We start from the raw sequence: 144179 nt of genomic DNA on the forward strand, positions 1-144179 counted from the left end.
CATAAACGGTAGCTTGAGCGACGAGGAAATCAAATAGAAGACCCTGAATTCCACCTTTGGTAGTCAGATTAGCTTTAATCAAAGCTTCATCTATGTGCAATAAATTTGCAATCTCTCGAGCGGTCGGAATACTCTCTAGGCCACTGAACGGCACCTGATCCAGAATCGGGATCCCAATAAGATGAGAATACTCCTCCAAAGTAGGCAACAGCTGGAAGTCCGGAAAAGAGAAGCAGTGATACAGAGGATCATAAAACTGAGCTAGAGTACTCATCAAACCCTCATCAACCTGAGTAGTCAACAGAGGCAGAAGCTTCCCATAGCGAGCTTTGAAACCCAAGGGATCTAATACATAAGATGTCAGATTCCTTAACTCTTTCACATCAGGTTGTCTAAAGTTGTACTTCTTTGTATGCCTTTTCGGTCTTTCCATGTCTGAAATTTTTGCAAATAAACCCTTTTAAGTTCCTTGAAAATTTTCTTATTTTTCTGATGACATGAAATGCATATGAATGCATGAATGCATGAATGCAACAATCACATTCAAGGATCAAGCAAGTCACACCAAACAAAGGTCATGGGAAAGCTCATTGTATCCCTAATATCAATCATCCATTTTGGTGGATTTAGGTTTTCACCTTATCGACACCCAAGTTCCATTGATATTAACGGTACATGAACCGGCTCTAACATCCTTAGTATCAATCATCCATTTTGGCGGATTATGGTTTGCACCTTATCAACGCCCAAGTTCCATTGATATTAACGATGTTTGAACGACTCAACCACGAATCACAGGTTTGCTGAGAGTCACGAGCATGGAGTCTCGGTTAAGAACCACCCAAAGGGAGTGTACTAGGGTTTAAACCTGCCGGACATGTTCTACCAGAGGTTCCCATAATCATCGTCCCATCTCTCGGATATTATCGGAGAAACGAATACTCGTATTCCAAAAATATTCTCAAGAGAGACTCTTATGAGTGTAGTATCGCGTAACAATCGCATCAGAACTTACATCTGAACGATCTCCGCACTACGTCCTAAAAATAGGCCAAGATGGGCTTGGTAAACTACGGTCATTGGCTTCTAAGGCACATGATTGAACGAATAATGCCTAACCACAAATGACTTGTGTGACATTATTAATCCAACATGACCTCCACCAAGTGAATGGACTCGCAAGTCAACTGGCTAAGGAATACTCCACACCAGTCAACAAGACTATGCCATTCTCCTATCCTAGAGTACACTCGAGTTTGGGTATAGAACTCATCTCACAGAGATCACCAAAGCAAACAGCAATTGTATATCAAGCAATTCAAGCATTACAATCAATACAGTTATCCTAAATTGTACAAAAATATGTCAAATAACACATAAACAAATATCATACAACAAGGGTGAAAAGTAGGCAATACCACCAGGGAAGGTCTAATGTTGTCCCCAGCAGAGTCGCCACTTTTCTGTAGCGGTGTATTCGTCGTTATATGATTTATTGATTAAACCATAAGCAAAGCATACAATGAATCGAGTCGCCACCGCACTTTTATTTATCCTAAGGACTGGTTAAAAAGCAAACAAAAACCTAAGAAGTTTTACACGTAGAAAACTAATGAAAAAGATCAGAGAGTCTGGGTAAGGGGTAAATTACGCAATGGGAAGGTGTTAGGCACCCATCACGTCCTAGGTACTCCTAGGGAGCCCTTTTCACACTTGTTGTATAAAAATATGTTTATTTGTTTTGACATATTGTGCAAACATGAATGGGATGATGAGAAAAGAATGTACAAGTTAGTTATTTTTGTGTTTGAACGGATGAACCCGTTGCCTACGTACCTTCCATCAAAGGTAAGGATCAAAATGCCGTAGTTCGGCTAAAAGATTTCCAAAAATTAGTGAGTTCATTTTAAAACACAAGCACTAAGGCTTTTCATTACCAATGGGAGAAAACTCAACCCGAATTCACCAATCCACCATGCGAGGACGGCTTCGACGTACTAGAGGGGTTAACCCTGTTTTCAGTACGGAAGTCTTACAATCGACTCACTAAGGATAAGGTAAGATTTACATCAACCGCTATGGTAATTGAAACCTATGGCTAATGTATGAAAACATATTAACAATGGGCAAAGCCACAAAACAATTGAATGTGTGAGGTTAATTGATTATGAGTATTCACAAAATATGGTCAAGGTATGATTAAGATTGATTCAGAGAAGTGCTATGAAATGGAGTTTGAAAAGTCAAGGACTTATGGTCCAGGTTTCTAATTTGAAAAGACATGAAGATGTTTGCACAACAAGTCAAAGTTTTTGAAAGCAAAGTGTGAAAAGGTTTAGGACAAAGAGGGTGTGGATGATGGAATGTAAAACTTCTTGGAAAGGTTCACCTCTTGAGATCATATAGAAGATGATTCAAGCGTGTCCTTAGGAATAGGCAACAAAGCAAGTAAGCAAATAAAAGCAAGGTGATACCGGATGCCATCAATGGACTTATACCAATCTCACAAACAAAAGCGGATACCGGATACCAATAAATGGATTTACACCAATCTCCTAAAACAAAACAATGATACCGGAAGCCAATAAATGGTCTTACTCCAATCTCACAAAAGTAAAAGCGGATATCGGATACCAATAAATGGGTTTACACCAATCTCCTAAAGTAAAACAAAACATGGATGTCAGATGCCAATCTGTCTGGACTTATACCAACCTCCAAAGGATGATCATAGGAGTACAAATGCCAACAACATGGTCTTACAATTGCATCCTCACATACAACAAATAAATAATGCACTAGGCAATGGACATGAGTGACCAAGTGAAATGGTCTTACACTCTATCCCTTCCAAATCATAGGAACAATGGCCAATGAGTGGACTTACAGTTGTCCTCAATGGGTAAACTCAAACAAACTACAAGGAGTATGAAATGATGATCATGCACTAATGAACAATTAATGATGATAAATGCACAAAGGCATGCAAGCAAACATGTACAAATGAAGTAATCAATCAGACAAAGTCATTTAGCACACTCTATAACCAAACAAATAGGCCCAAACAAAGGGTTAGACTATGAAGTCAACTGGAATGGGGTAAGTGGTGCTCTTAACCTTGACATTGAGAGCCAAGGTGAAGCAGATGAGAGGATATGAGGGGTGTGCCTCATCATTCTTATCCCTGGTCAGGGAGAGCATTAAATATCAGAAGGTGTGGGAGTTCAGAAAGATTGAACTCTCTCCACAAGTTAAAGACTCGATAGATCTTGGGCTTTTACTCACTATGCATTAACACATGTGGTGTGAGCAAGGTGAGTGACTCACAGAATAGTAGGAGATAGGCTACATATCTCTTTTGTCTACCAATTGTCTCATATGAGGTCTTTACCTGCTTGGGGACAAAGTTAAACAATCACAAACATTGCCTCTTAAGGAGGACTTCAGACAGGTGCCTGGCTAAGTAACAAGCCAGGTCTTCCAGACTACATGGAGACAAGAGAGTCTACCTCAATGCTTAAGCAAAGCAAAGAAATAGCAAGTTCTCAAAGGAACTAAAGCAACTATGGTACCTGAAATCAATCAAATATAATCAGCATACCAATCACAAAGTCAAAACAGGCAAGATATGACCAACAGTCAACACAATCAATCACATGTGCAAAGCACAAACTCAAATCAAATGAGTTAGCATCCTACAAAGCAAACCAAGTTAGTTCATCACAATCAGGTAAACCAAACTCAATCAACTTGAATTAATCTCCTTAAAGCAATTGCTTCTCTAACCTGAAAACAAACTCAAATGTGAGAAGTGAACCCTTAGACCAAAGCCTAGGGTCAAAGGAGGATAAAAAATTTAAAACAGAACATGAAACTTGATCAAAATCAAGATTTATCAAATAAGAACAAACTCCAGTTGGTCCCACATCAAAAAAATTCATCAATTGCATTTCATAAGCAAATCATGTCAAACTAGGCTAATTGAGAACTCAATGATGTAAACAGAATGAACACAAGCATATCAATACCAAAATGGCTCAATAAATTCCAGGAAAAATCATGCTTAAACAGAACACATTCAATGAGCAGCACACCAAATTTCATGTCAATTGGATAAAGGGAAGCAAGTCAATTAAAATCCCTAAGTCAAGGCATATTCAAGCAAGCTCATACAAAGCACCAAATCATTCATCAAGTTCAAGTAATCATAAAACAGTGATCAAACATGAGAAATGAATGAGATCAAAGCCATGGCAACCTTTAAGATGTCTATAATACACATGCCAAATTTCAAAGTCATCCAACAAACCACAAAGATTTCACAAATCATGTAAATTGAACACTCAAGAAATGTTCACAAATGACCAAACAGAGGGAAAATTATCAAACAAATTGAAAATGCATTCCAAACTTCCAGGAAAAATCACAAACAAACTAGACATCCCTAAGATCTAACATGCAAAAATTCAGGTCATTTCAAGATCGTATAGCATGGTATCAAAAATCATCCATTTGGACATGAATGGTGTGACACAAATTGTCACACCTCTAATCAAAAAATCATATCTCACAATCCAGAAACTCAAAAATCACAAACCATATACCAAAATGCTCCTAAAGATGTCTAGAACAAGCACAAAAAATTTCAGCCTCATCCAATTAATCATCAATATTTCACAAGCAAAATGGCATGGAAGGTACAAATTGGATACACATGAACAAACCCTAGGCAATTTAAAAATCCACACGTGCATAAATTCTGGAAAAATCACCATAAAAAACTAGAGATAATGAAGAGCAAAGTGCAAAAAATCCCAGCCAATTTGGACAAATATTGAAGAACTTATGAATTTTCTAAGATCAGCATACAAAATGAAATAAAAATTGAAAAGAAAATGAAATAAGATGAATTATTAAACGAAAATGGCAAAAGCGTAAATACGAAGCCACTTAAGTGAAACGCCGCGTTTCACTTAAGGGCGTGGCAGTCAACGATTGGTTACATGGCGCGGAAACATCTAAAAGCATGCAAAGCCAGGCGAAACAGATCAAAGCATGAGTTGGAAAAGAAATTCAAACATCTTCATCGTGTTCTTCATCCAGAAATCACTCAAGAACAAATGTTCATCAAACTCAACAAAACGCATACCATTAGAAAGATCTCATCATGCATATCAACAATCCAGCAAGCATTTGTTCTAATTCTAACCATATCAACGGGATCGATCAAATTAAGTTTCACATTCAAATGTTCAAATCAAGATATCTCATTCAATTCTTAATGAAAATGCACGATTCGAATTGCATTGTGATCTATGAACTAGGATCTACAAAAGCCACATCATAATTCTAGCAATTAAAAGATTCGAGATCCAACCTCTTGAAGTTGCAGATGTTGAATTCGTGCAGATCAAGGCCTGAAATGCTGAAACAGATGCACAATAATCTTGAGGAAGATGAATGAAGTAGGTTCTTTAGCTCAATTGTGCTCCAGCTCGAAGGAATCTCAAAACGCCATGAAAGGTGCAAGGCTCCAACAGTGATGATTCAGCATGGATTTGGCCACGATCTTGTTCAACAGTTCTTCAATATCCTCTGCAAATGATGATCAATACAAAAGGAAGCAAGAATAATGATGCAATTTGGTGAAAAAGAGTGAAAAAGCTTGAACAAATTTGAGAGAATTTGGAGGTTTTTGGATTTGGATCTCAGAAAATGAATTGTGGATCTCGAAAATTTGTTATGATTAGGACTATATAGTCCTTGTTAATCACCTGTTAAACATGATTAGCAACAAATGCAAATGGATTAGTGGATGAAGCTTGTTATGCAATTTGGCAAAATTTCCCTTTCTCAATTAGAACCAATGGAACAGTGCACAACCAGTTTAAGCAAACCCAATTTTCTGTTTAAAATCTATTGGAATTAATTTGGCATGAAAATCATGTGTATTTTTCAATTCACTATTTTTCCCACCAAAATTTAAATAGTTCACTTGAAAAATGACCTTTTTATGTGATGATTTTTGATGGAATGTAATGATGCATTATGATAGCTCATGTCAAATGGGATTTGCTCAAAAAAGAATCACCCAAATTGGCCAAATGGTTCAAGAGTTATGCCTCCTTGAAGTTCAAGATTTTTTGAAAATGATTTGATCATAAATTGCCAACCACACATGAGAAATGAGTGTTCTTGGACTTTTTGGAAAGGCAAGAGCAAGATCTTCAACTTTCATGTTGGACAAATTTTGATTTGAAGCTTGATTGGACATGTAAATTTGAGGAGAAGGACTTTCCATTTTTGGCAGTTGAAAATTACAGGTCCTTGCTATTTTGGGAAACTTTTTGTCTGACCTCCAATTCCTCAACGATGATGTTTGACATGTTATATGAGGCTTGTATGGACATGAATGAGACCTCTCAAACCATCTCACACCCTCAAATCCCTGATTAAATGCACAGTTGACTTTGTTAGGGTTTTGGTTGACTGAGCCATGCTTTGATGAATTTCAAGCCTCTACCACTTGAGATCTTGATTCCAAATGATGTAACAACTCATGTGAACTCTTGATGAATGATCATGGTGCCCAAATTCTTCAAGAATGGCCACCATCCATTGCTTAATGAATGACTTGACTGTTTGACTGTCGATTGCTTCAGCTGCAAGTAACATGGTTAGATGACAATATTTTTGTATTTTTGGTTAGTAAACAAATGAAAAGCAATGATATACAAATGCAAAGCATGCTTAGTGAGCAAGAACTACACTCATAATATAACCCACCCACAAAGATGGAAGCAAAGGTGCACAATGATCCTTGAGGCAATGATATCATATGATACGATGCCATGAGGGATCTTAGGGCAAAAATTGGGGTCTTACAGTTGTGCGACATAAAATTCTTCTTTTAAGGGGCCATTCAGGAATGCATATTTCATGTCCATCTGACACATCTGTCATTTGTTCATGTTTTCTATACCAACAACCAACCTGATTGTTCCGATCCTAGCAACAGGTGCAAAAATTTCATCGAAGTCATTTCCTTCTTTTTGAAGAAATCCTTTCGCCACAAGTCTCACCTTGTGTCGAGTCACTTCTCGTTTGGGATTCAAATTCACCTTGTATACCCACTTCACATATATTGCCTTCTTGTCTTGGGGCAATTCAATAAGTGACCAAGTGTTGTTGACTTCGATTGACTTCAGCTCTTCGTTCATTGCTTCCATCCACTTTGAATCTTTCAATGCCTCAGTTGCATTGACTGATTCGACATCTACCTAGAAAGCATAATTTACCAACTCACCTTCTCCATTTACCACATCATCTGATATAATCAAACATTCTTGCAACCTTGCAGGCATGTGTCTTGTTCTTTGAGGTCTTCTTAGGCTTGCTTCACCTCTGACTTCTTGTCGAACTTCTCTTTCGACTTCACTAGCTAGTTCATCACATAAGATTCTCACTGAATCCTTCTTAACATTCTCAGTCCAACCCCATTTCTTAAGCTCATCTATGATCACATCCCTGTTGATCACCACTTGCTTGTTCACTGGGTCGAACAACTTGTATCCTCCAGTCGAATGAGATCCTACCAGGATCATCTGACTCGACTTGTCATCAAGTTTTCTTCTCAACTGATCTGGCACATGTCTATGTGTTATAGGTTCAAACACCTTTAGATGTCTCAATCTAGGCTTGACACCAGACCAACATTCTTCTGGCGTGATTCCTTCTAGCTTCTTTGTCGGACTCTATTCAGGATATATGTTACAGTTGACACAGCTTCTCCCTATAATTCTTTGGGTAGATTCTTCCCTTTTAACATACTTATAACCATATTCATGATGGTTTTATTCTTCCTTTCTGCGACTCCATTCTGCTGTGGAGTGTAGGGTGGCACCACCTCATGCACAATCTCTTCTTTCACACATAATGCGTCGAAGTCTTTCAACACATATTCTCCACCACCATCAGTCCTCAGAATCTTAATCTTTCGACCGCTTTGTCTTTCGACCATAGATTTAAACTTGGAAAATACCTCGATCACTTCACTTTTCTTCTTGATCAGGTAAGACCATAATTTTCAACTGAAATCATCTATGAATGTAACAAAGTATTTGTTACCTCCAATCAAATCCACCTGGATAGGACCACATATATCAGAGTATATGACTTCAAGAATTGCTTTCGACCTGCTTCTTGCATCCTTACTGAAGTTGTTCTTATGTTGCTTTGCCTGCACATATTCTTCATACACTTTGTTTAGAATGTCGATTTCTGGTAATCCTGAAACCATATTTCTTCTCTTCAAATCTCTGATGTCTTTGAAATTGAGATGGAAAAGTCTATAATGCCATATCCATTCATCTCTGTTGGCTACTATTGTTAGGCATTTATGCTCCATCACATTAAGCTCAATCTTAAAGGTTCTATTCTGAGACATTTGAGCCTTCAAGATCAACCTTCCATTTGAGTCGAGAACTCTCATCATCTTGTATTTGATCGACACCTTGTAGTTATTTTCTACTAACTTCCCTATACTAAGCAAATTACTCTTCATGCCTGGTATGTACAACACATTTGAAATTACTGACCTCTTGCCATCTTTCCTCATAATCAGAACATCATCAACACCTTTAACTGCTAGAGTGTTGTCATTTACAAATTTCACCATGTTCTTCATTGAGGGATTTATGTTGACAAACCAATCTTTCCTTCTAGACACGTGTGATGAGAATCTTGAGTCCAAGTACCATTGGTCCTTGAATCTCTATTCATCTCTCGTTGTAACCATCAACCAAGTCTCTTCTTCTTCATGTTTCGCCAGCTTTGCATAAGTTTCTTGATTCTTCTGCTTTTCTGGACAATCACTAGAATAATGACCATACTTCTGACAATTGTAACACTGAATGTGACTCTTGTCTGGCTTTTGACCACTGCCTCTTCCTCTACTTGCAGAACCACCTCTTTGGTTGCCTTAGTTCCATGGTTTTCTCTGATTCGTCCAGTTTCCTTCTTGTTAATTTCGACCAATTGTTGTAGCCTCCTATGCCTTTGTTACCATTCCAGCTTCCTTTGCCTTTCCTTTATTTTGTTGATTGCGCCTGCAAAGCCATATCACTCTTCGACTTTCCTACAGCTCTTTCATCCATTCTTTGTTCATGAGATTCAAGCGTCCCTTGAAGCTCTTCCTTTGTCATTTTTGACAAATATTTCGATCTTCTATGACTACTACGACGTGGTCGAACTTTGGAGAAAACGACCTCAAGATCTTGATGTCAACACTTCTCCATATACTTTGATTTGACTCACCAGTTTCGTAACCTTGGTGAAGAAATAAGTTATGCTTTCATTGTCTTCCATCTGAGGCAATTCATACGTCCTTTTGTGAGTTTGTAACCTCACCTCTTTCACCTTATCTGCGGCTCCAAACGACTTCTCCAGAAATAAGTTATTTGCATCAACACATTGATGGATTATAAAGAGAGCTTTATAATCTTTCTTCTACAATTCTTTATGTGCAACCTTTTCTTAATCTGTCGCGTTTTTTGCAAGCGTTGTTACTCCTTTCTTCACAAGATCCCAAAGATCTTGATAACATAACACAACCTTTATCTGCTTGCACCAATTCTCATAATTGTTGTTCTTGAGAATTGGAAGATTTGCTGGAAAATGCCCGTTTGGATGATTCATTGCCATCGTGATTTTCTTCCCACAAATCATTTAAACTGTAGCTCTTGATACCAAATGTTGGAAATCCACCACAACCTATGGAGAATTTCAATCAATCTTGATGAACAAGATTGTTATCACCCACACAATAACAATGAAAAGAGAAGAACAATGGAGAAAGAAAATAAAGAACGATGAAGGAGAAGAAGAATATTCTGTAGAGTTTCTATCTGCCCACAATCTGTGAAAAACTACTTATTCACTTTGCAACTGCAAAATTCTATGAATACAATGTCATGAATACAACATTCACTTCATTACAAGAATAAAGGTTACTCCCTTTATTTGTAGATTTAGGTTATATTGCACCCCAAGTCAAAGCCCAAAACTATAAAAGCCCAAAATAGTTAACACTATTAAAAATAGGCCAAAGTCGAAATCTTGTGTGAAGCAAAATGCTTCGATACTTCGACACTCTAATACAACTCAAGACACTAGGTGATTCGACACTTCCTTGCTTCTGTCGAGAAACCTGTTTTGACACAAGGAATTACAATTCAACAAAAGTTACAAACAACATTCAACTACATGGATGGTTGGAACCTGGTTTATTGGTTTATGTTTTGTGCAAGTGTGAATGGTTAAAGTTCCACATCACATAAGAATGGGTGGAATGTTGGATTTATAAGAGATATGACTCATTTATCTAATACCTTAAGGTTTTGGGTTGAGAGGTGGTGTCTCTCTCTCTCTTGTGGTTCTAGAGCATTGGTCACACTGATGCTCCCTACTCTTTCGGACTCCCCAACAGTGGTATCAGAGTTGTTGTTCAGCTTGGTGGAGGAGTGGGAGCTGGATCCGGTATTGGATCCTGTTATAGGATGTGGGAGACTTACACTTGTGGAGAAGAATGTTGGGTGCAAGTGTGAGTGGTTAAAATACCACATCGCCTATGAATGGGTGGAATTTTGGATTTATAAATGATATGACTCATTTACGTAACACCTTAAGGTTTTGGTTTGAGATGTGGTGTCTCTCTCTTTTGTGGTCCTGGAGCATTGGTCTCATTAATGCTCCCGACTCTCTCAGACTCCTCGGCAGTTTAGTCTCTCTAAAAGTAAAATGAATCAACCCTTCATATTTCAAAATCAATGGGTTGTAGATGTCCTTTAAACATGACATACTTTAAAGCTCTTTCAAATATTTCTTGATCAAGTTTTGAAACCTCACATAAATTAAATGAGAGAGTGAGAGACATTTAAGTAAACAGTGTATTTTAAATAGCACTACGAAGATTGTATTATATATATATATATATATATATATATATATATATATATATATATATATATATATATATATATATATATATATATATATATATATATATATATATATAGAGAGAGAGAGAGAGAGAGAGAGAGAGAGAGAGAGAGAGAGATTTATAGGTAATTGTATGCTATAGTCGATGTTAGACTTTCTATATACAAATATTCTTAACACTCCCCCTAAAGCTAGATCATATTGTCATATGAGTCGAGCTTGTTACAAATGTAATCCACTTGAGAACTCCTAAGAGACTTCGTAAACATATCAGTCAATTGGTCTTCAGATTTGACGAAAGTTGTTGTGATTTCTTCTGAAAGTACCTTGTCCCTTACATAATGACAATTTATTTCTATGTGCTTGATTCGCTCATGAAAAACTAGATCAGATTAAATGTAGAGTGCCGTTTGATCACTGCATATGAGTTTTGTGTTCTTATGATCTCCCAACCTAAGTTCTAAGAGTAAAATTTTAATCCATGCAAGCTTCTGAGGTTGTTACCATAATATTATATTCAGTTTCAACACTAGATAATGCAACTGTGTTTTGTTTCTTTCTTTTCCATGAGATCGTATTACCTCCAATAAGAACACAATATCCAGACATGGATCTCCTATCCGACGGTGATTCGGCCTATTCTGCATCTGAAGGTGAAAGTTAATTGATAAAATATGTTGATGCTTTATGATAAGGCGAGAGTATAAAAGTTATGTATTAATAAAATATGTTTATGTTTTAGGATAAGGCGAGAGTATAAATGTTGGATTGAAAGATCATGTTGATGCCTATGATAAGGCGAGAGTAGAGATATTGAATTTGTATTATTTGATGTGATAACATGTTGAGTCTGTGATGTTTGAGTTATATTCTTCAGATTTATGGTTATATGTGTGTACTGGGGCAGTTGAGACTCAAACAAGTGAGTTCGGATCTGTTCAATAGGGAGAAAAATGGAGCGAAAAATTACAAATAAAGGGATTAATCCTATTGTTTCATGTGTAGCTTGACTTTCATAAGTCCGTTTGAGGTGTCGTCAGTTGCTTTAGAAAGATAATGTGATAATATTTTTGTTGAAGTGTGGAAATAGTGTCTAGGAGCGCCACAACAGTAGCATCTATCTGGTTTTTATACCAGAGTCCCGCATCTCAAAAAATATGATCCTTCACAAGTCGCGGAAAAATACTTCGAACATAATCGCCACCGAACTTTACTTATTCAAATGAAAGAAAGGAAAAGTATTTATAAAATCCGTAAAAAAGAAAAGAAGATGGTCGTCGCAACCAAATTCGAGTTCGGAAGTCGATTACACAAGGGGAAAGTATTAGCACCCATCACATCTATTGTGCTCAACGAGAACCTTTTAGTTAAATTTGTGATCGAATGTTTTCTTATGGTAATTCTTTTCTTCGAGTAATAAAAAATGCAAAAGAAAAGAAAATGGGTCGCAAAAATGTTTTTATTATGGTGCTTGACGACACTGCGGGTCTCGCTCCTACGTATCCTCAAGTACAATGAGGAACTCAAGGTTTTGTAGTTCGAAGTAAGACAAAAGATATTTTTGGTGCTTTTTATTAGTGTGATTGACAAGACATTGAACCTCGCTCCTACATATCCATAGGTGGGATGGGGAACTCAATGCTACATAGTTCTTGGTAGAAAATGAATGTTGGTTGATTGATTTTATTGAACAAGTGTTTAGATCGCATTCTAACAGCTAAACATTAGCTTGCATGCTCGCGGGGGAGGCTTATGCACTAGTTTGTATATGCATTAGAACATACTAAATAGTGTTCTTTTGTGAAAAGGTTTCGATCGCACGGGGGTGAGAAAAGATAGGTTTGATGTGTTCAGTTCTTTGTTGGATGATGATTGCTTGAATGGTTGAGTAAGGCAACTCGTATCCAAAAAATCAAGGAGAAGAATCAAAGGCTCTAGACCATCTCCCTTTTTATCCTTAATTGTAAAAGGGTTTGGATATCGTTAATGTATCTTGGGTGGACGACGAGTACTTGAATGCTCGAGTAAGGCAACTTGTATCCAAGTACACAGGAAAGGGAATAGAAGGATCTAGACCACCTCCTTTTTCGTCCACGTTATTACGAAAATGAGTTTGATTAGGTTTTGATTATGAAAGTGATTTGAGACGAATCAGATATAGAAGTTTTTAAATGGATGATGGTTGCTCGAATGGTTGAGTAAGACAACTCGTATGCAAACAATCGAGAAGAGGAATCGAAGGCTCTAGACCATCCCCCTTTTCACCCTTTAAAATGGTGTTTAAGTAAGGTTATGAAACTCTGTCATTGCATGTTTTCGGTCGAAGAAACGGATCAAAACAAGTTAAAGAGGAGAAAAAATGAAGAACAAAGGCCAAAGAAAGAGGAAAAATGACTAAGTGTGGAGAAATATGGACTTAGTGAAAGTCATATGAAAAATGTAGAAAAAGCATTCAGCCAATGGAATAATCACGCGCAGCACCACGCACGCGATAAAAAAGTAAAGGCTACATCGTACACGCGGTGCAGATTATCACACGCGCGATGAACTTTTTTCTGAGCTTTTTCTGACGCGTTCAGCTCCATTCTTAAGGATTTAAAAGGGGAAGTTTGTAATTTTTCAAGGGTTCTGAATTTTACACGTTTTGGCAAGGGTTTATAACACCAGAAGGAGTTTTGGAGAGCATTGGAAGCCATCAGAGGCCTATTCTTCAAGGGATTTCTTGTGCAACTTTCTCAATTGTTTTTGGTATTATAATATGCACTATGAGTAGCTAATTCTCTTTAGGTTAGGTTGTGTTTGATGAATTTATTTTGATATTATTGGGGCATATGTTTGATTTGATGTATCATGAATAATTTTATCTATAATTCTATTCACTTGTACCTTGTTCTTAATGCTTTTTATGTGAGATGCTTTTTTAGTCTGATTTTGGGAACATAGATAATACTGACTATTAATCTATGTGTTGGACCTAGGGGTAATTGTTGTGCTTACGTTGGTGGACTAGGGATAGGAAACTCAGAGTAGTGGGTTAGGAATTAATGCTCTATTGCATTGCCTAATCTTGCTTACGATGGTGGACTAGGGATAGAAAACTACGAGTATAGATTAGTGAGCTATACACCAAGGTGTAACACCTCAAAATTTGCCCTCCTCTCTTGGGACTATCATTATCATTGTGCATATCATTTTAGGTCATTAGGCATTGCATATTGCATATCATGTGGTTACATTATGCGATCTATCTTCCCAAGTCTTGATTAGAAGATGAGGAAGTCAAAGGCAAGCCTAGGGGTTTATTGATTGATCATTGGCCATCTGAGGATTGGGCTGTGAATTAGGGTTTTATGATTCTCCAAAGGATATTGGTCTTCATCTTGATTACAATGATACATCATCATCATCATGGTTTGTTTTCATCAAGTGATTGAAGCAGATTCCTTGAGATTAGGGTTTTGACCACTGGTCAACCCTAATCAGTTGCATTGGGCCAATCTGGGCATAATCAGGAGATGGGGTTTATGATGGTTATGGGGTTCATTCTATGATTATATTGTGCTTATGGAGGCTGGGGTATCACCCTTGAGCCATTTCAGTTGGAGATTGGAGCTCAGATTGATCTATGCATTGCCTGATTCATCTGTCAGATGAAAAGTCAACTGTGGTCAACTGTACATGATCTGATGGATTCGGAGGTGGAAATGAGTTGAATACACTTCATTCATGTTGGAACAAGTGTTATTTGACATCTCAAAGCTTAAGAATGAAGAAAATCAAGTCAGAACAAAAACTGCCAAAAATAGAAAGTGACTTGTAACTGAAGTTTCCAAAAATGGAAAGTTTTTGACCTCAAAATAAGATGTCCAAGGAAGCTTCAAATGAAAATTTGTTCAACATGAAAGTTGTAGATCTTGTTCTCACCTTTCCAAAAAGTCCAAGAACTTAAAATTCCCATGTATGGTTGGAAAATTAGGGCCCAGTGAAATTTAAAAATGACCCATAATCAGGAGGCCATAACTTCCACATGGTTTGTCCAAATTGCAAGTTCTTTATATGCACAAACTCCATTTGACATGTACTTTCATGGTGCATAATTGGATTTTTTCAAAAGTGGCCAATGCAAAAAGTCAATTTTCAACTGGACAGTTAAATTGGACCAAGGGCAAAATTGTCCAACTTTCAAAATAATTGGAATTTTTGAGTGGGGATTTTTGCAACACCTCACAAATGGTATTTGAAATTTGTTGGAATCATCATTTCATGGAAAAGGCTTGTAATTTGAGATTTGGCTTGAAAAATGAAATGGCAAAAATGGACAAAGTGGCATTCACATGTGATTTTGCAAATTACACAACCAATGAGAGTGAGACAAGTTTCAATGGATCACACATGGTATTTGGAGGTTGTATGAGCTGTCAAACAGGTGGCAATGAGCTGGCATGTTGAAATTCCAATTTTACCCCTAAGCTTGAAAGTTAACATGTCACTAACAAATGCAATGTGGTTAATTACATGATTAAGCTTGGATTAGTGCATCATATATAAACCTAATCACACAATAATCATAACAGAAAATCACATTCCCCAAAATTGGATCTCAAACTTTCCAAATTCTCTCAAAATCTCAAGAACACCATAAACACAAAACTTCATCAAACTTCATCAAATCTCAACCAATTCTCGAATTTCTTGTTGCATCAATCTCCTTTCATCATCCTCATCAACTGTTTTTGGTTATTGGAGCATATGGAGTGGTGAATCTCGACTGTTCATACCAACATCATCCATGGTGAATCACGATTGTGTGCAATAGGAGTAGAGTTGTTCGAACCTGAGCGCATCATTCCATTCCCTGGAGCTTCTAGTTGAACTGTTTGCAGCCAAAACGCAAGGATTCCGTCGGTTTCATCACTGCCATCTCCAGGTGAGTAAAAATCGAATCGCACGAAATGCTTAATGTTCATATGCGTTCTAAAGTTCATCTCACGTAGAATCCAATGATATAGGTAGTTTTGTGAATAGACGACTGTAGCGCACGAAATCGTGATTTAAATTTTCATGTCCAAACCCTAACTCGCGCGATTCGTATGATTTAGGAACAATTAGGTCAAATTAAGTTGATAATTGAGATCCTTATACTCAGACGGTTCGAACGGTTACTCGCATGTGCGTTTTGGTGTTGATTTGGAAAATTCGTGTTCTTGAGTGTTCATTGCATTTCTGGAAAAATCTGGAATGGAAGGGATGAAGTTAGTGTGTTTGATCTGAAAAACCATTTGAATTTTCAAACTGGACGTTTACCGCCCCCGCGCTCATAATTACAACTATGCCACTGCAATTTCATTTTAATTATATTAATTCAAATAATTATTAGAAAATTCACAATGACTTTAAAAAATTCATAGAAAATCATAGGAAATTCAGAAAAATGTGGAAATTTTTGTGTTGACTTTGTTGTTGACTGTAGGATTTTTTTGACCTATTGGTCAAAGTTGTGCATGGTAGAAATAATATTTGACCTAGGGTTCTTTCACATATGTGCATTTTTGGTACCTTGTGCTATTGTGATCATGAAATCCTCATATTCTAAAAGAAATTCTTGAAAATTTTTGTGATGATTCTTGACTGATTGATGCTCATTTCCATGTAAACTTTATGAATTTTTGATGCCTGACCATTGAGTTATGAATTTTGGAACTTAGGTGTGACAATTTGTGTCACACCTCATTATGTCAATTTGCTGGATTTTTTTGAGTGACCTATACTTGTTGGATTAATGTGAAATTTTGCATGATGTTTCATTAACATGTTAAGATGCTATGTGAATTTTTGTGGAATTTTATGTGGCATTTTCAATTTGATTTCCATTTTTCATCTCTGTTGGTCAATTGTGCAAGCTTGTGTGATATAGGTTGGTAGATTTGATGTGAAATGCTCATATGTTATTGAATGATCATGAAACTTTGTATGATAGTTATAGACACATGATGTGACATCCCTGTTTTGGTCTCACTCATTTCTTTACTGTTTTCATTGAGTTATGAATTTTTGAAGTGGAAGCATGTGTTGATGTTGTGATTTGGGGCATATAATTGTGTCTGTTTTTGTTGATTTTCATTGACATAGTTACCTTTGCCCAATTAAGCTGAAATTTGGTGTGCCATACCTGGATTAGGTCCTGTTTAAGTGTAATTTATTTGAGATTTTTTGGATTTGTTTTGATGTGGATTTGAATGCAATAGTTCTGTTTGCATGTTTGGTGCTTCATTTGAACTAATTTGCCTTGTTTTGTGCATAAAATGAACATGATGAATGATATGGACATGAGACTAATGGTGTTTGCTCTTGTTTGACATTAATTTGACTTTGGTTGGTGAATACCTTGCTGTTTAGGAATTTTTCTTGCCTTTGGACCCTAGGCTTAGCCTAGTGGTCTTGTTGCTAATATTTGCTTGATTTTTCAGGATCAAAAGCATAATGCACATGGAGAATGAATCAAGTTAAATGCAATTGATGTTGTTTGATGTTTGTACACTAACATAACATTGTTTTGTAGGTTGTGAAGTTTGGGATTGAGCTTTGAGCTTGCTTTGTTGTGCATTGATCTGTATAGATTAACTGATTGAACTTTTGCTGTTTAGTTTGTCTGTCTGAGTACTAACTGTGTTTGACTGTTTCCAGGTACTTTTAGTTGCTCAGTTCCTTGTGAACTTTTGCTTTGCTTTGCTTAAGCAACTTGCATTGAGGTATAACTTCCTAACTTCATGTAGTCTGGAGACCCGGCTGTTACCGGGCCGGGCAAATAAATGTCTGAAGTCCTCCTTAAGAGGCGATGATTGTGATTGTTTAATTTTGTGCCTAAGCAGGTAAAGTCCTTAATCAAGGCAATTGGTGGAAGGTAGGGATAAGCAATCTATCCCCCACTATTCAGTTGAGTCTTCTCCTTGCTCCCATTACATGGTTGTAGCATTGAGATCCAAGCCCAAGATCCTGTGCAGTGCACATTGTGTCAGTGTCTCTGAGTATAGAAGGGTTCCCCTATTCTGGACCCATGCTCATTTGTCAAAAGCTCTCCCAGGCCAGGGATAAGAGCTGTGAGGTCTGATCCTCACTTCACCTCTCATCTGCTTCACCTTAGCCTCGTAATGGCAAGGTTAAGAGCAAATCCAGCCCGTACAGACGACTCGCTTCGGCAGTCAAACCTATTGTGTGAGCCACTTGTTTGGTTATAGTGCGTGCTGTGTGGATATCTGTTTGAGATGCTTGTTCTCATTTGATGTATGCTTGAATTATGCTGTATGCTTGTGTGCTTGCTTCTTTCCTGGATAGGAATAGTTTGCTTATGCAAGTAGGATAGAAAACCGAACTTAGGGTAACGGTGCATGACAACACTAGGCTCGAGTCCAACTCCCTAGTAGTGTGTCTTTCCCTGGTTTCTGGTTAGCAATTCAGTCCCTTTCAGGGGAACTACATCGCCCTGATCCTCGTTCCAGACGAGGTATGTAGGCAGGTGGTCGTGCGAGACCACTCCGGGCAACCTTTTTCTTTTTGCGTGTGTTTACTTGTTATCTGATTGTGTGTTTGGTTCGGATGCCGACGTAAGCCCAGTGATTGGCTGTCGGGCTCCACGTTTGCCCTTTTGATTGTGTGTTTGGTTCGGATGCCGACATAAGCCCAGTGATTGGCTGTCGGGCTCCACGTTTGCCCTTTTGAGTGTGTTTTGGTTCGGATGCTGACGTAATTCCATCCAGTGGTTGTCGGGCTCCATGTTTGCCACCCTTGCTTGTTTGTATGTTTTGTGTTGTTTGGCGTGCGTAAGCCGAACTACAGTGGCTCTGATTCTTGTTCCAGACAAGATATGTAGGCGTAAGGTGCGATACCTTATCGAGCTCGTTCCTCTTAACCCCCACCTGCGTTCCCTGTGTGTGTGTGTGATGTTTAGCAACCTTTTCTTTATTTTAGAACGTGGATCCCGTCGAGTACGACGGACGTGAGGGGTGCTAATACCTTCCCCTTGCGTAACCAACTCCCTTACCCTTTCTCTTTGGTCGCGAGACCATTTCCTTTCCAGGTTTCTCTGAGCGTTTCCTTTCCCTATTTTGGGATAAATAACGCGCAGTGGCGGCTCTGTGTGTGTTTTTCTTTGAGCCTCGCCGGTTGATTTTTCGCAGGATGCGACGGCTGGCGACTCTGCTGGGGATATGATGTAGACCTATGCTGGTCCATCGTCCCTAAGCGAGTCCTTCCTAGCGTTTTAGGATTAGTTTAGGTTGCTTGTTTTGTGTTATTTATTGCATTTATTATTCTAACCATTGTATATATTTGCATTAATGTCTGCATGCATCATACTATCATGTTGTTGCCGTCCTCTATGCAGGTGGTTCCTCTGTGTGGGGTGGGTGTTCTGAGTGGGGCTAAAACCCAGGCCCGAGTACACACCTAGGATTAGTGTGGGTCTCACGTTCCTCATTTGCTAAATCAGCATGATGTTGTAACGTGACATACCACAAGCCGGACGAGGTTCATTTGATAGTGCTTTCCATTGTGGAATATTTCACTTTGGTTGAGTTACTTCATCTGAACTATTGACTCTGGTGACCGATCATTTCCCGGATCTTTGGTTTAGACGATCTCAGGAGAGCTACAATGGCACACCCGAAAGGGCAAACCCATTGAGTATCTCCGCCCGATTGTCGAGACTATTATCCGCCTTAGGATAACCTGTTTAGAATTTACCTGTAAGGGGAGGGTGATTCTTTCAGATGCATGTTCAGATGATGACTCAGATGGTGACTTCTTGTTCCGTGGATCAGAGTCCTATTTATAAGTCAGATTTATGGCCATTTATTGCCGAGACGCCGGAGTGCTGTCCGTGGACATTTATCAGTGGGGATCCGTTTATTTCAGGATTCCCCGGGCCGAGATATTTATCAGTGGGGATCCGTTTATTTCAGGATTCCCTGGGCCGATTCAGATAATGGTGAGTGTCTGCTCAGAGACTGATGATGATGATGATGATGTATCCGTCTTCCGTTTATTTCGGAACCCGTGGGTCGGATTTGTGGTTATATTCTTCCTCAGATGGTTATGATCAGTTTAGAGACCATATTCAGTGCAACAGATGATCAGATGGCTTGGAGGATGGCAACGCATTGCATTCATTCATCAGCATCATTGCATTTTGCATTAATTGCATCTAACACATGTTTACCCATATGCAGGGACACTTTTGATCAAGATCCTGGTTGAGAGACTTTCTGTTCAGATATGAGGATCGGTTTGAAAGACAACGTTGCCTACAGTTTCTTCAATCCAGAGATTGGTGTGCTGAAGGAGATGATAGCATTGATTACACCCGACCATGTGGGGATGTTCAGAGAGGCATACGGTAGTATCCTGAAGATGGTTTTCAGACTCACTGACAGCGACAGAAGTGCCATTCATACTCTTCTCCAGTTCTATGACCCGGGTCTGAGATGTTTTGTATTCCCGGATTATCTGTTGGGACCTCTGATGGAAGACTATGCTAGCATTCTGGGTATGCAGATCCGAGATCAGATTCCTTTCCACGTCACTAGATCAGAGCCAGATGTCCTTGGGATTTCCTGTGCTCTTTATTTGAGTCCGGAAACGGTCAAGGAAGGATTGAAGGAAAAAGGAAAGTCACCCGGTTTTCATTTGAGTTTCTTGGAGGCTAAAGCCAAGGAACATGCTACTATGGGTAACTGGAAGACGGTGTGCGCATTGATTGCTGTGAGCATTTATGGGATTGTTCTGTTCCCCAATCAGAAGAATTTTGTAGACCATAATGCTGTCAGATTATTCATGCAGAAGAACCCTATTCCTACTTTGATCGGAGATGTCTACTACTCAGTGCATAACAGGAATGAGAAGAGGCGTGGGGGCTTGATCAGATGTTGTTCTCAGTTGCTCTTCAAATGGTTCATGGGGTATTTGCCTTCTCGAGGTGCCTTCGTTCAGATTGATCCTAGTGTCAAGTGGTCCTTGAGGTTGATGGGTCTGCGGGCTGATGACATTGCTTGGACTCATAATGGCTTGGCTGGACAGGATTTCATATATAGCTGTGGGAGATTCCCCAATGTGCCTCTCATAGGAGTTCAGGGTTGCATCAACTACAACCCGACGCTTCTCAGGAGGCAGATGGGGTTTGCCATGGAAGTTCCTCCTCTTGAGCGGGAGATTCAGGAGTCCTTTTACTTCTCAGCTGAGGGCGATCAGGCCAAGCTGGTACAGGTGTCTGGGGCATGGCGCAACATCCAGAGAAAGGGCAAGGTTCCGTTTGGCAAAGTCAACAGCCGGTATTTTCCTTTATTCGATGATTGGCTTCGGAAGAGGATTGAGTCTACATTTCTACCATTTCCGGGGGGTGATCCTGTGTGTCCTATGATTGAGGGTCCAAGTTCTTCTGTCAGCATGGAAGAATTCCTCGAGATGAAGAGGGCCAGAGATCAGTTGCTTGCAGAGAAAGTGGAATTGGAGATGACTGTTGCTCGGTTTCAGACAGCCAACCAGGAGATCAAGATAAAGATGGAAGATCAAGACAAGCGACACGCCTTGGAAGCCAAGCGCTTTGAGATGGACACGGCCTACTATGGGAAGATAAGCCAAGCCTTGACGTCATCCAACAGGGAGCATGACATCACCAAGGAGAAGCTGTCCAGAGCGTCACAGGTCATTGAGGATGAGAAGAGGAGGCAGATCCTTGTCCGAGATCAGAGGGATGCTAGGGCCCGAGTTCTGGCTGCAGAGTGGGAAGCGGAGAAAGCAAAGATCAGGGCTGAGAGAGATCACTACATGGCTGAGAGAGATCACTACTTCAGGCAGATGAAGATTCATCAGAAGGAAGTGGGGAGATTACAGCAGGAGAACACCGAACTCAGGTTCGCCGCAGAGTTCGCAAAGATGGTTGATGATACAGGGCCTTCCGTGGGACCTTCGTCAGGCTAGTTTTGTTATTTGTTGTGGACTACCGTCAGGCTTGTTGACGGAATTCACTTGTCTGTATTTCTTTCCTATTCTGGAGGATTGTATTTGATTTTATCTGATTGGATGTATGACTATGGCACTGTTTGTGCACTATTGGCTATGTGATGGTTATTTTTCATTCAGTGATTGATCTTCACGCTTTATTTGCTTTACCATATGTACTCGCACAAGCACACACATGGTTGGGGTATTCATGCTAAATCATATATCTCTGATATGAACGGGGAAGTCAAATGCTGAATGTCAGAATATTGTCGCCGGATTATTATTTGTCTCAATGAAGCCAGGATCAAGAGACAAAGTGTTCCTCATGTGGATGGACATTGCATTCATGCATAATAACTTGTTTTCTATTTTGCAGGTGTCAATTTCTAACCTGTTTGATTGACACAGGAATGATGAATCCGTCCAACGCCGACATTCTCGAGCTGAAAGAGAAGATGGGAGAGCTGATCAGTGTCATGCAAGAGTTCGCCTTGGGGCAGAAAGTAATTGCCGAAAAGGTGGGGAGGATTGAAGATTGGCTGAAGATGGGGAACATGCAAGGAAACGTTTCGTCGTCTGGACCGCAGAAATCATTTGGTGATGGTCAGCCTAAGAAGGAGGATGGCGCGAGTGCTGTGTCTGTGCATGCCCAGAGAGGACGCGGTAGGGGTCGGTACTACCAGCACACTGCTGCAGTAACCATCCCTGCTGGTAATCAGTTAATCCGACAGCAACCTCAGCCAACCCCACAGAAGATACAGGGAGCTGGGAGCCAAGTGAAAGGAAAAGGGGTTGATCGTCATTTTGACAAGCCACCCATGCCATATGCTGCTCTGTTTAAAAAGTTGATGGATCTTGGGATGGTTCAGCCAAGGATGTTAGCTCCAGTGAGATCAGATCAGAGGCCACCTAACTATAATGAGAACGCCAGGTGTGAATTTCATTCTGGTGCGCCTGGGCATAACATTGAGGGTTGTAGAGCCTTTAAGCATACTGTCCAAGACCTGGTGGAGTCCAAGGCCCTCCAATTTTACATTGTCATTGAATGCCAATGCCAATCCCATGCCGGCGCATGGACAGGCGATGGTGGGTGCAATTGCTGAAAATTCAGATCACGCCTATACGGTGGGGGAAGAGACTGACAGTGACTGTGAACTTGAGTCCTGGATAAAATCGTGTGTGGCAGGGAACTGGAAGGCTTAAAAAGATCAGCACTGTCACTCATCCGGAAGAGTAATATTTCTTGTTTTCAGTTTATATGCATGGAAGCCATATGTGTTGCCCGACACGTAATGGTTCATTGTAAGGGCCACCTCATGTTTAAATTTGCATTTCTGCATCATTAATAAATGGATGTTTTTCAGTCAAAAAGCGGTGTTCTCTGTTTTTCATTTATTTTTGCAGTTTAAAAACAAATAAAAATGGCAATGTTTATTTTCATTTTTCTTTTTGATTTGTCTCGTCCCAACTTCAAAAATAATTCTCCGGATCTCGTTGATAACAATTTGGTTACACCTCATATGACTTCGACAATCCGAGCAATCAGGCTGAAGAAGAAGGCGAAGAAGATTGTGATCTGCTGGAATTAGCCAGGACGTTAAACAAGAGGAGAAGGTGATTCAGCCGCTTGAGGAGCGAGTTGAGATTGATATTCCAAGCACCGCCGAGGTCGGGAAGGAAATGAAATTGGGGCCGCTTCAGAGGCAAGTCGAGAGCAGAATGGTAGCCTTGTTGAAAGAGCATGTGGATGCCTTCACCTGGTCATGTCAGGATATGCCGGGGTTGAACATCGATATCGTTGTGCACAAGCTACCATGGAGAGAAGACTGTCCTCTAAAGAAGCAGAACGCCAATGCCTGTATCAGAGAGCTATGGTGACTTTGTTTCATGATAGGATTCATCATGAAATTGAATGCTATGCTATGACATGATAGCAAAAGTCCCAAACAGAAGAGGGGCATCTGGCAGACCGGGGCAAGTCGTTTGACCGGTTGAGACAATTCAAACTGAGGTTGAATTCAAGTGAGTGCACTATCAGAGTGCGATCCGGTAAGCTGTTGGGGTTCATTGTAGGAGAGGAATCGAGGTTCATCCTGAAAAAAAAAAAAAAAAATAAATAAAAGAGAAAAGAATAATGCCTGAACCGAGGAAAAACAGAAAAAGAGGTTCGTGGTTTCTTAGGAAGATTGAGCTACCTGTCATGGTTCACATCTCATCTAACAGCCACGGGTGAACCTATATTCAAGTTGTTGAAGAAAAAAAAGAGACCAAACGGTCAGGTGAAGTAAGGATTGCCAAGGGGCATTGAAAATAAGAGATAAGTTGCAGGAACCCATGATTCTGATATCTCCGTGGAAGGAGCAATTGTCAATTCTGTACTTGACGGCCTTCGAGGGGTCTACGAGGTGTATTGGGTCAGCATGACGCGTCTTGTCGAAAAGAGCATGCAATTTACCTTAGCAAAAAGTTTACCGACTGTGAAACAATACATTCGCTGCTCGGGAAATTTGATGTACTTTGGCATAGGCTGCTCGCCGACTGAGACAGTATATGCTGATTCATACCACTTTGTGGATTTCAAGATGGATCCGATCAAGTATGGGTTTGAGAATCCAGCATTGACCGGACGGGCTGCGAGGAAAGTAAAGGAATGTTGACTGATTTGTGATACTCTCAGAAAGCAATCAAGGGGTGTATTGTCTGATTACATCGCTCCGCAACCCATGGTGGGTTATCAACCAATGAAGTTTGAGTTCCCTGATGAGGACATCTCGAGGTGCTCTAATCGAAAGATTGAGAGTAACCGATCCCGGAGGAGGGGCCTGACCCTGAATCCGAACGGATTCTGATGTCTGATGGGGAGGTTAAGGTGAATGAGCTGTTGTTGCCTGGATAACGTCTGAATGCACCGACGGTGTGATTGTGCAGAAAATGGTGGTAACCTACAAAGACTGGCATGAAATGTTGCCGTTTGCGTTGCAAGGGTATCGCACGTCGGTGCGCACATCTACTGGGGCAACTCCATTCTCATTGGTATATGGGATGGAAGCTGTGTTACCTGTTGAAGTTCAGATTCCCTCTTTGAGAGTCCTGATGGACGTGAAATTGCAAGAGGCTGAATGGGTAAGGACCAGGTACGAAGAGTTGAGCCTGATAGAGGAAAAGAGGCTGGCAGCCATCTGTCATGGACAGTTATATCAGCAGAGGATGAAGCGTGCTTTTGACAAGAAGGTACGACCTCGGGTATATCACGTAGGTGATACGGTGCTGAAAAGGATCCTTCCTCCTCAAAACGATAGAAGGGGCAAGTGGACACCGAATTATGAAGGTCCGTTCGTGGTCAAGAAGGTTTTCTCTAGTGGAGCCTTGTTGTTAACGACCGTGGATGGCGAAGATTTTCCATCCCCTGTGAATGCGGACGCAGTTAAAAAATACTTCGTGTAAAGAGACCCGCTGGACGAAAAGAACAAAATAGTTCAGGCAAAAATGGGCATCCCGGCGAACCAAAAACCGAAAAAAGGTTCAGGCAAAAATTAGGGATATAAATGAAAAAATTGTACACCCGGCAAGTCGAAAACCTGAAAAGGCGACTTGGGCAAAAAGGGGTATCCCGGTGGACTGAAAACCCGAAAGGGCGGTCCAGGAAAAAGAGGGATTGAAACGAACAACTGCGTCTAGCATGATCGTTTGCGCTTTGGTTAAAGCATCATGGATAATACCCGATAGGGATCAGCCAGAAACGTCTTGTTCAGAAGGCAGAAGGCATGGAGAGTCTGAGGACATATGGGGTGTAACCGAGTTGGAACTCGATGAGATTGCGGGTTTCACATTGCCATTAGGATAGATTTTTCCTTTTGTGCGCAATTACCTCTTTTCAGGAATTGCTTCCTTTGTATTGCTCGATTTGAGCCACACTTTTCAAATCAATAAAATGCAAATTCAGTCAAATAATTTTGTTTTTGTCTTTCATTACCACTTTGATTGCAAAAACATCCAGAGTATTTTTGATAAAGAATCTTGCATTTTAAGACATACAGGTTCCTTCCAATGCATGTTTATAAGATTGAAAGCTTGAAATCTTATTCGGAAGGTTGAGTGACCCAAGTGTTGAAATCTTGACACGCCTGGGGCACGGTTTTATCTAACGATCTGTTTTGCAGGAATTGTTGGATATTCTTCATTCACTTGCAGGTTGTGAGGTGGAAACTTTGTAACAGATCCCCAGAGAGTTCGCTCAGGAACGAATGGATGAAAAATGACGAAGTGACGTTGAGACGTACGATGATCCTTGATGATAATCAAGAAGACTCTTCAAAATCGGAAGATTGGAAAGTCTGTAAAATTCCCCGCAGAGTCCGATCAGGGATAAGCGAGTTGGAGAACGGTAGGGAGAGACGACGAGGGACGTCCGACGACCTTTGGAATCAATCAAGAAGACTCTTCAAAGTCGGAAGATTGAAATTTATGTACAATCCCAGGAGTACGTTTCTCGTCGAGCGCGGAACGATTTGGAATACAAGATGATGGAGCAGAAAAGGTCCAGACGAGTCTGGGAATTCTCAAAAGTGGAGAGCTGATATGAATATTGGCGGTAGATACCGTGGTTCGATGAGTCGACGGGTGTTGTACCGACTTTTCTCATTTTTCAGCTAAGTCCCCAAGCAGAGTCATAGGACTAGCTCCCCAGCAGATCCAACGTCTGTGGACTTCTCCAGCTGAGTCAGGATGGTTGTCCCCGAGTGGAGCGGGTTTCAATGAAATATATCTTCAGCAGTGTTCATCCTGCCAGTGGATTGGACGAGTTTCCGCAGCAGACGGATTCTTGCACCCCCAGCTGAGTTGATTCTACCTATGGATAGCATGGGTTGTCCCCAGCGGAGTGGCATTCGCTTCCCTAGCAGGGTCGGGATGGTTATCCCCAGCGGGTTTCAGATCGAATGCTTCCCCAGTCGTCAGTCCTGGAGGTTGCTGTTCCCCAGCGGAGTTCTTTGTGAGCACTTCCCTAGTAAAGTCAGCAGGTATCTGTGAGGGTTTTCCTGGAGCGGAGTCAGGATTGATATCCCCAGTAAGTCAAGATTGGAGTATCCCCACAGAGTGTTGGTGGTGTTTATCCCCAGCGGTTTCTCGAGTGGATTGGGTGCAAAGGAGGTTCTTCCCCAGCAAGGGTTGCCTTTTCCCAGCAGCAGTGATTCCCCAGCATGGTGGAAGTCCGAGCGATGACGATATCCTCAGTGGAGTGTCTCGTATTCCTCAGAAGAGTCCCTTGAGGGGGATATTTCTTTTTTTATGCATTCATCATGAAAAAAATAGCATGGCATATTGCATAGAAAAATAAATGATCGCGTAGCATTTCCATAATTATGGAGCATTACGCAGAAAAATCAATCATGCATCATTAAAAGCATCTGCTAGTCTCAAGCTGTGGTTACCGTTTGAGAGGTGATGTTGCATCAAAGTTTCTGTCGAGCGAAGATGGGAATGATAGACCAATTTTCCGGTGTTCAGACCGAGGCGGTATTCAGACCGAAGTGGCGTTCAGGCCAAGTTTCCGGTATTCAGACCGAAGAAGTTTCCGACGATCGGGTCGATGTACTTATGGCATTCAGGCCAATTTTCCGGTATTCAGACCGAAGAAGTTTCCGACGATCAGGTCGATGTACTTATGGCATTCAGGCCAATTTTCCGGTGTTCAGACCGAGGCGGTATTCAGGCCAAGTTTCCGGTATTCAGACCGAAGAAGTTTCCGACGATCAGGTCGATGTACTTATGGCATTCAGGCCAATTTTCCGGTGTTCAGACCGAGGCGGTATTCAGACCGAAGTGGCGTTCAGGCCAAGTTTCCGGTATTCAGATCGAAGAAGTTTCCGACGATCAGGTCGATGTACTTATGGCATTCAGGCCAATTTTCCGATATCCAGACCGAAGTGGTGTTCAGGCCAAGAAAAATGAAAAAAGAAGAGAGAATAATAATCCCCAGTGGATGTGTGGTGATCAGACCATGGTTATCCCTGTGTTACCATTTATTTTGGTATTTAGGTTGACATTTCTGTTTCGGTACTCAGGCCGACTTTCTCCGTACCAGACGGATTTTTGCTTTCGGAGTTCGTTTCTTCGCCGATGCTGACAGGCGTTGTTAATTATTATCCCATCAGAGTGCAAATTGTTCGTCTGTTTCTTGGTATTCAATCACTCTTCATCCTGATCATCCGAAAGTCGAGGCTATTTCGTATCGACAGGTTCACAGTGGATTGAATAGGGGCAGCTGTAACACCTCAAAATTTGCCCTCCTCTCTTGGGACTATCATTATCATTGTGCATATCATTTTAGGTCATTAGGCATTGCATATTGCATATCATGTGGTTACATTGTGCGATCTATCTTCCCAAGTCTTGATTAGAAGATGAGGAAGTCAAAGGCAAGCCTAGGGGTTTATTGATTGATCATTGGCCATCTGAGGATTGGGCTGTGAATTAGGGTTTTATGATTCTCCAAAGGATATTGGTCTTCATCTTGATTACAATGATACATCATCATCATCATGGTTTGTTTTCATCAAGTGATTGAAGCAGATTCCTTGAGATTAGGGTTTTGACCACTGGTCAACCCTAATCAGTTGCATTGGGCCAATCTGGGCATAATCAGGAGATGGGGTTTATGATGGTTATGGGGTTCATTCTATGATTATATTGTGCTTATGGAGGCTGGGGTATCACCCTTGAGCCATTTCAGTTGGAGATTGGAGCTCAGATTGATCTATGCATTGCCTGATTCATCTGTCAGATGAAAAGTCAACTGTGGTCAACTATACATGATCTGATGGATTCGGAGGTGGAAATGAGTTGAATACACTTCATTCATGTTGGAACAAGTGTTATTTGACATCTCAAAGCTTAAGAATGAAGAAAATCAAGTCAGAACAAAAACTGCCAAAAATAGAAAGTGACTTGTAACTGAAGTTTCCAAAAATGGAAAGTTTTTGACCTCAAAATAAGATGTCCAAGGAAGCTTCAAATGAAAATTTGTTCAACATGAAAGTTGTAGATCTTGTTCTCACCTTTCCAAAAAGTCCAAGAACTTAAAATTCCCATGTATGGTTGGAAAATTAGGGCCCAGTGAAATTTAAAAATGACCCATAATCAGGAGGCCATAACTTCCACATGGTTTGTCCAAATTGCAAGTTCTTTATATGCACAAACTCCATTTGACATGTACTTTCATGGTGCATAATTGGATTTTTTCAAAAGTGGCCAATGCAAAAAGTCAATTTTCAACTGGACAGTTAAATTGGACCAAGGGCAAAATTGTCCAACTTTCAAAATAATTGGAATTTTTGAGTGGGGATTTTTGCAACACCTCACAAATGGTATTTGAAATTTGTTGGAATCATCATTTCATGGAAAAGGCTTGTAATTTGAGATTTGGCTTGAAAAATGAAATGGCAAAAATGGACAAAGTGGCATTCACATGTGATTTTGCAAATTACACAACCAATGAGAGTGAGACAAGTTTCAATGGATCACACATGGTATTTGGAGGTTGTATGAGCTGTCAAACAGGTGGCAATGAGCTGGCATGTTGAAATTCCAATTTTACCCCTAAGCTTGAAAGTTAACATGTCACTAACAAATGCAATGTGGTTAATTACATGATTAAGCTTGGATTAGTGCATCATATATAAACCTAATCACACAATAATCATAACAGAAAATCACATTCCCCAAAATTGGATCTCAAACTTTCCAAATTCTCTCAAAATCTCAAGAACACCATAAACACAAAACTTCATCAAACTTCATCAAATCTCAACCAATTCTCGAATTTCTTGTTGCATCAATCTCCTTTCATCATCCTCATCAACTGTTTTTGGTTATTGGAGCATATGGAGTGGTGAATCTCGACTGTTCATACCAACATCATCCATGGTGAATCACGATTGTGTGCAATAGGAGTAGAGTTGTTCGAACCTGAGCGCATCATTCCATTCCCTGGAGCTTCTAGTTGAACTGTTTGCAGCCAAAACGCAAGGATTCCGTCGGTTTCATCACTGCCATCTCCAGGTGAGTAAAAATCGAATCGCACGAAATGCTTAATGTTCATATGCGTTCTAAAGTTCATCTCACGTAGAATCCAATGATATAGGTAGTTTTGTGAATAAACGACTGTAGCGCACGAAATCGTGATTTAAATTTTCATGTCCAAACCCTAACTCGCGCGATTCGTATGATTTAGGAACAATTAGGTCAAATTAAGTTGATAATTGAGATCCTTATACTCAGACGGTTCGAACGGTTACTCGCATGTGCGTTTTGGTGTTGATTTGGAAAATTCGTGTTCTTGAGTGTTCATTGCATTTCTGGAAAAATCTGGAATGGAAGGGATGAAGTTAGTGTGTTTGATCTGAAAAACCATTTGAATTTTCAAACTGGACGTTTACCGCCCCCGCGCTCATAATTACAACTATGCCACTGCAATTTCATTTTAATTATATTAATTCAAATAATTATTAGAAAATTCACAATGACTTTAAAAAATTCATAGAAAATCATAGGAAATTCAGAAAAATGTGGAAATTTTTGTGTTGACTTTGTTGTTGACTGTAGGATTTTTTTGACCTATTGGTCAAAGTTGTGCATGGTAGAAATAATATTTGACCTAGGGTTCTTTCACATATGTGCATTTTTGGTACCTTGTGCTATTGTGATCATGAAATCCTCATATTCTAAAAGAAATTCTTGAAAATTTTTGTGATGATTCTTGACTGATTGATGCTCATTTCCATGTAAACTTTATGAATTTTTGATGCCTGACCATTGAGTTATGAATTTTGGAACTTAGGTGTGACAATTTGTGTCACACCTCATTATGTCAATTTGCTGGATTTTTTTGAGTGACCTATACTTGTTGGATTAATGTGAAATTTTGCATGATGTTTCATTAACATGTTAAGATGCTATGTGAATTTTTGTGGAATTTTATGTGGCATTTTCAATTTGATTTCCATTTTTCATCTCTGTTGGTCAATTGTGCAAGCTTGTGTGATATAGGTTGGTAGATTTGATGTGAAATGCTCATATGTTATTGAATGATCATGAAACTTTGTATGATAGTTATAGACACATGATGTGACATCCCTGTTTTGGTCTCACTCATTTCTTTACTGTTTTCATTGAGTTATGAATTTTTGAAGTGGAAGCATGTGTTGATGTTGTGATTTGGGGCATATAATTGTGTCTGTTTTTGTTGATTTTCATTGACATAGTTACCTTTGCCCAATTAAGCTGAAATTTGGTGTGCCATACCTGGATTAGGTCCTGTTTAAGTGTAATTTATTTGAGATTTTTTGGATTTGTTTTGATGTGGATTTGAATGCAATAGTTCTGTTTGCATGTTTGGTGCTTCATTTGAACTAATTTGCCTTGTTTTGTGCATAAAATGAACATGATGAATGATATGGACATGAGACTAATGGTGTTTGCTCTTGTTTGACATTAATTTGACTTTGGTTGGTGAATACCTTGCTGTTTAGGAATTTTTCTTGCCTTTGGACCCTAGGCTTAGCCTAGTGGTCTTGTTGCTAATATTTGCTTGATTTTTCAGGATCAAAAGCATAATGCACATGGAGAATGAATCAAGTTAAATGCAATTGATGTTGTTTGATGTTTGTACACTAACATAACATTGTTTTGTAGGTTGTGAAGTTTGGGATTGAGCTTTGAGCTTGCTTTGTTGTGCATTGATCTGTATAGATTAACTGATTGAACTTTTGCTGTTTAGTTTGTCTGTCTGAGTACTAACTGTGTTTGACTGTTTCCAGGTACTTTTAGTTGCTCAGTTCCTTGTGAACTTTTGCTTTGCTTTGCTTAAGCAACTTGCATTGAGGTATAACTTCCTAACTTCATGTAGTCTGGAGACCCGGCTGTTACCGGGCCGGGCAAATAAATGTCTGAAGTCCTCCTTAAGAGGCGATGATTGTGATTGTTTAATTTTGTGCCTAAGCAGGTAAAGTCCTTAATCAAGGCAATTGGTGGAAGGTAGGGATAAGCAATCTATCCCCCACTATTCAGTTGAGTCTTCTCCTTGCTCCTATTACATGGTTGTAGCATTGAGATCCAAGCCCAAGATCCTGTGCAGTGCACATTGTGTCAGTGTCTCTGAGTATAGAAGGGTTCCCCTATTCTGGACCCATGCTCATTTGTCAAAAGCTCTCCCAGGCCAGGGATAAGAGCTGTGAGGTCTGATCCTCACTTCACCTCTCATCTGCTTCACCTTAGCCTCGTAATGGCAAGGTTAAGAGCAAATCCAGCCCGTACAGACGACTCGCTTCGGCAGTCAAACCTATTGTGTGAGCCACTTGTTTGGTTATAGTGCGTGCTGTGTGGATATCTGTTTGAGATGCTTGTTCTCATTTGATGTATGCTTGAATTATGCTGTATGCTTGTGTGCTTGCTTCTTTCCTGGATAGGAATAGTTTGCTTATGCAAGTAGGATAGAAAACCGAACTTAGGGTAACGGTGCATGACAACACTAGGCTCGAGTCCAGCTCCCTAGTAGTGTGTCTTTCCCTGGTTTCTGGTTAGCAATTCAGTCCCTTTCAGGGGAACTACATCGCCCTGATCCTCGTTCCAGACGAGGTATGTAGGCAGGTGGTCGTGCGAGACCACTCCGGGCAACCTTTTTCTTTTTGCGTGTGTTTACTTGTTATCTGATTGTGTGTTTGGTTCGGATGCCGACGTAAGCCCAGTGATTGGCTGTCGGGCTCCACGTTTGCCCTTTTGATTGTGTGTTTGGTTCGGATGCCGACGTAAGCCCAGTGATTGGCTGTCGGGCTCCACGTTTGCCCTTTTGAGTGTGTTTTGGTTCGGATGCTGACGTAATTCCATCCAGTGGTTGTCGGGCTCCATGTTTGCCACCCTTGCTTGTTTGTATGTTTTGTGTTGTTTGGCGTGCGTAAGCCGAACTACAGTGGCTCTGATTCTTGTTCCAGACAAGATATGTAGGCGTAAGGTGCGATACCTTATCGAGCTCGTTCCTCTTAACCCCCACCTGCGTTCCCTGTGTGTGTGTGTGATGTTTAGCAACCTTTTCTTTATTTTAGAACGTGGATCCCGTCGAGTACGACGGACGTGAGGGGTGCTAATACCTTCCCCTTGCGTAACCAACTCCCTTACCCTTTCTCTTTGGTCGCGAGACCATTTCCTTTCCAGGTTTCTCTGAGCGTTTCCTTTCCCTATTTTGGGATAAATAACGCGCAGTGGCGGCTCTGTGTGTGTTTTTCTTTGAGCCTCGCCGGTTGATTTTTCGCAGGATGCGACACAAGGGATTGGGTATAGAAATTTTGTTAATTCTCCATGGGATTATAGTGAAGATTCCATTCATCTAATGTATCAAATATCAACAATAGAGAAATAGGGGATTATATACACAACTTGACCATTTTCGCATTTCTATCAGAAAACTTTATTTCCTTTTCGCATTTGAAACCTGAAAATCCCCCATTTACTATTTTATAGGCATTTAACAATATTGTCTTGTTAAATTGTAGTCCCTGTGGATTCGATCTTATTTTATTACTGCGACATTATCGGTACACTTGTCAAGAAGTCATCAAATTTTTGGCGTCATTGCCGGGGACTGTTGATAATTTCAACTAGGCAACACTTGTACAAAGTTTGTTTATTTAGTTTTTGAGTTTTGTTTTTATTTTCTCGTTAATTACCATACTATTGAGGTCTTTATTATTTGTGTATGTGCAGCTCAGGATTGGCGTTAACACCGTTTGATCCAGAAATTGAAAGAATTGCACATGCTATCAAGAGAGCAGTTAGAGAAGTAACTCTAGCTCAAAGGATCTTAGTACACTCATTTCTTTGGATGCTGAAGAAGAGATCACCATGACAGTCGTACCACCGCCCACTATGATTAATAGTTGAGTTAAAGTTAGAGTACGCCTTGTGATTCGTAATCCTTGAATAAAATGTTGAAGAGTTAGTTGTGAACTCTGTTGAGTTATGAGTTAACCATGTCAAATGCCCAGGGTTGTGTAGTGATATTTTTACCCTGTTGGTGAGTATTATTGAGTAATTATTAAAGTATAAATATTGTTGAGTTGTGGTTATAAGTTCGTGATGAATTATGTTGAGATACGTAGTTAGAGAGGAGCTACTGAGGTGGCCTTATATTGACAATATTTATGTTGAGGTGTGCAGTTCAGAGAGGAATTACTATGGTGGACTTACATTGGTGATGGTGTAGGTTCAGAGAGGAACCAGTCGTGACTTTTTCATTGGTATTGTTTGTTGAATTTCATGCATCATGTTTGTCGGAGATAGGTGTACGGACTTCGGACCAGAGACGATTTTCTTGTTCAGAAGTAGAGACCTGTGACGAGTATGGGACTTCGATCCAATGATAAGTTCCGAGTTTAGAAGTGAGGACCTGGGAGGAGTTTTGGTTCAGAGAGGAACCATCATTGCTTGTCTAAATCGGTAATATAATTATGATATCCAAAAACTTGGTACCACATTGTAGTACCTCAAATTTGAACCCCCCATTTGTAAATTCATTTCATTTTTAGGTCATTAACATTGCATTTAACATTGCATAGTACCTTGCATCTTATCAGTCAAGACTGGCATCAGGAGAATTCCTCAGTGCAAGAGACCAAGGTTTTCCATGAGATAAAGGCCCTATGGTTGTTCGAGAGAGCTTATGTGAACCCAAGGTTCATTTTGATGCAATTTGGCCAAGTGTTGAAAGCTCAAAGTCCACAGTGCAGTTTCAGGTCATTTGGGGCCCATAAAAGTCAACTGCAAAGTCAACTGAGGGCTAGGAGGTGGAGAATTGGTTAGAGACACTCCATTTATGTTCAAAAGAGGTTTATTCAACATGTCAAACATCTACCTTGAAGATTTTGAAGCCAGATCAAAAGTTTCCAAATATGGAAAGTGACCTGTAATTTCAAGTTCCCAAAAATGGCAAGTTTTTGGACCAACTTCAACTTAACTTTCCAACATCAAAGAAGCTTCAAATGAAATTTTGTCCAACATGAAAGTTGAATATCTTTCTCTCCCATTTCCAAAAAGTCTAAGATCATGAGCATCTGATGAATGGTTGAGGAGATATGATCAAATCATTGCCAAGTGTGCATGGAACTTCAAAAGGGCATAACTTTTGACTCATAACTCCAATTTGAGTGGCTCTTTCTGCATTTTTCTTCTCATGACATGAACTTTCCAAATCATTCATCACATTGCATGAAAATTCATCATATGATCATATGCATATTCATGTCCATTTTGGAGGGAAAATCATGAATTCAAAATTGGTGCACCATATGGACTTTTTAACCATTACATTGTGTTCATAAGAGGATTTTTAGTGAAAATGCAGGGCCATTGTTACTGTTCACGTAGGATTGCATGCATGGGGTGAAAAAACCAAATTTTGCATAACACCTCTTTTCTCATTAAAGTTTAATTAGCCAAGCCTAAACATGATTAGGAAATGGATAAACATGTCACATAAATAGCTAATCATAACAGAATTTTCACAATTTCACAATTCTAGATCTAGATCCAAAATTTCCCTCCAAAATTTCTCTTCTTCCAAATTCAAAAATTCTTCAAAGAACAGTTGATTTTTATTGCATATTCTGGATTCTTGATCATCATTTGGTATAGATCAAGCCATTGATTGCAAAATTTGGTGAAGAATTGAGCACTTGAAGATCAAGAACATGATAATGGAGATTCAAATCTAAGCTAGATCCAAGCCATTCCAAGCTTCAATTTCAACTTTAGAAGTCATTACAAGGTTGATAGAAGAGGTTTGTATGTTGCTGGACACTTGAATCTACCACTGCCATTGTTGAAGCTTCAAGAAGGTGTAATTTTCGAACCTCTTAATTATCTCTTTTATGCACATAATCTTGTAGAGCGTTTCATGGTGAGAATTCTGATATAAAATTCTTGAAAAACGGATAAGAATTGAGTGAGTTACATGAGTTTAAAGTTTGGATGTTCATATGGTTTTCGCTTCGATTCACATAATCCATGATGTTTTAGGCCAAAATGATAGCAGATTCGTATTCCTCATGCCTTAACGGTTCCAATGATGTATTCATAAGTGAATTCTGGAAAAAAATGATTGAGCGTCACTGTTCATCGCCACCGTCTCCATGAAGGAGACGGTTGTTTCAGCCGCGGGCTACAGTGCCCTCCGTCGTCTGCAAGTGAATGCTAGGGCTTACTTGGCATGGCCACGCGTGCGCACAATTGGCAAAACAATAGGCCAGGGACCTTCCACGCGTGCAGGGCCTCGCTGACCGGGCTTTAAGTTAAACTCTGCGTTTTGGACAAACACGCTTCGAACCTGGCTGATGGCATTTCCAAGTTTTAATCATTTCTTTTCATTATTCTTCATATTTCAATTTTTATTTCAATATATCCATGAACTTCAAAAAATGATAAAAAATAGAATAATAATCCAATTCACCTCCAATTTTTTTTCACATAATCCTATGAATGTCTAGAATTTTATGGTGGTGATTGTATGATTTTATCATTGCTGGAATTTGAATTGTGCTAGACTCTTTGAAAATGTGTGCTTTTGTGACCTTGCTTCATTCATCCTATCATAAAATGCTCATACATGATCCAACTGCCATGAAATTTTACATGATGATTGTTAACATGATGATGGATTTGTGTGATTTTATTTGGCATTTTTTGCTATTGTCTTCACTGTTTGGGACACATGTACTTTAGGTGTGACAATTTGTGTCACACAATTGGATGGTTTGCCTATGCATTTTCATTTCCATATCAATTGAACTTTGATGATGCTGATTTTTGGTATGATGATTATGTTTGATGTGTTGAATGCTCATAAAAATATCCAGAATTGTTTGAGTCATTTCTGATTTAATGTGGAATTTTCATTCATGATGTCCAAATGTATGCTTTGAATTTGCCTTTGACTTCTCTTGCTTATTACATGCCCTTGCTTAAGGATTTTGATTTGGTCCTTTTTGTGACATATTCTCATTTGATTAAAGATGATTCATGTTGAGTTTCAGCTTCTGTTTTGACTTTTTTTCTCCATCTTTGACCCTAGGCTTTGCCCTAGGGGTTTAGACTCACATTTGAGCTTTTGTGTTTCAGGATCAAGCCTTTAGCTCCGTGGTTGACGTTGTTTCCTCATTAGAGCTTTGTTTACTGGCTTTGTTTAACTAACCTTGCTGTTTTGTAGGTTATTTGAATGATGAAATAATTTGAGTTGCTTGCACTTTGTATCTTGCTTTGTGTAGCACTGTTAATTGGGTGTCTGACTATTATTAACTGTTGGTTGTTTGTCTGGATAGAATACTGATGGTTTAGATTTTCTTACAGGTACTTTTAGCCGCTTTAAATCATTATTTGAGTTGCTTTGCTTTACTTGTGGTTGGCATACCACCTAGGTAACTTCCTTGATCTTCATGTAGTCTGGAAGACCTGTCATGTTACTTTGGCAAGCACCTGTCTGAAGCCCTCCTTAAGAGGCAATGTTTGTGGTTGTTTATCTTTGTGCCTTGTACATTCAAAGACCTCCTAAGTGAAGAGGCATTGGCAGATAAAAGGGATGCGCAATCCATCCCCTGTTATTCAGTTGTGTCTTTCATCTTGCTCACACCATGTGTTGATGCACTTTGAATAAAAACCCAAGATCTTGTTGTGTCAGTCATGTGGAATAGAGTCCCACATTCTGGACTCCCACACTTTCATTGTTTCAAGCTCTCCCAGGCCAGGGATAAGAGCTGTGAGGTCTTACCCTCATTTCCTATTTCATCTGCTTCACCCTAACTCCCAATGTTAGGGTTAAGAGCTCCAAACACCCCTTCCAGTTGGCTTGTTTGTCGAGGTTGATTTGACCCCTTGACTAAAGCCCAGCCTTGTATGAGCCATTTGTTTGCATATAGTGTGTACGCTTGCTCTCTTGTGCTTGTGTTTGCTTACTTGATTGATGTTTAGGTTAGCTTGCTTCCTGTGCGAGTTAGGTGCTGATTAGAGACCTCAACATAGGGATCGTATGCATGACAACTTCTAGGCTCGAGTCATAGTCTCCCTAGTAGCTTGTTATCTCCCTAGTCTCTAGTTAGGATAGAAGTTCTTTCCCTGTTAAGGGGAACTACGTCGCCCTGATCCTCATACCAGATGAGGTACGTAGGCAGGAGATGAGCAGATCTCTCTGGACGCCCTTTTTCTTTTTCAACCCCTTGTGTTGTGTGGAGTCTGACGTAAGTCCAGCGATTGGCAGTCGGTTTCCTGTGTGGGTTTGTTTTTTTGGAGTCTGACGTAAGTCCAGCGATTGGCAGTCGGTTTCCTGTGTGTGGTTGTTTGTTCGGAGTCTGACGTAAGTCCAGCGATTGGCAGTCGGTTTCCTGTTTGTGTTTTGTTTGGTGTGCGTTAGTCGAGCTACGAGTGCTCTGATTCTTTCTCTGGTTAGAGAAGATACGTATGCATAGGATGCGATATCCTAGCGAGCACATTCCCCACATCCCTTCTCCCGTCTTTCATCTGTGTTTCCTTCCAGTGTGTGTGCAGTTTTGAGCCGTTTCTTTAGCAACCTTCTTTCTATCCTTTCTGAGCGTGGATCCCATCGAGTACGATGGATGCGTAGGGGTGCTAATACCTTCCCTTCGCATAACCGACTCCCGATCCTATCAATCTCTGGTCGTGAGACCATTCCTTTCCAGGTTTACTTCGAGCGTTTCCTTTCCCTGCTTTGGGATAAATAACGCACGGTGGTGGCTCTGTGTTTCTTTTCCCGCCGGTTTTTCGCGTAATGCGACAGCTGGCGACTCTGCTGGGGAGATCTAGAGAAGTTGACCTCCTGCTGGTCCATCTTCCCTAAGTGAGTCAATCCTAGCGCTCTTTAGGATAGTTGTGGTTGCTTTTACTGTTTTATTTATTGCATTCATTATTGTGATGTGATTGTATATATGTGCATTATATGTTTGCATGCATCATATTATCATTGTGTTGGCTGTGTATCTGTTTCTCTGTTGGGTGGGAGTCACAAGGGGTAAAAGGCCCAATACCCAGGCTATGAGCGAACTCTAGGATACCTAGGAATAGAGTGATTCATGGGAAGCGGGTGGTATAGCGCCACCTAGCGGAACATGGTATCACAAGCAGTTCAGATCCTGATGGGGTATTATCGTTGCATACACCTGGTGTGCATATGATGATATTCTTGAAAGGGTTGTTTAGCCTGCGTTTCTCTTGACCTTACCCTGGCCTAGATGACACCTGTGAGTGGGGAGGGAATTAATCATTACAGGTATCGTTGGTGACTTGATCGGTTGGTGACTGTATCTGTTGGTGACTCTTGGTTCCTGTTGGTGACTCTTGGTTCTGAAGTATGGGTTCCAGATGACTTTGGGTTCCAGATGACTTTGATCTATGCTCTCCGGTTCCGAATTCATGTCGAAGCTCTGATCCTGTGCCTCGTGATACACAGCCAACCAGTCATATTTACATCATTTGCATCATAGCATGTTTAGTTTCAAAAAAAATAATGCAATAAATAAAAAAAAAAAGAAATGAAAAAAGAAAAGAGAAAAGAAAAAAGCTAATCTCCTCATGCATATCATTTCTCAGGTTCATTCAGGAGTCTGTTCACCGTGAGAGATGGCAGCTGTTCTAGAGTTGAAGAGGAAGACTTGCACCTACAGTTTTCACCGTGATCCGTTGACATCTCTGGTAGAGTTGAGCAATCTTGTGACCGGCGGTAATCAGAAGGTGTTTGATGATCAGTATGGGGATATTTTGGCACTATTGAAGATGGTGGTAGATCCAGTACCTCTGCAGACTCTCCTACAGTTTTATGATCCAGAGCTCCGTTGTTTCACCTTTCAGGATTATCAGTTGGCTCCCACTCTTGAAGAGTATTCCATCCTGATGAATGTCCCGATCAGATATCAGGTGCCCTTCTTGGATGTGCCAAAGGAGGTGGATTTCAGGGTTGTTGCTAAAGCTCTCCATTTGAGTATCAAAGAAGTGAGTGATAATTGGAAATCAAGTGGTGATGTTGTGGGTTTGCCTTTGAAGTACTCAAGTGGTGATGTTGTGGGAAGCTTTTAACGCTCAGTTGGCTATCATGATCTATGGAGTTGTGTTGTTTCCTAGCATGCCTAATTTTGTAGACCTTGCTGCTATCATTATTTTCATTGGAGGAAACTCGGTTCCTACCTTGTTAGCTGACACTTATTATGCTATACACAGCAGGCATGGTAAGGGTGGAGCTATCAGGTGTTGTCTCCCTTTGTTACTCAGATGGTTCTCGTCCTTTCTACCAACCAGTGGACCTTTTGTGGATACCCAGAGCACTCATAAGTGGACTCAGAGAATCATGTCTCTCACATCCTATGACATCAGGTGGCAAGCTTACAGGCTTAATGTGCGTAATGTCATTATGAGTTGTGGAGAGTTTCGTAATGTGCCACTCATAGGGAATAAGGGTTGCATCAATTACAACCCGGTTCTTTCTCTTTGTCAGTTGAGGTTTGTTATGGGTGGAAGGCCACTAGATGCTGAGATAGCTGAGAGTGTGTACTTTGAGAAGCGGAGTGACCCAGTTAGGTTGGAGCAAGTGGGAAGAGCTTGGAAGAACATTGGTGTCAAAGATGGATCTGTGCTAGGGAAGAAGTTTGCCATTGCCATGCCTGCTTACCTTGGGTGGGTCAAGGATAGAGTTGGAACTTTGTTGTTACCCTATGACAGGATGGAGCCATTGCAAGAACAACCACCTTTGATACATTCTGAGAATGTGCCCGCTGAGTACTACAAACGAGCTTTAATGGAGAATCGCCAGTTGAAAGAGAAGGAACAAGATACCCAGATGGAGCTTTACAAAGCCAAAGCTGATAAGTTGAACTTGGCTCATCAACTTAAAGGCGTGCAAGGTGAAGATGCTACCAGATTGAAGAGCAAGAAGAGGTCTTATGAGGAGATATAGACAATGCTGAGCGAAGAACACCATGAGCGCTTGAGGTTGCAAAGAGCGGAAGCCAATTACCAGAAGAAGATATGAGACTTGGAAAAGCAGCTTAGAGACAAAGATGTTCAGTTGAAGAAGGAAGTAGACCTAAGACATGCATCAGAGAGCCAGCTCAGAGGAGAAGTTGTGGAACTCAGGGGGCAACTGAAGGAGAAGCTCACTCCTTTACCTGAGTGTTCAGAGTGTGACCTGTTGATAGACCAGTGCCAGTATCTAAAGACTCTCATTCCTGGAGGACGAATTTCTTAGCTTGTATTTGCTGTTTATTTTGAGAATCACCTCCAGGATTGTTGGATGGGATTCATTGTTGTACTCTGCTGATTTGAATCTTTGCCCGGACTATGTTGTATGATCCTTGTTGCTCATGTCTATAGATGAGATTGTTGATGTTTCACCTTGTGCTCATCATCCTATGTAGGTTGCTTCCTTGTTGTTTGTATTGCAGGTTTCCATCTCTTAAAAAATGGAGGAGGCTCTTGAATGCCTGAGAAATGGATATATCATATGCATCATACGCATCATAAGCATCATACACATATCATTCTTGCATTACAGGTGTTCTTGAACGAGACTTCTCACTCTGGTTCCTGTTTTAGGCAGGATTGCTGATCGTCGTCCGCATCGCTATGCTACCAGACTGAATCAATAGAGAAGTATGGACCAAGTTCAAGCTGAATTGGCAGAGATGAGGGCTAACATGGCCCAATTCATGACCATGATGCAAGGAGTTGTTCAAGGGCAAGAGGAGTTGCGTGCCTTAGCCCAGAGACAGGAAGTTGTGATTCCTCCGGTCCACCGTGCTTCACCAGAGGGAGTCCCGGTTAATGATAATGTTGTTGCTGCTACTATTCCCGTCAACAACTATGCCGTGGGTGATGAATTGAGGGGTATCAGGATTAATGGACAACCTCTTGCTGCAGAGACCGTCAATGTCAGAGCAACCCGTGCTCCGGTTCGCCATCCTGCTCCGTTAGTTGACAGGCAGGAAGACATGTTTACTCTTTTCAGTGAGGATGATGAAGTTGTAAGAGTTGAAGAGAGGGATAGGAAGGTTGATGCCCTAGCTGAGAAGATCCGGGCCATGGAGTGTCAGAACTCTTTGGGATTTGATGTAACCAATATGGGTCTAGTTGAGGGGCTGAGAATTCCTTACAAATTCAAGGCGCCTTCTTTTGACAAATATAATGGCACTTCTTGTCCTCGCACCCACGTGCAGGCTTATTAACGAAAAATCTCCGCATACACTGACGACGAAAAGATGTGGATGTACTTTTTCCAGGATAGCTTGTCTGGAGCTTCCTTGGACTGGTACATGGAGCTGAAGAGAGAATCCATTAGAAGCTGGAAAGATTTGGAGGAAGCCTTCTTGAGGCAGTATAAACACAATATGGATATGGCTCCGAGCAGAACCCAACTGCAGAGTCTGTTCCAGAAGTCTGGAGAAAGCTTCAAGGAGTACGCCCAGAGATGGCGTGAGTTAGCTGCAAGGGTGCAACCTCCTATATTGGAGAGAGAGCTGACCGACATGTTTATCGGAACACTGCAGGGGGTGTTCATGGACCGTATGGGAAGCTGCCCGTTCGGTAGTTTTTCTGATATGGTCATTTGTGGAGAGAGGACCGAGAGCCTTATTAAAGCAGGGAAGATTCAAGATGCTGGTTCTTCATCTTCCAGTTCAAAGAAGCCATTTTCTGGGGCACCACGAAGGAGAGAGGGGGAGACTAATGTTGTGCACCATCGGAGGAATGTGAACAGAGGGCAGTACCGTCAGGTTGCTGCTGTGACTATCCCAGCACCCCAAACTCAACCTCAACAACAACAATAGAGAGCACCACAGCAACAACAACAGAGAGCACCACAGCAACAACAACAGAGAGCACCACAGCAACAACAACAGAGAGCACCACCACAACAACAACAGCAACGCCCATTTCAGCCAAGGCAGAGAATGCCTGAGCGTCATTTTGATCCGCTACCAATGACATATGCTGAGTTGCTTCCCGAACTGCTCAGATTGAAATTTGTTGAGCTTCGCACCATGGCGCTGTTGACAAGAATTCCTGCTGGGTATGATGCCAACTTCCGTTGTGACTTCCATTCTGGTGCTCCGGGGCATCATATTGAGAACTGTCGGGCTTTTCACCATAAGGTCCAGGATTTGATTGACGCCAAAACAATCAACTTTGCTCCTGTTCTGAATGTTGTGAACAACCCTATGACTCAACATGGTGGGCCCAGGGTAAACAATGTGGAAGAGGGGGAAGCTGGGGATCTGGTGGTCAATGTTGATGAGGTTCAGACGTCGTTGCTAGTGGTAAAAGAACGTCTGCTGAAAGGGGGAGTGTTCTCGGGCTGTGATGAGGGCTGTTCAGACTGTGAGGATTCAGAGAATGGTTGTGAAAAGGTGAGGAAAGGTATCCAGGATTTGATGGATGAGGGTTGCCTCCAGTTTAGTCGGGCTGTGAAGATCGTGGGGTGGTGTCAACTGTCACCATTTACTTTAAACCGTCCGAGGGTCCTGGACGTGCCCCAAGAACTGCTAGTACACCAATAACTACTAGTACCCTTGTTACCATATCTGCACCAGTAACTGTTGGTACTCCTACTACTATTGTTGCTTCTAATAGAAGACCTGTTGAGAGCAGTAGGGCGGTCCCATGGAAGTATGATAATGCTTTCCGAAACAACAGAAGGTCAGGAAGTCAGATCAGACCGGTGAATCAGGCTCCAATAACAATTGGTGTGCCAGTTAGAGCTCCAGTAACTGTTGGTCCGGCTGTGGACAATGTGGGAGGACCTGGGGGTTTTACTAGAAGTGGGCGTCTGTTTGCACCACAGACTTTGAGAGATAGAAATGCTGAGGCTCTTGCCAAAGCAAAGGGAAAGCAAGTTGTGGTGGAAGAAGGACCTGTGCAAAAGGAAGTACCAGAGGGTTCATTTGAGAAAGATGTGGAGGAGTTCATGAAGATCATCAAGAATAGTGATTATAAGATTGTGGATCAGCTGAATCAAACTCCCTCTAAAATCTCTATCCTTTCTCTGCTGTTGTGTTCTGAGGCACACCGTAACGCCTTGCTGAAAATGTTGAATCTGGCTTACGTACCTCAGGAGATTTCTGTCAATCAACTTGAGGGTGTTATTGCGAATGTGAGCACAAGACATGGTTTGGGGTTCACAGATTTGGATTTGACGCCTGAAGGTCGCAATCACAACAAAGCCCTGCATATCACCATGGAATGCAAAGGTGCGGTGTTGTCGCATGTGTTGGTGGATACTGGCTCTTCCTTGAATGTGTTGCCCAAGAAGATTTTGAGCAAGATTGATGTTGAAGGGGTTGTCCTCACTCCGAGTGATCTCATCGTCCGTGCTTTCGATGGGTCCAAGCGATCAGTATTCGGTAAAGTCACCTTGCCCGTGAAGATAGGCCCAGAGGTGTTTGATATTGTCTTCTATGTGATGGATATTCAACCAGCATATAGTTGTTTATTGGGGCGTCCCTGGATGCATGGGGTTGGAGCAGTGTCGTCGACTCTCCATCAGAAGTTGAAGTATGTCTGGAATGGTCAGGTTGTGATTGTGTGCGGCGAGGAGGACATTCTTGTGAGTCATATATCTTCCTTCAAGTATGTGGAGATGGATGGCGAGATTCATGAAACGCTGTGCCAGGCTTTTGAGACCATTGCCATTGAGAGGGTGGCTTTTGCTGAGCAGAAGAAGCCAAGTGCCTCAATTGCTTCCTACAAGCAGGCCTTGGAGGTGGTCAGCTTTGGTGATGCAGAAGGCTGGGGCAAGATGGTTGACCTGCCCGTCAAAGAAAATAAATTCGGTATTGGTTACCAGCCGCTTCTGTCAGAGCAGGGTGTTCAGAAAGGGCCGAGTTCCTTCACCAGCGCTGGGTTGATGAACCATGGTGACGTCTTTGCAGCCGGTAGTGAAGACGGAGACAGTGACTGTGATCTGGACAACTGGGTGCGCCTGTGTGCTCCAGGGGAGATGGTGAATAATTTGACGGCCGAAGAAATAGTCCAAGTTACTCTTCAGACAGAGTAATTTTCTTTTGTTTTTTCGTTCTGCACAAACCCTACGCTCTTCCCGGGGCGTAGTGGTTCATTGTAGGGCCTCATCATGTTTTGAAATGATTATCATTAATAAAGGACGTTTTGCAAACAAATTTGTGCTCATTGTCTTTCTGTTTTTGTTTTCGTTTTTCAAAACAATAAAAATGGCAATGTTTTTTGTTTTTGTGACTTTCTTGAACTCTTTTCTAAAATAAAGCATTAAACGTGCAGAATTGATCTCGCGGACTCCATTAAAAACAATTCTGTTATGGCTCGGTATGATTTCGATAATCCCATTTACCAAGCTGAAGAGGAGAGTGAAGAAGATTTTGAACTCCCCAAAGAATTGGTCAGATTATTGAAGCAGGAGGAAAGGGTCATCCAACCTCATCAGGAGGAGTTGGAGATTGGTAACCTTGGTACTGAGGACGCCAGGAAGGAGATCAAGATCGGGGCTGCTTTAGAGGAATCTGTCAAGAGAGGGTTGATTGAGATGCTACGAGAATATGTGGAGATATTCGCATGGTCGTATCAAGATATGCCTGGGTTGGATACAGATATTGTGGTGCACAGGCTACCTCTCAAAGAAGATTGTCCTTCGGTAAAGCAGAAGCTTCGCAGAACTAGTCCTGATATGGCTGTCAAGATCAAAGAGGAGGTTCAGAAGCAGTGGGATGCGGGTTTTCTGGCAATTACCAACTATCCCCCGTGGGTGGCCAACATCGTACCCGTGCCGAAGAAGGATGGTAAAGTCTGGATGTGTGTCGACTACCGGGATTTAAACAGAGCCAGTCCGAAGGATGACTTCCCATTACCTCACATTGATGTATTGGTTGATAACACTGCTCAATCTTTGGTTTTCTCTTTCATGGATGGATTCTCTGGCTATAATCAGATTAAGATGGCGCCAGAAGACATGGAAAAGACGACATTCATTACACCTTGGGGCATGTTTTGCTATAACGTGATGCCATTTGGGCTGAAGAATGTCGGTGCTACCTACCAGAGGGCTATGACTACTCTCTTTCATGACATGATGCATAAAGAAATTGAAGTATACGTGGATGACATGATTGCGAAGTCTCAGACAAAAGAGGAGCACCTGGTAAACTTGCAGAAGTTGTTTGAAAGACTGAGAAAGTTCAAACTGAGGCTGAACCCAAACAAGTGTACGTTTGGGGTGAGATCCGGGAAGCTGTTAGGCTTCATTGTCAGTGAGAAAGGAATTGAGGTCGATCCAGCGAAAGTCAAAGCTATTCAAGAAATGCCTGAACCAAAAACGGAAAAGCAGGTCCGTGGGTTTTTAGGGAGACTGAATTACATTGCACGGTTCATATCTCGCTTAACAGCCACGTGCGAACCGATATTCAAATTGCTGAGAAAAGATCAAGCGATCAGGTGGAACGATGACTGTCAAAAAGCTTTTGATAAGATAAAAGAGTATTTGCAGAAACCTCCAATCCTTATACCTCCAGTTCCTGGGAGGCCTCTGATAATGTACCTTTCAGTGACTGAGAATTCGATGGGGTGTGTATTGGGACAGCATGACGAGTCTGGTCGAAAAGAGCATGCTATATACTACCTTAGCAAAAAGTTTACCGACTGTGAAATAAGATATTCGCAGCTCGAGAAAACTTGTTGTGCTTTGGCATGGGCTGCTCGCCGACTGAGACAGTATATGTTGAACCATACTACCTTGTTGATTTCTAAGATGGATCCAGTGAAGTACATCTTTGAAAAGCCGACTCTCACCGGACGTGTGGCTCGTTGGCAGATGATCTTGACTGAGTATGATATCCAGTACACATCGCAGAAGGCCATCAAAGGTAGTATTCTGTCAGACTACCTTGTCGAGCAACCGATTGAGGACTATCAGCCGATGATGTTTGAATTCCCTGATGAAGACATCATGTATCTAAAGATGAAAGATTGTGAAGAGCCTCTTGTCGAGGAAGGACCGGATCCTGATGACAAGTGGACACTGATGTTTGATGGGGCGGTTAATGTGAATGGAAACGGTGTTGGGGCAGTACTTACCAATCCTAAAGGTGCACACTTACCTTTTTCTGCCAGACTGACTTTTGAGGTAACCAACAACGAAGCTGAGTACGAAGCTTGTATCATGGGGATTGAAGAAGCCATCGATCTAAGGATCAAAACTCTGGACATTTATGGAGATTCCGCTCTAGTGATTAACCAAGTCAATGGAGACTGGAATACTCATCAGCCGCATTTGATTCCTTACAGAGATTATACCAGAAGGATCCTGACTTTCTTTAAGACAGTGAAGTTGTATCATGTCCCCCGAGATGAAAATCAGATGGCTGATGCCTTGGCTACTTTGTCTTCTATGATCAAAGTTCATTGGTGGAATCATGTGCCACATGTTGTTGTGAATCGACTCGAGAGGCCTGCGTATGTGTTTGCAGCCGAGTCTGTTGTGGATGAGAAGCCGTGGTACTATGACATTAAGAATTTCCTCAAGAGTCAGGAGTATCCTGAAGGAGCGTCGAAGAATGACAAGAAAACCCTGAGAAGGCTAGCTGGAAGCTTTTATTTGAATCAGGATGATGTGTTGTACAAGAGAAACTTTGACATGGTTCTGCTCAGATGCGTGGATAGACACGAAGCAGCCATGTTGATGCAGGAAGTGCACGAGGGATCTTTTGGTACCCATGCTGGTGGTCATGCAATGTCCAAGAAGTTGTTGAGAGCCGGTTATTATTGGATGACTATGGAATCCGATTGTTTCAAATACGCTCGGAAGTGCCATAAATGTCAGATCTATGCAGATAAGGTGCACGTACCACCAAGCCCTTTGAATGTCATGAATTCACCTTGGCCATTCGCAATGTGGGGCATAGATATGATTGGGAAGATTGAACCTACTGCTTCTAATGGACATCGCTTCATCCTGGTTGCGATTGATTACTTCACCAAGTGGGTGGAAGCAGCTTCCTATGCCAATGTTACCAAGCAAGTGGTTGCCCGGTTCATTAAGAAAGAGATTATCTGTCGTTATGGAGTTCCTGAGAGAATCATTACTGATAATGGTTCGAATCTCAATAACAAGATGATGAAGGAGCTTTGCAGAGTTTTTAAGATCGAACACCACAATTCTTCTCCTTACAGACCAAAGATGAATGGTGCTGTAGAGGCGGCAAATAAGAATATTAAGAAGATTGTGCAGAAGATGGTCGTAACGTACAAGGATTGGCATGAGATGCTGCCTTTCGCTTTGCATGGGTATCGTACCTCAGTACGTACGTCGACCGGGGCAACCCCTTACTCCCTTGTGTATGGTATGGAGGCAGTCCTACCTGTTGAAGTGGAGATTCCTTCTCTGAGAGTCCTGTTGGATGTCAAGCTGGACGAAGCTGAGTGGATTCGAACAAGGTTTAACGAGTTGAGCCTTATCTAAGAGAGGCGGTTAGCAGTTGTGTGCCATGGGCAATTGTATCAGAAAAGGATGAAGAAAGCCTTTGATCAGAAAGTGCGTCCTCGAAGCTATCAGACAGGTGATTTGGTTTTGAAGAGGATCCTTCCTCCCAGTACAGATAACAGGGGCAAGTGGACTCCGAATTACGAAGGTCCATATGTTGTTAAGAAGGTTTTCTCTGGTGGAGCCTTGATGCTTACAACTATGGATGGTGAAGATTTTCCATCCCCTGTGAACTCAGATGTAGTCAAAAAATACTTCACATAAATTGACCCGCTGGACAAAAAGAATAAAAGAGTCCAGGCAAAAAAGGACATCCCGGCGAACCAAAAAAAAAGAGAAAAGGTTCGGGCAAAAGGTAGGGATAAAGAATAAAAAATATGTACACCCGGTAAGTCGAAAACCCGCAAGGGCGGCTTAGGCAAAAATGCGTATCCCAGTGGATTGAAAATCCGAAAGGGCGATCCAGGCAAAAGAGGGATTAAAGCGAAGACTACAGTCTGAGTTGTCTGTACTTCATCACGCTTCATCGTCTACCATATCGAAGGATATGACCAGTCCAATCATTCTTCTCAGAAAGCAAGGAATTTGGGGGAAATTAAGGACATACGAGTCATAACAGAATTGGGAAATAGTGGATGCCGTATTCACATTGCCATTAGAATAGATTTTTCCTTTTGTGCGCAATTACCTCTTTCTAGGAATTGCTTCCTGATGTATTCGCCTTCATAAGCCCATTTTCAATCAATAAAAAGTCGTTATTCAGTTAAATTGATCTCCTGTTTTTTTATTTTTACTGTCTTGTTTGCAAAAACGTCCGAATTGTTGATATACATTGCATCTAAAAAACATGAAGGCTATACAATAACGTGCAGAAAGATGAAACATTTGAAAATCATTTTTGAATGTTGAGTACACCTGGGTGTATCTTGTCCATACAATCCCTTGGGGCATGTATGTCTTGCTGTTTTGCAGGTTATTACCTTTGATTCCTGGCTGGAGCAGATGAGCCACGGTTTGTTCGGAAGTGTTTCAACACTGTCCGGTGGTGTGAGAAGTTGGGTTGTCTAAAGCAGGTTCAGGATTTGTCTCTCTGGCATATTCGAGATCAGGGATTCACCAACAGGGTTGATGACCTATCCCCAGCTAGTCTGAAAACTATTAGAGTTGTTCTTCCCCGGCAGAGGCGTCTGTGGGTAGTATGCCCCTCAGCAGCAGGTTCAAAGGCTACCCTATCCCCAGTTAGTCTGAAGACTGTTAGTCCCCACTGAGTCTGAAGGTTGCCGTTTCCCCAGCAGTGGTGCCTGTGGGTAGCTTGTTCCTCAACAGTCGGGTATGAAGTACTGTAATCCTCAGCAGGTTCGTGAATGCCTTTCCCCAGCAGGGTTGTGAATGTTTTCCCCGGCAAGTCTGAAGTGGACAGTCTTCCCAGCGGAGTTTGTGTTGATGGTTTTCCCGAGTGACCCCAAGCGGATCGAGTTCGGTGAAAATTTTCCCCAGTAGGATTAATCCTGCTTGTGAGTGGGCAGTTATCCCCAGTGGAAGTGAGCATTGGTTATTTCCCCTAGAGGAGTCTCCAAGTGAATTGGATTCAGTGAAAGTTGTCCCCGGTGGGGTTTATCCTTTCTCCAGCAGCAGTGTTATTCCCCAGCACGTTTGAGAGGTTGGTGTGTTCCCTAGACAGAGTCTCCCCAGTTGACTTGGTTTCTCTGCCGTCCCCAGAGTATCAGATCAGCAAAGCACCCCCAGCAGTGCGTCTCCTCACAGAGTTGAAGGATCAAATCAGAATTGTGTGCCCAGCGAAGCGATCATTTGCTTCCCCGACAGGAGTTTTCTCCATTTGCATCTTACATGTAGTAGTCATTGCATCCTCAAATCGCGTAGCATTTCCATTCAATATGGAGCATTACGCTATAGAAAAACTCAAACATATGCATACATGTGTTAAACCGGATTGGACCATATCCCCAGCAGAGATGGATCATCTTTCAACATCTGAACGACACATTTGCAGTAGTTGCTCCCGACAGCATTCAGAATTGACAACCCCCCAGAGAGGTTTATTTCCTCACCTGCAGGTGAAAGGAAAGCTTGACTCTCCAGCGTAGTCCCCGACAAGTGTGTGGCCTTGTCCTGACATATGTAGATGTCATCCTTGCGATACCCGTGAGTGTCGTGTTGATCCCCGTGTGGGACCTTCCTTTTTTGGTGTCAGGAGACATCATCGTTCGATGTCCGTAACATCGAGTTCTTTCTTCCTATTCATTGTCTTTCGATGTCTAGTCGTGGTTTCCTTCTCCCATTCATCCGTTGATGTCTGGTCGAGCTTTTCCTATTCGTCCGTTGACGTCTAGTCGTGGTTTCTTTATTCCTATTCATCGTCTTTCAATGTCTAGTCGTGGTTTCTTTCTCCCATTCACCCATTGATGTCTGGTCGAGCTTTTCCAATTCGTCCGTTGACGTATAGTCGTGGTTTCTTTCTCCCATTCATCCGTTGATGTCTGGTCGAGCTTTTCCCATTCATCCGTTGATGTCTGGTCGAGTTATTCCTATTCGTCAGTTGGCGTCTAGTCGTGGTTTCTTTATTCCTATTCATCGTCTTTCGATGTCTAGTCGTGGTTTCTTTCTCCCATTCATCCGTTGATGTCTGGTCGAGCTTTTCCTATTCGTCCGTTGACGTCTAGTCGTGGTTTCTTTCTTCCATTCGTCCGTTGATGTCTGGTCGAGCTTTTCCCATTCGTCCGTTGATGTTTGGTCGAGCTTTTCCTATTCGTCCGTTGACGTCTAGTCGTGGTTTCTTTATTCCTATTCATCGTCTTTCGATGTCTAGTCGTGGTTTCTTTCTCCCATTCATCCGTTGATGTCTGGTCAAGCTTTTCCTATTCGTCCGTTGACGTCTAGTCGTGGTTTCTTTCTCCCATTCATCCGTTGATGTCTGGTCGAGCTTTTCCCATTCGTCCGTTGATGTCTGGTCGAGTTATTCCTATTCGTCAGTTGGCGTCTAGTCGTGGTTTCTTTATTCCTATTCATCGTCTTTCGATGTCTAGTCGTGGTTCCTTTCTCCCATCCATCCGTTGATGTCTGGTCGAGTCCTTCCCATTCATCTTCTTTCGATGTCTGGTCGTGGTCCCTTCTTCCGATAAAAATCAAAATCCCTAGTAGAGTCGTCGGTAAACGTCTTGTCTGGTCCAGTGATAAATATCAAAATCCCCAGTGGAAGCTGCCATTGGTGAACATTCCTTTCTATGATCATCCCCGGTAGAGTGCAAATTTCTACGGTTCTTTTGATATTCAATCCCTGTTTACCTTGAAGGTCTGACAGCCGTTGCTCTCATCTGTTCAGGTTCCTAGTTGATTGAATAGGGGCAGCTGTAGTACCTCAAATTTTCACCCCCCATTTGTAAAATCATTTCATTTTTAGGTCATTAACATTGCATTTAACATTGCATAGTACCTTGCATCTTATCAGTCAAGACTGGCATCAGGAGAATTCCTCAGTGCAAGAGACCAAGGTTTTCCATGAGATAAAGGCCCTATGGTTGTTCGAGAGAGCTTATGTGAACCCAAGGTTCATTTTGATGCAATTTGGCCAAGTGTTGAAAGCTCAAAGTCCACATTGCAGTTTCAGGTCATTTGGGGCCCATAAAAGTCAACTGCAAAGTCAACTGAGGGCTAGGAGGTGGAGAATTGGTTAGAGACACTCCATTTATGTTCAAAATAGGTTTATTCAACATGTCAAACATATACCTTGAATATTTTGAAGCCAGATCAAAAGTTTCCAAAAATGGAAAGTGACCTGTAATTTCAAGTTTTCAAAAATGGCAAGTTTTTGGACCAACTTCAACTCAACTTTCCAACATCAAAGAAGCTTCAAATGAAATTTTGTCCAACATGAAAGTTTAAGATCTTTCTCTGCCATTTCCAAAAAGTTCAAGATCATGAGCATCTGATGAATGGTTGAGGAGATATGATCAAATCATTGCCAAGTGTGCATGGAACTTCAAAAGGGCATAACTTTTGACTCATAACTCCAATTTGAGTGGCTTTTTTTGCATTTTTCTTCTCATGACATGAACTTTCCAAATCATTCATCACATTGCATGAAAATTCATCATATGTTCATATGCATATTCATGTCCATTTTGGAGGGAAAATCATGAATTCAAAATTGGTGCATCATATGGACTTTTTAACCATTCCATTGTGTTCATAAGAGGATTTTAAGTGAAAATGCATGGCCATTGTTACTGTTCACGTAGGATTGCATGCATGGGGTGAAAAAACCAAATTTTGCATAACACCTCTTTTCTCATTAAAGTTTAATTAGCCAAGCCTAAACATGATTAGGAAATGGATTAACATGTCATATAAATAGCTAATCATAACAGAATTTTCACAATTTCACAATTCTAGATCTAGATCCAAAATTTCCCTCCAAAATTTCTCTTCTTCCAAATTCAAAAATTCTTCAAAGAACACTTGATTTTTATTGCATATTCTGGATTCTTGATCATCATTTGGTACAGATCAAGCCATTGATTGCAAAATTTGGTGAAGAATTGAGCACTTGAAGATCAAGAACATGATAATGGAGATTCATATCTAAGCTAGATCCAAGCCATTCCAAGCTTCAATTTCAACTTCAGAAGTCATTACAAAGTTGATAGAAGAGGTTTGTATGCTGCTGGACACTTGAATCTACCACTGCCATTGTTGAAGCTTCAAGAAGGTGCAATTTTTGAACCTCTTAATTATCTATTTTATGCACATAATCTTGTAGAGCGTTTCATGGTGAGAATTCTGATATAAAATTCTTGAAAAACGGATAAGAATTGAGTGAGTTACATGAGTTTAAAGTTTGGATGTTCATATCGTTTTCGCTTCGATTCACATAATCCATGATGTTTTAGGCCAAAATGATAGCAGATTCGTATTCCTCATGCCTTAACGGTTCCAATGATGTATTCATAAGTGAATTCTGGAAAAAAATGATTGAGCGTCACTGTTAATCGCCACCGTCTCCACGAAGGAGACGGTTGTTTCAGCCGCGGGCTATAGTGCCCTCCGCCGTCTGCAAGTGAATGCTAGGGCTTACTTGGCATGGCCACGCGTGCGCACAATTGGCAAAACAATAGGCCAGGGACCTTCCACGCGTGCAGGGCCTCGCTGACTGGGCTTTAAGTTAAACTCTGCGTTTTGGACAAACACGCTTCGAACCTGGCTGATGGCATTTCCAAGTTTTAATCATTTCTTTTCATTATTCTTCATATTTCAATTTTTATTTCAATATATCCATGAACTTCAAAAAATGATAAAAAAATAGAATAATAATCCAATTCACCTCCAAATTTTTTTCACATAATCCTATGAATGTCTAGAATGTTATGGTGGTGATTGTATCATTTTATCATTGCTGGAATTTGAATTGTGCTAGACTCTTTGAACATGTGTGCTTTTGTGACCTTGCTTCATTCATCCTATCATAAAATGCTCATACATGATCCAAATGCCATGAAATTTTGCATGATGATTGGTAACATGATGATGGATTTGTGTGATTTTATTTGGCATTTTTTGATATTGTCTTCACTGTTTGGGACACATGTACTTTAGGTGTGACAATTTATGTCACACAATTGGATGGTTTGCCTATGCATTTTCATTTCCATATCAATTGAACTTTGATGATGCTGATTTTTGGTATGATGATTATGTTTGATGTGTTGAATGCTCATAAAAATTTCCAGAATTGTTTGAGTCATTTCTGAATTAATGTGGAATTTTCATTCATGATGTCCAAATGTATGCTTTGAATTTGCCTTTGACTTCTCTTGCTTATTACAGGCCCTTGCTTAAGGATTTTGATTTTGTCCTTTTTGTGACATATTCTCATTTGATTAAAGATGATTCATGTTGAGTTTCAGCTTCTGTTTTGACTTTTTTTCTCCATCTTTGACCCTAGGCTTTGCCCTAGGGGTTTAGACTCACATTTGAGCTTTTGTGTTTCAGGATCAAGCCTTTAGCTCCGTGGTTGATGTTGTTTCCTCATTAGAGCTTTATTTACTGGCTTTGTTTAACTAACCTTGCTGTTTTGTAGGTTATTTGAATGATGAAACAATTTGTGTTGCTTGCACTTTGTATCTTGCTTTGTGTAGCACTGTTAATTGGGTGTCTGACCATTATTAACTGTTGGTTGTTTGTCTGGATAGAATACTGATGGTTTAGATTTTCTTACAGGTACTTTTAGCCGCTTTAACTCATTATTTGAGTTGCTTTGCTTTGCTTGTGGTTAGCATACCACCTAGGTAACTTCCTTGATCTTCATGTAGTCTGGAAGCCCTGTCATGTTACTTTGGCAGGTACCTGTCTGAAGCCCTCCTTAAGATGCAATGTTTGTGGTTGTTTATCTTTGTGCCTTGTACATTCAAAGACCTCCTAAGTGAAGAGGCATTGGCAGATAAAAGGGATGTGCAATCCATCCCCTGTTATTCAGTTGTGTCTTTCATCTTGCTCACACCATGTGTTGATGCACTTTGAATAAAAACCCAAGATCTTGTTGTGTCAGTCATGTGGAATAGAGTCCCACATTCTGGACTCCCACACTTTCATTGTTTCAAGCTCTCCCAGGCCAGGGATAAGAGCTGTGAGGTCTTACCCTCATTTCCTATTTCATCTGCTTCACCCTAACTCTCAATGTTTGGGTTAAGAGCTCCAAACACCCCTTCCAGTTGGCTTGTTTGTCGAGGTTGATTTGACCCCTTGACTAAAGCCCAGCCTTGTATGAGCCATTTGTTTGCATATAGTATGTACGCTTGCTCTCTTGTGCTTGCGTTTGCTTACTTGATTGATGTTTAGGTTAGCTTGCTTCCTGTGCGAGTTAGGAGCTGATTAGAGACCTCAACATAGGGATCGTATGCATGACAACTTCTAGGCTCGAGTCGTAGTCTCCCTAGTAGCTTGTTATCTCTCTAGTCTCTGGTTAGGATAGAAGTTCTTTCCCTGTTAAGGGGAACTACGTCGCCCTGATCCTCATACCAGATGAGGTACGTAGGCAGAAGATGAGCAGATCTCTCCGGGCGCCCTTTTTCTTTTTCAACCCCTTGTGTTGTGTGGAGTCTGACGTAAGTCCAGCGGTTGGCAGTCGGTTTCCTGTGTGGGTTTGTTTGTTTGGAGTCTGACGTAAGTCCAGCGATTGGCAGTCGGTTTCCTGTGTGTGGTTGTTTGTTCGGAGTCTGACGTAAGTCCAACGATTGGCAGTCGGTTTCCTGTTTGTGTTTTGTTTGGCGTGCGTTAGTCGAGCTACGAGTGGTCTGATTCTTTCTCTGGTTAGAGAAGATACGTATGCATAGGATGCGATATCCTAGCGAGCACATTCCCCACATCCCTTCTCCCGTCTTTCATCTGTGTTTCCTTCCAGTGTGTGTGCAGTTTTGAGTCGTTTCTTTAGCAACCTTCTTTCTATCCTTTCTGAGCGTGGATCCCATCGAGTACGATGGATGCGTAGGGGTGCTAATACCTTCCCTTCGCATAACCGACTCCCGATCCTATCAATCTCTGGTCGTGAGACCATTCCTTTCCAGGTTTACTTCGAGCGTTTCCTTTCCCTGCTTTGGGATAAATAACGCACGGTGGCGGTTCTGTGTTTCTTTTCCCGCCGGTTTTTCGCGTAATGCGACACACATACATTAGAGTAGAGGTGTTGATTGTATTGCATACATAACTACACTGGTGAATGATGATTGTTGTGGATGATTATATGTTTGATGATTGAGTGAGCTATCTTTTTTATTTTATGCACCACTAACATTTATGAATATATTCCCACACCCTGTTATTTTTGTGTTATTCTTTACCTCTGTGGTACAAATACTCAGGTAGAGGGGCCTTAATTGTTGTTGAGTTAAAGGATGGCGTAGTGGCCTTCTTCGTAGTTTATCGATTTGAGTTTATTTTAGATTCTACATGTCACTCTAATAGTGTAACACTGAAATGGTTTACCTTTCTCTTTTATGTTCTGAGAGTTTGAACTATTTGTTATTATTTAAATGAAGTTGTTTTGAATTATGAGAGAAATGATGTTTTTGAGTTCTGTTGCTATATGATAAATTATGAGTAAGATGTTTTGTGTTGAGAAAATATAACACCATTTTTTAGAAAACTATTCTACATTTTTATTAAATAAGCGTTTCGGGTTTATGGTGTTACACCACCACTCACGTCCATTGGATTGGCTAGATCTGAAGGGGGTGCGCCTGCTACGGAGGATTGTGTGTAGTTATTTCACATGGGGTATTTGAATGTTATATTCGAACATGTAAAGCATCTATAGTAGCACCCCTTACAGAATTGGTTATTATAGTCATACGTGCAAAATGCCTTTGATAGCTCCCCTGAATTTTGAAGGTGCGCAGGGCACTGTAGGGAGTTGATTGTTGTGGTCGAACGTACAAAGCGTCTTTGATAGCACCCCTGAATATTAAAGGTGCACAAGGCTAGGGGGAATTGATTGCTTTGGTCACATGTGCAAAGCATCTTTGACATAACCCTTGAACTTTGAAGGTGTGTAAGGCACTGAGGGGAATTGATTGCTTTGGTCAGATGTCCAAAGCATTTCTGACAACACCCCTGGAATCTTTACTTCGGGTATCAACTGCGTTGTTCATATCCGGGATTTGTATTGCTGAAATATCAACACAAAGAAACAAATAATTCAGCCTTTACATATTCTCATTCATAATGAACAATTATTCAGATATGCTACATAAATTTTACACATTTATATATGCATGCATGTAGACGTAAAGTATGAAATATAACCGATTGAATTTCTGCTTCTTATTTTTGTTGTCGGTTCTTTTCGTCCTTAGCCACGTCGGTGTGTGTAGAGGTTTAGGTTTTGGAGTTGCCATATAAGGCAGGTCGTGTTAATTTCCATAGAGGTGTCTTCCCCTTGATCCCTCTAGAGTGTATGGGGTATCATTTTTTCCGCTTCAAGTTTGACTCGTAAAATAGCAAGCTCTCAATGAAGGTTGTAGTACTTGAGCTTTAAGTGCATCGGTGATTCTACGACGTCCAACACTGTGGTCAAAGGACTACCCATGATGCAGTTATAAAGTCTCTTGCATGGGATTACCAGGAACGGATAGATTGGAGGTACATATCCTCTCTTACAGATACCATTAGCTCTTTGTAACCCTAGGGATGAGTGGTAGTTCCACGGAATGCTTGTAAATCCAAGATTGTATGGTATTAGGCTTCCTTTTTCTATGTCAATTTTTTCAAACAGAGAGGAGTAAAGTATGTCACATGAACTTCCCCCATCAATTAAAATCAGTGAGACGTCAAACTATCTTACGGTAGTCGTGATTATCAAGGGGAAATTTTTGTTAGAAATGCCCTCAACCTTCTCAGAGTCTTGAAACCCTAGCATAGGTCGTTCGGGGGTTTTGGATAACGAATTACCTTCGATTCTATAGACGGACATCATTTTGGAAAATTTTATTTTGACTGTACCTTTAGAGGATAGGTTCATTCGGGGAGTGTTGCAGGTGATGGCAGCAATATACAGTCGTTTGCCTTTATCGATTTCTCTTCTTTCACTGTTGGGAACTGTAACACCTCAAAATTTACCCTCCTCTTCTTGAGACTAGTTTGACACATTGCATTTCATAGTGTAGATCATTAGGCATTGCATTTTGCATATCATATGGAAATAAGAAGGTCATCCTCCAAAGTCTTTTCAAAAGATGGAGAAGGTACATGATTCAAGCCTGAGGGTCTCTATGAATTGATGATCAACCATCTAAGGGCATGGGCTTCAGTTAGGGTTTCTTGATTCTTCAAAGGTTTTGAGCATTATCTTGTTTGCAAGGATATATTAACATCATCATGGTTCTATCATCATCAAGGGTTTCAGAGTTCTTCCTCAAGTTCCTCTGAATTAGGGTTGTGACCTCTGGTCAACCCTAATCAATGTCATTCTTCCAACTAGGGTTTCTCAAAGATATGAGGTATTTGCTGGGGATGAGGATCACATGATTGTTATTAGGAGCTTACATGAGCTAGGGTTTCATTTTTGAGCAATTTCCCCAAGTGGTAGAGGCTCAAGTGGATCAAGGCATTTCAAGGTCATCTAAGGACCAAAAAGTCAAATGTGCAGTCAACTGAGGGCTATGAGGTGGGGAATGAGTTGAGACACCTCAATCATGTTCAAATGAGGTCCATTCATCATTTTAAACATTCATCTTGAAGATTCAAAGGTCATGGCAAAAGTTACCAAAAATGGAAAGTTTTTGGTCCACCTTCAACTTAACTTTTCAAGATCAAAGAAGTTTCAAATGGATTTTTGGTGAACATTAAAGTTGTAGATATTTGTCTCCCCTTTCCAAAAAGCTCTAGTTCATATCCATATGATGAATGGCTAAGGAGTTATGGTCATTTGATCACAAGGTGTGCATGGAAATTCAAAGTGGCATAACTTTTGATACAATGCTCCAAATTGGTCCATTCTTTTTGCAAAACGCTTCTCATGATCAAGACATATCAAAATAGCCTTTGCCATGCATGGGAAAAGTGTGTATGCTCATCATTTCTCATATGTTCATTTTGGAGGGAATTTCCATAATTCAAATTTGGCTTATGATACAAGCAAATTAACATTTCAAGCATGACCATTGGATGATTTTGAGTGAATTGAAAGCCTTGCATGGGAAACTATACGTGCATTATGGCCATGAAGTGTCATTTTCATTTTTTTGCAAATCACTTCATATCTCATTAATCATGATTAGCCAAGGGAAAATATGATTAGCATGGTGATTAGCATGGAGTATATAAGCCAAACCCTAAGCCATAACTACCATAACTAACTTTTGAGATCAAGATTCAAGAAATTCTCTCAACTTTCTCTCTCTTCGAATTTCATTTTTCTCCACACAAACACCAAATCTCTTTGCATAATCTTGTTCCTGGTGCAATTATGAGCAAGATCCATCCATTACTTGAAGCAATTGAGCAAGATTTCATGCAGATTCAGGAGCATCCACATGTTGATGGAAGTTTGAAATTGAGGTGAATGCAAGTGTTTTCAACCATTAATTCTTGCACAAAGCTTCAACAAAAGTATAGTGGAGTAGACCTGGAGCATATGAGAGCTTGAGGACATGATTTTAGCAACCTCCAATTTCAGGTGATACAAATTCGATCCTCTCCTTTTGCTTTTTTATGATCATAGAATGATAGATCCTGTTGTGTGGAGCTTGTGCATGTGTTTAGATTTAAGAATGGTTGAGTATTGAGCATGTTAGGTTAACTTTCAGTTTTGTTCATGATAATGTTTTCATTCGATCTGGAAAAGTTAGGAGGAATTAGGTTGATCCATTAGCATATTTGGATTCCTTGTTGAAAGATGATTCGATTGATATAGATTTTGTTCATTTCTGCATTTTTCCATGGCGGCGCCACCGTCTAGCTCTCCTGAGAAAACGACCGGAGCTTAGCTCCGGCGTCTCTGTAATTTCTAGGGTTTTGCCTTGCTGGATCCACGTGTGTGCTTGCTTGGATGAGCGATTGGCCAGGATTTGTTTGACTATGCCATGCGTACAGTTGAATGCTGAGTGTGCGTGCCAAATCATTTAATGAAACGCATCGTTTCATTTAGCTGATTTGTCTGCCATGTGTTTGCCTGTGTGTGAGTTTGATTGGTAGCATTTGCTTTGACCGTGCCATGCGTGTTTTGACTTGCTGACTGAGCATGCTGACTAATAACCGAAACTGTGCGTTTTGGTGTTTTGAATGAGATCCGTTGGATTGTTTTTGCGCGCGTGATCATGTGGTTGTGGATATTCCTGATTTAATTTGAATTTTGCTTTTCCCTCCAATTTCATTTGTTTATTCCATTATTTTGTTTTTTTTTGTAAAATGCATAAAAAATAGAAAAATGATCCAAATGAACTCCATTTTTTTTCCTAGTGTTGTATGAATGTCTAGTTTTTTATGGTATTAATTTCATATTTATTGATGGCTGGATTTTTTATGTGTGATTTTTGATTGAACATTGTGCTAAATTGATATGTTGTGTTCATTGCTTTGTGAAATCTTCATCTTTGAGCCAATTGATCTGATATTTTGCATGCTTGATGATCATACATGATGTGAATTTTTGAGCCCTGGTTTGGATTTTTTCTCATATGCTATCATTGTTTTTGACACATGAAAATGTATGTGACAATTTGTGTCACATTTTTTGCATTCAATTTGTGCATTTTTGTTCATCTATCATTTGAACCTTTCTGGATTTGATCTTTTGCATTTTGTTTGTTCATGACATGAGGAACTTGCATAAAAAATTTCAAAGACTTTGCATGCTTTTCTGTTTTGATTTGAATTTTCTAAATTGGAAGTTCACTTTGTGCACATTTTTTGATCATTGCATAGCATAGGCCATTTGAGATATCTGCTTATTTAATTGATGCTGGTCCTTTTGAGGACATTAAATGGAATGTTTGAATGTGCATTATGTGGAAGATTGAGTTCTGTTTTGATCATTTGGTTTGGTTTTGAACTTAGTCTTTGTACTAGTGTTTTGTGCATAAACTAATTGTGCTTTGTGTTTCAGGTTTGGACATTTAGCTTTGATGGTTGATTTGTTCTCACTTTGTGAGATGCAAATGATTTGAGTTCTAACATATGTTTGTTTTGTAGGTTCTAATTGATGTGCTTGAGCTCATGAGTCCATTTGAGTGCTTGAGCATTGTTCATTGAGTTGTGTAACTGTGAATGGTTTCACTGTGTGTCTGTTGGTTTTTTGACTGAAATATTAACTGTTTAGCTTTTGTACAGGTACATTAGTTGCTTGCTTTTAGCTCTTGCTTGAGCTTTGGATTGTGGTTGATACACCACTTAGGTAGTTATTTTCTTACTTTATGTAGTCTGGAAGTCCTGTCACCTTTTTGGCAGGCATTTTGCTGGCAAGTCCTCCTTAAGAGGCGTTGTTCGTGTTTGTTTACATTTGGGCCAAAGACCTCCAAAATGAGGCATGTGTTATCTTGATAAGTCCTCCAAGTAGAGGCAATTGGCGGATAAAAGGGATTAGTAGTCAATCCCCCGTTATTCAGTGAGTCGTTCTTTATGCTCGCACTACGTGCTGATGCTTATGAACATGTACCCAAGATCTTTGTCCAGAGTCTGTCAAGTGGAATAGGATCCCACTTTCTGGATCCCCACGCTTTCTTTGTTTTGAGCTCACCCCGGCCAGGGTTAAGAGCTATGAGGTCTCACCCTCATTACCACTTTGATCAGCTTCACCCTAACGTTCAATGTTAGTAGTTAAGAGCTACAGATTACCTCTTGCAGTTTGGCTTGTTTGTCGAGGTTGATATGACCCCTCTTAACTAAAGCCCACCCATTGTTTGGGCCTCTTGTATGGATATAGTGTGTGATGCTTGTTCACTTGTGCTGGTGTGTTTATCTGCTTTCCTCTTCTCATCTCCATTTCTGTAGGAGTTGTATGATTGATTTTTGAGGAAGTAGGATTCTTGTTAGAGACCTCAATTTAGGGATATTGATGGCATGACAACTATTAGGCTCGAGTCTTAGTCTCCCTATTAGTTTGTTGTTTCCCTGGTCTCTGGTTAGGAGAGTGTTGTACCCCTGCTAAGGGGAACTACGTCACCCTGATTCTCATACCAGATGAGATACGTAGGCAGGAGGTTGCGAGCAATCTCTCCGGGCACCCTTTTGTTTTTTTTTGTGTGTGTTCTCCCTTTCCTTTGTTTCTTTGATGAGTACTTGTTTGTTCAGTGTGTGTGTTGTATGTTCATACCTTGGGAATTTCTTCTGTTATTCATTTGGGATTCATCTTCGAGGTTCATTTATGACGGTTATCATTCATATTGGGGTTCATCCTTTGGGTTCATTTGTGACGTTTGTGATGATTATTCACTCGGGGTTCATCTTTGGGGTTCGTCTTTGGATATTTGGTTACTTTGTTGAGGTTCATTCTGATAACCTTTTTCTTTGGTGTTCGCTGGTTAGCGTTGGTTATTGTTGGGAGTCGGATGTAAGTCCATGTATTGGCATTCTGTTTCCTTTTTTGTTGGTTATTGTTGGGAGTCGGATGTAAGTCCATGTATTGGCATTCTGTTTCCTTTTTTGTTGGTTATTGTCAGGAGTCGGATGTAAGTCCATGTATTGGCATTCTGTTTCTTTTTTTGTTGGTTATTGTTGGGAGTCAGATGTAAGTCCATGTATTGGCATTCTATTTCCTTTTTTGTTGGTTATTGTCAGGAGTCGGATGTAAGTCCATGTATTGGCATTCTGTTTCCTTTTGTTTGGTTGTTGTTGGGAGTCGGATGTAAGTCCATGTATTGGCATTCTGTTTCCTGTTGAGTGTTTCTTTTGACGTCTCAGCGTCTCTTTTTAGAGTCTTGTTTCAGTGTGTGTTAGCCGAGCTACGAGTGCTCTGATTCTTCTCTGGATAGAGAAGATGCGTAGGCATAGGACGCGATGTCTTAGCAAGCATGTCTCCCTTTCCCCGAACTACGTTGACTCTGATGTTTGTTTCTGACAAACTACGTAGGCCCAAGATGCGACATCCTGCCGAGTCCACTTCCTCCGTTTTCTTTCTTCATTTATCTGTTTACTATTCTAGTTTGTGCACTTTCTTTGAGCAGTTTTATTAACAACATTTTCCTATTCTTTGAGCTATCTTTTGAGCGTGGATCCCGTCGAGTACGGAGGACGTGAGGGGTGCTAATACCTTCCCCTTGCGTAACTGACTCCCGTACCTTGTAATCTCTGGTCGTAAGACCATTCCTTTCCCTTTCTTAGGTTAGTCCTGCGCTCCCTTTCCGTCATAGGATGAATAGCGTCGGTGGCGGCTCTGTATATTTTCCCGCCGATTGTTTTTCGCGTTGCGACAGCTGGCGACTCTGCTGGGGATAGGAGTTGACCTCTTGCTGGTCCATCTTCCCTAAGCGAGTCAATCCTAGCGCTCTCTAGCGTAGTTTTTAGGGTAGTTTTGGGTTGCTTTTACTGCTTATTTATTGCGTTTATGATTATTATACTGTGATTGTATATATTTGCATATATGTTTGCATGCATCATATTATCACTGTGCTGGATTCTTGACAGGTGTGGTTCCTATGATTTGGGGTGGGTGTTCTGAGTGGGGCTAAAACCCAGGCCCGAGTATACACCTAGGATTAGTGTGGTCTTATGTCTCTGCTTATGTTGGATCAACATGATGTTGAGACGTGACATAGCACAGCCGGACGAAGTTCTTCTGAGAGAGCTCTTCCTTGTGGAGTTTCCACTATGGTTGGGTTACCTCTTTTGAGCTGTTGGCTTCGGTGACCGTTCTTTCCCGGATATTTGGTTTAGATGATCTTATGAGAGCTGCACGGCACACCCGAAAGGGCAAACCCGTTGAGTATCTTATCCGATTGTCGAGACCGATTATCCGCCTTAGAATGACCTTATTAGAATTCACCTGTGAGGGGAGGGTTTGATTCTTACAGATACAGGTTCTGTTGGTGACTCTTTGATGGTGACTTTGGTTCGGTTTGTAACATGAGTTCTATTTATAAGTCGGATTTATGGATATTTATTTCTGACATGCCGGAGTTCTGTCTGTGGTATTTATTAGCGGGTTCCGTTTATTTCAGATCCCCGGGTTGAATTTAAGGGTTACTTGTTCAGATGGTTTGGTGGTTATCCGTTCTGTGGCTTTCCCGTGATGATGGTGATATATCCTCCGGTTCCGTTTATTTCGGAACCCCGAGTTGGATTTGTGGTTACTTAGTCCCTTGGGTGGTTGTGATCAGTTCAGAGACCGGAATCCAGTATAGTTGATGTTCAGATGATTGGGAGGATGGCACCATGAATTGCATACATGCATCCGCATCATTCCCATTTTCCATTTATCCGCATCTAACTCATGTTTATCCATATGCAGGGTACATTCTTAATTGAGATCCTGGTTGAGAGGAATCCTTGTTCCAGATATGAGGACCGACTTGAAAGATGATGTTGTCTACAGTTTCTTTGATCCAGAGATTGGTGTGTTGAAAGATATGATAGCATTGATTACGCCTGACCATGTGGGGATGTTCCGTGAGGCTTATGGTGGTATTCTGAAGATGGTTTTCAGGCTCACAGATGGGGATAGGAGTGCCATCCATACTCTTCTCCAGTTTTATGATCCGGGTTTGAGATGTTTTGTCTTCCCAGATTACTTGTTGGGACCTTTGATGGAGGACTATGCCGGTATCCTGGGTATTCAGGTCAGAAACCAGATTCCTTTCTATGTCACTAAGGAAGAACCTGATGTTGGTGAGATCTCTCGTGCTCTTTATTTAAGCCCAGAAGTGACTAAGAAAGGTTTGAAGGAGAAAGGAAAGTTGCCCGGTTTTCATCTGAGTTTCTTGGAGGCTAAAGCCAAGGAGCATGTTGTTTTGGGTAATTGGAAGGTTGTTTGTGCTTTACTTGCCGTAAGCATTTATGGAATTATTCTGTTCCCTAATCAGAAGAATTTTGTGGATATTAATGCCATCCGGGTGTTTGCTCAGAAGAATCCCATTCCTACCTTGATCGGGGATGTTTATTATTCGGTCCATAATCAGAATGAGAAGCAGCGTGGAGGATTGGTTAGATGTTGTGCTCAACTGTTATATAAATGGTTCATGGGATATTTACATTCCAGAGGTGCCTTTGGTTTTCTTGACCATATTGTCAATTGGGCAACCAAGTTGATGGGTTTGCGAGCCAAGGACATAGCTTGGACTCACATTGATGAGGCTGGACGAGATTTCATTTGCAGTTGTGGGAGTTTTCCCAATGTGCCTCTTATAGGAGTTCAAGGTTGTATTAATTATAACCCGACGCTTCTTAAGAGGCAAATGGGGTTTGCTATGGAGGTTCCTCCTCTCGAGCGCGAGATTCAGGAGTCTTTCTACTTCCCGGTTGAGGGTAATCAGTCATCGTTGAGGCAAGTGTCTGAGGCGTGGCGTAACATTCAAAGGAAAGGCAAGATTCCTTTTGGTAGAGCTAATAACAGGTCTTTTCCTCCGTTTGATGATTGGCTCAGAAAGAGGGTTGAGCTCACTCGTCTACCATTTCCTGTGGGTGATCTTTGGTACCCGTTGATTGAGGAGCCACGTTCTGCTATCAGTATGGATGAATTTCTTGAGATGAGGAGGGAGAGAGATCAACTGCAAGCAGAGAAGACTGAGATAGAAATGAGTGTTGCTAGAATTCAATTGGCTAATCAGGAAATCAAAGGGAAAGCAGAAGACCAGGCTAAGAGACATGCTCTGGAGGTGAAGCGTTTTGAGAAAGACACCGCCTATTACTGTAAGATCAGCCAAGCTTTAGAGTCATCTACAAAGGAGCACAACCTTACCAAAGAGCAGTTGGCTAGAGCTTTGAGGATTATTGAAGATGAAAAGAAGAGACAAGTCCTTGTGAAGACTCAGAGGGAAGCTAGAGCCAAAGCCCTTACTGCCGAGTGGGAAGCGAAGCTAAGGGTTAAGGAAGAAGAGAAAGCGAAGACTATGGCCGAGAGAGATCACTATCTTACTGAGAGGGACCATTATTTCCGACAGATGAAGATTCATCAGAAAGAGGTGGGAAGACTTCGGCTGGAGAACACTGAGCTCAGGTTCGCTATGAAGTTTACCAGGATGGTTGATGGTGCAGAGCCTTCTGTGGGACCTTCTTCAGATTAGACTTTTATTGCAGTTGTCATCATGTGTTGGATTACCGTCAGGCATGTTGACGGAACTCACTTGCTTGTATTTTTTTCCGATTCTGGAGAATTGTAAAGTTGATTTGTATCAAACATGATGTATGATTCTCGCACGTGCAGTGCACTTTTGCTATACAATGGTTATTATCAGTTAATGATTGATCTTCAAGATTTATTTGCTTTTCTGTGTACACTCACTTAACACACACATGGTCGGGTGATATCTTTGCTAAATCATAACTCTCTGCTCTGTATGGTAAAACCAGATGATTGATGTCAGAACGTTGCTGTCGGATTATTATCCGTCTCAATGAAACCAGGATCGAAAGACAGAGTGTTCCTCATATGGATAGACATTGCATTCATGCATGAATCATAAAAACTTGTCTTCTATTTTGCAGGTGTCGGTTTCTAACGTGTTTGATTGTTTCAGGAATCATTGCTCGCGCACGCAGAATCATTCCTCTGCACGTAGCTCGTCCGCACAGATACTTTACCAGACACAACAAACCCAGAATGATGGATCCATCCAACGTTGACATTCTCGAGCTGAAAGAGAATATGAGTAGTTGATCAACGTCATGCAAGGGTTCGCCTTGGGGCAGAAAGCACTTGTTGAGAAGGCGGAGAAGCTTGAGCGGGCTTCGGTTGCCAATAGTGGCAATAATCAAGAGGGTACCTCCAACAATGGTCTTGGTGGTTCTAGGGATGGTGGCGATCCCAGAAGGAAGGCAACTACTGCTGGTGTAGTTATCAACAATGGTGGTGGTTTTGGTTTTGCTGCAGGCGGGGGACTAGGTCCTGCGGGCAATACTCTGAAGGACACTTAGTTTCCTCCTTTCTTTGGGGCTGTGGAGGATAAATAAGAGGATCAGTTCTCTGTGCTGAACGAGCAATTTGGTCAATATGGTGTTCAACCGCCGAACAAAGAGATTCAGGTACTGGCAGAAAAGATCAGGGCTCTGGAAAGCCATACCTCTCCTGGGGCTATCAATATGACAAACATGGGGCTGGTTGAGGGGATTGTGATTCCACAGAAGTTTAAAGTGCCCACGTTTGATAAGTACAATGGGAGTTCTTGCCCGGAAACTCATCTTCAGGCCTTTGTCCGAAAGATATCTTCCTATACCATGGATCGGAAGCTCTGGATGTACTTCTTCCAGGATAGCTTATCTGGTGGGTTTCTTGAATGGTACACCAAGTTGAGATCAACAGATATTAAGAGCTGGAAAGATTTGGGAGATACTTTCTTTAAACAGTACCAATTCAATGCTGACATGGCGCCAAGCCGTACCCAGTTGCAGGGTATGTCTCAGAAGCCGAATGAAGGGTTTAAAGAGTATACACAAAGGTGGAGAGAGTTGGCTGCCAGAGTTCAACCACCGTTAGTGGATCGGGAGATGTCTGATTTGTTCATGGGTACTCTCCAGGGGACTTTTGCTGAAAGGATGGTGGGTTGTCCTGTCACTGGCTTTGCAGATATAGTAGTGGCTGGTGAGAGAATTGAAAGCTGGCTGAGAATGGGGAAAATACCGGGAAATGCTCCGTCGTCTGGAGTAAAGAAGCCCTTTGGTAATGGTCAGCGCAAGAAGGAGGGTGAATCGAGTGCTGTGTATGCCCAAAGGGGACACGGTAGGGATCATTACTACCAGCATACTGCTGCAGTAACAATTCCTGCTGGTAATCAATTTGTATAACAGCAACAACAGCCACCTCAGTAGAGAACACAACGGGCTGGGTATCAAGTGAGAGGAAGGATGGAAGATCGTCAGTTTGATAGGCCACCCGTGACGTATGCCTTTCTGTTGAAGAAGTTGAAGGATCTTGGGTTGGTACAGCTGAGGACGTTAGCTCCGTTAAGACCAGATCAGAGGCCTGCCAATTATGATGAGAATGCCAAGTGTGAATTCCATTCTGGTGCTCCCGGGCACAATGTTGAGGGTTGTAAGGCCTTTAAACATGTGGTTCAAGACCTGGTGGACTCCAAGGCCATCAATTTTGCACCATCACCGAATGTTAATGCTAATCCCATGCCAACGCAAGGTCAGATGACGGTGAATGTGATTTCTGAGGATCCAGGTCGCGTCTGTGCGGTGGGTGAAGAGACTGACAGTGACTGTGAGCTTGACTCGCGGATAAAACCGTGCGCACCAGGAATGGAGATCCAGAACTGGAAGGCCGAAAAGATCATCACTGTCACTCTGCGTGAAGAGTAATATTTCTGTTTTTTAATTCTGTTTGCATGAAAGCCATACGTTTTGCCCAAAACGTAATTGTCCATTGTAAGGGCCACCTCATGTGTTTCATTTTGCATTATTTGCATCATTAATAAACGGATGTTTTTCGCATTAAAAGCGGTGTTCCCTGTTTTTCATTTGTTTTTGCAGTTTAAAAAAAAACAATACAATAAAAATGGCAATGTTTATTTTCATTTTTCTTCCATTCAATTTGTCTCGTCCCGACTCTAAAGCAATGCATGAATCAACATTCATGCAGATGCGATCATTCTCCGGATCTCATTGATAACAATCCTGTTACACCCTCATATGACTTCGACAATCCGATCTATCATGCTGAAGAAGAAGGCGAAGAAGATTGTGAACTGTCGGAAGATTTAGCCAGGTTGTTGAAACAAGAGGAGAAGGTGATTCAACCGCACGAGGAGCAAGTCGAGATTGTTAATCTGGGTACCGAGGAGGTCAGAAAGGAAGTGAAAATTGGGGCCGCTTTGGAGATGAATGTCAAGAGCAGAATGGTAGTACTGTTGAAAGAGTATGTTGATATCTTCGCTTGGTCTTATCAAGATATGCCAGGGTTGGATACCAATATTGTTGTGTACAAGTTGCCATTGAGAGAAGACTGTCCTCCAGTAAAGCAGAAGTTGCGCATAACTCGACCCGAGATGGCCATGAAAATCAAAGAGGAGGTACAAAAGCAGTTGGATGCTGGTTTCCTGTCACTAATTATCCTCCTTGGGTCGTGAACATTGTGTCGGTACCAAAGAAGGATGGAAAGGTGAGGATGTGTGTGGACTACCGGGATTTGAACAGAGCTAGCCTGAAAGATGATTTCCCATTACCTCACATCGATGTGTTGGTAGATAATACAGCTCAATTCTCGGTGTTTTCCTTCATGGATGGCTTTTCTGGCTATAATCAAATTAAAATGTCGCCAGATGATATGGAGAAAACAACGTTCATCACACCATGGGGCACTTTTTGCTATAAGGTGATGTCATTCAGTCTCAAGAACACCGGTGCCACATATCAAAGAGCTATGGTGACTTTGTTTCATGATATGATTCATCATGAGATTGAATGCTATGTTGATGACATGATAGCGAAATCCCAAACAGAAGAGGGGCATTTGGTATACTTGGCCAAGTTGTTTGACCGGTTGAGACAATTCAAATTGAGGTTGAATCCGAATAAATGCACTTTCGGAGTGCGGTCCGGTAAGTTGCTTGGGTTTATTGTAAGCGAAAGAGGAATCGAGGTTGATCCTGCTAAAGTAAAAGCGATACAAGAAATGCCTGAACCAAGAACAGAAAAAGAGGTTCGTGGTTTCTTAGGTAGATTGAACTACATTTCACGGTTCATATCTTATCTAACAGCCACATGTGAACCCATATTCAAGTTGTTGAGAAAAGATCAAACGGTCAGGTGGAATGATGATTGCCAAGCGGCATTTGAAAAAATAAAAGAATATTTGCAGAAGCCTCTGATTCTGATGCCTCCTGTGGAGGGACGACCGTTAATCCTGTACTTGACAGTCCTCGAGGGGTCTATGGGGTGTGTACTGGGGCAGCGTGACGAGTCTGGTCGAAAAGAGCATGCAATTTACTACCTTAGCAAAAAGTTTACCGACTGTGAAACAAGATATTCACTGCTCGAGAAAACTTGATGTGCTTTGGCATGGGTTGCTCGCCGACTGAGACAGTATATGATGGTTCATACCACTTTGTTGATTTCCAAGATGGATCCGATCAAGTATATATTTGAGAAGCCAGCATTGACCGGACGGATTGCGAGATGGCAAATGATTTTGACTGAATACGATATCCAATACACTTCTCAAAAAGCAATAAAGGGAAGTGTATTGTCTGATTACCTCGCCCAACAACCCATTGAGGATTATCAACCGATGAAGTTTGAGTTCCCTGATGAGGACATCATGTTTCTCAAGTCAAAAGATTATGAGGAACCGATCCCGGAGGAGGGGCCTGGCCCTGAGTCCGAATGGATTCTGATGTTTGATGGGGCCGTTAACGTTAATGGTAGTGGAGTTGGTGCTGTTTTGGTTACGCCGAAGGGATCCCACATTCCTTTTGCTGCCCGGCTAACGTTTGAATGCACCAACAATGTGGCTGAATACGAAGCTTGTATCTTGGGTGTCGAAGAGGCGATTGATTTGCGAATCAATAACCTTGTTATCTATGGAGATTCAGCTTTGGTTGTGAACCAGGTTAATGGGAAATGGTATACGCATCAATCTCACTTAATTCCATACCGGGATTATACGAGGAGGTTGTTGACGTTCTTTACCAAGGTGGAATTACACCATGTGCCGAGAGAAGAAAATCCTTTAGCAAATGCTTTGGCTACTCTGGCCGCCTTGATTAAAGTCCAGTGGTGGAATCAATTTCCTAGTGTTGAGGTGGGACGATTGGATAGACCGGCTTATGTGTTTATTGTCGAAACAGTGCCTGATGATGAAAAGCCGTGGTATTATGACATCCAGCGTTATCTGGAAACCCAAGAGTATCCTGAGGGAGCGTCTAAGAAGGACCGAAAGACTCTGAGGAGATTGGCCATGGCATTCTATCTGAACAAAGATGGGGTTTTGTACAAGAGGAATTTTGATTGGGTTTTGCTCAGATGTGTCGATGACAAAGAAGCAAGCCAATTGATGAAAGAAGTGCACGAGGGGTCGTTTGGTACCCACGCCAGTGGGAATGTGATGGTGAAAAAGTTGCTAAGGGCTGGGTATTATTGGATGACAATGGAGGCTCAGTGTTTCAACTTCGTGCAGAAATGTCATAAATGCCAGATTTATGCTGACAAGGTGCACGTGCCTCCAAATCCGTTGAGTTTGATGTCGTCTCCGTGGCCGTTTGCTATGTGGGGCATTTATATGATCGGGAAGATCGAGCCTACGGCTTCGAATGGGCACTGGTTCATATTAGTGGCTATCGATTACTTCACCAAGTGGGGTTGTCGCATTACGCGAAAAACCGGCGGGAAAACAAGAACAACAGAGCCGCCACCGTGCGTTATTTATCCCAAAAGAGGGAAAGGAAACGCTCAGAGTAAACCTGGAAAAAGCATGGTCTCGCGACCAAAGAGAATGGGATCGGGAGTCGGTTATGCGAAGGGAAGGTATTAGCACCCCTACGCATCCGTCGTACTCGACGGGATCCACGCACAATAGAAAGGAAAATGGTTGCTAAAAACGCTGCTCAAACACACACACACTGGCTGAAAAAGACACAAGAAAACAGACAGAAACTGAAACTGACTCGGCAGGATGTCGCATCCTGGGCCTACTTAGTCTATCAGGCATAGACATCAGAGTCAAAGTAGTTCGGACTGGGGAAACGACACATGCTCGCTAGGATATCGCATCCTATGCATACGTATCTCCTTGGACGAAGGAGAATCAGAGCATTCGTAGCTCGGCTAACACGCACACAAACAAACAGACAAAGGCAAACGTGGAGCCCGAATGCCAATCACTGGACTTACATCAGCATCCGAACCAACAAACACACACAGGAAACCAACTGCCAATCGCTGGACTTACGTCGGACTCCAACCAGAAAAGGAGAAACAACTCACACAAACAAAACAAAAGGGCGCCCGGAGAGATCAGCTCATCTCCTGCCTACGTACCTCATCTGGTATGAGGATCAGGGCGACGTAGTTCCCCTACGCAGGGACACAGGACTAGCCTAACCAGATAACAGAGGGAGACACAACTAGGGAGACTACGACTCGAGCCTAGATGTTATCATGCAAAATCATCCCTAAGTTAAGGTTTCTAGCTAACTTGCACAGGAAGCAAGCCTATCCTAAACATGACTCGCACAGGAAGCAAGTCGCACCTAACTTAACTTGCACAGGAAGCAAGCTAAACTAAACCTAACTTGCACAGGAAGCAAGTCAAAGCAAACACGCAAACACAAGTAGCACACACTATATGCAAACAATGGGCTCAATCAAGGTTAGGTTTTAGTCGAGGGGTCATATCAACCTCAACAAACAAACCACTGTAACTGGGTAGTATTAGCTCTTAACCTTGCCATTGAGGGGCTAAGGTGAAGCAGATGAAAGGTGAGTGAAGATGAGACTTCACAGCTCTTATCCCTGGCCTGGGAGAGCTTAAGACAAGAATGTGTGGGTCCAGAAAGTGGGAACCCTTCTACACATTTGATACTGACTCAACTGTACAATTGTACAAGATCTTGGGTTTGTATATGTAATGCATCAACACAGTGGTGTGAGCAAAGCAGATGACACACAGAATAGCAGGGGATAGGTTGCATATCCCTTGGGTTCTGCCAATTGCCTCTTCACTTAGGAGGTCTTTGACTCTATACAAGGACAAATGTAAACAGTCACAAACATTGCCTCTTAAGGAGGACTTCAGACAGTTGCCTGGCCAAGTAACAGGCCAGGTCTTCCAGACTACATGAAGATGAGAAATTATACCTCAATGCAAATTGCTATTCAAGCAAAGCAAAGCAAAGTTCACAAGGAACTAAAAGCAACTAAAGGTACCTGAAACCAGTCAGACAACATCAGTATACAAGTCAAAGTCAAAGCAAAATGAGATAAGGATCAACAGTCTACACAATCAGTTAATTGTGCAATGCACAAGGCTCAAAGCATGTGAGCCAAGCAACCTACAAAACAAACAAGTTAGTCATGATAATCAATCAAGCATCAATCAATTTGTATTGATCTCTCTAAGGCAACTGCTTCTTATCCTGAAAAAAGAACTCAAACATGAGTAACAGGACCACTAGGACAAGCCTAGGGTCAAAAGGGGATGAGAAAGTCAAAACAGCAAGTGAAATCCAATCAAAATCATATTCAAACAATCAAGAAGCAAACTCAAGTGGTCCCATGTTCATATCATTCATCATCATCATTTCATAAGCAAATTAGGTCAAAGCATGGCATATGGAAGCTCATAGAAGTCAACAGCAAGACTCAACTCAAAACCAATCATAAACAATTCCAAAAATTCTCAAATAATTCATGATCAAACATCATCCATAACATGATAGGCACACCAAATTTCAGCTCAATTGGATCATGGGAAGTAGGGAAATGAAAATCAGAAAGGCAGGGCAAGTTCAAACACGCTCAAAGAAGTCAACCAAACATGCACCAACTTGAATAAATCATAAATCAGTGATAGCAAATGAGAAATGAATGGGACTAACACCATGATAAACCTTAAGATGTCTAATAATCACATGTCAAATTTCATGTTCATCCAATAATGTATGAGAATTTCACAAAACAAATGGCATCAAGTGTCACAAAAGTCAACATTTTGGTCAAATAAGGGAGAAATTATTAATCAAATAGAAAATGCATTCCAAAATTCCAGAAAAATTCATACATATTCTCAACATCTAGAAGCATGTTCATGCAAAAAATCAGACCAAATTGAGTTCATTAGGCAAGGTAGAAAAAATCAAGAAGTTGGACATCAATGGTGTGACACAAATTGTCACACCCTAATTCAAAAAATCATAACTCACAAACCAGCAATGATAAATTCACAAACTCTACACCAAAATCACCATGAATGTGTCTAGTTTAAGCACAAAAAATTTGGAAGCCATTGGATAAAGCATCATCATTTCACAATTGATTTGGCAAAGTGTACAAAAAATGGACACATGAACAAAACCCTAGCACAATTAAAAAACCATCCATGCCAAAAATCTGGAAAATATATGATAAAAAACTAGAGATTATGATGAACATTTGGCAAAAAATCCCATGAATTTTGGATGAATAATGGTTGACTTATGAATTTTGTAAGTTTGTGTATCAAAATGAAATAAAAATGCAAAATGACATGATTTAATGGGACAAGGTGGCACGGCAGTGGCATTTTTGAAAATACATGGACTTGTTAATGAAACGCAGCGTACAGCTTATCCTGCGTGTCACATGGCTATTGGTTACATGGGCAATGGAACAGGAGCTTCATGCACAGCAACAATTCAAAACGTGAAATCTGGAAATGGCTTTAGGGTTTCGCGTACAGTAACAAGCTCATCTTCATCAACCAATCGTGAAAAATAAATTTACCCAGAAATGGAAATCAAAGACATCATTCGACACATCTAACAACACACATCAACATTCCAACAACCATTTTCCCTAATTCAACTTATCATGGAAGAATCAAGCACAAACATACTTAGACATCAAACTTCATGTCAACATATCTTTCAAAATACACAACCATTTTCATTGATTTAAAGTTTAAAATGACTAGCATGGCAAGACCTATACAAAGCATAGCATAATTTTGGGAATGGTTAAGTTTGATTTCTTACCAAATCTGAAGCAAAGTTGTGATGCAGTTGTTGTTTGGCTATATTTGCTCAAAACAGATGCTCTACAAGCTTCCAAATGGTGAATGGAGGAGGGAATTTGGCTCAGCTACCTTGGGTTTTGCTCAAATCGAAATTGGCCATGGATGAGCTCTTGCAAAACAGTCCACGAAGAAGGCTTTACAGCTGGGAAATGGTCCTTGCCAATGCTTCCAAATGGTTGGTAGGTGATGAAAAAAGCAAGTCCAGCTCGAGCTCTTTGAGATTTTACCAAGAAAAGTTCAAAATGCAAAATGAGGGTTTGAGAGAATATGAGATTTTTCTTCTGTTTGAGTGAGAGTGGCTAGGGCTTTTCAGAGAGAAAATGATGGATATATAGTCTGTTTAAGGTGCTAAGCTTGATTAGTTTATGTGTTAATTGGAATTTTGTAATTGGAGGTGTTTTGGTTAATTTGTCAATTTTCACTCAAATGGCAAGGTGTGTGGTTACAGCTGCGAAAATGGGCCTTGTACACACTCCAAACATGATTTCTTAGCAATTTCAATTGGCAAAATATATTGGAAAGGCTTAAATTGCAAAATCACTTTTTCACCTCACTTGAAATAATTCAAATCACTTCAAAAAGTGCCATTTTGATTGGTGAGTTTTTGGTAAATTGTGATGAAGGATTTGGAAATAGGGCATCAAATGTGACTTGTAGCAAAAAACCCCACCCAATTTGGCCAAATGGTTTGGGAGATATGCCTCTTTGAAGTTCAAAAATTTCTGAAAATGATTTGATCATAACTTGCCAACCATATATGGGAATTGAGTGTTCTTGGACTTTTTGGAAATGGGAGAACAAGATCTTCAACTTTCATGTTGGGCAAAAATTCATTTGAAGCTTGTATCATGATGTAAATTTGAGGATCAAGACTTTCCATTTTTGGCAAATTCCAATTACAGGTCAACTTTCTATTTTTGGAAATTTCTTGTCTGACTTTATTTTCTTCACTGTGGATGCTTGATATGTTATATGAGGCTTATATGGACATGAATGAGGCCTCTCAAACCAATTCCCACCATCCAATCACTGATTAAATGCACAGTTGACCAACAGTTGACTTGCTAGGGTTTCTGGTGGACTGCCCACTGACTGATGACTTATGAGCATCCAAACCTTGACCAAAACACTTCAAAAAGACCCCTAGGTCATGTGAACATGTTGGACCAACCCTAGGGCCTTGTCTCAATGGAATTTGTACTTGCTTGCTTGACTGACTGATCTCCTGACCAGTTTGACCTAATTTTTCTGATGATCTTGCACTTGGGGCAAAGGACAATGCAATGTTATGCAGTGGACTATGTTAAATGCTATGACCTAATATGAGAATGTATGTACAAAAGGTAGGTGCAAATTTGAGGTGCTACAGGGTGGAAGCGGCATCTTATGCAAATGTGACAAAACAGGTTGTTGCCAGGTTCCTGAAAAGAGACATCATTTGCAGATATGGGGTTCCTGAAAGAATCATCACGGATAATGGTTCTAATCTCAATAACAAGATGATGGTGGAACTATGCCGGGAGTTCAAGATCGAGCATCACAATTCTTCTCCTTATCGTTCGAAGATGAATGGGGCGGTCGAGGCGGCTAATAAGAATATTAAGAAGATTGTGCAGAAAATGGTCGTGACCTATAAGGATTGGCACGAGATGTTGCCGTTTGCATTGCACGGGTATCAAACCTCAGTGCGTACATCTACTGGGGAAACGCCTTTCTCGCTTGTGTATGGGATGGAAGTTGTGCTACCGGTTAAGGTCCAGATTCCTTCATTGAGAGTCCTTATGGATGTGAAATTGGAAGAGGCTGAGTGGGTAAGGACTCGGTATGAAGAGTTGAGCCTGATTGAGGAAAAGAGGCTGGCAACCATTTGTCATGGGCAGTTGTACCAGCAACGAATGAAGCATGCTTTTGACCGAAAGGTGCGACCTCGTGTGTATCATGTGGGAGATATGGTGTTGAAAAGGATCCTTCCTCCTCAAAACGATCATCGGGGCAAGTGGACACCCAATTATGAAGGTCCATTCGTGGTCAAGAAGGTTTTCTCTGGCGGAGCCTTGTTGTTGACGGCCATGGATGGTGAGGATTTTCCATCCCCTGTGAATGCGGACGCAGTTAAAAAATACTTTGTATAAAAGACCCGCTGGACAGAAAGAATTAAATAGTCCAGGCAAAAATGGGCATCCCGACGAACAAAAAAAATGAAAAAAGGTTCGGGCAAAAATTAGGGATAAAAAGAAAAAAATGTACACCCGGCAAGTCGAAAACCCTACAAGGGCGGCTTGGGCAAAAAAGGGTATCCCGGTGTACTGAAAACCCAAAAGGGCGGTCCAGGAAAAAGAGGGAATGAAACGAACAACTGCGTCTAGCATGATCGTTTGTACTTTGGTTAAGACAAGAGGATAATCCCCGACGGTGATCGGTCGGAAGCGTCTTGTTTCGGAAGGCAGAAAGCACGAAGAGTCTTGAGGACATATGGGTTGTAACCGGATTGGAACTTGATGAGATCACGGGTTCACATTGCTATTAGGATAGATTTTCCTTTTGTGCGCAATTACCTCTTTTCAGGGATTACTTCCTGTGTATTGCTCAGTTACGAGCCACCTTTTTCAATCAATAAAATGCATATTCAGCCAAATAATTTTGTTTTTGTTTTCATTACCGCTTTGATTGCAAAAGCATCCGTTTATTTTGACAAAGAATCTTTGCATTTTGAGACATAGGGGTCCCTTCCAATGCATGTTTATAGGATTGAAAACCTGAAATCTTATTCGGAAGGTTGAGTGACCTTGGTGTTGAAATTTTGGCACGCCTGGGGCACGTTTTATCTAACGATCTCTTTTGCAGGTGTTGTTGGGTTATTTTCACTCACTTGCAGGTTGTGATATGAAGCGTTTTTGACAAAAGATTCCTTTAAGGTCCAATCAGGGACAAGGAGTTGAAGAATGGTGTAGAGACGGCGGGAGAATTGCGACGATTCTAGAGGGTTAATCAAGAAGACTCTTAAAAGTCTGAGGAAGTGGAAAGTTGACATTATGGTTAGATGGTGAATACCAGTGTTCGATGAATCGACAGGTGTTCCGTGACAAATATTCCGTATCTCCCCGACGGATTCGAGGTCGGCGTTTCCTCGGCAGCCAGGCCTGAAGTTTGTTGTTTCCCCTAGCAGGGTTATGATTGTTATTTCCCCAGCAGGTCTGAAGATTGTTGTTTTCCCGGCAGAGGTGTGCGTTGGAAGTTTTCCCCAGTGAAGTCCCCAAGAAGATCGGGTTTATTGGAGGTCATCCCTAGTAAGGGTTGCTCTTTCCTCGGCATCAGGGTTATCCCAAGCAGGGTTGGAGATTGGAGCGATATCGAGTTCCTCAGCAGAATGGCTCGTGTCGTCCCCTGAGGGGGATACTTTTTATACATTCATCATTTAGAAAAGCATAGCATATTGCATAACTCATTGCGTAGCATTTCCATGGTTATGGAGCATTACGCTATAAAAACTCATGCATCAGCATTACAAGCATAAGCTAGTCTCGAGCCGTGGTTACCATTTGAGAATTGGTTTTACTGGTTGGTGAAGATGTTACTCTGAGGAGTTCGACATCGTGATTGTGAATCAATAGTATTCCCCAGTAGCGCGATATTAGAGGAAAAATTTCCGTCGTTCGGAGAGGGAAGTCAAGATTGAAGAACGTTACGCGATCAGCGCGGAGATCGGGGTCCATCAGGAGAAAAGGAGACGCAGGGTGTCTTCTGGAGAACGGGGTTCAAATGGAGAACAGGGTTCATTGTTTGACAGTAAAAATCAAAGAAGTTTTGGGGGGTCCAAGAAAAACAAAAATAATAACTAAGAGAAAATCCCCAGCAGAAATGGCATTCAGGCCAGCTTTCCGGTATTCATACCGAAATGGCATTCAGGCCAATTTTCCGATGTTCAGATCGAAGAAGTTTTCGACATTCAGGTCGATGCAACTTGTGGCATTCAGGCCAGTTTTTCGGTATTCAGACCGAAGTGGCATTCAGGCCAGTTTCCCGGTATTCAGACCGAAGTGGCATTCAGGCCAGTTTTCCGATGTTCAGATCGAAGAGGTTTTCCGACATTCAGGTCGATGCAACTTGTGGCATTCAGGCCAATTTTCCGGTATTCAGACCGAAGTGGCATTCAGGTCAGGTTTTCCAGTATTCAGACCGAAGTGGCATTCAGGCCAGTCTCTTGGTATTCATACCGATATTAATAATCTCATATCTTCCGATGCTCAGTATTCAAACTGATAAGCGGAATTCAGGCCATGGTTATTCCTGTGTACCATTTATTTTGGTATCCAGGTTAACATTCTTTTTCGGTATTCAAACCGACCATCACCGTATCAGACGGATTCTTCTTTCAGGACCACCTCTTTGCCGATTCTGACAGGCATTGTTCCTTAATTCCCAGCGGAGCGCAAATTGTTCGTTTGTTCTTTGTATTCAACCACTCTTCACCCTGATCATCTGAAAGCCGAGGCTGTTCATATCGACAGGTTCACAGTGGATTGAATAAGGGCAGCTGTAACACCTCAAAATTTACCCTCCTCTTCTTGAGACTAGTTTGACACATTGCATTTCATAGTGTAGATCATTAGGCATTGCATTTTGCATATCATATGGAAATAAGAAGGTCATCCTCCAAAATCTTTTCAAAAGATGGAGAAGGTACATGATTCAAGCCTGAGGGTCTCTATGAATTGATGATCAACCATCTGAGGGTATGGGCTTCAGTTAGGGTTTCTTGATTCTTCAAAGGTTTTGAGCATTATCTTGTTTGCAAGGATATATTACCATCATCATGGTTCTATCATCATCAAGGGTTTCAGAGTTCTTCCTCAAGTTCCTCTGAATTAGGGTTGTGACCTCTGGTCAACCCTAATCAATGTCATTCTTCCAACTAGGGTTTCTCAAATAGATGAGGTATTTGTTGGGGATGAGGATCACATGATTGTTATGAGGAGCTTACATGAGCTAGGGTTTCATTTTTGAGAAATTTCCCCAAGTGGTAGAGGCTCAAGTGGATCAAGGCATTTCAAGGTCATTTGAGGACCAAAAAGTCAACTGTGCAGTCAACTGAGGGCTATGAGGTGGGGAAATGAGTTGAGACACCTCAATCATGTTCAAATGAGGTACATTCATCATTTTAAACATTCATCTTGAAGATTCAAAGGTCATGGCAAAAGTTACCAAAAATGGAAAGTGACCTATAATTCAAAGTTTCCAAATTTGGCAAGTTTTTGGTCCACCTTCAACTTGACTTTTCAAGATCAAAGAAGTTTCCAAATGGATTTTTGGTGAACATGAAAGTTGTAGATCTTTGTCTCCCCTTTCCAAAAAGCCCTAATTCATGTCCATATGATGAATGGGTAAGGAGTTATGGTCATTTGATCACAAGGTGTGCATGGAAATTCAAAGTGGCATAACTTTTGATACAATGCTCCAAATTGGTCCATTCTTTTTGAAAAATGCTTCTCATGATCAAGACATCTAAAAATAGCCTTTGCAATGCATGGGAAAAGTGTGTATGCTCATTATTTCTCATATGTTCATTTTGGAGGGAATTTCCATAATTCAAATTTGGCTTATGATACAAGCAAATTAACATTTCAAGCATGACCATTGGATGATTTTGAGTGAATTGAAAGCCTTGCATGGGAAACTATACGTGCATTACGGCCATGAAGTGCCATTTTCATTTTTTTGCAAATCACTTCATATCTCATTAATCATGATTAGCCAAGGGAAAATATGATTAGCATGGTGATTAGCACGGAGTATATAAGCTAAACCCTAAGCCATAACTGCCATAACTAACTTTTGAGATCAAGATTCAAGAAATTCTCTCAACTTTCTCTCTCTTAGAATTTCATTTTTCTCCACACAAACACCAAATCTCTTTGCATAATCTTGTTCCTGGTGCAATTCTGAGCAAGATCCATCCATTACTTGAAGCAATTGAGCAAGATTTCGTACAGATTCAGGAGCATCCACATGTTGATGGAAGTTTGAAATTGAGGTGAATGCAAGTGTTTTCAACCATTGATTCTTGCACAAAGCTTCAACAGAAGTATAGTGGAGTAGATCTGGAGCATATGAGAGATTGAGGACACGATTTTAGCAACCTCCAATTTCAGGTGATGCAAATTCGATCCTCTCCTTTTGCTTTTTTATGATCATAGAATGATAGATCCTGTTGCGTGGAGCTTGTGCATGTGTTTAGATTTAAGAATGGTTGAGTATTGAGCATGTTAGGTTAACTTTCAGTTTTGTTCATGATAATGTTTTCATTCGATCTGGAAAAGTTAGGAGGAATTGGGTTGATCCATTAGCATATTTGGATTCCTTGTTGAAAGATGATTCGATTGATATAGATTTTGTTCATTTCTGCATTTTTCCACGGCGGCGCCACCGTCTAACTCGCCTGAGAAGACGACCGGAGCTTAGCTCCGGCGTCTCTGTAATTGCTAGGGTTTTGCCTTGCTGGATCCAGGTGTGTGCTTGCTTGGATGAGCGATTGGCCAGGATTTGTTTGACTATGCCATGCGTACAGTTGAATGCTGAGTGTGCGTGCCAAATCATTTAATGAAGCGCATCGTTTCATTTAGCTGAGTTGTCTGCCATGTGTTTGCCTGTGTGTGAGTTTGATTGGTAGCATTTGCTTTGACCCTGCCATGCGTATTTTGACTTGCTGACTGAGCATGCTGACTAATAAATGAAACTGTGTGTTTTGGTGTTTTGAATGAGATCCGTTGGATTGTTACTGCGCGCGTGATCATGTGGTTGTGGATATTCCTGATTTAATTTGAATTTTGCTTTTCCCTCCAACTTCATTTGTTTATTCCATTATTTTGTTTGTTTTGTAAAATGCATAAAAAATAGAAAAATGATCCAAATGAACTCCAATTTTTTTCCTAGTTTTGTATGAATGTCTAGATTTTTATGGTATTAATTTCATGATTTGTTGATGGCTGGATTCTTTATGTGTGACTTTTGATTGAAAATTGTGCTAAATTGATATATTGTGTTCATTGCTTTGTGAAATCTTCATCTTTGAGCCAATTGATCTGATTTTTTGCATGCTTGATGATCATACATGATGTGAATTTTTGAGCCCTGGTTTGGATTTTTTCTCATATGCTATCATTGTTTTTGACACATGAAAATGTATGTGACAATTTGTGTCACATTTTTTGCATTCAATTTGTGCATTTTTGTTCATCTATCATTTGAACCTTTCTGGATTTGATCTTTTGCATTTTGTTTGTTTATGACATGAGGAACTTGCATAAAAAATTTCAAAGACTTTGCATGCTTTTCTGTTTTGATTTGAATTTTCTAAATTGGAAGTTCAGTTTGTGCACATTTTTTTATCATTGCATAGCATAGGCCATTTGAGATATCTGCTTATTGAATTGATGCTGGTCCTTTTGAGGACATTAAATGGAATGTTTGAATGTGCATTATGTGGAAGATTGAGCTTTGTTTTGATCATTTGGTTTGGTTTTGAACTTAGTCTTTGTACTGGTGTTTTGTGCATAAACTAACTGTGCTTTGTGTTTCAGGTTTGGACATTTAGCTTTGATGGTTGATTTGTTCTCACTTTGTGAGATGCAAATGATTTGAGTTCTAACATATGTTTGTTTTGTAGGTTCTAATTGATGTGCTTGAGCTCATGAGTCCATTTGAGTGCTTGAGCATTGTTCATTGAGTTATGTAATTGTGAATGGTTTCACTGTGTGTCTGTTGGTTTTCTGACTGAAATATTAACTGTTTAGCTTTTGTACAGGTACATTAGTTGCTTGCTTTTAGCTCTTGCTTGAGCTTTGGATTGTGGTTGATATACCACTTAGGTAGTTATTTTCTTACTTCATGTAGTCTGGAAGTCCTGTCACCTTTTTGGCAGGCATTTTGCTGGCAAGTCCTCCTTAAGAGGCTTTGTTCGTGTTTGTTTACATTTGGGCCAAAGACCTCCAAAATGAGGCATGTGTTATCTTGATAAGTCCTCCAAGTAGAGGCAATTGGCGGATAAAAGGGATTAGTAGCATATCCCCCGTTATTCAGTGAGTTGTTTTTATGCTCACACTACGTGCTGATGCTTGTGAACATGTACCCAAGATCTTTGTCCAGAGTCTGTCAAGTGGAATAGGATCCCACTTTCTGGATCCCCACGCTTTCTTTATTTTGAGCTCACCCCGGCCAGGGTTAAGAGCTATGAGGTCTCACCCTCATTACCACTTTGATCAGCTTCACCCTAACGTTCAATGTTAGTGGTTAAGAGCTACAGATTACCTCTTGTAGTTTGGCTTGTTTGTCGAGGTTGATATGACCCCTCTTGACTAAAGCCCACCCATTGTTTAGGCCTCTTGTATGGATATAATGTGTGATGCTTGTTCACTTGTGCTGGTGTGTTTATCTGCTTTCCTCTTCTCATCTCCATTTCTGTAGGAGTTGTATGATTGATTTCTGAGGAAGTAGGATTCTTGTTAGAGACCTCAATTTAGGGATATTGATGGCATGACAACTATTAGGCTCGAGTCTTAGTCTCCCTATTAGTTTGTTGTTTCCCTGGTCTCTGGTTAGGAGAGTGTTGTACCCTTGTTAAGGGGAACTACGTCGCCCTGATTCTCATACCAGTTGAGATACGTAGGCAGGAGGTTGCGAGCAATCTCTCCGGGCACCCTTTTGTTTTTGTTTTGTGTTCACCCTTTCTTTTGTTTCTTTGGTGAGTACTTGTTTGTTCGTTGTGTGTGTTGTATGTTCATACCTTGGGAATTTCTTCTGTTATTCATTTGGGGTTCATCTTCGGGGTTCATTTATGACGGTTGTCATTCATATTGGGGTTCATCCTTGGGGTTCATTTGTGACGTTTGTGATGATTATTCACTCGGGGTTCATCTTTGGGGTTCGTCTTTGGATATTTGGTTACTTTGTTGAGGTTCATTCTGATAACCTTTTTCTTTGGTGTTCGCTGGTTAGCGTTGGTTATTGTTGGGAGTCGGATGTAAGTCCATGTATTGGCATTCTGTTTCCTTTTTTATTGGTTATTGTTGGAAGTCGGATGTAAGTCCATGTATTGGCATTCTGTTTCCTTTTTTGTTGGTTATTGTCAGGAGTCGGATGTAAGTCCATGTATTGGCATTCTGTTTCTTTTTTTGTTGGTTATTGTTGGGAGTCGGATGTAAATCCATGTATTGGCATTATGTTTCCTTTTTTGTTGGTTATTGTCAGGAGTCGGATGTAAGTCCATGTATTGGCATTCTGTTTCCTTTTGTTTGGTTATTGTTGGGAGTCGGATGTAAGTCCATGTATTGGCATTTTGTTTCCTGTTGAGTGTTTCTTTTGACGTCTCAGCGTCTCTTTTTAGAGTCTTGTTTCAGCGTGTGTTAGCCGAGCTACGAGTGCTCTGATTCTTCTCTGGATAGAGAAGATACGTAGGCATAGGATGCGATGTCTTAGCGATCATGTCTCCCTTTCCCCGAACTACGTTAAGTCTGATGTTTGTTTCTGACAAACTACGTAGGCCCAGGATGCGACATCCTACCGAGTCCACTTCCTCCGTTTTCTTTCTTCATTTACCTGTTTACTATTCCAGTTTGTGCAATTTCTTTGAGCAGTTTTATTAGCAACCTTTTCCTATTCTTTGAGCTATCTTTTGAGCGTGGGTCCCGTCGAGTACGGCGGACGTGAGGGGTGCTAATACCTTCCCCTTGTGTAACCGACTCCCGTACCTTGTAATCTCTGGTCGTAAGACCGTTCCTTTCCCTTTCTTAGGTTAGTCCTGCGCTCCCTTTCCGTCATAAGATGAATAGCGTCGGTGGCGGCTCTGTATATTTTCCCGCCGGTTATTTTTCGCGTTGCGACAGGAACAACTTCAAAATATTTCATGGGAAATTTGTCTTTGGAGACTCTTCTCGGTCTTGTTTTTCGCCCTTAACATATTATGGAATCCATCCTTTTTTATCAGTGCTTCAATCGTGTCTCCAAGTTGGATGCAATCATGCGTGTTATGGTCGTCTCCTATATGGAAGTGGCAATACTTTGATTTATCTTTCCGATCAGTCACCCTGACAGGGTAAGGAAGTCGGTTTCCTGTTTTCCTGAACTCAGTATTGACACATTCTTGGTAAATCTTATACCGAGAAGTCATCAAAGGAGTGTACTTTTCATACCAACTATGTGATTCCTTGTCGGTGTCTTCTCTCAGTCGAGTGATTCCTTCCTGGGTGGGAGGTCAGGGTTTGAATTTGTGGTCGAGGTTAGGTTATTTAAGCGAGTATTCACCTTTTCTTCCAAGGTCATGTAGGGTTAGGCAAGTCTCTACATCCCTTGAGTCGGTTTTACCTTCATTTCCCCCCAATTTGGTGCAAAAAGGATGGTCGTAGAGGAGGCTTTTCTCAAAGATCCAGCATTTTAAGGCCTTTCCGACCCCCTTTACTTCTACTATGACCAGAGTAAATCAATAAATGTATGACAGTATGCTCTCTTTTTCCCCTTGAATGATGGTGCTCAAGGCCTCTATAGTAACCGGGTTCCTCTTCCGGACGGTGAGGCGATCACGAAAATATGCCCATGACTCAATACAACCGTCTGAGACACTATTGAACCACAACCTAGTTGGTCCGACCAAGGTCAATGCTTATATCTTGCAATGGAAGCATCGTTAGAATTGTAGTAGTCTAGCGGGTCATTAACGAGGTGGGCATGCTCGTTGGCGTCTCCCTTTCCATCGTACTCCCCCAATTTAGGAGGTTTTTTGCATTGATTTAGGGATCTTTCTTTCTAGGATCCTAGCATATAAATGATGAGTAGGTTGTACCTGAATCGACAAATATTGATTGTGATCCAAGGATGGAGCATAACTGCCTCGATTACCGATCGAAATCTAGGGATGAGGATTCTGTTTTCCACCTATAGAGCGGTCTTTTGACTTCTGAACTTTGCTCCCATTAGTTGCGGACGACTCCAAAGTGTTGGTGCGATTTCTCTTGGATGTGGCCTCTTAAACTAAATTCGCTCGGGGTTGAATATGGTGGAACCTTTCTTATATTCGAAGGAACCTTTCCTCAATTGTTTGGAGTTTTTTCCTAAACAATATTGTAGATACCATTAATTAGCTCGCTTGTTCCCTAAGTGCCTAGGTTTGCCTCAAGGGTTCCAAAATTATGCAAAACCTTAGGTCGTTCAACAAGTAAAGGAGTTGGAAGTCCAAGTGGTGGAGCTTGGGCATTTCTCATTCTTGAAGGAGGAAGAATTAGAACAAGCATTGTAGGAACGTCAATGTTGAAATTCACTTCGCTAGGAGGAGGAGTGGCATTTGGACAATTGATTTTCATCAATGCTACGACGACAACATCCAAGGACACTTCGCACAGTGGCAGAACGAGTAGCTCCAAATCTAGTCATTTACACATATCAAAGAAGTCAGAGATACAGAGGATTAAAGATTTGGGAAATTGCTAAACTGTAATAGGTGTGGAATTCAAACCAATCGATCACAATCGAATTTCGTGGTCTATTTTTTGGATCTTTATTCGGGCGTTAAGGAGAACTCCTCGCTTGAAAATATAATGCAAAGATATAGAATTGTATGAACACGGAAATTGAAATTTGTTTCCCACATATGGTGTTATTGTTCCATTCTAGTGGTCATGAGAAGATTTTAGAAGTGTGACTAAGTAGTCGATTGATATGTTTTGGTTCAGAGTGTTCTATCTCAAGGTGGTCGGATAGAGAGTGGTATGGTCGGCACGAAAAAAATACTAACCACTTCGATCCATTGTTTGGATGGAAGACTCACCGCTTATCTCTTGCGTTTGCTTTTTGGTTTGAAGTTAGCCATAAACTTCATTTTTTCTTGTATAAGGGAGTTCGAGAGTTCAACCTACTAAAAGCTCTTGTATTGATTACTCTCAAGAACAATTATTGGAGAGAGGATTATAGATTTTTCTCTTTGATCGAACCTCTATAACTTCCAATATCTTCTCTCTTCCCTTAACTCTTTATATTTTTGCACTTTATATTCTGCCAATTTATTTTCCGCTACATAACTCTTGAACTTTTTAAAAAATGTTTTCAAACTCGGGTTCTTATTCTAAAAGTTTTTCAAAACCAAGTTTTTATGAAACACATAATTCAAAACCAGGTTTCTATGGAAGTCCAAGTGGTGGAGCTTGGACATTCCTCATTCTTGAAGGAGGAAGAATTAGAACAGGCATTGTAGGAATGTCAATGTTGAAATTCACTTCGCTGGGAGGAGGAGTGGCGTTTAGACAGTTGATTTTCATCAATGCTACGACGACAACATCTAAGGACACTTCGCACGATGGCGGAACGAGTAGCTCCAGATCTAGTCATTTACACATATCAAAGAAGTCAGAGATACAGAGGATTAAAGATTTGGGAAATTGCTAAACTGTAATAGGTGTGGAATTCGAACTAATCGATCACAATCGAATTTTGTGGTCGGTTTTTTGGATCTTTGTTTGGGCGTCGAGGAGAACTCCTCGCTTGAAAATATAATGCAAAGATATAAAATTGTATAAACGAGGAAATTGAAATTTGTTTCCCACAGATGGCGCCATTGTTCCATTCTAGTGGTCATGAGAAGATTCTAGAAGTGTGACTAAGTAGTCGGCTGCTATGTTTTGGTTCAAAGTGTTCTATCTCAAGGTGGTTGGATAGAGAGTGGTATGGTCGGCACGAAACAAATACTAACCACTTCGATCCATTGTTTGGATGGAAGATTCACCGCTTATCTCCTATGTTTTCTTTTTGGTTGGAAGTTAGCTATAAACTTCATTTTTCCTTGTATAAGGGGGTTCGAGAGTTCAACCTACTAAAAGCTCTTAAGTGTATTGATTACTCTCAAGAACAATTATTAGAGAGAGGATTATAGATTTTTCTCTTTGATTGAACCTATATAACTTCCAATATCTTCTCTTTTCCCTTAACTCTTTATATTTTCGCACTTTATATTCTGCCAGTTTATTTTCCGCTACATAACTCTTGAACTTTTTAAAAAATGTTTTCAAACTCGGGTTCTTATTCTAAACGTTTTTCAAAACCAATTTTTTATGAAACACACAATTCAACCCCTTCCCCCCCCCCCCCCCCCCCCCCCCCCCCCCCCTCTCTTGTGTGCGAAGTCACATGTCCAATGGAGAGTAACATGTCTTCTCCTTAAAATAGGATATATGGTCGATAATTGTATGGGAGTAAGACACGGCTGATTGTTGGATCATTTTTTAGAGATCATGCATGATGATTTCTTGAAGAGAATTTTGTAGTACGGAGGGAAAATGGGATCACATACTTTCTCCATGACCATCCCTTTTCAGCTACTAGGATTTATCTATTGGGCCTTGTAGACGTCTCAAAACAGAAATAATCACACTTATGCACAAATATGAACAATCTTACAAAAGTGATTAAAATGATAAAAAAAATATTACTATGCTTATAATATCTAGACGTCAGCCCTCGGCACCGACGCTATTTTGTTAAGTAACAACAAAAGTAAGGATTTTTTTGTATATGATATTCATATGGATTGGTGTGGTATTAAATTCGTTCAACAATATTTACGATTTTAGGAGAAGTGTTCGACAAGAGATGTTTATTTAGGTAACTAAGTTAAAATGATAGAAAATGAAAATAAGGTTAACATATGAAATAATATTATTGGGGTTAGAGTACATTATCTTATCCTCATGTATTCTCGTGATTAATTCTACATATTTTAGTTGATATTTAATATTATCACGTATCACTATGTATATGTTGTTTGCGTCTAAACAACAATGTGAAATCTGTTAGACGATAGTACCGATCTAGAAGGGAGGATTGAATAGATCACGTATTTAAAAATTTGGCGCTTTTTTAAAATTGTTTTTAAAGGTTGCAAAATCTCCCTAGACCACGATCGTCTAAACTATCCGTTACTGGAAAGATCGGATATGCGTGAAACCTAATGGAATGACTAAGATAAAGCTAATCAACAACAATCTTAATCAATCGATCAAATACACAAATCTTTGATATATCTACGACCAATGATGAATTAAAACAATGAGAAAACAAGCAAAATATTGATAAACTTGTGTGAAGTTAATTTTAGCAAACACTTGGTGTGCACACTACACCAAGTCTTAATTTCACTAGAATTGATTGTGTAGAATTTTCCTTAGTTACAACCAAAGTGATTGCAACAATTTATCAAACAGCTTTAATGCACAACAATTAAGCGAGATGAAGTTACCAATTAGTTTCATGCAAGATTCAATTTATGCAAAAATTAAAGAGTTAGAGAAAGAGAGAACAACACTAAAAAAATTTAGGCAGTTCCCCTTTCGTCCTCGCTTCGGATACGTCTGCCCCCAATTCTAAAACTAGAATTGAGATATTTATTATCAATTAAAAAGTTTATACAAGAGATAAAATAATCACCACCAAGCAAACCTAAGTGTTGTTGTAGATCTTATTCACTTCTCTCCCCTTGGTTTGAGTTGAACCAAGTGCTTCAAACATTCCGAACAAACCTCTGATTGTAGCTACCTTATTGCAAGAACTCCAAGTTCTCCAAAACTCTAGCTCGGCTGATTTTGATTGTGACACGCTTAACCTAAACCTTTCTTCATAATCCTCCGGTTACCGTTACTCGTTTGAATGAACCCACCGTTCTTCAAACCTTTCACTCGGCTTAATCTATGAAGCAAATATTTGTGCAAAAACCCCAAATCTTGGAGGACAAAACCCTAAGATTTTATTCAAGAAAAACCCACAAAAAACTTCTACTCAAACCAAGATACACAATCCTATTTGGACATTATCACCACAACAATGCACTAGGATAAAAAAAAATTATGTGTAGTTGTTGAAACATGCAATGAAGAATGAAGACGAAGAGGAACTTTAGTGTATATCTTTCACTTTTCTTGTTAAAAAAATGAAAATGAGACTCAAGAATATATATATATATATATATATATATATATATATATATATATATATATATATATATATATATATATATATATATATATATATGTATATATATATATATATATATATATGTATATATATATATATATATATATATAAAAGATGTATGGACCAAGTGAAAAACACAGCAGAACTTTTAGCAAAAATACACACTAGAAAAATGAGTGAAATTAGCAACCACTCGACCTGCTCAGACCCCCAGTAACACAATTCAAATAAAACAGGTTATGAGTCAACCGCAACAGGGTGATGAGTCGACTCATCTTGTTTTTTCATAAATGAGACGACATATGACTCGACCTGATTAGACCCATAAGTTAAAAAGAAAATGACATGCATGAATGAGTCGACCACTCCAAAGCATTAGTCGACTCAAAGATTTTAAATGGTCAAAATGAGTTTTTTTATGTATTTTGGTCAACCTAAACCATTCTCTTATGTACCTAAGGTACCAACAATGATCAAGTGCAATATTGACATATATGAGATGCTCCTATATGCATAGACACATTGAATTGATACTTTGAGCATGTTAAAGAATGAATGCACTCTATGATATGATGACACCGTCTAAAGTACATTGTATGAGCTACTAAAAGGTTTGACATCATTAAAACAAGGACTAAGAACCTTTGCCCTCACATACTCCTCCTTTTTTATGATGGTAAATTATGGCACAATCTTTAATATATCACGTACTTTGGTAGACATCCTCCCCCTGATTTTATGCATTCCTTTGGAAAAAAATCTGCTATCATAATCATAAGTTGTGTTTCCATTGCTTCTCCCCGTTTGACAACATGGAAAAGAGACAAGGACAAGGTCAATCGGAATCAAAATATATTCATAAGCATGTAATCAACCACTTTGCAACAGATTAACATTAACAACCATTCACATCAAATTAATTTAATGTAAGAAATATAATCATAAATAAGACACAAAACTAGAAAAATAAATTTAGTACACTACATAGCCAAATTTGTTCAACATAAGTTCCAAGACAAATAAACTAAACACAATAACATGCAAACATGAAAAAGATGAAATGCATGTTAAATATGATTCCTAAGCAAGTTTACACATATTTCAAACATAGAAATGGATTAAGCTTAGACTAAATCATAAAATAAACATCAATGAAGTGCATTATATAGAACAAGTACATACATATATAAATGATCAAGATAGTTTAAATAGATAGGAATGATATTACCTCCAATGACGATAAACAATGAATTCCCTCACATAGCTCGCACTTATCGATGTGATTAATCAAAGAATAGGCAGGCATAGATATAGAGAAAGCATCATATATAAATTTAAAAGTGATCTGAGATATCAAGAACACCCATTTCCCTACGGATGTGGAAGAAAGGTTCTGTCGCAAGTGGTTTTGTGAAAATATTGGCAAGTTGATTTTTGATATCAACATGCTCGAAAACGACATCACCTTTCTCAACATGATCCCTAAGGAAGTGATGTCGAATTTCAATATGTTTAGTGTGTGAATGTAATATAGAATTTTTGGTTAGATTAATGGCGCTTGTATTGTCACACAAAATGGAAATACGTTCAAGTTGAACATAGAAGTTGAGTAATTATTGTTTGAGCCACAAGATTTGGGTACAACAACTACCGGTTGCAACGTATTCCGCCTCGGCTGTTGACAAAGCAACAAAAACTTTCTTTTTGATGTGCCAACTCACTAAGGAATTTAAATAAAAATGAAAAGTACCACTAGTGATTTTCCTATCCGATTTGCAACCTGCAAGGACGGAATCATAGTAGCCAACCAAAGAACAATCACTTCCCTTAGAAAACCAAAGCCCATACTTTGAAGTATCACAGAGGTATCTAAGTATGCGCTTGACGACCTTTAAGTGTGATTCTTTATGACATGATTGATACCTAGCACACATACATACACTAAACATAATATCTGGACGAGATGTGGTAAGATAGAGGAGGGAACCTATCATACCTCTATACATTTTTACATCTACGGCCTTACTATTTTCATCCCGGTCCATATTTACCACAGTAGGCATTGGAGTGTCGATTACTTTGGAGTTTCCCATATCGAAGCGCTTGAGTAACTCATTGCAGTACTTCGTTTGGCTCATAAAAGTTCCTTCTTCAAGTTGCTTGATTTGAAGTCCGAGGAAGTAATTTAACTCCCCTATCATGCTCATTTCAAATTCTCCCTGCATCAACTTAGAGAATTCCTTGACCAAATTTATGTTAGTGGATCCAAAAAATGATGTCATCTACATAAACTTGAACTAAAATATAGTGTTTTCCTCGATGATTAATAAAAAGGGTTGTATCAACCTTCCCTCTTGAGAATCCTTGTTCTAGTATAAACTTGCTAAGACACTCATACCAAGCCCAAGGGGCTTGTTTGAGACCGTACAAAGCATGCTTAACCTTATAAACATAGTTAGGATGCTCATAGTTTTTAAAACTGGGAGGTTGAGATACATAGACCTCTTCACTAATGTATCCGTTTAGAAAAGCACGCTTAACATCCATTTGAAATAATTTGAAGTTTTGAGAACAAGCATAGGCAAGCAAAAGGCATATAGCCTCGAGTCTGGTGATCGGAGCATAAGTCTCCTCATAGTCGATGCCTTCCTCTTGGTTATACCCTTGAGCAACAAGGTGAGCCTTGTTGCAAGTTATAACTCTGTTTTCGTATAACTTGTTCCTAAACACTCATTTAGTACAATTACTCGATGGCCTCGCGGAGGGGGGACAAGATCCCACACCTCATTTCTCTTGAACTGATTAAGTTCCTCTTACATTGCTAAAAACCAATGTCCATCGAGTAATACGTCTTTGGAGTTTTTAGGCTCAATTTGAGAGATGAAAGTGAAATGATAACAAAAGTTACTTATCTTTGACTGTGTGGTGACTCCCTTTGAGATATCTCCTAGAATATTATCGATGGGATGATCCTTATAAGATTTCCATTCCAAAGGAAGATCGTTGTTATTAATTGGATGATCCTCCTCTTTCTTTTCAGATACATGATCCAGCTTCTCCTCAACTTTTTCCGGATTGGGTTCAACACTCTTTTCTTCTTGATCTTTTATTATGTTTTCTGAAGGAACACCTGCACCATCAATAAAAGTACCTTCTCCGACAATTTTCGGATAAGATTCATCAAAGGAAACATGCATGGATTCTTCAATGATACATAACCTTTTGTTGTATACCCTATATGCTTTACTAGATTGAGAATATCCGAGAAAGATAACTTCATCATCTTTTGAGTAAAATTTACCAAGGTTTTATTTACCATTATTTAACACAAAACATTTACATCCAAAGCCATGAAGATATGAAACATTAGGTTTCCTTCCCTTTAACAATTCATAAGGAGTTTTGTTGAGAATAGGACGAATGAATATCCTATTCAAGACATAACAAGTCGTATTTATGGCATCGGCCTAAAAATATTTAGGAATACCATTTTCATTGATCATAGTCCTTCCAAGCTCTTCTAAAACTCGTTTTTTACGTTCCACTACACCATTTTGTTGTGGAGTTCTTGGAGCAAAAAATTATGATCAATGCCATTTGTTTCACAAAATTCCTCAAAGAGGTGGTTTTCAAATTCACCTCCATGATCACTTCGGATAATAACTATGCTAGTGTTCAATTTTTTTTTGAGAAATCTTGGCAAACTTTTCAAAAGCGGAAAAAGTGTCACTTTTACTTGCTAAGAAAATGGTCCAACAAAATCTAGAGTAGTCATCTACGATAACAAAACCATAGTAGTTTCCACCTAGACTTTTAATTCTAGATGGCCCAAAAAGGTCCGTATGGAGAAGTTCAAGGGGTCTCGTTGTAGAAACAATGGTTTTAGACTTAAAAGAGATCCTTGTTTGCTTTCCCATTTGGCACGCATAAGTGATCTTTTGAAAATTTGATTTTGGGTAGACCAACTACTAAATCTTTTGCAACTACTTTATTTAGCAAGTCAAAGTTGACATGCGTTAATCGCCTATGCCAAAGCCAAGAGTCTTCACTCATGGAGACAAGACATTTAGCGCTAGTCAAAGATACTTCATTCAAGTCAAGCATGTATACGTTATTTACCCTCAAGCCCTTAAACACATCATTTTTTTATCATTATGTTCAATCATGCAACAATCTTTTGAAAATGATATTTTATATCCTTTGTCGCATAATTGGATAATGCTAATAAGATTGTGCTTAAGGCCTTCAACTAAACGGACATCTGAGATAGTAGTAGAAGAGGGATTATCTACACTACCTTTTCCGAGTATAGCTCCCTTGTTATTATCACCATAGATTACAAATCCTTTCTTCTTAGCTACAAAGTCAAAGAATAAGAAAATGTCACCCATCATATGTCTTGAGCATCCACTATCGAGAAACCATCTTCTCTCCGTAGCCTCAAGACATTCCACCTACAAATTAAACAAGGGAAGGAGGTACCCAATTTTCATTGGGTCCTTGTGTGTGAGTGAAACTTTGGTTGCATTTGGGCAACCATTGGAAAATTCCTTTAGGAACCAAAAATCTCCTAAATCGGCATTTAGCAATAGTGTGTCCCCTCTTACAAAAATATAGACAATTTAAGTTTGGATGACAATTGCTTTTGCTAACTTGATTTTTTACCATATAAGTGTATTTTTCATAAGGATTATTCATGTTACTTCTAAAATGTGATTGATCAATAGCAAAGGTAACTTTAGGTTGTAAAGCCTTGCCTAGTTTATCTTGAAGAGTCCTAACCTCTCTTTGCCAAATGTGATAAGTTTCACATCCAGATCATCTAAACCAAAATCCCCTATCATCTTCAGTTTTGCCTTTAGTAGCCTTTATCATAGATTTCTTAAGAGTTTCTAATTTCTTTTCGGAATCAGAAACCTTCTTTTCTAAATACCAGAAAATCTTCTTATTTGAGGCTAAGTGTTTAAAAGCTTCCATGGCCTCATTGTGTAGAGTACTAAAGGCTTTTTGCAAATCAAAATAAGACATTTTATCAACATGATCATATTTAGAATGACTCACATTCTTTTTCTTCTTTTGATGACCCATAAGATAAAGATTGACCTTTTCTTCTTCATCACTTGAGTTACCATTACTTGAGGGCTCACTATCGCTCTCTCATGCAATGTATGCTCTTCTAGCTTTGCTAGATTTCTTGTGACGTTTGATTTTTCCTTTGCCTTTCTTCAACAATGGACAATCTGGCTTATAGTGACCGGCATTTCCGCAATTGTAACATGAGCCTCTTGACTTAGTTGTCTCACTTTCTTCTTGATTTGAGAATTTTGATTGTCTTCTATAGTTGACTAGATTTTTATCCGAATGTTGACACTTCATTCTTTCTAAGGTATCAGTTATACCTCCTTACAAACAACCCCATGTCTTCATTCAAATCTTTATCATCATCACTTGATTCACTCTCACACGTATCAGTGGTGGATGACTTAGAACTTGAAGCCTTTAAAGCGATATACTTCTTTTCGTTGTCCTTTGCTTTCTCCTTATTTTCCTTCTTTTGACTATTTTCATATTTTTCAATGTTCATGAGATCTTGCTCATGCTCTTGAAGCTTACAAAACAATGTTGTCATGTCCAATGTTCTTAAATCATTGGCTTCCTTAATCGCGGTGACCATTGGTTGACATTCTCTGTTAAGACATCTTAAGATTTTGTTAGTAGCAAAATCATTAGGGGCAGTTTTATCAAGAGCATTTAACCGATTGATTAGATGAGAAAATCTCTTTTACATATCAGCAATGGTTTCACCATCCTTCATATGAAAAAGGTCTAATTCTTGAGTCAAAGTGTTTATTCTAGCTAGTTTGGCATCATTGGTTCCCTCACGGGAAATTTGCAATGAGTCCCACATAGCTTTAGCACTAGTACAATGGGAAGCCCTGTAATACTCATCAACACCTAAGGCGACGATGATCATATTCCTGGCTTTCTAATCATAAATGTACTTTTTCCCATCCTCTTCATTCCACTGTGCTTCAGGTTTAGGTATAAAAACGACATCCGCATTGGTCACAGTTATTTCCATAGGACCATCTTGGATGACTTTCCATACCTTCCTATCAACAGAGTTGATATGAATATGCATACAATCTTTCCAATAACTGTAGTTTTCACCAGTGAAAATAGGCGCTCTATTGTACGCCCCTTTAGGATCGTTATCCATTTTCTAAAAAGTTATATGTGAAACACTAGATGAACCGGTGTGTGTGATACCACTTGTTATACGATAGTAGCGATCTAGAAGCGGTGGTTGAATAGATCATGTAATTAAAGATTTAGCGCTTTTTTAAAATTGTTTTTAAAGATTGCGAAAGCTCCCTAGACCACGATCGTCTAAACGATTCGTTACTGGAAAGATTGGATATGCGTGAAACCTAATGGAATGACTAAGATAAAGTAAATCAACAACAATCTTAATCAATTGATCAAATACACAAATCCTTGATATAGCTACCACCAATGATGAATTAAAACAATGAGAAAACAAGCAAAATAATGATAAACTTGTGTGAAGTTAATTTTAGCAAACACTTGGTGTGCACACTACGTCAAGTCTTAATTTCACTAGAATTGATAGTGCAGAATTTTCCTTAGTTACAACCAAAGTGATTGCAACAATTTATCAAACAGCTTTAATGCACAACAATTAAGCGAGACGAAGTTACCAATTAGTTTCACGCAATATTCAATTTATGTAGAAATTAAAGAGTTAGAGAAAGAGAGAACAACACCAAATTTGTTTAGGCGGTTCCCCTTTCGTCCTCGCTTCGGGTACGTCTGCCCCCAATTCTAAAACTAGAATTGAGATATTTATTATCAATTGCAAAGTTTATACAAGAAAATAAATAATCACCACCAAGCAAACCTAATTGTTGTTGTATATCATATTAACTTCTCTCCCCTTGGTTCGAGTAAAACCAAGTACTTCAAACGTTCCAACAAACCTCCGATTGTAGATACCTTATTGCAAAAATCCAAGTTCTCCAAAACTCTAGCTCGGCTGATTTCGATCGCGACACGCTTGAACCCAAACCTTTCTTCAAAATCCTCCGGTTATCGTTACATGTTCGAATGAACCCAACGTTCTTCAAACCTTTCACTCAGCTGAATCTATGAAGCAAAGATTTGACCAAAAAAAAACAAATCTTGGAGGACAAAACCCTAAGATTTTATTCAAGAAAAGCCCACTAAAAACCTCTACCCAAACCAAGATACACAATCCTATTTGGACGTTATCACCACAATAATGCATTATCATAAAAAAATTGTTATGTCTAGTTGTTGAAACATGCAATGAAGAATGAAGATGGAGAGGAACTTTAGTGTATATCTTTCACTTTTCTTGTTAAAAAAATGAAAATGAGACTCGAGAATATATATATAATATATATATATATATATATATATATATATATATATATATATATATATATATATATATATATATATATATATATATATATATATATATATATATATATATATATATATATATATATATATATATATATATATATATATAAATCAGTGACCACTCGACCTGTTCAAACCCGCAGCAACACAATTCAAATAAAATAGGTTATGAGTCGAATGCAATAGGGCGATGAGTCGACTCATCTTGTTTTTCCATAAACGAGTCGACATATGACTCGACCCGATCAGATCCGTGAGTTACAAAGAAAATGACATGCATGAATGAGTCAATTGCTCCAAAGCATGAGTCAACTCAGAGATTTTAAATGGTCAAAATGAGTTTTTTTGATGTATTTTGGTCAATCAAAACCATTCTCTTATGGACCTAAGGTACCAACAATGATCAAGTGCAATATTGACATGTATTAGATGCTCCTATATGCATAGACATATTGAATTGATATTTTGAGCATGTTAAAGAATGAATGCCCTCTATGATAGGGGTGTTTAAAACCAAACCAACCCAATAGAAAACCGCAAACCAAACCAAACCAAACCGAAACCGCAAAAAACCGCATTTGGTTCGGATTCGTTTGGGTCATTTTTTAATAAAACCGCATGGTTTGGTTTGGTTTGCGGTTTGTATTTTGCAAACCGAACTAAACCAAACCAAACCGCATTATGTTACAACCCAAAGTTCACTTATCCCACATCCAACCCAAACCTCAAACCTAGTATGCCTTAACCTTACAATTACATACGATTTTCTCTTAATCACACTTAGGGTTTCAATTTCAACCTTCTTAAATCTCTCATAGTAGTATCACACATTTTTCTCATCTTCTTTTTCATGTAGATCTCGCATATTCTACTCTAATAAGTCCTCTATTATGTTCTTTCTTTTTTATCTTTTATGTTACTATTTTCTTTTCCAATTACGTTTTTATTGCACTTTTCTTCTCAATCTCGCATCTCTTATGTTCTTTTTTGCATCTTCTCTAATCTCTCATCTCATATGTTTTTTTTATGTTTTATTATAATGTCTTTGATATTATTTTATGCTACTATTTATATTTGTCTTTTATTCCACTTTTGTCTAATCTGGTTTTTTGTATATTGAATGAAACATTTTTGTCTAAATATGATGAATTTTGATGTTATTTAGTAATATATAAATGACTAAACACAAAGTTATGTCGCTATTTATAGGAGTATATATGGCTCAATAAGAATATTATAAAAAACCGAACCAAGCCAAACCGCATTGATTTGGTTTGGTTTGGTTTGATTTTATTTCTAAAAGTCAACCGAACCAAACCGAACCGCATGCTTTTTTCTCTTGCAGTTCGGGTGATTTTTATCGCAAAAACCGCCCAAACCGCACCGCGAACACACCTACTTAATGATATGATGACACCGTCCAAAGTACACAGTATGAGCTACTAAAAGATTTGACATCATTAAAATAAGGAATAAGAACATTTGCCCTCACAAAATCAATCGTATTGCTTAACTGACGATCTCTTAGTAGGTTAACCAATATAATATCTTTAACTTTTGACAATATATGTAAATGTCAAACCTAAATCCATCTCCAAAATTTAGTGTTTAACACATGAAAATCCTAGATCTGCTTATGAAAAAAGTTTATCAATATCAATTAAAAGACATATAACACATTATTATTAGCTAGGTTATAAAAAAATATTAAGAACGAGAATAATCAACAATATTATTGAAAAAACTAGAACATATATCACACGATTATCAAAAGGACTACATGAGTATTTGGACCGTTACATATAACCCCAACAAAAGAGAATTTAGCTACACTACTAACGGTTGGAAAAGGGATACAACCACGTCCGACTAACTGTTTTGAGGTAAGGTGTAATTGTATGTATGATACTTTTCACCACGATCGTACAACCATGATTATAAGTCAAGTAGCGTGCAACATATCACAACGGTTGCTTTAAACAATTGTTATTGTATGTCTCAACCTATCAAATGGTTACTTTAAACAATCGTTGTTGTATGTCTTTTAATAAAATGTAGCACTAGAACAACAACAACAACAACAACAAGAACTACAACAAGAATAACAAGGAAAAGAACAACAACAACAATAACAAAAACAACAATAAGAGCAATAACAAGAATAACAACAAGAACAAAAACAACAAAACCAACAACAACAAAAAGAACAAAAAGAACAACAACTAACATTGCTAACTTTAATCCATATTTTTCTTGTCTCACTCAAGTTGGAGTAGAGGTGATGGAGTTATGAAATTTTTTAATGAAAGAAATGATGTTTTCGAGTTTTATTTATGAAATAAATGATATTTTCGAGTTTGGTTTAGTACAGAAATAGAGTATCGTAAATGAAAGATGATGTTTGGAGGTAGAAAATGAAGTTTGTCTAAGTTGAAAGTTCATCTAAGTTTTAGGTTTCACGCGGATCACTAATGGTAGTGTCTTGAGTGTTGATACTCACTAAATGGACGGCAAATATTTGTTTAAGAACAGTGAAGAAACTCAATAAGCACGCTTATATTTTCCCATGATCTTGAGTGACTTTTCACCACGGTTGGAAGTTCCAACTGTGGTGAAAAGTAGCTTAAAAATAAATAAATAAAAATGGTAGGTTCTAACCTATCACAACGGTTACTTTGAACAACAGTTGTTGTATGTCTCAACCTCACAACGGCTACTTTAAACAACTGTTGTTGTATGTCTTGTAAAAAATGGCTTTAAATAAATAAATAAATAAATAATTGTAGGTGCTAGGGTTTGAACTCATGACCAGACGCCGCTTTTCACCACGGTTGGAAGTTCTAACTATGGTGAAAAGTGACTTAAAAATAAATAAAACAAAATTCTATTTGCTAGGATTCGAACTCATGAACAGACGTCACTTTTACCGCAATTGTAAGTTTCAATTGTGGTGAAAAGTGACTTAAAAATAAATAAGAAACAAAATTGTAGGTGCTAGGATTCAAATTCATTACCGGATTTTCACCACAGTTGGTACCTCTGGCCGTTGTGAAATGTCTTTTAATAAATACAAAAAAAAGAAAAATGTCCAAAAAAATATTATCATTATTAACATGAAGACCGTTGTAAAATAGATGTTAGGAAGACTCTATTTTGTAATAGTGCTACTCTTATTCATAATAATTTTACAATAATGATTAAGAAAGAGATGAAAAAACCTTAGCATCAAGTAATTTCGCCACTTAGCAGCGTGCAAATTGAATAAATCATTTTATGGCCTAAAAGTGGCTACAAGACAATGGTATGACAAGTTGCAATAATGCATTCTATAAGTTTCCTTTCATTTCAAGCAAATAAGATCACTCCTTCTTTATATACTTTCATTTTCATCAAGGTGTAACTCTCTAAGCCTTAGTGTATCCAAATGATATTTTGATCATCCGCTCTTTTGCTTGGCTTGTTCATGATCTGATAACAAGCACAATGTTAAATTTGAATTGGAAAAGCTAGGCATAGTTGAATATTTCTAGGCATTGAAGTCAAGTATCAAACTCAAAGCTCCAAAACATCTATTTCATTCCAAGTATATCAGAGATTTATTGGCAAGATGAAATATGACAAATGCAAATGATATTGTCACGGTTCAGCATGCTCTTGTTGCCCTTCAAATTGATGAGACACTAATCAATCCTTTAGATACTTCAACTTTTCAAGATCTCATAAACAAACTTAAACTTACCACCTTGTTCTTGTGGCAGAGTATTAGAGGAATAATTTAAATGTAAACTTTTAGGAAACAAGTACTTGGGTTTGTTAGTTAGTTATAGTTTGTTGAAGTTCTTTCAAGTTTGTTACAATTCAAATTAGCAAAATATACTTCCACTATATCAAAAAAAATTTACTTAGTTTGTCATTAGCCTTTGAATAACCCCAATCAATATAAAAATAATTAATTAAAGTAATCACCAGCAGGATCTACTAGACTGACTCCTCCGCCAATGTCCCCAAGGGCGTTACCTAAAGTGCTTCCTACATCTCTGATTATGCCTCCGATGCCAACAATGTGATTCTTCGTGTTCTTCAAACCATCTTCTCCAGCTGGAACATCTCTTGCACTTGTTGTAGCTACAGCAAGAGCCAGAATCACCAAAGTGCACCACTTACTCATTTCTCTCTTCATCTTTTTCTCTCACTCAAAAGTATATTATAACAGCGAAGCTGAGGTTTCTCGTTTTATAGAGGAGAATATGTGAGGTTGGATAGTTGAGTAAAAAAGTAAATAAGAGATATATCACCAATAATATATATTTATTAAACACCGACATATATATTATTTAAAGTTAAATTATTTGTTTCAATATAACTATCGCCATGTATTTATTTCCACGTAAATGTTTAATTTTGTAAAATTATTTTTTATTATTCATTAGTTGTTAACTATTACTTTAGTTTGGGCCGAACAATATTTCATGGCCCGTTAATATAACTAGGCTACAACGCTTTGGCATGTTCACGAATCAATAAAATTAGAAGGCCGCATAACATAGACGTCACCATAATATCAAGAAACTATGAGACTAAAATACTCACCGCCACCTATAGACTCGAAGAAGGTTTTAGGATCTCGAGAATAAGTACGGGCATGCTCTAAATGAATATTTGATTCAAACAAATATTTGATTCAGAAAAATATTGAAGGATGGTTCATCCCCAAATGACATAATAATATTACTTTGACACTTATGGACAATGATCATACTGTAACAGATTCTAGGTCCCACCATAAACCCTAAAATTCGTTTATAAAAGCCACCGTAAATGTCGAATTAAGATATACATATTTTTTACATAAAATACCTATTACATCCGATAAAAATTTATTCAGACATTAGAGGGTTTATAAGTATCATCTTTGTCAAGGTGACAAACCATGATCAAAGAGCTACTTTACTTTCTAGAAATTCTAAAATCTAGTAAACTTCAAAATTACGTGAGCAACTCCTTTCAAGAAGGATCATTGATATTGACTGTGGGAACGATCATCAACGTTCAAATACTTATTCAAAGGTTAGAATGGGAAACTTAGGAAAAAGTGGGAACGATCATCAACGTTCAAATACTTACTCAAAGGTTAGAATGGGAAACTTAGGAAAAAGAACAACAGATAATTCAAACTATCCACGATAAGTCGCTAGTAAGGTCATGAGAAGGAAGCGTGATCTCAAAGATAGACTCGTGACATATGTCTTACACAAGTGAGAAGTACAACAAGTTAACATAAGCAATGCCTTAGTTAATGGTTACCTTGAAGAAGAGGTTTATAAGCAACAACCCCAATGCTTTAATAACACTTACGAAACTCTGGTGTGAAATTTGAATAAATCATTGTATGGCCTCAAACAGGCTGCAAGACAATAGTATGACAAGTTACATCAAGCATTCTATCAGTTTGATTTCATTTTAGGAAAATGGATCATTCCTTAGTTATTTAATCACATCAAGGTGTCACTCTCTAAGCCTTAGTGTATGTAATGATATTATGATCATCGGTTCCTTTGCTTAGTTTGTTCATAACTTGATGACAAGCTTAATGTCAAATTTGCATTGAAGATCCTAGGCAGACTTGAATACTTCTTAGGTGTTGAAGTCAAGTATAAAACTTAAGGCTCCATACATCCATTTAATTCCAAGTACTCAGGGATTTATTGGCAAGAGAAAATATGATATATATGTAAATTATCTCCTCACTCAAAGGCACAACAACAGTAAACTCAACAAACATGGCTCAGATGTTTTTCCATATCCTTAACACTACAAGTTTATTGCATGTGTCTTACATTATGAAACTTTGGATAGTCCTGACATCTCTTTCAATGTTAATAAATCTTGTCAATTTATGGCTAATCATCCTTCTTCTCATTGGTTTACAAATCAAAGTATTCTTTTTTAAGCAAGTGGGTAACCAAGCACCATCCAAAATGAATATAAAGAAAATATGAGAGCTATAAAAATAGGGGGGAACTAAACCCTCTAAGGCATAACAAAATGAAAATTAGGAAGACCTAACTTGTCCTTAATCATGTTGGCCTGAAGAAAAGGCGGCATGATGGGCCTAAAATGGAGACAGTCAAAATTAAGACCTCTATTGGCCAAAGAGTCAGCATGAGCATTACCCTCTCTAAAGATATGAGTGACCACAAGGTTCATATTACAAGCAAAATCAAGACAATTAAACCAATGATTTCTTAAGCTCCAAGGGATGTGAACTCTCTTTTTGAAAGCTTTAACAACAAGAGTAGAAATAGTCTCAATCCACAAATTAGAAATATTCAAATGATGAGCTAACTTAATTTCCCGAAGCTCTCCAAACATTTCCGTAAAGAAGGCAGATTTCAACACCACTGGCTCTGCGAAAGTACCAAGAAAATAAGCACCACTATTTTGAAAAACACCCCCACAAGTAGCCATAACATGAGTTGTCGAACCATCAACGTTGCACTTAGTCCAATTAGAAATGAGGGGGTGCCAAATGACCTGTTTGATGAAGGGAGAATTAGGAGGATGCAAAGAAATATTAAACTTCTTCAGAAAGACGAAGTCTAATATAGAGCCAAACGACTTCAATTTAGTGTGATTACTAGCAATAGAAAACGTGGACATGATCATTATGATGGCTGCCTTCCAAGAAATATGTTTGTTACAAAAACGAGCCTGATTTCGAACAAACCAAACAGTGGAAATAACATTGATGATCATAAACTTAAGAACAAGAAGACATTTAGGGGAAATGCTACTGTGACAGGGATTCCAAAGATTGGCGATCGAGGAGGCAAGCAAATTGGTGCCTCTGAAATAAGAGAACCATTTCCAAAGGTTGGAAGAGAAATTGCACTCAAGGAATAAATGCATTGACGTCTCTTCATGCAGCAAATAGAGGTTGCAGACGGAGGGAAAACAACATCCACGCTTTTTTAAATTCTCATTTGTTAGCATTTTGTCATGAAGAAGTCTCTAAGCAATGAGGGATTTAACAAGCGGAATGTCTCTACACCAGATCCACTTGGTCCAGTCAGGAATGACGCATCTAGTACGCTTGAAGGAAAAGGCATGTTTCACGTCCAAATTCCCATCAAGAGCGTGCATCCAAGCTAGACCATCAAGTTGTAAGTTATCATGCAAAACATCATGTTGAACCATCATAGGAAGGTCCAAAAAATGAAGTAACAGTTGCGGAGGAAAAAGACAACTTCTGTAAAATAAATAATCGCCAACAGTATCAGTGAGAAAATGCAGAAAGTGTTGAGGAATGGCCAAGAGTTATTTGAGAGGTTGCATCCCCAGCCAGCGATCCAACCAGAACAAAAGCTTTGAATTGGAACCAATTATCTTACATAAATTATCAATAACCACGGGTAACTTCGCTTTCACGGTACTCCAAATAGAAGAGTTGATATGGTGTTTGATGCGGTAAGTAGATCTAATGGTACGACTTCTAATAATTTTAGCCCAATCTTTAGCTGAGTTTAAGTACTTCTAGCTGAGAAGAAGATTATAGGCATCGTTAAGGGTAATTAAGGATCTTAATAATAAACCATCCTCCTTGAGAGGCAAACAATATTTCTTCCAGGCGACAATCACGATTTTCCTTTGAGATACATCCCCGACCCAAATGAAGTTTTAAATCCAAGGCTCAAGGTCCCTTAGGAGCGAGACAGGCCAGGTATAAATCTTGATGGAATACATTAACATACTCTAAATCATGGACTTGATAAGTAGCATTCTTCCAGTAATGGATAGCAGCGAGGCTTTCAAAGTGGGCAACTTGCACTTAATCTTGTCAGTAATAGGCTGTAAGTGTACACCTTAATACCAATTTGAAAGCCAAGAAGAGATGTAATTCTGTGAATCCTATATGAGAAATGATTCCTTTGAAAACAGTGGATTTATCAGCATTAATAAACTGACCAGAGCAAGAAGAATACCTACATAAAACCTCCCTCGGGGCATTAAGGTTTGACAGTCTCCCATTACAATACACAATCAGATCATCAACATAGAAGCAATACTGGGGCATAGTACTGTTTTTAGGGCCTTTAAAAAGCTTGAGATGACCATCAAGAACAATCTTGGAAATAGACCTACTCATAACATCTTCAGCAATACAAAAGGTACCTAAATGGTTCCATTACCTTTCTTTAGCTTGTCCTTATTTCCTTCAGTTGCAAAGTCATAAATTTTCTCTCATAGCCTGTAGTGATAGTCATTAGGCTAGTGACCATGATGACCATAGGTTTGAAATTTCTCTTCCCCCATAGGAATTCGGTTTTGATGCTTGGCTAGTTTTCAATATTGTCATTTATCACTTTTGGTTATTAAGTCTCCTTTATGCTAAAATTTGTGCATATCTTTAAATTGAGTGTAATGCATTAAATGGTTTGTTGCATTAAATCAAACCCTGATATTAAAGTAGTTGCAAGTTGTTCAAGTTAAATTAGTCGATTATTTGGGTCAAGAGACACATGAATGAATGATTCATATCATACTAGCTTTAGATTCAATCTCATACTTTAGTTTTCTCAAAAACTCAATTTTTAGAAGTGTGATTTGAGTCAAGGTTATGTATGATCCGAATCACTATTTTCTCTAATTTGAATCAGAAGCGGGCTTAATTCAATTCAAGCTAAAGGTTGACACGAATAAAAAAATACATTTCAAAATCAAGACTTCAGTTATGTTAGTCTGATTCAAATCAAAGATTTCCTTGAGTTCAATCACTTACTTGAATCATTCATTCAAATAAAAATAGGAAAATATGGGTTTAAATTGATTCAAATCATTTTCTCATTTAAGTTGAATCACACTCACTGCAATTGACTTAAATTAAATGGGTATTTTTTTTTCACTTTTAGTGCTTTATCTCAAGCACATATATAAATGTTATTGTGTATTTTTTAATTTAACATAGTTGTGAGTGATAACATCACAACTTTGAGGGTTTTTTCCATTGAAGAATTTGGTAGTGCCAGAAGAAGGTAGATGTAGAAAAAAAATTGGGACCGGTAGGATTCAGTAAAGATTGTTGTATAACACATGCTTGGAGAGGATATTAGATCTAAGTAAGAGGATAGTCAATAATGAGTGAAGGTATTGGATATTTTACCTGTGTGGGTTGTGTACGAAAAAAGAATGAAATATTCAAATTGAAGTTGTTAATTTTGTTTTCAATTTCAGTATCCGGTTCCTTGACTGTATAAAATGCACATTGTGTAATTCTTAATATAGTGGAAGACTACAAGTTTTCAATGGATTCCCATTGGAGACTAGATTAGAATTTAGAAGTAAATCAAGGATGAACATGCTGAAACAATATGAATATAATGTAATCTTCTCTTTCCTTATATCCTTTTAAAGAAAATTATAGAATTGTATGTTTATGTTTTTACCTTTTTCTTAGAAATTTTATGTTGTTAGGTTTATTTTGTTCACATAGATTTGTTGTGTAAAGTTTAGGTCTAATAGTATTAAGTAATTTGGATTATTTCTCTTGGAATTAAATTTGTTTGTAACAATAATGTTAAATTGATTCAATTGATGGTGCAAGTGGAATGGGTATGAACATTGCAAACCAAGAGGAGGAATAAGAGGATTAGTATGAGGTTTTATGTTAAAAGGTTAACTAGTTCAATATTAAATTATGAATCTTTAATATTTTTGTTATTTAAGTATTTACTGCTTTTATTTATTTTCTTACTGAACAATTTATGTTTCACGTTTGTTGTTATGTATTTTGCTACTAACAATTTCCATGAACAGTGAACTTGGGTGTGCTAGTCATTTTGTACCGTACATGAGTACACCCAATATTCCAACAACCTTTGAGTATTCTGTTGTGAACACCTTTCTCCCTTAAATTATGATGTGTTTGGAGATAAAAAATATCAAATAAGAAAAACAAGTACATGAACTCTATAAGAAGGCTCATTGGGAAAGCCTTTGAGTGTGCCTAGCGCACTTTGTTGTAATTTTGGGTTAGGTGGGGAAATTTGATCTAAGCGAGAAATTTCTATAAAAGTCATTCATTGCCTGCTGCCCGATTACATCCAAAAAAATTCTGGAGTGTATGGAATGCAAGGATGATCAATAAAATACTAAAACATATACTTTGAGATTTAAATTATTTTCATGATTAATTACTTGTTCAATTTTTGATTTTTTTTTTTAAATTTGTCTGTAGATGGTTTAGTTCATGATCTGAAACGCCAAATGCATTGGAATCACAAAATCTAGGTTAATGACAAAGGTCTAGAACAAATGACATGAAAAGGGTTTTATTATTTTTAAATGATTCATTCATGGTGAATGTTTGACTATCTAGGAAATATAGCATGGCTATGAATTAATTGCTCATAAAAAGTTTGATTGTACTTCTGTATAGTGAAAACATATCAATGTGAGTCAAAAATCTTCATTCTACCAAAATGAGTTATGTGCAACCTCATATTTTACATAAATAATGGGAGTGGACATGCACGTTAACTATGTTGATTTTGCATCAATCTTGCTATTAGCATATATATTTGAAGTTATGGATATAATCAAGGCATTGATTGATTTTGAGTGAAAAATACTTGACCTAAAAGCCTACCTAATAAGGATGTGTTCCTTTGACATCCACTTTGATCCTAAAATGAAATATTTTATTCTTTAAAAGTTACAATCCTTATCCAATTTTTAAAAAAAAAATAATGTTCACCACCTTGTCTTAAGGATAGGAGAACGTTTAAAAATGCAAGGGTATTTCAAAAATAAAGTTTGAGAAAAAAGGAAATGTATGAAAAAGAGAACTAAGTAGTGATGGTGAAAGAAAAGAAAAGAAAAGAATATGCTTTTGACAAAACAAAAAGGAAAAAGAAATCAAAGGTCATTCGAGGGGATTACTCTTTGAAGACTAGAATCGAGAATGGTGCCATAGGCCGATTTAACTAAGTAAGCACCATCATTGACTTTACCTTGCTAATAGTGATGCCCATAATAGGAATGGTAATTCCCTTAGTGACCAAAGAAAGAATACTCAACAACTTCTGGTCCAATTAAAACAACCCTCTTCTCCACCACAAGTCTCAAGTCTATACCAAATCATCTCAATGGCTCATGTTCCCAACTTTTTAATATCGCTGGAAAAATTTAGAAATATTCTTCCAAATTAAATGACCCCATCCAAGGGGATCTCAAAAGTAAGTAAGAAATCCATTTCCCACCTTCCGATACACACCATCTATAAACTAATTGGATTTTACATTCTTATTCGAGTCTATGAGATGAATCATCTTTAACCAAGTGGAAGACTTTATGAAACCAACTTCCCTTCCTACCCAAAGAGGGAGGAAACAATCTGATCCATGTATCTAGCAGCAAGAACCTATCGCCAAATGCCAATGGCATATAGGACCAATCGCTGCCACCATTTATTGAGAAAGTCCAAGTTGACCAAGTGGAGATCACATACGCTTAGTCCTCATCTACTTTTGGGATTATAAACATCAGACCATCTAACCCATGAAATTTTAGAGAGATATTTAATAACTCTCTTAAGAAACTTCCTCTAAAGTCTGAAAATTCTCTTCTAAACCTTAATAGGCATCTTCAGAAAGGAAATTTAAAAGATAAAGATTGAGTTAATGTCTGAGTTGAAAGAGGATCACTGCTCCTCATATACTAAGAAACATATGACTACAAGAAATGAATCTTTTGAAAATGACATTAATCAATGGTTCCTAGGTAAATTCGGAGTAAGTGTTATCTCTCACTGTAATGTAAGGCATGAGTGCTTGAAAAGAAGGGTGTTTTTATTTTTATTTTCAATGCATAAATCCTTAAGTTAAGCCCATAAACATAGGGATCACATTGACCCCGATTATACAACTTTTTGCAAAATTATCATGAAGAATAGAATAAAGATTGAAATCCCAAATGATGGTGTTAATTAGTCATAGGTTTTGTATATTATCCTCCCCAAAGATAGTACTATCATCCACATCCTATAAATGAGACACCATCATTCTTGAGAAACCGGTTGAAAACTCTAAGAAGAGACCAAGATCCACCTTTCAGCTAAACAAATCATTCAACCTCTCGACAACTAATATAAACAAGAACAAGATTAAATGATCCTCTTCCTCAAGCCACATTTAAATATTAATCTCTTAAGTGTGACAACCATTAACTAAGACGAAGATGTTTTCCAAATACACAAAAATATGCATCCAAACACTAAATTTGTCATGAAATTCAATCCTGTATATCATATAGTCTAAGAAAATCCAAATAACACAACCATAATCATAAGTCTTTTCAAAATTAACTTTAAAATTTTATATAATCATAGTCATTCTCTTTAATTCTCGACTCAAATTATTTCCAGGCAAACTTAGTTCTAGATGGTCCGACCCTTTTGAGGTCATGAGAGTTTTCCAAAGTGGAGTTGTGGAAATAAGAGGTAAAACCAATAAACCATTCGTTGTAAACGGGAAGCGACTTAAGCACTACCACAATGTAGAAAATAAGGATTTTTGCATGAGCTACAAATTAGAAGAGTTGCCCGCTCTTTCAAAAGATTAACACCGTTCCAATCAATGTCGAGCTCCCGACATTAAACGAAGCACTACGTGGAAGGCAATCCATGGCCTTTAATTTTTATCTTTTCTTTTTAGTTGTTTTCATTTCTATTATTTTCACTCTATGTTTGTTTTTAATTTCTTTATCTTTTCTATTATTATTATTACTATTACTATTATTAGTACTACCTATTCTAACACCTCCATTCAGTACCTTTTTACTAATATTATAATCTTTGTTTACTTTCAGGCTAACATAGCTTAGGATAACTTATCACTAATTTAGGAGTATGGAGCTTGTTGACAATATGGAGGTTGTATTTAGGAGCGAAAATCAGAGGCGCCGCTTTGACATGTTAGCACGGGGAGAAATGGAACTTTCTATTTATCCAGATGGACTAACCCTGACCACCTTAGGACTAAGAGACGGTGTTATGTACCTTCTAAACCAAGTAGGTTGGGATAATTTTGTTGTGGGGAATAGGTATAGCCAATACCATAGGCTCACCCTTGAATTCCTGAGTTCCCTTTATTATGAATCTAACAGAGGAATAGGATTTGGTAGAGGTCTGGCTACATTTAGGCTTTTCGGAACCAAGTACCGTTTCACCCACTGTGAGATGGCTGAGTTATCAGGATTTCCTAGTGGCCCTGATACATACACTATTACCCCTGATGATGCCTTAACAGACCTGGACCTTGGCTTTTTCTGGGGAACCATGACCGGAAATTATCATCCTGAACCTCACACCATGTTTTTCGAAAATATCCACAACCCTGTTATCCGCTACTTTCATAAGATCCTGGCTCATACCCTGCTCGGTAAGAAAGAGAATATCATTGTTGTTTCTAGGGACAAACTTTTTATCCTGTATTATGCTTCCCAAGGGAGACCGGTAAATGTCGTTGCCTTTATGTTAGCAAACCTAGACAAGATTGCCCGAGAAAGCCACAATACTATTATCATTGGTGGGTTAATAACCATGATTGTTGATGTTATAGGCTTGAGATACCCGCTTAACCATTTACATGCTTTTGGAGGTATTCGTCCCATGAATCTAAACTTCTGTTTCAACCGAGGTATCATTACCAATTTAGGACCAGTGGAGTTTGAGCTGTTAATTGATAAGGAAGTAGTCCAAAATTTTACACTGTCAAACCATGAGAAAACTAATGTCCACAACCGCGATAACTGATTTTACAACTTAGAGGGCCAAAGTGAGTCTCCTACACCTCCTTACAGCCCTCAACATTATGAGAACCCATAAGCCATTTTTCCTGATGCCAATTCACAGGCCTCTGGTGCATATCATGTTGTTCCTCCTGTCAATTGCATCTCGTCATATGGAAATTATGTATATATAGGCAAAATATAGGCTAGGCTTTCAATGCATATATCCTTGTATCCCTTTTTAATTTATACCGTACATGTATATCACATGAAATCATGTATATATATAATGCAAATCACATGAAACAAAGACAACATTCTGATACAACAAGTATTCCTTATTTACTACATATTGATTTGTTTCTATTATTTATACAAACCTCTATCGAAAATCTTGAATATGCGCTAATACTATAAACGTATGATAATGAACACAAATTTATCAAAGCCCTTTGATCACTACCAATTGAATACTAAGCTACAAGGATAATCTATTTCCAAGGAACAATCACAAAAAAAATCTATTGTGACAAATTATCGAACACCTTGTGTGAAATCAAATTTGTTTGGAAATTTATATGGTATTTTTTATCTAAAAATCCAATCATAATCTAAAGGATTATGATCAATTCAACAACATTTATTTCAAAAGGTAATAAAAAATAGTCCAAACAAATTGATTGCACAATTGATGAATTCAACATTTTTCAAATAGAAACTAAAACAGATATATAGGGGGAGAAAGTATACAAGGATTTGTTTAGGAAGTTCCCCAATCGACCTCGCTATGGATAAGTCTGCCCTTAATTCGAACTAGAATTGAGATAATGAAATTAACCTTACTTTGCAAAAGTATGTGTATAAGAGAGATGTAGCAATCAAACCCTATAAACCTTAAGTTTGATGTTGATTCTGATACTTTATCTTCCCTTTATCAAAGCTTGATAAAGTAACCCAACAATGCCGATGTGATTCACCGTCTCACGCTACTTCTTTGCAAGAAATCCCTCGTTCTTCAAAGCTTTCACTCGATCGAATCCAAGCCGCAAATTGTTGTAACCTAAGATTTACCAATATGATCCACTGTCTCACGCCACTCCTTTGCAAGAACCTTTCGTTCTTTAAATCTTTCACTCAACCGGATCCAAATTGCATAACCTTGTTCAAAAACTTCAAATCCCAATTTGATCTTGAAGCAAAAACCCAACTCGGTTTTTTAATTTGAAACCCTCAAAGATCTCAACCTAATTTACAATTCAATCAAACTAAATTGGACGTTATCAACCCTAATTATAGATGACACCCAAACAAAGAATGATTATGTGTAGTTTGTTTGTGTGTATGCATAAAATGAGGTTAAAGATGATGAGAATGCTTTGAAATTCTGGTTTCATGTAGGTCTACACTAGAAACCTTACTAGAAATGATGCACGTATGAAGTATTTATATGCATGCATGTTTGGAGGCAAAAAGAATGCAAAAGATTTGAAAAAGTTGTGAATTTTTGGAAAATCACGTTGCATGAGCCGACTTGTGTAAGTCATGAGGCGACATATTCGAAACATGTATCGACCTGTATAGGTCATGCGTCGACCTGTAGAGGTAGTACATCAAACAGAAGCTACATGCTTTAAAAATGCAATACATGTGTCGACCTAAAAAACGGATGTGTCGACATATAAAAAAAGTTTCATCTATGTGTCGATCAGAAACATATATGTGTCGACACATATGTTATTTTGCTCATAAATATGTTTTTGATTCATTTTTTATGCATGAAACCTTTTTCAACTTATTTCTAAATATTTTTATACTTCCTACTGCTAAGATGCGCATTGAGAACCAGAGGATACTGTCCAATATACATCAATGCTAAATTATCTTAGTTTTGACATCATGCAAAATACATATAACAGAAAGTTGCACTCACAGGTTAATGAAATGTAAAAAGTGTTGGGTCAAATAGTATATTCATCCATGTCTCACATCGGGTAATACGAAGAAAATAAAATTTGAGTATTAATATAAATAGAGATAGTTAATTTTACTTTTCTACAATAACAACAAAATATAGTCTTTTGGGTGTATTGGGGTTTTGGATAGTTGTGTGTTTAGAGATGGTTTTCTATTTTTTTCCGTTCAAAAATACTTTGTTGAGAGGATTTTCTATTTTTCCGTTCAAAAATAGTTGTTAAGAGGGTTTGCAATTTTTACATCCAAAAATTGTAATTGAGAGAGGGTTTGCAATTTTTTCTATTCAAAAATTGTAATTGAGATAGGGTTTACAATTTTTCCGTTCAAAAGTTATAATTGAGAGAGGGTTTGTAATTTTTTCGTTCAAAAATTGCGGTTTTTAGGGTTTGCAATTTTCTCCTTAAAAATTGCAATTTAATAAAAGAGTTTGTACTTTTGTTTTGTAAAGATATTATAAGTTGAATAATGAATTTGTGAGTTTTATTTTTGAATATTTTTGCTTCTTTTTCTTCTTTTATGGATATGCTTCCGCGTGCGCCGATATTTGTTTATTTGTTATTCTCTCAACAAAAAAGTTAAAGTGATTAAATTGGTTAATAAACGCATAGATATTAAAAATAATTTTTAGTAGTAAACAAAGTTAGTTAATGAAAAGTAAAAAATTGGTTAATAAAATTACGATGTTGGTTAATAAACGTTCAAATATTAAAAATAATTTTTAACAGTAAATAAAGTTGGTTAATAAAATGTAAAATGTTGGTTAATAAAGTTATGAAGTTGGTTAATCATACAATTTTATACCAATATTTTTTAATCTAAAATAAAAAAATTATATATATATATATATATATATATATATATATATATATATATATATATATATATATATATATATATATATATATATATATATATATATATATATATATATATATATATATATTATAAATATATTATTATAATATTTCATTGTTCATCGTATTGGTGAAATTTGTTTGAAGTTGTAATTGTGTTGTTGGAGTTTGTTTGAAGTCTCACTTTGCTTAACTTTATGAAATGTTGGATATATAAATATGTGAGGACAACCTCACCCTTTGAGCTAATTTTTGGGGTGATCTCCAAGCATATTTAACATGGTATCAGAGTCGGGTTACTCGGGTTACTGCAATATGACCATTTGACCCAGAGTCGAATTACTGCAATATGATCATTTGACTCAAACCCACATTAGGCGTGAGAGTGGGTGTTGAAGTTGTAATTGTGTTGTTGGAGTTTGTTTGAAGTCTCACATTGTTTAGCTTTCCGAATTGTTTGATGTATAAATATCTGAGGACAACCACGCCCTTTGAGTTAGCTTTTGGGGATGAGATCCAAACATATTTAACATATTGAAATACGGTATAAATATAACAGTGTAATGTTAGAATTAGGGTGCTTAAATTAATCGATTATTTAAATTATATATATCCATATCCAAATCCGAGTATTAAAAATCTATTAATTATTAATATGAGTTTAACCTAATCTATATTTTGGATTTTCATATCCAAAATAAAAACTAAATGAGTCTCTTTTTTTTTAAATTGAAAAAAAAAATCCTTTGAAAAAATGTTCTGGAAATAAAGTATTTTTTAGTAAATAAAAAAATGAAAAATAAAAAAAAAGAATTAAATGTTTTTTTTAAAAAAAATGTGTTCTGAATATAAAAAAAGATTATTTTTTATTTTTGAAATTAAATATCTTTTCTTAAAAAAATATTTTTTTAAAATAAATAATTCTTGCTAAAAGAAATTTTAAATCAAATTTAATTATAAATATAATTGATTAATAAGTGATTTATAAATATTTATAAAAAATAAAATTAATTATGATAATTAATTTTAATAATCAATTATAATATATCGAGTATTTATAGTACGAATTATTTATAATTAACCGTTATGATTATCTCTAGTTGGAATATCATTTTTCATGAAAAAATAAATATACATAAAATATTGTGAACATGGTATGTCTAATAAATTGTCTTTTATAAGAGCTCAAAGGCCGTATTAATATCTGCTGACCGAAATGGGCTGTACTTGTACTTGTACAGTTGTACCTACCATAAGCTTTTGAATGCCTCACGAACTAAGATAATCATCAGCCATTAATTATTTTGAAAAATCATGAATAATAAGGTCATCAAAAACTGTGTCTTAGAGAAAAGCAATCCTTATTTACATGAGCATAACACTTCATGAAATAACTTTTTTTTATAATAATTTAATAATTAAAATTTTATCTATTAAAAATAAATAAGTGAAAATGTGCATATTCAAACCTAAATGGGTCGATTTGATTATTTTTGCATAATTAACAATTCAGTTGACTTAAAAATTCTATTAGCCAGAAAGAGAATAAGTGAAAAAAAAGGAAAATTTAAATCTGCCATTTAAATATTAAACTTCCATTTTAGGATTTGAGTTGTATTAATTTAACTTTTTCTTTTTGAATTTTTATTCTAATAACTAAAGTGCTTACGTCTCTGGTGTAGTGATAGGTGATAACTGATACGTTGATATCTGATCACATGCGCCGCGTGTCTAATTATACAAATAAAATATTGATCTTTTCACGAACACATAAGCTATTTTTTCAATTAATAATAATAATGTCCATTTTCGCTTTTCTACATAAGTGGATTATTAAAATAAAATCTCCAAGATCTGGTTGCACCCCCCTTTCTCAATAATTGCAATAAACAAATGCTCTTATATCATCGTGCTTGTTTATTCTCTTCTTGCAGTTTTCACATCATCAATGATGTAAACTCTATAATGTGTTCTTCCTAACCAGACGCCACTAGTTCTCTCTCATAGTGAGGATGTCATGTTATATATATATATATATATATATATATATATATATATATATATATATATATATATATATATATATATATATATATATATATATATATATATATATATATATATATATATATATATATATATATATATATATATATATATATATATATATATATATATATATATATATATATAATTTAACGATCAAATTTAAACTAAAAAAAAATGCCATATTATTATTATTATTTTTAAATCACATCATTTTTGTAAAAAAAAAAAGAAATATTATTAACCAGAATGAGAAAATCCATCATGGATCCATGTTGAATTACAAAAGGGGTTCTTCTAAATAAATTTGGAAACATTTTCAATCCACCTATCTATTTCTCAAGAATTCCATACAAATTTCATTTAGATCTTGTCTACAAGAATCTTATTCAATACACCATGTTCGAAAGTTTTTTTTCTTCTGAAACGTATATTTATATGTCACGATACATACTTTCCTTTCCACATTCTTAGTTTTTCATTCAAAAATATAGTGTTATATATGTGAGAGTCTCAAATAGGGGGACTCCAGGGTCTGCGTCTAGCGGGCTATCGCTCGGGTGACATCCTCACAGAACGTGGGGCTCGCCTTTGGGGAAAATGACATGTACATTATTGTTATCTCCCATAGTCATATGGAAGGAGTCGTACCACGACTCTTTGAAAAGTACGTAGTCAACAACCTCCCTTAGTCATGGGGGAACGGTTGATTTCTCTAAGACTTTCCTAAACCATGGGCCCAATAGACCCCTATATATACTTCTCTCCCAATAGACCCCTATATACTTTCTCTAAGAGTCTTTCACTTCACGTGAGCAGGTCCTCTAAAACAGCCGCAACATCACCGTACACGGCTTCTCGTCACCGCGGGAAAGCTCTAACTACCCTACCATTGTTACAAACCTACCAAGGCCTCTAAATATCTCGTGCCCTCGTAGGGATACTATGCACACCTATAAGTTTTGACTAGTATAGTGGCGCCTACCATGGGGCTCTTGTAAAACTAATTTGGATCACACCTTATTCATCACAATAACCTTACTCATTGTTACCCTTCACTCCTATGCCTAGCCATCATTAGCGATGGTCAATATGAGAGCTCAATCCCCTACGCTAGAGGCAATACACCATTAGAACTAGGCACTGGGGGACAATATACACATTATCGGACAATGGCATTAGAAATCCAAACCCCCAGAGAAGATGGAAGTGTTAGACCCCTAGCCATCCTCAGACAAAATATGGGAGACACCAGTCATTGAAGGATTCAAACCTCCCTCTTTGGTCAAGTTTGATGGATGCAATGATTCTTATGAACATGTCTCCTCCATCAACACTCAAATGGCCATCATCGAAGTGCCTGACTACCTTGAGTGTCAATTGTTGTTTGGAGCCTTTAAGGATGCAGCTTTACGATGGTACATGGGTCTGCCCCGAGAATCCATCACCAATTATCAGGAGCTGGTAAGGAACCTTGTGCATTAATTCGTTGTTAGCCGTCACAAGAAGATGTCAATCACCAGCCTTTTCAACATACGATAGGGTCCACAAGAGTTGATAAGGGACTATCTTGTCCGGTTCAATCAAGCCATCATCAGAGACGTTCCTTCGAACGAAGAAAGTTTGTGGGGCCGTTATATATTGGTCTAAAGGTGGGACACTTCAATGGATGTCTTTCATATAAACCAACGGTTTCGCTAGAGAAGTGGTTACCAAGAAGGAATGTTACATAAAAGGCAAGGAGAGCAACGCTAAGAAAAAGGCATGGGACATCAAGGAGCGTGTTCCCAACGCCGAAAGTTCACACCACCAGAGGAAGTGTAGTTATACCTCTCCCATCAAGGACAAGGCTCCGTTCAAGATAGTAGGCAAGGCGATAGAGAGTTTTGCGCCTTTGAACACTCGTCGTGAATAGTTCTAGCGCGAGGTTCTTCACCTACACAACATCTATACTCCTTTAGCTCTGAAGGTATATGTGTCGAGCCACGAAAAATATAGAGTCACCATCAGATTTTATTTATTCCAAAGGAAAGGGAAAATATCGATAAAACCCCAAAAAGAATGGTATTCGCAACCAAGAGCGGATTCGGGAGTCGGTTATGCAAGAGGAAGGTATTAGCACCCCTCACATCCATTGTACTCAACGGGAACCACTTTACTTGTTCTTCGTGCGTATGGATATTGTTATAAGTTACTTTCTATTGGTTAATGGAGAGAAAATAAGTTTTAAATTAGTGCGCACGCCAAGATCTCGCAATCCTGTGCCTACGTATCTCCATAGGGCAATAAGGAAATCAGAGCTCCGTATTTCCGAGTACAACATAAGTGTTTGTTAATTGTTTTTAGTGAACAATGTTAACATTCGTGTTCTAGAAGTTAGCGTTGCTTGTATGCTCGCGCATGGGAGACTTAAGTTTTTATTTGTTTGTGGTAGAACGGATGCGCTTGGATCGCATTCTAGCAGTTAAACATGACTTGTATGCTCGCGCATGGGAGACTTAGGCGTTGTTCATACCATGTTAGAATGGAAGTAATGTGTCCTTTGTGAAAAGGTTTTGGATTCCCTAAGGCGGAAAATTGGATTTGATTAGTTATGGTTAATTTTAGAGTTGGAGACAAGTATCAGACCACAAGCTAACTACGGTCGACAATTTGAGTACTTGGGAGTTGAGAGGACAGTTGCATCATAACCACTCTTTTTTATCCTGAAGATTTTTGTTTATGAAATTTGTTTGGTGATTTTAATCATTGGTACTTAGAGGGAGACAAGCATCTAACCACTGGCTAAGTACGACCAACAATCAGAATACTCGGAAGTTGAGAGGATAATGGCATCATAATCACTCATTTTCACTCTCAAAGCACCAGATTGAACTTGTTTTATTGTTAATTATTTTGAATGGAAGTTAGGTATCGGGCTACAAGCTAGGTACGACCGACAATCCAAGTAGTTGAGAATGTTGTGCACAAGTACGTACACCCCGTCTTTTTATTTCAATTTATTGTGAAAATATTTTAAAAAGTCACTTAACGTTGGATCAAGTGTTTGGAATTGATTTGTGAAAGCCGTGAGAATGGGATAGAGATGGAAATAAAAGTCTGAGAATATAATGGAATGGATGAGGTGCTTGATGTTGGATCAAGCACTCATGTTACTTTTAAGTGAATTTTATTTGGAAAAGCACTTGACGTTGGATCAAGTGTGTTTTTGTCTTTTGAAAAGGTTATTTTTATCGTTTGATTTTATCTTGTTCATTAACATGCAAAGGAAAGCAGTGAAGGAAAATAAATCTTATGTTATTACATGTTCATGGGAATGGGGGGCATTTTACCCTCAATGGGGGGACGAATTACAAACCATACATGGAATGGAAATATATTCTTACAAACTTAAAATAGTACCATGCATAAAACAATAAAGTGGAAATGGTAAACCACGAACATTCAACTATGCAATGAAAATGAGATGGATGCAACAAGAATGCACATTAGAAACTAGGTCTAAATATTAACCATGCATCAAAGTTAGGCAAAATAATCAAAGTGGAATCATGCATCAAATGATTTTCAATCAAAATTGAATTAAAATATAATGGACAATTAAATTGGATATCAACCACAAAGATTAATTGAAAATTAGCATACTAATGGCATATTATAAAATGGTGAATTAATGAGCTAAAACCTAATCAAGAACCTAATGAATTCTAGGTTAATCATATCATTTTCAAGGTAATTTAAATAGTGATTAAAAGAAATCAATTAAACTTAATGGATCAAACATTAAACATGTTAATCTCTAAGTATTTTATGTCAAAAAGAATGCATTCTAACAATTAAAAGAAAAGAAACTATATTAACAAAAGAAAAAAAAACAAATAAGATTAAAAATCCCAAACATGGCAGGGAGGACTGAGACTGGAAATAGGTGTCAAATCAGTTAGGGCACATGCCCATTGAATCAAGGCCTAAGTGGTTTTTTCCTTGAATTCAGGGGGGTATGTAAGCAGTGTTCAGGTGCATAAGGTAATAAAATGGGCATAAGGGTGAGGAGAATCCACATACACGAGCGAGAGAGGGAAGGAGAGTTCATCAACTCATATTCAAACAAATCCAAAATGCTCAAAACAAAATACAATATCTCAAACTTCACCTGGCCTGAGAAGCACCATCCTCCGCCATGGGGAGGTCACCTTCGGCGGTGGCAGAGAGCTAATCCATGAAATTGAAACATCATTCCCTTCGTCTATTTCTCGTAACCATCCTCAATTTCACCTAATTTGTAATCAAAAGCTTAAACTGAATCAATTTGTCTCAAGAACCCTAGGTACCAAAATTGAAATTAAATCACCACCTCATGGAATAAAAGCCCAAGGGGTTGGGGCTTTGATTCCCTACAACTCAAATCATATCTCCATAATTGGTTTGAAGCAAGAAGATGAAATTGAAGACTTACCCTGTCGGAGAAGATGAAGACGATGGTGAAATTTCGGTGACTTCTTACCGAGCCTATTTCTTGCTTTTGAATTCCAAATCTTCATCTTCTCCTGCTCTTCTTATGTTGACTTTTGGTGATGTTCTATATTCGTGCCTTCTGAGAGGTTGAGGGAGAGTGAGGTTGTGATTGATTTTGAGATTATGGTTTCGAGAGTGAGGCAATGAGAGAGAGTGGGGAAAATGATTGGGAGTGAGAAATATGAATGAATGATTTCTAGTTAATTTAATGAATGATAATCGAGAGAGGGTGATGATTGGAGATGATGAGGCTTTATAGAGGTGGTTTGTTAACTGACTTGGTCAGGTGGTTATGCTTTGTTAGGGCAAGAGTTACGTCAGTCTAGGGATTGAAGAAAGTTAGTTATGGTTGAGAGAAGTGGAAATGAAAACATTTATAGTTAGTTTTAACAGAAATTTTGTTAATTGAGCTTTGGATTTCGATTTCCGTTAGTTGTGTTATTGATGTTAGTGAAATTATGTTGGATCTATTGTATTTCAGTTAGATGTATTATTGTTAGAATCGTTGTTAAGTGAATGCTGAAATCGATTGGTTGGTGAAATTACTTTAAGGTTGTTGTTAATAATGCTTGAATGTTAACTCTGAATGTATGCAATTAGTTTTATTTGTTGGTGAATGTGGATGATATGCTAAATTATTAGTGAAATTTTGTAATGAACTTGGTTATATTTTTTGTTGTTTCTTGAATGACTGCTTGGCTACAAAATGAATGCTTTGTTGTTAACTCAATTTTGGCCTGCTACTACATGATAGTTGGCCCTGTTAGTGAACTTCCTGTTTTGTTCTATTTCTATTGTGAATGATGCTTAGCATGGTTGTGAAATGAGTGTGATGCACTATTGTTAAATCATATTATGAATGTAATAGTTAGTGATGCTTGAATGTATGCCATGAGCTTAATACTAGCTGGTCTGAAATGTTGATGTGAATGATGATAGCTTTGAATACTTAGAATGCATGAATTTGTTATTGAATTGTTTGCATAATGAAGGTCGATTTAGATGTTCAGCTTGATTAAAATAGCATGCTTGGCCCTGTTATATATGCTTGCAATGAATGGAAGTTAACTAGGTATGATAGATGAAATTAATTATGTTATGAATATTGTAGTTGAAATGCATTATTGTTTGATTTGTTATACTGTTAAGGGATGCCTTGCTTGATTGTTAGATGAGTTTTCTATGTGTTGTGAAATTTATGCAGTTTGGATGCTAAGTGAATGAATGTTATGAGGCATTGCCCATGTATGCATTATTAATGTTGGTATGTGAATGCATTGGATTGTTGTGGTTTGATGCATTAATGTGTGAGTTCTATTTATAATGTGAATTTGTGATAAATTGAATGCAGGGCTGACCTAGTGATGTGCAAGGCTCGTTTATGCTTGGAGTATGGGTCGTGTTCTCGAGGCATTTGGAACAAAACCACCATGAATAACCTTGAAGAACATGGTTACTTACAAGTGAAGAAACCTTGGCCATGAAGATGGAGAATGAAGAATCCATATGAAAAATCAACAAATAGGACTAGGGATTAGATAAGTTGACTTTGGTCAACTAGTTGACCAAAAAGTTAATTGTAGGTCAAAAATCATTTTGTTTGTAATTTTGTATGATTTCTCTGTATGGACATTGTAATGTGATATTGTATGAAATTAAAGGAAAGTTTTTTGGATGAGAAAATTTTTTATGATCAATGAAACATGCTTTAATTTCAAATTGCCATTTCCCTCCAAAAGTTCTTGTCTAAACCATTTTGAATCAATGATCTTGAATGCATCGTAAAACATGAATCCATGGATAATGTATGCATTATGAACTTGAATCAATGGACCTTAGAGTGAACCTTGAACAAATGGACCATGAATGAAACATGAAGCTTGAAAAAATCTACCACGAATGCACCATGAATAAAACTATGAACTTTAAGTCAATGGTCCATGAAACTTGAATGAGACGAATGAAAACTTGAATAAAAAAGCTATGAAACCATGATCAATAGATGATTGACTTTAAATACCAATGATTATAATGTCAATGGCATGATGAAAATCCAAAATTACCAAATAATCCCCATCTGTGAACTAGGGTTTCACACACAAGATCAATAGACAAATCACATTGTCCACAAATGTCAAGCACAAATGATTAGGGTTTCAATCACAATCCAAGATCAAGATGCAAATCAAGAAAATTAAGATTACAAACCATGAATCATCAACTATGTTTTCATGTATTGGTCCAAGAATAGGCTTTCCAGATTGGATGCAACACCATAACCTCTGGGACTTAAGCCTTGGTCAAACCCTAGGCTCTTGTTAGGCATAAACAATCTCAAACCTTGAATCTATGATGTATATTTATACACTAGATGATATGAATGTATTTTACATGAACGAGTGCAGGTGAATCTCAAACCAAAAGTCATATGAAAGGTGAAAAAGGAGGGAAAATTTTGGGGTATGACAATATGTAATGGGTCCCGAACTAGGTAGATGGTGCAAGTTTTATAAGGTCAAAGGACACCACACTGAGGATTGTTACCAACTCAAGAAAGAGATCAAGAGGTTTATCCATGAGGGACACCTCAAGAATTATGTTAAGGAAGACTCCTCCCGCAGACCCGAAAAATCCATCTCTCGCGGGCGAGACGACGTAAGGAGTTATGAACCCAACAAGATGGATGAGACACCCAAAGACGAGGGTTACAAATTTGTGTGCCACAACCCAACACTATAGTAGGAGGATTCGGTGAGGGGATACTAAATCCGCCTGTAGAATGTACGTTCGCTAAATTATAAATATAGAACACCTCACAAATATTGATGGTGAAGGCGAGACAAAGGTGCCAGAAGCCACGGTCTCCTTGTCTAACAAAAACGCAACTGGTATCCACCCTTACAATGATGACCCCATTGTCATTACTATCAGATGCAGTGAATGGGAGATCAAAAGAGTCCTTGTAGACTAAGGAAGTTTTATATACGTTCTATATTAGGAGGCATTTGAAAGACTTCACCTTAACCTAGAGGACTTGAAATCCTTTAAGGGCTCGCTAGTTGGATTCTTTGGGGAGCAGGTGCAAGTAAAAGGATACATCACGTTGAAGACCACCTTTTGAAGAGCAGGACCAAGCCACAGAAATTAAGCTTACAATGGGAAGGTTGAACATTTCTTCTGATATCTGACATTACAGATGTCTTCATGATACAGTTAATATGCAATCACGTCGAGATTCAAGAAATATCTCTGAATCAGCCAAACTGGGGAAACGTTATCTCAAGGCTCATATTAGGGTAGGCCACCCCAAGAGCACGAGAAGTCAACCACTCCCAATAATGGTTAATCAAGAGGATACAGTTTCACAACATTGGGGCAAACCAGTTTGAAATCTTTAGATAATGAGACTACTACATAACTTATTGTAATACCCCAAAATTTACCCTTCATTTTCCTGGAAGCATACGCTTTACACCTCATGCATGTATTCATTTTTAGGTCATTTAACATTAGATACATTGCATTTCATCATGTCAATCAGAATTAGATCCAAGAAACTTTAAAAAAAAAATAAAAAAAAAAACGAAAAAAAAAAAGTTATAAATAAATAAAATTAATTAAATAAATAAATAAAATATAACAAATTTTTTTGGACTTGGGTCTCCCTCATTTGAGCCCACTATCCACGAAAATCAGTCTATAAATACTGGAGTTTCAGTAGAGGAAAACACACTTGGAGTTACACTGGGAGATTCACTGGAGAAAGATTTTGAGAGAAGGAAACCTAGGAACTACTCTGCAGCGACCTTCAGGCAGCCCTGAGAAGTTCACTCCGCCTCACATAAACCCTAAAGATTGTTTTGTAAACCTCACGGGTGCAACTCAATTTCAATCAAGCTCTCCAATCAGGTTTGCCATATATCCATCATCTTTATGCCTTTAATTTGAATGCTCTAAATGTATGAGGTATTATGGGTGAATTTGATACCCTTTTGATGCATGTGTTTGACAAGAGGTTTAGGCCTCCTACCCTTGGTTGCTTTTTGTGAGCTTTTTGTGAATTTTGATGGAATTATTCATGTGGTTACATTTTGATTTAGGGGCAACTCTTGGTTACCCTATTTTGTTTCTCTAACCTGTTTGTTGAGTTTTTTTTGTGAGGGCTCACATGACGTTTGCAGGGATAACTTGCGTGGTTTCCCACTTTATTTGTGGGATACCCCCTGGAGGTTCATTCCGATTATCTGTACTGACCCACTTTCTTTGATGATGTTAGCTTGGAAGGATCTCAGGGTTTATCGTTCCTTTAATTGCTGTTACTTCGGATCTTTATCCGCGTGGTACTTTTACATTTTTCCCGTATTTTACTGCTTTCCTAGCTGGAAGACCTCGATAGGAGGCAATGTTTTTGGGTTTACTTTATGCAGGTTCCTTTGTCCAGGGTTAAGAGCTATGAGGTCTTATCCTCATTACCCTTTTGCATGCGCGTTCCTACAATGCAAACAAACCCTTCATTGATTTTTCTTCTCCATAACACACGTTTACTCCTTCTACTACAGGTGAGTAAGTCTCCAAAGGTCGAGCATCCGGTAGATTGCGTAGTAATGTCGTTCATCCAAAACCCAATCCATAACCCCGTAGTTAGCCGAACTACGGCTTGCTCTGATTCTCATTCCAGATGAGATACGTAGGCATAAGACGCGATGTCTTAGCGAGCACACATCTCCCAACCCATAGGTCAGCCGAGCTACGAAGACTCTGATTCTCATATTCAGATGAGATACGTATGCAGTGGATGCGACATCCACGCGAGTCATTTCTCTTAACCTTTTTAGTAAATAAACACATTAGGTAAACCCACACCCTTTAGACGAAAACCACAAAAGTGGATCCCGTAGAGTACTATGGATGCGTAGGGGTGCTAATACCTTCCCTTCGCATAACCGACTCCCGAACCCAAGATTTGGTTGCGAGACCCCGTCTTGTCCTTTCCTTTTTCAGGTTTACTTCGAGCGTTTCCTTTCCCTCCTTTGGGATGAATAACGCACGGTGGCGACTCTTTTGTCTTTTTCTTTCGCTGGTTGTTTTTTCGCGCACTGTATTTTTCAGGTTGCGACAGCTGGCGACTCTGCTGGGGACCAAGAAGTTGACCTCTTGCTGGTCCATCTTCCCTAAGCGAGTCCCTCCTAGCTTTTGTGATTTCTTGTTCACTGGGTGTTCATGCTTTTGTACATTTATTTACTTACTTGCTTGCATTCATCTGCTGTATCTGTTGGAGCTGTTGTTTGTTTGTTGGGATGGGATGTTCTACGAGAGATAAGCCCATTACCCAGGCTTGAGTGTACACACAGGTTTTAGAGTGGATGATCATGAGGCTTGCGTGGCATGTTGCTACGTTAAGTCGTTCGTGAAGAACCACACCCAGACGAGGTTTCTTTTTGATATATTATGTCCTACGGATGTTCCGTAACGACATGATGTTCCTTTAGAAATCGTCGACTCTGGTGACCATTTCCCGAGAACTCAGTCGAGGCCTCTCCTCCGAGACGTGATTATGTTAGCTCTGGTGGGCGCATTCTCGCTGATCAATTCGAGGACCCCGAGACTGGGAACTTGCTTTAGGATGTCCTGTTGAGGGGAGTCAGTGGAGGTCTTTTATCCCGTAATAATGCCAAACCTTCAGTGGTAAACGTATTATTCGCGACTGAAGGGCTGAAGTTGACGAACTTCTGTTCTTAGAACCTACCAGTGAGGGGCAGGCTAAATTCAGGAAACCTTAACCTCCAACCAACCCGGTTTTCTGGAATTGATAAACATGTCATTGCATTTGCATAGTCATCCGCATGTCTTGCATAACAGATACCGCCACAGTGTTCTCAGTTTGTTTGGTGTCCCATTAGTAGGATAGCTGACTCAGGCATTCACCGATACGGTACCCGAAGGAATCAACAGAGAGCGATGGAGAGCCTACAAGCAGAGCTCGCCGAGATGAAGATTCACATGAATCAATTCATGGATTTGGTTCAAGGGGTGGCTCAAGGACAGCAGGAGCTTAGATTGTTGGTACAGAGGGATCCCCCTATTACTCAACCGGAGACGTTGGCTGATCCTCCAGCTGGAGAGGCTAATGGTCCCAATGGACCGGGGCCTATCCCGATCCCGCATGTCAACCTAGATCAACAACCCATTCAGGATGGTCAGGATGATCAGTTCCCCTTGCTTCAGGAAGACTTTGGTATGGGTCATGGTGTGGACCCCATGTTTAGAAGATTGGAAGAGAGGTTGAAAGCAGTGGAAGGACAGAATCTTCTGGGAGTAGATGTTGCTGACTTGGGGCTGGTCCCAGGTGTGAGAGTGCCACCGAAATTCAAGGTCCCGATATTTGACAAATACCATGGCAGCTCTTGCCCCAAAACTCACGTGCAAGCCTATTTCCGTAAAATGGTTGCATACTCTAATGACGAGAAGCTACTTATGTACTTCTTCCAGGATAGCCTAGCTGGGGCATCCTTGGAATGGTATATGAGGCTGGACAGAGCCCACATCTGTTACTGGAGGGATTTGGCGGAGGCTTTCGTAAAGCAGTATCAGTATAATACAGACATGGCTCCTGACAGAACTCAACTTCAGAATCTGTCTCTTAAAAGCAATGAGTGCTTCAGGGAATACGCTCAACGCTGGAGGGATACAACTTCCCGTGTTCAGCCTCCTATGTTGGAAAAGGAAATGGCCAACATGTTCATGAATACGCTGCCTGGACCTTATCTGGAGCGTCTGGTGGGGTGCAATGCTTCCAACTTTGCTGATGTGGTCTCTACTGGAGAAAGGGTGGAGAATTACCTAAAGACCTATAAGAGCCAGAGTGGAGGTGGATCCTCATCAGGGGTGAAGAAGCCGTTCATTCAGGGACAGAAGAGGAGAGAAGGGGATGCAAATGCCATATCTTCTTATCAGAACAGGGATAACCGGAGGAATAATTTTCAGAATTATCATCAGCAACCGTATGTTGCGGCTGTGACCATTCCAGCTGCAGCGCCACTACAACAACAACAATCACAACGTCAACCAGCTCAGTATCAACAGCAGCAGCAACCGGGTAACAGACCCGCTTATCAACAGAGGCAAAGGATGATGGACCGGCGTTTCGACACCCTTCCAATGTTGTACGCTCAGTTGCTTTCTAGTCTTCAACAACTATAACTTGTGCAGTTGCACACTCTGGCTCCTCCTGTTGGTAGACTTCCGGTGGGTTACGACGCCAACGCTAGGTGTAGCTTCCACTCTGGGGCACCTGGCCACAATATTGAGAACTGCAAAGCTTTTAAGCACGTAGTTCAAGACCTCATATATTCAAAGGCCATCGACCTTGCACCGGCTCCGAATGTCGTTAACAATCCCATGCCCCAGCATGGTGGTGCGAACGTTAACATGATAGAGGGAAAAGCCAAGTACATTAAGGATGTGTTGAAGTTGAAGACTCCATTGTTGGATATCAAAGGATGCTTGCTGAAGGCCGATGTTTTCCCCGGTTGTGGGAAGGGTTGTTTGGATTGTGCCACTCAGGGTGGAGGTTGTTTGAAGCTACAGCAGGGTATCCAGGCCTTGCTCGACAAAGGTATCCTCCAGGTTGAAGATTTGTCTGCCAAGAGTTTGTGGAAGGGGTTGAGGAAGAAGGGTTTGAAGATGCTACTGATGAATTCGCAGATGTTGTTCCTACTGATTCTGTAATCCATGATGATGTATTTAGTTTTTCCAATATGGATGATCCTGATGTAATTGAACTTGATTCCGATGTTTCGGACGTGTGTACTTCAACGCCTCAGACTCTTCAGGGGCCGATCACTTTCTCCAGTGCTGGCATCATTCAGTATGGTCAAGTCTCTGCAGTCAACGAAGAAGATGGGGATAGTGATTGTGACATTGGCAACTGGGTGCGCCCGAGGATCCCGGGTGAAGTCATCAACAATTGGTCTTCTGAAGAGATTATCCAAGTCACTCTTCTTGAAGAGTAATTTTCTTTGTTTATTCATGCATATCCAAGTCTTACGTTCCGCCCAGGGCGTAATGACTCATTGTAGGGCCCATCTATGCGACACTTGCATTTTTATCATAAATAAAGGACGTGTTTTTGCATTCAAATATTCCGTTCCCTGTCTTTCTATTTTTGCAGTTTTTCAAAATAAAAAATGGCAATGTTTTGTTTAGTTTTCACTTCTTGTTCACACTCATAAGCACATACCATCACTCATGCAGATGCACATCACCGGATCCTATTGATAACGTTTCTGCTACGGCTCGTTTCGACTTTGAAAATCCAATCTTTCAAGCTGAAGAAGAGGGTGATGAAGACTGTGAACTCCCTGAAGAGCTTACCAGGTTATTAAAACAAGAGGAAAGGGTTATTCAACCGCATCAAGAGTCTGTTGAAGTGATTAATCTCGGCACCGAGGACGCCAAGAGAGAAATCAAGATAGGGGCTGCTTTAGAAGACAATGTGAAGAAAAGGCTGATTGAATTGCTGCAAGAATATGTTGACATCTTCGCCTGGTCTTATCAGGACATGCCTGGGCTGGACACAGACATCGTGGTACACCGCTTGCCTCTCAAAGAAGGTTGTCCTCCGGTCAAGCAGAAGCTCAGAAGAACAAGACCAGAGATGGCTGTCAAGATAAAGGAAGAAGTGCAAAAGCAGTTGGATGCAGGGTTTCTAGCAGTCACCAATTATCCGCCATGGGTTGCAAACATCGTCCCAGTACCTAAGAAGGATGGAAAGGTACGGATGTGTGTCGACTACCGGGATTTGAACAGAGCTAGCCCTAAAGATGATTTCCCATTACCTCACATCGACGTTTTGGTGGATAATACAACTCAGTTCTCGGTATTCTCCTTCATGGATGGCTTTTCTGGCTATAACCAAATCAAGATGGCACCAGAAGACATGGAAAAGACAACTTTCATAACCCCATGGGGCACCTTCTGCTACAAGGTGATGCCGTTTGGTCTGAAAAATGCCGGAGCAACATATCAATGAGCTATGGTAACTCTGTTCCATGATATGATTCATCATGAAATCGAGGTTTATGTGGATGATATGATTGCCAAATCTCATACAGAAGAAGAACATTTGGTGAATTTGCAGAAACTGTTTGAGCGTTTGAGGAAATTCAAACTGAGACTTAACCCGAACAAGTGCACTTTCGGGGTGAGATCGGGAAAATTGTTGGGTTTTATCGTTAGCGGAAAAGGGATTGAGGTGGATCCTGACAAAGTGAAAGCAATACAGGAAATGCCAGAGCCAAGAACAGAGAAGCAAGTCCGTAGTTTCTTAAGGAGGTTGAACTACATTGCAAGGTTCATCTCTCACCTAACAACCACGTGTGAGCCAATTTTCAAATTGCTGAAGAAAGATCAGGCTATCAGGTGGAATGAAGATTGTCAAAGGGCTTTCGAGAAGATAAAAGGGTATCTACAGAAACCTCCGATCCTTATACCTCCAGTTCCTGGGAGACCTCTGATAATGTACCTATCAGTGACTGAGAACTCGATGGGGTGTGTATTGGGACAGTATGACGAGTCTGGTCGAAAAGAGCATGCCATATACTACCTTAGCAAAAAGTTTACCGACTGTGAAGTCAAATATTCGCAGCTTGAGAAAACTTGCTGTGCTTTGGCCTGGGCTGCTCGCCGACTGAGGCAGTATATGTTGAACCATACTACCTTGTTGATTTCTAAGATGGATCCAGTGAAATACATATTCGAGAAGCCAGCTCTCACCGGAAGGGTCGCTCGTTGGCAAATGATTTTAACAGAGTATGATATTCAGTACACGTCACAGAAGGCCATCAAAGGTAGTATTATGTCAGACTACCTTGCCGAGCAGCCGATTGATGATTATGAGCCGATGAAGTTTGAATTCCCTGATGAAGACATCATGTTCCTCAAGATGAAAGACTGTGAAGAGCCAGTTGTTGAGGAGGGACCTGATCCAAACAAAAAGTGGACTTTGTTGTTTGATGGGGCTGTCAATCTAGAGGAAGTGGAATTGGTGCTGTCATTACAACTCCGAAAGGTGCCCACATACCTTTCACCGCTCGTTTGACTTTTGAGTGCACAAATAATGAAGCTGAGTACGAGGCCTGTATCTTGGGTATTGAGCAAGCCATTGATTTGAGAATCAAGACTTTGGACATCTTCGGAGATCCAGCTCTGGTGATCAATCAAGTGAATGGTGATTGGAATACTCTCCAGCCCACTCTGGTCCCCTACAGAGACTACACGAGAAGACTGTTGACTTTCTTCATAATAGTAAAATTGTATCATATACCTCGTGATGAGAACCAGATGGCAGACGCACTTGCTACTCTATCCTCCATGATCAAGGTAATTCGCTGGAACCATGCTCCCAGGATCGATGTGATGCGCCTTGACAGGGCCGCATATGTGTTTGCTGCTGAACTGGTAGTCGATGACAAGCCCTGGTATCACGATATCAAGTGCTTTCTGAAGAATCAAGAGTACCCTGCAGGGGCATCCAACAACGACAGAAAGACTTTGAGAAGATTGGCAGGCAATTTCTTCTTGAACAAAGACAATGTGCTGTATAAGAGGAACTTCGACATGGTTTTGCTCAGATGCGTGGACAGACACGAGGCGGACATGTTAATGCAGGAAGTTCATGAAGGTTCCTTCGGTACTCATGCCGGCGGACATGCAATGGCTAAGAAATTGTTGAGAGCGGGTTATTACTGGATGACCATGGAATCAGATTGTTTCAAGTATGCTCGGAAGTGTCATAAATGCCAGATTTATGCTGATAAGGTGCATGTACCGCCGAATCCTCTGAATGTGATGTCTTCGCTGTGGCCGTTTGCTATGTGGGGCATTGACATGATTGGAAAGATTGAGCCGACTGCTTCCAATGGGCATCGCTTCATCCTTGTTGCCATCGACTATTTCACCAAGTGGGTCGAGGCAGCGTCGTTCGCGAATGTCACCAGACATGTGGTTGCCCGTTTCATCAAGAAATAAATCATTTGTCGCTATGGGATTCCCGAAAGAATCATTACTGATAATGGTTCTAATCTCAACAACAAAATGATGAAGGAGTTGTGTCAGAACTTCAACATTCAGCATCACAATTCTTCCCCTTACCGCCCTAAGATGAACGGCGCTGTTGAGGCGGCAAATAAGAACATAAAGAAGATTGTACAGAAGATGGTCGTCACGTACAGAGATTGGCATGAGATGCTACCTTTCGCCTTGCATGGGTACCACACTTCAATACGTACATCGACCGGGGCAACCCCTTACTCCCTGGTGTATGGTATGGATGCAGTCCTACCTGTTGAAGTGGAGATTCCTTCTCTAAGAGTCTTGTTGGATGTCAAGTTAGACGAAGCCGAATGGATTCAGACAAGGTTCAATGAGTTGAGTCTTATCGAAGAGAAGCGAATGGCAGCCATTTGTCATGGGCAGTTGTATCAGAGTCGGATGAAGAGAGCCTTTGATCAGAAAGTGCGTCCTCGTTGTTTCCAAGTTGGAGATTTAGTGTTGAAAAGGATCCTTCCTCCTCAGACAGATCACAGGGGCAAGTGGACTCCTAACTATGATGGACCGTATATTGTCACCAAGGTTTTTGATGGTGGGGCTTTAATGCTTGCAACTATGGATGGTGAAAACTTCACTTCCCCTGTGAACTCAGACGCAGTTAAAAAATACTTCGCATAAAATAGACCCGCTGGACAGTAAAAAGAATAGTCCAGGCAAAAATGGGCATCCCGACGAACCAAGAAAATGAAAAGGTTCGGGCAAAAATTAGGGATTAAAAATGAAAAGATCGTACACCCGGTAAGTTGAAAACCTGAAAAGGCAACTTAGGCAAAAATGGGTATCCCGGTGGATTGAAAACCCGAAAAGGGCGATCCAGGCAAAAGTTAGGGATTAAGCGAATGACTGCGTTCTGAGTTAGTTCTGAATCTCATCTCATGTCGATGAATGGAAATTTTCGAAAGGTAGGAAACAGTCCAATCACCTTTTCAGAAGGCTGATCATCTGGAGGATCTTGAAGACGGGCAAGTCATAGCAGAATTGGAACCCAATAGAAATCCATTTCACATTGCCATTAGATTAATTTCTGTTTTTATCTTTTGTGCGATTACCTCTTTCCAGGGATTGCTTCCTGATGTAAATGCCTATTCAGAGGCCATTCAATCAATAAAATCATGTTATTCAGTATATCTCTGTTTTCATTTTCATTTTACTGTTTTGTTTGCAAAAATGACGTCCGAATTTTTGATAAACATTGCATCATGACACATAAGGGCTTTACTGGTACATGCTTAATAAACATTTAAAATTGTTGTGAATTTTAAGTGCTTTGGATCGTCTATTCAGAACAGATACCCTCGGGGCATTTCCTTAAAATCCCCTGCAGATGATCGTGAATATCTTCCCCAGTGAAGTCACCAACAGACGAATTCGGTGTCTTATCCCTGCAGAGCTGATCAGAGTGTTGGATTCTTCAATCCCCAACAGGTTCTCACCACTGTACTTCCCCAAGCGTTTGTTTCAGGACATACACTCCCCAGTAGAGTTGACAGTGTCAGACTATATATCCCCAGCGGAGTTGACAGTGCCAGACTGTATCTTCCCAGCAGAAGGAGCTGCTCCTTAGAGTTCGAGGCCAGATCGATAATCCCAATGCCAGATCCATGGTTTCTTTCCTTGAAGTAGAACCTCGGTACCGTATCAGTGTTTGCTTCCCCTGCTGAGTCGTCTCTCGCTGATCGTGGTTTCCAGAACCACTATCGCTTTCCCCAGCAGCAGGTTTTCAATGTCGTTCTCTCCAGTCAGAATCTCGGCGTTTCATCATTGCTAGAACACCGTGTGGCGGGTCATTTCCCCATAGAATTCTTTGCGCTGTGCATCTCCAACAGCCTTGCCAAGGTCCAGAAGATGGTGATCATTTCCCCAGTAGATCCCCTTGCCTCAGCTTGGCATTCTACCTAGCATTTCACATCCCTGCATGTAGAATCATATTGCATTGCATCCTCCCAAATCGCGTAGCATTTCCATTTTCATGGAGCATTACGCCATTGAAAGATTCAAACATACGCATGTAAGCATAAAACATTCTCGGTATCCCAAGTGATAAGCTAGAAGTTGTTTCCAGTACTCAGACTGAAGATTGTTCATGACCCACCTTGGTTATCCCCAGCAAGTGTCATTGGCCCATGCGTCGCCTTTATTATCATTCCCTATTTCTGCCAATGCTGACAGGCATGAAGTGTTCCGATATTCAGATCGAAGTGGCATTCAGGCCAGTTTTCCCGGTATCCAGACCGAAGTGGCATTCAGGCCAGATTTCCGATATTCAGATCGAAGTGGCGTTCAGGCTAATTTCCGATATTCAGATCGAAGTGGCGTTCAGGCCAATTTCCGATATTCAGATCGAAGTGGCGTTCATGCCAGTTTCTGTATTCAGATCGAAGTGGCATTCAGGCCAAGTCTTTCCGATGTTCAGATCGAAGAAGTTTCCGACGTTCAGGTCAATGCAACTTGTGGCATTCAGGCCAATTTTCCGATGTTCAGATCGAAGAAGTTTCCGAAGTTCAGGTCGATGCAACTTGTGGCATTCAGGCCAGTTTTCCGATGTTCAGATCGAAGAAGTTTCTGACGTTCAGGTCGATGCAACTTGTGGCATTCAGGCCAATTTTCCGATGTTCAGATCGAAGAAGTTTCCGACATTCAGGTCGATGCAACTTGTGGCGTTCAGGCCAATTTTCCGATGTTCAGATCGAAGAAGTTTCCGACGTTCAGGTCGACGCAACTTGTGGCATTCAGGCCAACCTCTCGTTGTTCAAACCGATATTAATAATCTCATATCTCCCGATGTTCAGATCGAAGTCATTTCCAGTATTCAGACTGATGAGTGGCATTTAGGCCATGGTTATTTCTGTGTTACCATTTATTTTGGTATCCAGTTTAACATTCTTTTTCAGTATTCAGACTGACTCTCACCGTACCAGACGGATTCTTCTTTCAAGACCACCTCTTTGCCGATTCTGACAGACATTGTTACTTCACTTTACTTCAGTGCAAATTTTTGGGCTTTTATTGTATTCAATCCCTTGATACCTCGAAAGCACGAAAGCCGCTGCTATCTTCTTTCCGGGTCTCCAGTTGATTGAATAGGGGCAGCTGTAATACCCCAAAATTTACCCTTCATTTTTCCTGGAAGCATACACTTTACACCTCATGCATGTATTTATTTTTAGGTCATTTAACATTAGATACATTGCATTTCATCATGTCAATCAGAATTAGATCCAAGAAACTTAAAAAAAAAAACGAAAAAAAAAAAAACGAAAAAAAAAGAAGTTATAAATAAATAAAATTAATTAAATAAATAAATAAAATACAACAAATTTTTTTGGACTTGGGTCTCCCTCATTTGAGCCCACTATCCACGAAAATCAGTCTATAAATACTGAAGTTTCAGTAGAGGAAAACACACTTGGAGTTACACTGGGAGATTCACTGGAGAAAGATTTTGAGAGAAGGAAACCTAGGAACTACTCTGCAGCGACCTTCAGGCAGCCCTGAGAAGTTCACTCCGCCTCACATAAACCCTAAAGATTGTTTTGTAAACCTCACGGGTGCAACTCAATTTCAATCAAGCTCTCCAATCAGGTTTGCCATATATCCATCATCTTTATGCCTTTAATTTGAATGCTCTAAATGTATGAGGTATTATGGGTGAATTTGATACCCTTTTGATGCATGTGTTTGACAAGAGGTTTAGGCCTCCTACCCTTGGTTGCTTTTTGTGAGCTTTTTGTGAATTTTGATGGAATTATTCATGTGGTTACATTTTGATTTAGGGGCAACTCTTGGTTACCCTATTTTGTTTCTCTAACCTGTTTGTTGAGTTTTTTTTTGTGAGGGCTCACATGACGTTTGCAGGGATAACTTGCGTGGTTTCCCACTTTATTTGTGGGATACCCCCTGGAGGTTCATTCCGATCATCTGTACTGACCCACTTTCTTTGATGATGTTAGCTTGGAAGGATCTCAGGGTTTATCGTTCCTTTAATTGCTGTTACTTCGGATCTTTATCCGCGTGGTACTTTTACATTTTTCCCGCATTTTACTGCTTTCCTAGCTGGAAGACCTCGATAGGAGGCAATGTTTTTGGGTTTACTTTATGCAGGTTCCTTTGTCCAGGGTTAAGAGCTATGAGGTCTTATCCTCATTACCCTTTTGCATGCGCGTTCCTACAATGCAAACAAACCCTTCATTGATTTTTCTTCTCCATAACACACGTTTACTCCTTCTACTACAGGTGAGTAAGTCTCCAAAGGTCGAGCATCCGGTAGATTGCGTAGTAATGTCGTTCATCCAAAACCCAATCCATAACCCCGTAGTTAGCCGAACTACGGCTTGCTCTGATTCTCATTCCAGATGAGATACGTAGGCATAAGACGCGATGTCTTAGCGAGCACACATCTCCCAACCCATAGGTCAGCCGAGCTACGAAGACTCTGATTCTCATATTCAGATGAGATACGTATGCAGTGGATGCGACATCCGCGCGAGTCATTTCTCTTAACCTTTTTAGTAAATAAACACATTAGGTAAACCCACACCCTTTAGACGAAAACCACAAAAGTGGATCCCGTAGAGTACTATGGATGCGTAGGGGTGCTAATACCTTCCCTTCGCATAACCGACTCCCGAACCCAAGATTTGGTTGCGAGACCCCGTCTTGTCCTTTCCTTTTTCAGGTTTACTTCGAGCGTTTCCTTTCCCTCCTTTGGGATGAATAACGCACGGTGGCGACTCTTCTGTCTTTTTCTTTCGCCGGTTATTTTTTCGCGCACTGTATTTTTCAGGTTGCGACACTTATGACTAGGACAATATGCATATATTCAGCAGACTGGGGCAGAGGTAAACCATGAAGGTACAAGCTCTCTCCATGTTTCCAATCAAGTCCAGAGACGTGACAACCACTAAAGTATGTGTTGGAGAATCGCGTTGGTATGACCTTATCCTAGCCCAAAATTCCCATTGCCTGTAACATGAGCATCTGGTGTAACCATTACCCAAATCCTTATCAAACCTAAAGGAATGGCCTGTATATGTATCTAAGCATAGGAGATGTGAAACCCTAATTGCTTGGTGTTTGGGGCATGGAATCAAGAAAACTTCATCATGGCACTCCTCAGGGCTTTCAAACCCTAATTTCTTGGTGATTTAGTTATGGGGCCTTATGGATGTCCTATAGGCTGTATCTTGGCTATCTAAACCCTAATTGGGGACTCATATTAAAGATTTTTTTGTGAAGCATATTTTTTCATTCAAAGGCATTGTTTGAGGGGTATGATCATGGAAACCCTAATCAGGAGGGTATGGTCCTAGTGTGCTTTGTGGCTGGACTATTCATTTTAGAGATAATGGAAACCCTAATTAATTGAGGAAGGATATTAGCTAGCATGTCATGCATCATTCATTCTCAAATTTTCATATCCCATATGGTGGAGGTTTCATCTGATTCATGGTTCAAGCCCCCACATATGCATCCTAGTTAGCATCCCCTAGGCCACTGATTTAGGTCTCTTTATGTTTTCACTTTTAAACAAGGACATTAACCTCTTATGATGATAACTAAAGCATTACGGTAAGTCAAACATGAAAGATTAAACAGATAAAGATGAAAATCTATCTTATGGTTTGATAAACTTTACGATATGATGATGACAAACAAAGAATAAAAATAAAGCCCCATCTCAAGCCATTCAAGTAGTGTCAACATAAAGAGCAGTATCTGACAAAATCTTAAAGCAATATCTAGTGCTCTCTTGACTTAGCATTAGTGATCTCCTTTTTAAGTAATAAGTGAACTATTGTAAGGCAAAAGAGCTTTATCGTAAAATTATAAGGCTAACAACACACACATAATAAAACATTTTTCAAATTGTTTTATCAAAGAAAAATATATTCAAAAATGTCTTGAAGTTGTGTCAGATGACTTGGGATCTGTTAAAATAGCTATAGGAAAATTTTTAACTTATCTAATCGATTAGGTCCTTTGTCTAATCAATTAGATTAGTTCAAACTTACGCCCTAAGTAATTGAGACAACGCCTTACTGATGTACAACAACTAGATATATTTTCCTTCCTTTTATGGAACTTATAAATGAATATTTTTTCTCTTCTAATCGATTAGACATAGGTGTTAATCTATTAGATTGTTGCAAAATGTGTTAAATGCAATTTCCTTTGTGAGCCAACCTCAGGCCTATAAATAGAGGTATGATTTCTCGTTTTAAATCATCCAGAATTGTGTTTTGACACTTTCATCTCTCTCTCTCTCTCTAAACATTTATTTAACTTTCTCTCACTATATTTTTAGCCTAAGTGCTTTTGTGAGAAAAGTTTCTGTAGTGAGTAAGATCATTTTGTAATTCTAGAATGGGGTAGAATTGTAAAATCATAAAGGGAACCTTTTATGTATACCTTGGTTGAATACTGTCCAATTAGGGATTTATTTGGGATTGGGTATGTCAGTCCCAGTTTAGGTTGGAGATTATCCTTTGATAAAATCTCTTAGGTTTTTCGTTAGCCTTACATTAAAACCAAGATAGGTAGAAGCTCAACCCGGTACTTAAAATAATCACAGGTTCGAGATTAGCCCGATATTAAAATCTCATAGGTTTTTGGTTAGCCCGGTTAAAACCAAGGTATTGAGCTTAAAAGTGATGGAACTTGAAGACTACTTGCTCTAAGGTCAGTGTTTGTGGAAACAAGACTAACCATTCACTCCCTCGTTTAAGAAGGAAGATATGCCCATTCACTCTCAAGCTCATCATGAAGAAAATATGCAAGCGCACACATCCAACGTCTTGTATATTGTGATTGAAGCTCAATCATCATTTCCTTATATAAGGGGGTTCGTGAGTCTTTGCTACTAAAAGCTCTCAATGTTTAATGGAAACTCTTAAGATCAATTTTTGGAGAGAGGAGTAAATCCTTTTGTTTTGACTTAACCTTTACAACTCTTGGTGTTCCTCTTTTCCCTTTAACTCATTTTATTTCCGTATTTTATTTTTCGCTACTTAGTTTTTAAATAGTCTTAAACCCTGATTTTATTTCCCAAAAGTTTTCAAAACCAAGTTTTGCTAAATCACATAATTCACAGTCTCAAGTCTAACAAAATCGAGTACATCTCATTCGACCTCCAAAAAAATGAGTATTTTAAGGTCATCACTAACCGAGAAGTCTCTTATAACCAACGTAAGATGTCTCATCATTGTAACGAGAAGTGCCTGGTCCTAGAAAAAGAATAAGGCTCTTGAATCACAAAATGATTAGGGAGTTGCGAGATGATGAGTTATCATGGATGTGGGGTAACTCGGAAGATGAAACGGTTAGACGGGTGCCCGGTCGTGGAGTAAGTAAGGGCCACATGGCTCTCCATCGGCTGGAGGAGTCTTCGACACCCTAACTTTTCTCCCAAGGAAAAATTAGAAAAACAATCGGAGTGCAAGTCAAGAAAAAGGACAACCCATGTTTGATGAAACACGTCGGGTATAACTACTCAGAAGGTTCTCCATGATATGAAGTCGAAAGAGCATCGAAGGGTTGTCGACCACCACAAATTCCAATCATAATCCCCTTAGCACCTAAGCGAATAACCTACCTTCTAAGGCATCTCGGAGAAGATCTGAGTTCAAAGACACCAGTCTACCTCAACCTTGAAATGTAGAGTTGGAAACACTCAACAGAGGCCGAACATCCCACCAATTGGGGACCCGATCCTTCAAACCAGATGACCACCAAGCCAACTAGACAATATATCTAAGGAAAGTGATAGCTACACACTTGGTGTTCTGCTTATATATTTATAAATCAAACATATAATAGTGAAATTATATATATATATATATATATATATATATATATATATATATATATATATATATATATATATATATATATATATATATATATATATATATATATATATATATATATATATGGCTATTATACTTTTGGTGTTCTGCTTTTTGCCTTGTCCATTCTTCAGGGTACCAAAACCTGAATCCCTGCTACAACAAACCGGGATACAACCAACACTGTTGACACCCAAATTTGTATTTCAAGGGTGCTGTCAGAGACATTTTACTCGTCTGATCAAAGATATTAAAACCTTTCAGTGCCCTGCGCACCTAAATATTCAAGGGGTGTTATCGATGACGCATTACTCGTCTGACCAAAGCAATCAAAACCCCTCACTGGCCTTCGCACCTAAATATTCAAGGGGTGTTGTCGAAGAAGCCTTGATCATCCGACCCAAGCAATCAAAATCCCTCAATGCCAAGTGCGCCTTCAAAGTCCATGGGTGCTTTCGGAGGTGCTTTGCACGTATGACTACAACAATTGATTACCTGTAGCATGATTCAAAATATAGGGGAGTTGTCGAAGATGATTTATACCTCTGACTACAATAATCAATTCCCCCAGGGATGCTACCAGAGATGCTTTGTACATTCAAATACCCCATAAATCTAAACAATCCAAGGGCGAGAGTGATGGAGTCAGGAGACATCCACCTCAAACCAAGCTTTTACCTCGGGGAAGAGACGAAGATCTTATACCCTTGGTCGAGAATGGTTCTTTGTGACACAAATCATAATTCAGAAAAGCATGGTTGTATTTAGATGGTTTCATCTCCATCATTTATAAGCATAATTCAAAACATATCCACACTTGACCGGACTAAGGCATAACCGCAACTATCTGGTTCCACACAAAATACTTATAGGTACAATTGAAAGCATAAACACTTAAATCCAAACTCATGTATCATTAGTGTGAATTCAACGTATGCATACATCAAACTGAACCAACACTTTATTTATACAAGTATGTTCCAATTACGACTATGTTCGACCAGATCGACATCTGTCCCAGTAAAACATGTACATCTTAACGCAACATGATCACAATCAAAGCATCCATACATGGCTCTGCGAAAGACTTGAGGTTACTTACACTTTAACAAATACTATGTATTGATCTCTATAGAAAACAATTTGTGCAAACTGCAAGGCTCAGAAGCAAGCCATAGCTTTCCTCATATCTCATTTTCCCATTGAAAACAATTGTTAAAAATAGCACAACACAAAACTAAAAATCACAAGCACACAAAAGGTAAAGATATAAATAACATTAAATGTTGTTTACAAACCGAGGCTCAAATACTCGACAAAAATATTACAGGAGAAAATAAAAACAAAGAGAAAGGAGAACAAAACGACCCCCAGATGTGAGTGCCTGGCTCCAAAGCGCCCGAACCATCTCTAACATCTTATCTAAGAACCTCTATGAAAGTATTTAACTGATCGACAAAGATATAAAGACTGAGACAAAACTTTCGCTCCTGCTCTAACATTTGATTCAGGACCCTACATACAACTTCCATAGCCTGCTGAAGGGATTCTTGAGATCTCTGTTGTGCAACAGCAAGCTCCTTCTCAATACCTTTCAGAGCATTTATTTGATGATCCTTCTTTTATTGAATAACTTTTTGACCCGCTTCAAATGCCCGACATGCCTCATCCACTTCCTCAGAAACCTTCTTCCAACTTTCCTCTACATCAACTAGAGAAGCCGCCAACTTTTTTATCTGACCATCCAAAATAGACAAACAATTGTACCAATCTACCTCTTCTTGCAAAAGTTTAACAGACTCGGATTTTCCTTGCAGGACGACCAACTCCTTTTCAGCTTCAAAATTTCCCCATTCAAGGGCCTCACATTTCTCCTTCAACTTATCTCGTTTCCTCAAAATGTCACCATAGCCTAGCACGTCGTCCAGGCCAGTATCTATCATAGAATTTAGGAATTAGGCCATGAATAAAGTACGAGAAGCATATGAAAATAGGCCCCATTTTTCATTTGTCTACAAGCTTCAGACAAAAGCCAAGTCCTTGTTAGCCACGACAACATAAAACTCCTCTACCATGCTAGGAACCTGGGATGGGAGAGTAACAGGAAGCCAGAAAAAAGGATTAATAGCCTCATGCTTAGTACCCTCCAATAAGAGACCCCATTTAGAAGAGCCTTCTTTAAGTAGTCATCAAGTTATCACCCTGAGTTCTCTTGACAGGAGATGGGAAGTGAAGGTTCTCAAATAGAGAACACAATCGTCGTAGTCATCAACTGTTCCACCCCGAGAGTTGTTCCCGGGGTAGTATTTTAAGTCATCATTGGAGTCGTCACCATAGCTGGCACCTGGACCTCCGAAGTAGTAGTAGAAGCATCAACGGGAGCCATCGACATACGGACAGAAAACCCATTCGTAAGACCCTGCTCCTTGGCAAATGCAAGAGCCTTATTCAACTGTTCCATTTTATCTGCAAAGCACGGGTAACTATGTTAAGAAAAAGGTGCCCAGGACCCCATCCTCACCAAAGAGGTTTTGTCTCTCAGAAGTATCAGGCGCACTAATAATGGTGCAAGTATCTATTCGCCTCTTCTTTTGCTGAAAAGAGAGTACTTCATCGAGACCAAATCCTTCTTCATATTCGAGCCCCTGATACTAGGCATATAAATCCTCTTTCATCTTTACCTCTTTGGGAGATATATAAGGTATCACAAAATGAGAAGAAGTGACGGATCGGTCGAAATACACCTAAGACCAATACTTATGAAAAAACCCTATGCAAGAGGGGCATATCTCACAGAGGTCAAAGAGAAACAAAAGGGCAGATGATCCTCAGAGGTTATAGGTTTCACCAACATGAAATGATCTAGGAAATTACCACAATCAAAGGAAAAATGTCTAAACCAAGGTACTGGAGGGAGAAGGGAGATCAATCCTTGATCCTGACCATTATTCCAAGAAGTGAGGGCCACAGAAAAAAGTTCAAAAAAGAGACCCAAAGAATGTCTTCAATATTTTCACTCAACACGTAATTGGAACACCTTCATAAAATTCCAAGCTCTGGGATGAAGCTGTGAGGGGGGAACCTTTAAATGGGCCATAACGGACACCATAAAATCAGAGAAAGGATAGTGTATCCCTAATCCGGTGAAAAGGCAAAAGGGATGGAATTCGAACCTGACTACATCCCCCTTTCTAAGGATAAAGAAGCATTATCCTCCAAATCACATTCAACGGTAGTGGGGTTATCGCTCATAGTAGCGAAAATATAGTGAAATACTGGAATGAAAAGCTGAAAGGAAGAAATGTACCTCAGAATGAAAGGTTGGATGTGATAAAGTAAGGAGAGGACGAAAGAGCTGAAGCTTTAAAGATTTGAAAATTTGAATGTGTAATGACAATTACTCCTGAAGAAAATGCACTCAGAGAAGAAGGAAAGACTCAAAGATACAAAGGAAGCTCAGTTTACACGGTAGTGGAAAAGTTTCTCCATTATCTCTTTCTATAGTTATATAGGTAAAGGCAATCAAACTAATCAAATTTAAAGTAAAAGGAAAGCATGGATAAATAGTTAGATTTCATCTTACAACACAACCAAACTCAAGTACACTCAAGTTCACATTAAGTTGCGTCATGCCACTCTGCACCTTTTCAGGTCACACGTCAAAGAAAAATGGTGTAACACTTCAATAACGGGACTAAATTAAATGCTCGTGTTCCCTAACATGCTTTGGAAAAACCAAAGCAACTCACACTAACCGAAGCTTGCAGGACTACCCCTAAAAGTTGGTCACGACTTCTAAAAGATTCCACTGACATCCAGAATGCCCGATGAGTGTAGAGGGCAACTATTCCATGTCGCCCATTGGCCCAGGGAGAAACTATTCCACGTCGGACAAAGGTCCAATAGCACGAGGCCCACTTATTATATCTGTTCCATCAAGGCTAGGGTATAAATACATTCATAAAGGGTTTTCAGGTACATAATCTCGAATATCCACTTCCATTACGGTTATGTCAAACCCTAAATTGACTTGGGTGTTAGAGTGCTAACCATACAGGTACCCCCTTGATCCACCGTATCAAAGATAACAAATGTTGATCTAAGATCGACACCGATCAATAATGTCGATTTAACATCGATTAACGACTCAATTTCAAGATTAACACTCCCGATTCAATGAACATTGTGATCACAACCTTCGATCTACGTTGTCACATCATGACATCACTTCAGAAGCTTCATTTCGTTGTAGTCATAACACCCTAAGCTCCGAAATACGAAATAATTTGAAAATAAAACAATTACACACATAAGGTGTCACTCATACACAACATACACCTACTCCGTAACACAGATTATATAAAACATGTAGTAATTTAAACACATGTCATCATATGCTCGCCTTTACATAGGCTCTTCGCAGCGGAATAATCAATTTAAAAGAATCCAACAACCAATTAAGTCTCATAACATAAACATAGTTATGGAAAATTCCTTTAACATTAACAAATTCAAAATGAATAACAAATAATAAGACAAAATGTCCGCCCTCCCAGTGTTATAGATCAAAGCAACATAATCTAAAACAACGAATAAAAACGGAAAAGAAAGAAGAACATGCTCAATCCCATCCTTCAACTTCAAAGCAGCAACTCATTTACCTGCTCGTCTGTATCCCA

At 39.3% G+C, this 144179-nt stretch overlaps 1 protein-coding gene across 1 annotated transcript; it reads left to right on the top strand.

Moving 5' to 3' along the window:
• The first annotated feature begins 43247 nt into the window (after positions 1-43247).
• LOC127094174 (uncharacterized) lies at positions 43248-99599 on the top strand. Its single transcript, XM_051033034.1, has 3 exons — positions 43248-43436; positions 43547-43954; positions 99438-99599. Exons 1-3 carry the CDS (start codon positions 43248-43250, stop codon positions 99597-99599), a joined length of 759 nt encoding a protein of 252 aa, XP_050888991.1.
• The last annotated feature ends 44580 nt before the right edge of the window (positions 99600-144179 follow it).

Source organism: Lathyrus oleraceus, chromosome 6, assembly GCF_024323335.1.
Source record: "Lathyrus oleraceus cultivar Zhongwan6 chromosome 6, CAAS_Psat_ZW6_1.0, whole genome shotgun sequence".
Taxonomy (NCBI): domain Eukaryota; kingdom Viridiplantae; phylum Streptophyta; class Magnoliopsida; order Fabales; family Fabaceae; genus Lathyrus; species Lathyrus oleraceus.

Excerpts from the sequence above, each read along its gene's own strand:
- LOC127094174 (XM_051033034.1), top strand. The coding sequence starts at position 43,248 with ATGACTCAACATGGTGGGCCCAGGGTAAACAATGTGGAAGAGGGGGAA. Across the intron at positions 43,437-43,546 it reads CAGAGAATGGTTGTGAAAAG|GGTCCTGGACGTGCCCCAAG; the intron begins GTGAGGAAAGGT and ends AAACCGTCCGAG. Across the intron at positions 43,955-99,437 it reads AAGGACCTGTGCAAAAGGAA|AACAACAACAACAACAACAA; the intron begins GTACCAGAGGGT and ends ATGTAGCACTAG.